The following is a 103293-nucleotide window of genomic DNA, read 5'->3' as shown; positions in this document are numbered from 1 at the left end:
TGGGTTGAATGGGAGAAGAATGTGCTCTGATTGGATTTAATTTGGTTTAGATGATTGTTTTAGAAGTGGTGAGGGATATCACAGAATGCTTACCAAAGGATGTGATATGTAAACTAAAGGGCAAAGGATTAATAGGTGGGAGAGGAAAAGGGAAGGTGTTGGGTAGAGAGCATTCCAGTAAGTGCAAGATCTAGGTGGTACTACTTGCCTTCTCAGGTTGCTGAGAATGAGCAGACTCTTCCCAGAATCTCTAATGAGTGTGGTGGGTGGTGGGGCTAGAGGCAAACAGTGAATGGTCTCTATGCCTTGTTAAGGTGTTTGGACTTGTTACAAGAGTCATGGGAAGCTAATATTCATTTAAATGGAATTGCTTCAAGTTTTTTTTTTAAGATTTTATTTATTTATTCATGAGACACACACACAGAGAGAGAGGCAGAGACACAGGCAGAGGGAGAAGCAGGCTCCATGCAGGGAACCCAATGTGGGACTCGATCCTGGGTCTCCAAGGATCACATCCTGAGCTGAAGGCAGCGCTAAACTGCTGAGCCACCTGGGCTGCCCAGAATTGCTTCAAGTTTTAAGAAATATTTTCCAAATATGCTTTGGTACAGGGTACCATTTTCTCTTGCGAACTCTTACTTTGGGATTGACAGAAATTTTTTTTTGTAAGAACCCTCATGGGTTTTCCAAAAAAACACTTTCAATTTCATTAACCTATTCATCAATATTTAAGTGAATACTTCATATATGGCACTGTTTTAGGTGATGGGGATACATCAATGAATAAAATATTAAATTTCCCCATATGCGGAGCTTCATTTGAAGGGATAAATTGGAAGATCATCCCTAGGGGATAGTTTTGTCAAGAACTGTAAATGGCCTGAGATTTTACTTTACTTGGAAGCTAATAATTTAGCCTATGACAGTTGCACAGGGGCTAGCAGAAGACATGAGACTCATAGGTCAGAGACAAAAGAGTTTATTACTCATGATAACAGCAGTATCCAGAATGTAACCGTTTATGCCAATTCCTAGGTCGCACAAGACAATGTGAAGAGGGCCAATTGATACATATACATACAGTCAGTTGTGTTGTAAGAGAGGAAACCCACGTTTATAAAACATAAATCTTTTATAGAGGGCAGTTAAAAAAAAAAAAGCATGACTCTCCTGTCTTCTAGCAGGAGGTATCATCTCTTTTTTCCAAGACTGTCCTGATCTTTGCTTCAGAGGGAGACAGTATCTATTTTTCAGGCCCTGTTCACAGTATAAACAACCTTAAGGAGCTAGTTCAGATGAAAGCAGTCAGTACAAAAAATGTGTGGAAACACAAGAGACCCCTGCAGAATTATCTCCCAGGAGGTTTATCTTTGTTTTAGTCAACTCAAAGCATGGGCCACAAAATTATCATATGGCCAAAGTAAGACCGAAACTTCATCTGCTTCTTTGATTAGAAATAGTATACTTGGATGTATCCTTAGTGGGTCTACAAAGTGAGCTGGCCTCAGTGCATTAGATTAGAACATGTCTACAGACATGTTTTCAAACAGACTAAGAGCTTTGAGGGTTCTATATACTCCCTTTTATGACTACTTGGAGTTTTTTTTTTTTTTACACCTTTTAGCACATTTCAAGGCTGCCTTTTCTGCTTATGTTGAATTTGTGTGCTTAAGTAAAATGATAAGAACTATGTGTGATAAAATGTACTCAGAAATAAATTTTTCCGGGTGCCTGGGTGGCTCAGTCATTTAGATGTCTGCCTTCAGCTGGGGTCATGATCTCAGGGTTCCACATTGGGCTCCCTGCTCATTGGATAGTCTGCTTCTCCCTCTCCCTCTGCCTGCTGCTTGCCCTGCTTGTGATCTCTCTCTCTCTCTCTGGGTGTCTCAAATAAATTTTTAAAAGTTAAAAAAAGAAATAAATTTTTCCTTAAAAATCAATTTATAAAATGGTCAAGGTGGTAGCTCTTTTTTTTTTTTCTTTTAAAAGTAGGGCGTGGAGCACAAGCATGCACATGTATGTGGGGGGAGGTTGGGAGGAGAGAAGAGAGAGAATCTCAAGCCGACTCTATGCTGAGTGTGGAGCCAGGCCCAAGATGGGCTTGATCTCATGACCCTGAGATCATTACCTGAGTCGAAATCAGAAATGTGTTGTTTAACCAACTGAGCCACCTAGGTAACCCTGGATTTTGTCTACATGGAAAATTAAGTTCAGTTAAAACATTTGGCTATGAATGGTGATGGATTCATAACTAGGCTTATTGTGGTGATCATTTCACGATATATACAAATATGGAATCATTATTCCACAGACCTGAAACTAATGTTGTATGTCAATTATATCTCAAATAAAAACAAAACAAAAACAAAAAAAACTCACTCAAGTATTGTTTCCAGAAATACTTGGAATATGTCTAAAATATCAAATTCACTTTCTAAGGAATCCACACTGAAGATAAAAGATGATGTTGCTAATGTTTATAAATTAATTGATTGTCAGAGCCACTATCAACAAGCATCCTTCCAAGAATTAGAAAACTTGGACATTGAAACGTATGGCTCCATGATGATCTTTGGTTGGGTGTCTACACTGGAGGCATCGGCAAATGTTTTGAAGATGAGCATCACCTTGCTCACATCTGTATCTCTGTGTCTGATGGCTAGGATGGGTGCTGAGGGCTGGGCAAATATTAAAGTTTCCCCTTGGGATCTTGCCAATACTCTTTGATCACTTGGTCCCATGGGCACATACCTGCCTTTCTAATAAGATTTTGTTATTTTTAATATTAGTTTCAGGCATATATAAATTTTTTAAAAAATATTTTATTTATTTATTCATGAGAGACAGAGAGAGAGAGAGAGAGAGAGAGAGAGAGAGAGAGAGGCAGAGGGAGAAGCAGCTCCATGAAGGGAGCCCGATGCAGGACTCGATCCTAGGACTCCAGGATCAAGCCCTGGGCCAAAGGCAGGCTCCAAACTGCTGAGCCACCCAGGGATCCTGGCATATACAAATTATATTTTGACTTTTAGAATATTGCAGTTTGTTTTGATCCAATATGAATTACACATGCATCACAACCAATTCAAAATCCATTTCTACTCCACAGATTTTTAAATTTGGTATCAACGTTGTTTTTATTTTATTTACTTATTTTTTAAAAGATTTTATTTATTCATTCATGAGAGATACAGAGAAAGAGAGAGGCAGAGACACAGGCAAAGGGAGAAGCAGACTCCTCACAGGGAGCCTGATGTGGGACTTGATCCTGGATCCTGGGATCCGGCCCTGAGCCCAAGGCAGATGCTCAACCGCTGAGCCGCCCAGGCGTCCCCAACATTGTTTTTAGTATGATGATATTCTCTGAAAAATTATATTTGTATTGTTATTGAAAAATGAGTTTTTAAAATATTTTGTTTATTTGACAGAGAGAGAGAGAGAGAGAGAGCATAAGCAGGGGGAGCAGGAGATGGAAAAGCAGGCTCCCCATAGAGGAGGGAACCAGAAACAGGGTTCAATCCCAGGACCTGGGATAATGACCTGAGCTGAAGGCAAATGCCTAATCAACTGAGCCACCCAGGCATCCCTGAAAAAGGATTTAAAACACTTATTTTCAAGCTCCCCATATCACCTATCTGCTTTCCAACTAGAAACAAGCTGGAAGAAAAAAGAAAGAGTGGGATAAGTGGTCTAAAGGGTAGATGTTAAGAGGCTACAACGACTGAAAACCTCAATTGGTTTCTCCAGTTTCTGGAAAGGACCTCAATAGGTGCTTATTGTACTCATGATGGAATACAGGATTTTCTGTGGGGCCATGCAGCCCAGAACATTTCTACAACCCTTACTCCTGGCTCACCTGCCACTGGCTTGCTGTATAGCTACCTCACTGACCTCTGACCCTTCCTATAAACTCCAAGTTCTCTCCCCACTCATAATACTGTTCCTCTACCAGGAATGCTGTACCTTTCCCCCTTGGACTGGTTAAATACTATTCATCCTTCAGGTTGTTCTCCAATCCATTAGAGAGGTTTGTCCCACCTTTGTCTAAATTAAATCTCTGCCATTTTGTTTACTTATTAATGAATTTTATAAAATCATAGATAAATGAATGTTTACTGTGAGTCGGGAATATATTAAGTATGACACAAGACTTATCTTTTAATTCTCCTTATATTATTTATCCCACCTTACACAAGATTTGGAGAGGTTATGGAACTCTCCAGGTTACGCAGCTAGGAGTGGTTGAGCCCATATTCCAACTGAAGTAGTCTGACTCCAGCACCCCCTCACTCCTACACTTTGCCAAACTGCCCGCAAAATAACTTTCTATGTGCAAGGCTCTCTAGTATGCAATTTGCATGCATTTGCTTACTTAATCCTCACCACAATCCTGGATGGTAGTACTATTAGTATAAACCCCAAAAGGGTGTGAGTACAGGAAGGTGGGATAATTAGGATCATCAATATATCAATAAGCAAAATATCAAGTAGTATTTCCCTAAAAGGACAATTTTGAAGTCACTGCAACCCAATATTCATTAGAAGGTCAGCTGAGAGGAATAGTCTTTTTTAAATACTGACTGATGTATATCAGTTACTCTAAATATAACCCAGGCTTAAGTCAGGCCAGTAGAAGGCTGAGTTACTGGACTATTGTTCTGACCAAAAAGTGTCTCGTTTTCACTGAACTATGTTTTGCTATAATGCCATTTGTCTAAGAAACAGTCTTTCTTTTGTGGGACCTATTAAAGTGGTTCTTAATGGACAAAGCTTGTCAAGGGGCATGGCCTCCAGGGACATTTAGCAATGTCTGGGGACATTTTTGGTCATCACAGCTAAGGGAGCAGTGCTACTGTCATCAAATTGAGAGAATCCAGGAATTTCTAAATACCCTCTAATGCATGTGACATACCTCCATAGCAAAGAATTATCCAGGCAATACATTAAAGGTGCTAAGGTTGAGAAACTCCAATCTGCTGGAAGAATGTTGTTCATAGACCTTTTTCCAAGGATTCTCTTGTAAACTCTTTTTGCCCTCTGTCAGTTATATTTCTGCTGAGCAACTGTTTTGCCTTAACCTTCAACACAAACACAGTGAATTGAATAAATGATCAACTTTTCCATTTTTCAATGGCGATTAGAAAGCTCAGACTTAAAGGGTGTTGGGTGGCTCAGTCATTTAAATGTCTCTTGATTTGGGCTCAGGTCATGACCTCAGGGGTGTGAGATTGAGCTCTGCGCTGGGCTATGCACTGGGCATGAAGCCAGCTTAAAATTCTCTCTCTCCCTCTACTCCCCCCCCCCACTTTATCTCTCAAAACAAAACACAACAAAACAAAAAAGAAAGCTCAGAGTTAAATTTGTTATCCACCTGTATGTAGCAAATACTCATAATTTTATTTTTATTAGCCTCATTTCTGGCTCTATTTTTATTACTTTACCATTTATTTGCTTTTTTATTTCTCAGCTATTTCTAACTTATAGTATTTTATTATTTGTATGAGTCCTGAAAGCTGTATTAAATCTTATTTTTGAAGAGTCTAGAAGCATAAATGAATAGATGCATAAAATAAAATAAAGTATTTCTAGTCTGTTTTCAAGACTTAAATACATAATGGGAATTGCTACTTATAGTCACTGGAGATGAGCAGGAGTTCTCAGATCCAGGACTTGAAACTAATATGAATCTTTTTTTAGAAAAGATTTTATTTATTTATTAATGACAGAGAGAGAAAAAGAGAGAGAGAGAGAGGCAGAGACACAGGCAGAGCGAGAAGCAGGCTCCATGCAGGGAGCCCGACACGGGACTCGATCCCAGGTCTCCAGGATCATGCCCTGGGTGGAAGTCAGGCGCTAAACTGCTGAACCACCCAGGGATCCCCATGAATCTTGAAGAAATAAGACCAAAAAAACTAAAGAACTGAAAAAGATTTGAAGTTCTAGTGCATAACGTATGGAACATCTTCTATTAAATGATTAGCATAGCGACTGGCATATATCAAGTCTCAATAAATATTTGTTGAATGAGTAAATGAGTTTAATTGGTCTCCATTATGATAAAGGCTGTGAAAGGATTTTATTTTAAAAATTTCTGGGTTCAAGAAAATCTTTGTTGATTAAATATGATTTGTTGCTGATAATTAGAATTTTAACTTGACCAATTTGCAAAGAAACCCAGAATTTCCAGTTATCATTATGTGTTCCAGGAATTATATGTCCATATGTCTATTAAATACACACTATCATATAGAGTAAATTTAGCCAGACAACAGGGGGAAAACATATATGGTATGCATTGAACTCAGGGTGCTTTTTCCTCCACATTCTAAGGAAGTTACAGGCAATCTTCTCCAAATCCCTTTCCGTAAAAGCATTACAACAGTCTTCTGTCTCAAAGTCATTATAATAGCTTTATAACCTCTAGGATAAAACACTATAATTTCCAGTGGAATTCTATCATTCATTAAGAAAACAAAAACTTATCCACTCTAAAATGGAAGTTAACTAATTAGAGAAAGCATTTATGAAGCCAGAAAGGAAATGCAGCCTTCCCATACCCCCTCAACTACCCTCAGAAAAAAAAAAAAAAAAAAAAAAAAAACCTCTACTGTGTTAGTAAATAGGCTTCAAATAGATAATTAGGATAATTAGGAACAATAAGCATTTATATAGATTTCAGTAGTGTTTGAGGATATAATTTGTACAAAGAATGCTTTGCTGTAGATGAGACAATAAGTTGTCAGTTTTATTTTCCATTGCTCTTTTATTTAAAATTGTAGTTTTAACAATGTGCTTCCAGGATTTATACACTGGAGAGTTGAGTGTGATAATGACTTTCTGTGTTAATGCATAAGATGTTTTGTGCCTAGCACTTTCCACTCGGGCACTGTGAATCCAAAACACTCCTAGAGCTTCCAGTAATTTATTATTTGTCACCATTTCTTTCAGAGTATAGTATATATTTTCTCTATAGAACTTGGATTAACACTGAATTTCATATTCATTCTTTTACCTATCATTTGTTCCTCTCAGGTAGGTACTGGGCTAGTTGCTGGAATTACAAAGACAGGCAAGATATATGATTCCCTCTTCAAACCTAATGATATTTAGTTTTAATTCCACTGGAGCATCTGGCTGGCTCAGTCAGAAGAGCATGAGACTTCATTTTGGGGCTGTGAGTTCAAGCCCCATATGGGGTGCAGAGATTACTTAAATAATAGAATTTTTAAAAACCAACACAATTCCACTATTTGCAGTAATACATTAATAGCTAACATCATTTGGGCACTTACTATGTTTCAGGCACTGTTATTATTATTTTACATGGAAAAAAATTTTTTTTAAGATTCTGTTTATTTGACAGAGAGAGAGAGTGTAAGTAGAGGGAGCAGCAGGCAGGGGAGAAGCAGGCCCCCTGAGGAGCAGGGAGCCCGACATGGGGCTCAATCCCATGACCCCTGGGATCATGACCTGAGCCAAAGGCACTCAACTGACTGAGCCACCAGGTGCCCCTTATATGGAAAATTTAATTCTTATAACAACCCAATGATGTAAATACTATAATTATCATCATTTTACAGTTAAGGAAACTGGGGATTATCTAGTAGGAAAGATAATTAAAAGATTATGGAAAAAATCTTTAATAAGTGACATGCCTAGGATAAAAGGTAGCAGAGGAGCACAAAGGAGAGAAAAGCAACTTGGTTTAGAGAATCAGAGAAGGTCTCTTTAGCAGGAAGAATTCTAAAGATGAACTTCCAAGATTTCTATCTTAATCCCCTGTACTCTGAATATAATATAGTATCACATTCATAAATACATTACAATTTAGGTGATAAAGGAATTTTACAGATGTAATTAATGCTACTAATCAGTTGATTTTAAATAAATCAAAAGAGAAATCACCCAGGTGGACACAATCTAATCATGTGAGCCTTTTAAAAGGAGAAGTTTTTTTCTAACTTCCTGGAATTTTGCCAACCAAATGAATGGACTTGGAAGTGGATGCTTCCCTAGAGCTTTATTTTTTATTTTATTTTATTTATTTTTTTAATAATAAATTTATTTTTTATTGGTGTTCAATTTGCCAACATACAGAATAACACCCAGTGCTCATCCTGTCAACTGCCCCCCTTAACTGCCCGCCACCCAGTCACCCCCACCCCTCACCCTCCTCCCCTTCCACCACCCCTAGTTCGTTTCCCAGAGTTAGGAGTCTTCCATGTTCTGTCTCCCTTTCTGATATTTCCTACCCATTTTTTCTCCCTTCCCCTCTATTCCCTTTCACTATTATTTATATTCCCCAAATGAATGAGACCATATAATGTTTGTCCTTCTCCGATTGACTTATTTCACTCAACATAATACCCTCCAGGTCCATCCAAGTCGAAGCAAATGGTGGGTATTTGTCGTTTCTAATGGCTGAGGAATATTCCATTGTATACATAAACCACATCTTTATCCATTCATCCTTCAATGGACACCGAGGCTCCCTCCACAGTTTGGCTATTGTGGACATGGCTGCTAGAAACATCGGGGTGCAGGTGTCCCGGCGTTTGATTGCATCTGAATCTTTGGGGTAAATCCCTAACAGTGCAATTGCTGGGTCGTAGGGCAGGTCTATTTTTAATTCTTTGAGGAACCTCCACACAGTTTTCCAGAGTGGCTGCACCAGTTCACATTCCCACCAAGAGTGCAAGAGGGTTCCCTTTTCTCCGCATCCTCTCCAACATTTGTTGTTTCCTGCCTTATTAATTTTCCCCATTCTCACTGGTGTGAGGTGGTATCTCATTGTGGTTTTGATTTGTATTTCCCTGATGGCAAGTGATGCAGAGCATTTTCTCATGTGCATGTTGGCCATGTCTATGTCTTCCTCTGTGAGATTTCTCTTCATGTCTTTTGCCCATTTCATGATTTGATTGTTTGTTTCTTTGCTGTTGAGTTTAATAAGTTCTTTATAGATCTTGGAAACTAGCCCTTTATCTGATATGTTATTTGCAAATATCTTCTCCCATTCTGTAGGTTGTCTTTTAGTTTTGTTGACTGTATCCTTTGCTGTGCAAAAGCTTCTTAATCTTGATGAAATCCCAATAGTTCATTTTTGCTTTTGTTTCTTTTGGCTTCGTGGCTATATCTTGCAAGAAGTTACTGTGGCTGAGTTCAAAAAGGGTGTTGCCTGTGTTCTCCTCTAGGATTTTGATGGAATCTTGTCTCACATTTAGATCTTTCATCCATTTTGAGTTTATCTTTGTGTATGGTGCAAGAGAGTGGTCTAGTTTCATTCTTCTGCATGTGGATGTCCAATTTTCCCAGCACCATTTATTGAAGAAACTGTCTTTCACCCAGTGGATAGTCTTTCCTCCTTTATCGAATATTAGTTGACCATAAAGTTCAGGGTCCACTTCTGGATTCTCTATTCTGTTCCACTGATCTATGTGTCTGTTTTTGTGCCAGTACCACACTGTCTTGATGATCACAGCTTTGTAGTACAACCTGAAATCTGGCATTGTGATGCCCCCAGCTATGGTTTTCTTTTTTAAAATTCCCCTGGCTATTCGGGGTCTTTTCTGATTCCACACAAATCTTTTTTTTTTTTTTTTGATTCCACACAAATCTTTTTTTTTATAAATTAATTTTTATTGGTGTTCAATTTACCAAATACAGAATAACACCCAGTGCTCATCCCGTTAAGTGTCCCCCTCAGTGCCCGTCACCCATTCCCCCCACCCCCGCCCTCCTCCCCCTCCACCACCCCTAGTTCATTTCCCAGAGTTAGAAGTCTTTATGTTCTGTCTCCCTTTCTGATATTTCTCACACATTTCTTCTCCCTTCCCTTATATTCCCTTTCACTATTATTCATATTCCCCAAATGAATGAGAACATACACTGTTTGTCCTTTTCCAATTGACTTACTTCACTCAGCATAATACCCTCCAGTTGATCCACGTTGAAGCAAATGGTGGGTATTTGTCGTTTCTAATGGCTGAGGAATATTCCATTGTATACATAAACCACATCTTTATCCATTCATCCTTCAATGGACACCGAGGCTCCCTCCACAGTTTGGCTATTGTGGACATGGCTGCTAGAAACATCGGGGTGCAGGTGTCCCGGCGTTTGATTGCATCTGAATCTTTGGGGTAAATCCCTAACAGTGCAATTGCTGGGTCGTAGGGCAGGTCTATTTTTAATTCTTTGAGGAACCTCCACACAGTTTTCCAGAGTGGCTGCACCAGTTCACATTCCCACCAAGAGTGCAAGAGGGTTTCCTTTTCTCCGCATCCTCTCCAACATTTGTGGTTTCCTGCCTTGTTAATTTTCCTCATTCTCACTGGTGTGAGGTGGTATCTCATTGTGGTTTTGATCTGTATTTCCGTGATGGCAAGTGATGCAGAGCATTTTCTCATGTGCATGTTGGCCATGTCTATGTCTTCCTCTGTGAGATTTCTCTTCATGTCTTTTGCCCATTTCATGATTGGATTGTTTGTTTCTTTGCTGTTGAGTTTAATAAGTTCTTTATAGATTTTGGAAACTAGCCCTTTATCTGATATGTTATTTGCAAATATCTTCTCCCATTCTGTAGGTTGTCTTTGAGTTTTGTTGACTGTATCCTTTGCTGTGCAAAAGCTTCTTATCTTGATGAAGCCCCAATAGTTCATTTTTGCTTTTGTTTCTTTTGCCTTCGTGGATGTATCTTGCAAGAAGTTACTGTGGCCAAGTTCAAAAAGGGTGTTCCCTGAGTTCTCCTCTAGGATTTTGATGGAATCTTGTCTCACATTTAGATCTTTCATCCATTTTGAGTTTATCTTTGTGTATGGTGCAAGAGAGTGGTCTAGTTTCATTCTTCTGCATGTGGATGTCCAATTTTCCCAGCACCATTTATTGAAGAGACTGTCTTTCTTCCAGTGGATCGTCTTTCCTCCTTTATCGAATATTAGTTGACCATAAGGTTCAGGGTCCATTTCTGGGTTCTCTATTCTGTTCCATTGATCTATGTGTCTGTTTTTGTGCCAGTACGTCTGAAACCCTGCGCCTTTTGATGGGGTCATTAAGCCCGTTCACGTTCAGAGTTACTATTGAAAGATATGAGTTTAGTGTCATCATGATATCTATTTAGTCCTTGTTTTTGTGGATTGTTCCACTGAACTTCTTCTTAAAGGGGAATTTTAAGAGTCCCCCTTAAAATTTCTTGCAGAGCTGGTTTGGAGGTCACATATTCTTTCAGTTCCTGCCTGTCTTGGAAGCTCTTTATCTCTCCTTCCATTTTGAATGAGAGCCTTGCTGGATAAAGTATTCTTGGTTGCATGTTCTTCTCATTTAGGACCCTGAATATATCCTGCCAGCCCTTTCTGGCCTGCCACGTCTCTGTGGAGAGGTCTGCTGTTACCCTAATATTCCTCCCCATGAAAGTCAGGGACTTCTTGTCTCTTGCTGCTTTAAGGATCTTCTCTTTATCTTTGGAATTTGCAAGCTTCACTATTAGATGTCGAGGTGTTGAACGGTTTTTATTGATTTTAGGGGGGGATCTCTCTATTTCCTGGATCTGAATGCCTGTTTCCCTTCCCAGATTGGGAAAGTTTTCAGCTAGGATTTGTTCAAATACATATTTTGGCCCTCTGTCCCTTTCGGCGCCCTCAGGAACCCCAATTAAACGTAGGTTTTTCTTCCTCAGGCTGTCATTTATTTGCCTTAATCTGTCTTCATGGTCCCTTAATTGTTTGTCTCTTTTTTCCTCAGTTTCCCTCTTTGCCATTAACTTGTCTTCTATGTCACTCACTCGTTCTTCCACCTCGTTAACCCTCGTCGTTAGGACTTCTAGTTTGGATTGCATCTCATTCAATTGATTTTTAATTTCTGCCTGATTGGATCTAAATTCTGCAGTCATGAAGTCTCGTGAGGCCTTAATGCTTTTTTCTAGAGCCACCAGTAGCTGTATAATAGTGCTTCTGAATTGGCTTTCTGACATTGAAGTGTAATCCAGATTTTGTAACTCTGTGGGAGAGAGGGCTGTTTCTGATTCTTTCTTTTGAGGTGAGTTTTTCCTTCTAGTCATTTTGCTCAGTGCAGAGTGGCCAAAAAGAAGTTGTATTGGAACACGGGGGAGTATCTTCTGAATCTGTAGACTTTAAGTCCCTTGACTTCCCCTGGAACTGGTCCGTCCAGCTGGTCTTCTGGGGGAGGGGCCTGCTGTGCTGATTTTCAGGTGTTAGCACTTGGGGGAGCTGCTCTGCCCCTGCCTGCTGCGGGGCTCAGCGGGGGTTGTTTACTCCGTGAGGCCCCAGGAGGAACAGCCGCAGTTGCTATGGCAACTCTGGAAGCCTGGATTCAGCCTCCGCAGGAACTACGGGGCTCCCGGTTCTCCGTCCGCAGGGCCTGGAGGCTGCGGGACGGGCCGCTGATCTGCTCATCTCGGGGCAGGAGCGTCCTCGCTGTCCTGGGCCCTCCCGGCCTCTGCCTGTCCCGGGGGAGGCCGGATCCTGGGCTGTGTCCCGGCGCCCTGTGCTCCGGGGCCTGCGCTGGTGGATTCGCGCTCCCGCCCCGCAGCCCCCTCCGCGGAGCCGCCGCCCGAGCCCCTCCGAGCTGCTCCGGGCCCCGCCGTGCGCGCTGCAGCCCTTAGGGAGCTCGGCGCACTCTCCCGGGGCGCAGGTGTCTGTTAGTGTCCCAGGGAGCCTGAGGGCATCCCCGCCCTCCTGGGTCCTGCTCCGCCTCCCTGCGGGCCCCTTTCCGCCCGCCCGGGAAGGTTGGTGCAGCTCCTGCTCCTCCGGGACGGGACAGGGCTCTCCTGTCCTGGGGACACTCGCCCCGGCCTCAGCCCGGCTCCTCGCGGGGCCCCTCCCCCTCGGAGGCCTTTTGTGTCTTTATTTCTTCTTCCCCGTCTTCCTACCTGGATAGAAGCGCGAACTCTTCTCACTGTAGCGTTCCAGCTGGTCTCTCTTTAAATCTCAGGCCGAATTCATAGATTTTCAGGATAATTTGAAGGTTATCTAGGTAATTTTTTGGGGACAGGTGATTTGGGGACCCTACTCTTCCACCGTCTTGCCCCTCCTCTCCTCGATTCCACACAAATCTTAAAATAAATTTGTTCTAAGTCTCTGAAGAAAGTCCATGGTATTTTTTTTTTTTTAGTCCATGGTATTTTGATACGGATTACATTAAATGTGTAAATTGCCCTGGGTAACATTGACATTTTCACAATATTAAGTCTTCCAATCTATGAGCATGGAATATTTTTCCATTTCTTTGTGTCTTCCTCAATTTCTTTCAGAAGTGTTCTGTAGTTTTTAGGGTATAGATCCTTCACCTCGTTGGTTAGGTTTATTCCTAGGTATCTTATGCTTTTGGGTGCAATTGTAAATGGGATTGACTCCTTGATTTCTCTTTCTTCAGTCTCATTGTTAGTGTATAGAAATGCCACTAACTTATGGGCATTGATTTTGTATCCTGCCACGCTACCAAATTGCTGTATGAGTTCTAGCAATCTTGGGGTGGAGGCTTTTGGGTTTTCTATGTAGAGTATCATGTCATTGGTGAAGAGGGAGAGTTTGACTTCTTCTTTGTCAATTTGAATGCCTTTAATGTCTTTTTGTTGTCTGATTGCTGAGGCTAGGACTTCTAGTACTATGTTGAATAGCAGTGGTGAGAGTGGACATCCCTGTCTTGTTCCTGATCTTAGGGGAAAGGCCCCCAGTGCTTCCCCATTGAGAATTATATTTGCTGTGGGCTTTTTGTAGATGGCTTTTAAGATGTTGAGGAATGTTCCCTCTATCCCTACACTCTGAAGAGTTTTGATCAGGAATAGATGCTGTATTTTGTCAAATGCTTTCTCTGCATCTAATGAGAGGATCATATGGTTCTTGGTTTTTCTCTTGCTGATATCGTGAATCACATTGATTGTTTTATGAGCGTTGAACCAGCCTTGTGTCCCGGGAATAAATCCTACTTGGTCATGGTGAATAATTTTCTTAATGACTGTTGGATCCTATTGGCTAGCATCTTGTTGAGAATTTTTGCAACCATGTTCATCAGGGATATTGGTCTATAATTCTCCTTTTTGGTGGGGTCTTTGTCTAGTTTTGGAATTAAGGTGATGCTGGCCTCATAGAACGAATTTGGAAGTACTCCATCTCTTTCTATCTTTCCAAACAGCTTTAGTAGAATAGGTATGATTTCTTCTTTAAATGTTTGATAGAATTCCCAGGGAAGCCATCTATTTTTTATTTTATATTAAAGATTTTATTTATTCATTCCTGAGAGACACGGAGAGGCAGAGACACAGGCAGAGGGAGAAGCAGGCTCCTCGCAGGGAGCCTGACATGGGACTCGATCCTTGAACTCCGGGATCATGCCCTGAGCTGAAGGTAGATGCTCAACTTCTGAGCCACCCAGGCGTCCCTTCTATAGAGCTTTAAATAAGAGCCCAGCCTCACTTTTATCTTCAGTTCAATCTAACGAGAGACCAGGCAGAAAGTCAGTTGAGCCTGGTTCGACTTGTGACCTATATCAATGGCACTAATAAATGGAAGCTAATTTAAGCTACTAAGTTTGTGGTAACATGTTATGTGCAACAGAAAACTTATGTAGTTGCACTGACTTAGTGATTTTTAAGCTGATATCTGTAACATAAGTAGAAGCTGGCTTGGTTACGGAGGTTAGATAGAACCAATGTTCGCAGCTTAGATGACTAGTCAATCTTAGCTTGTGAATAGTTTCAGGAATTCAAAGAGGCTTGATATGACTGGACTATCGAGTGTGTATGTGGTGGGCTAGAGGAGGGACTGTCTGCGAAGAGGGAAGCCCAGATATAAGATAAAGCTGGAGGAAGCTGGAGGAGGGACCAAAGACCAGGTAAGAAGGATATCGTGTCTTCTAGAAGAGTTTGACTTTAAGGGAACAGCAAGCCTCGGAGAGTTTTATTTAGGATGTGCAAATCAAGGTTAGTTTTTACAATGATTTTTCTAAAGAAGAGCAGGACTGTAGGCTGGAAAGACCATTAGAAGGCTATTGCAAGAATGTAGTCACGAGTGGATGTTGCCTTAAACTAGGAAAATGGCTTTCTCATACAGTTGATCACTAGGTCCTGAAAAATTAATTTATTATAATATTATTGTTTTAATTTATCAGAACCTAGTGATTACCTGTAGGAAGGGGTAGAGATAGGGAAATATTAAGATAACTCACAGGTTTTTGTCCTAGGCAACTATATAAGGTCTTATTAACAGAAATGGAAAAATCAAGAAGGGGAAGATTGATTGAGAGAGAGGATTGATTACAAACCACTATTTTGATATATGTTGATATATATATATATTTGCAGATGCTGTTTTTCATAAGGAGATACCCATAGAAAGTTGATTACATGGATCTGGAGTGCAGCAGTAGTCTGGAATGATGATATGGATCTGTAACGCATCAGCATTATGTTAAGCTAGGCTACTGAATAGTAGCAAATAGACACTCCTACCCACCCCACAATTTCAGTGGCTTTACGTGATAGAAGTGTAGGTTGGAGTTACATGTACTTCTCTTCCACATGGTCATTCAGGGATCCAGATGCTTTCCATTTTGTGTTTCTGACATCTCTAAAACAGTTCTTAAATAGAAGTGTTTTTGTCCCCCAGGAGACACTTAGCAACGTCTGAAGACAATTTTGATGGTCACAATTAGGAGAGATGCTATTGGCATCTAGTGTAGAAACCAAGGATCTGTTAAACATCTTACAACACACAGGATAGCCCCTCACAATAAGAAATTATCTGGCCCAAAATGTCAGTAATGCCAAGTTTGAGAATTTTTATTCTAGGGACTCATCATCATCTCAGGCAGTTGGTAGAAGAGGACATAACATGGAGGCAAGTACGTGACTGTTTTTTGTTTGTAAAATGTGGAAGTATCAAATATCACTTCCACTCCTCTACTGGAATGAACTTAAACACATAGCTACAAACATCAAGAAACACTGAGAAATGTAATCTAGGTCAGGGATTAGCAAACTACAATCCTCAGGATCAAGCTGGCCCAGTACCTATTTTTGTAAAGAAAGATTCCTTGAAAAAGTCACTTGCATTTGTTTACATATTGTATGTTGTTGTTTTCATGCTACAATGGCAGAATTGAGTAATTGCAGCAGAAACCACATGCCCTGCGTTACCTAGAATATTTACTATCTGGCCCTTTACAGAAAAAGTTTACCAAACCCTGCATAGACATATACCCTGGATAAAGGCACATTGGACTTTATTAGATGGATATTGGTCATTGCCACAAATAAAAACATGGTTCAAGGTGATATTGCCCCTGGAGAATGTGTGGGGTGAGAAGATAAAAGATCCCAACATTTATGCATACTGTTAACTTTTAATGACAGCAAGAACATCCTGATTGGACTTGGAACACTAAACATAAATATCACCTTAGGCTCCTTTCCCCAAATACTTCTTAATATGAAAGAAATAATTGAGGAAATACAATGTTAAAGAATAGCTTTGAAACTTATATCAAACTTCGGCAATAACTCACATGTATACGTTTATTACTTTTTTCTTTTCTACCTCTTATAGGGATTACTATTTCAAAATTTCCTGTCTTGTTCTTTTTGAATTTTCTGTGATGTAAATGGGAAATAACTGAAGTATAGTTTTTTTTTAAAGATTTTATTTATTTACTCATGACAGACAGAGAGAAAGAGAGGCAGAAACACAGGCAGAGGGAGAAGCAGGCTCCACACAAGGAGCCCGATGTGGGACTTGATCCCATGACTCCAGGATCATGCCCTGAGTCAAAGTCAGAAGCTCAACTGCTGAGCCACCCAGGCATCCCTCTGAAGTATAGTTTTTAAGTGTAGTAGGTATGAACGTCTGTTTGCTAGTTTGAATATATGAGAAATGTCTCTTTTTTCTGTAATGTGACATAATTTTTATATGCGAGCCTTCATTTTTAATGTGGCAGAAATTTGATCTTAGGGACTATTTTCTGGTCTCCAGGGTGTGTGTGTGTGTGTGCAGGAAAGAAAATACTCCTGACTGAGATGCTTTTAAACCTCAATTCCTCCTTAGGGTCTAAGACTTTAAAACTGCAAATTTATACAAAAGTTCAACTCTTTCATTACCTGCATTCCACTGGGTCACATTCCTGCCTTGAGGCAGTACAGGCAAAATGTTAGCTGCCCAAAAATGTGGAGGAAGGTAGGAATAACCAGAAATACAAGGTGCATCTGTTAGTTTTCAAAATAGCATCCTGCCCCAAACGTTTTTAATTCACCCAGAACCATAATGTCTCTTGCCCTGATCATCTTTCCCTGTCTCTGATCATAACCCCCACCCCTCTACCGTTGACACCCTCCTTCCCAATTTCCTGGACAGTGCTCTGGTTTGTGTTGGGGCAACTTATACACATTTTCACTAGGATACTTACCATATTCTAATGGCTGCAGTCTTCACAGGAGACTGAGAAGCTTGCAAAAAAAAATTCTATTCTACTCTGTACTTTCAGCCTCTAGGATAGAGCCTGGCATATAGAAAGGGTCCAATAAACTGAGAAGAAACTGATACCTAGATTTTAAAAATTGTTTAAGTATTAAAGACAATAGCTAACATTCACACAGCACTATGTCCCTATTTGCTCTTAGCAGATGGGATACATTAACTCTTTGGTTCTGACAATAATTATGAGAGTAGGTTATCTGTCATTATCCTCATTTTGCAGATGGGAAAATGGATGTACCGAGAGGTTCAGCACTTTTTCCAAGGTCACACAGTAGCAAGTGGAAAAAGCCATGATTTGAACTGGATTATTTGGTTTTAGAATCTATGCTCTTAGTCACTAGGCCATGCCACCTCTTGTGTATTGACTTGGCTTTTGTAAGGACATGGTATGATCCTCATATAAAGGATTCTGATACATTTTTAAAGTTGTGCTGCTCTAAAATGCCTCCAGCAAGGCATAAAAAGAAGAACATATGGGGAAATGGAATTATATTATTTTACTTATAATTAACAAGAATAATTCATTGACACATTTATCTTAAAAGCAACAGAAGGTCAAATTTTTATCATTGTCAGAGTAGGGTCAGGATGCTTATATTGTGCTAAAGGGTCATGTTCTGTCCTAGACATTACAGAGAATATACCTTCCAAAAAGGAAAAGGAAAAAGGAATGGCAAAACCAGATAGAATTATCCCTATTCTTAAAGAATCTGAAAAGAAGGGAGCAGGAGAATAGACTAGGAATCTTACCAAGTGCTCTGATCTTTCTAGAGGAGAAAAATATAGAGTAATTTGGTTTCACTTATTTTTTCTAGAACCAGTATGCTTAAGTCAAATGGTAACTCTAACAAAAAGCCATAAAGGTGGCATTTAAATTGGTTATTGAAACAGTCTTAGATGTTTATTTTTAGAAATTTGGCTTAATATTTCACAGTTTTAAATATGAAAACTGTACATTTATTAGTTGTGGGTGAGCATGAAAGATTTGGACAATTTTCTGGGCAAGTAATAGTTAACCTGAAAAACTTTTCCATTGCTTTATTGCTTATTAAAACACTGAGAATAAAACAGATTTTTACGAGCTACCTTTCTTTACTATAAATTACGATACTGATTATAACTTCACTTTTGTTAAACTTCAGATACCTGCCTAGTTTTCTTTATTGTTCTATATTGAATATACCTACTTGAAACTAATGTGATATAGTGGAAATGTTATCTTATTCAAATAAAAAGAGTTATTTTTAAATTACTATGGAAGAAGCAAGCCAGACTGAAGCAATGAGTATTGGGGGGAAAAATAAAAAGTAGTAGGTCCTTTGGCCCATCTTGGACAAAGAACACACACACATTCATTTACTCATTTATTTAAAAAGTGTTGAGAACCTATTATATACAAGGCAAAAGTTGGTATGTTAACAATGTATATTAGATTATGATAATAAATGACTCTAAACATGACCAGTCCATCAATTCATTTATGGCCTAATGGCTGGTTAAGTTAAATAATGGGTGTTGTCCATTAAGGCTCTTAAGACACCCAGAATCCTGGTAAATAATATGCACTGTAGTTATTTATAGTTATACTTTTGTTTCCAAGGCTAATAGATAATAACACCCCATTGAGGTGTTAAGAACCCCAGCTAGTCACAACTATGGGTGGAGAAGGTGGTACTATAATCCAGATCTAATTTTTCATCTGATTATTGGTGAACATTTGACATGGTATATAACTACATTAAATATCTAGCAGATATGCATATCAAAATGCCATATTAAATACATATGTAATTGTTAATAACAAAAGGAATAAAAGAAAGTTAATGTGGAAATTTCATTAAGGAATCAGTAGCCTGTATTATCTGTATAGAGCCTTCTTACTACTTATTAAACTGAAATATTCATCATTTTTATTTCATGTGTGTATTTTACAATATGGGAAATTTCATGTAAAATGGAATCATTTATTTTGTCATGACATTTGGAACTGCAGCAGAATCCCTGCTTTATTCTATCTTATTTCAAAAAAATGTTTAATCCATGAATAATGGTAAAATTAAAAAAAAGTGGAACTATATAAACACATGAAATCACAATTAATTACTTTTACATTTATTTTAAGCTCTTCTACAGTGTAACTATAAAACTCCTTTATCATAGAATTCCTTAGTAGTGTCTTCTCTTATTGAATTTAGTCTAGAAAATTTAGAGTTTCATTGATTATGGTTCTTTTCTGTACAAGATTGAAGATAAAGATCAAATGATTTTAAGAATTATTGTTAGGTAAAAATATTTTGTGTGCTCTCTCCATGAAAAATCTTGAGTAATTGCCTCTCAATTAAAAATAACACTAATATTCCCCATGGGATTATAATATGGCAGAGACTTTCTGAAAGTAACTGAAATGTGTTAGTAAGAGGACAATATTTTCATGCTAAATTCATATCAGGAGTCCATATATTATTAAAATAATTTTTTTCATAGACGATGACCTACATCTTAATTTGCCTAGAAGTTTGAAAATTGTTAACAATAGAAAGGTCAGTACAATGGTACCAGTCAGGTTTCTTAACACATTCAGGTTTAAATGGACCAAAGTTTCATTCAATTAGCCCCTGGCCTTTGTAGCCAGGAACCTTTTGTTTTCAGTGTCTTAACTAAAGGACAATGAAGGTATAAGAACAAGCTCTAAAAAACGAAGGATCTTAAAAGCAAAAGTCTTCTCTGATCATTCTGGTTTTGTCTTCTTTATTGAACACAGACCTGAATGCTTCTGTGCCTCTAAAGGTTTAGAACATAGCCATCCGGCATGTAGAAGAAGCACAAAGATAGAAAAAGAACGGCTTTTATTTTAACCACACAATCTATTGGCCACCAGCGCTTCAAGGGGCCTCCGCTAGTCCCCTGGGCTCCTCTCCTGTTTCTGAGGGGCAAGGACTCCTGGAAACATCACTGTTCCTATTTCCATGCTTTTCCAGGCAACACAACAACACTGCTTTCCTTCAGGAGCCCAAGAGTAGCAAAGCTACCCTTTCCTGTATCCATCCTGCCCCAAACTACTAAGTGCAAGTCTGTTTCCTTGAACTGTAGGTTGGGCATGTGAAGAAAATGAATTGAAGAGTTCATCTCTTATCTCTTCAATATTATGCTATCTCTTCTTAGTTATGGGCAAGGTGAGGTTCTATGGTGGGGAGGAAATGGTCATACATAAAGAGGGCAGAGTTTTCTGGAATTTTTAAATACCACGAAGGCACTGGTACTTAAGTGGGCTAGGGGTGACCAAAATTTTAGAATTCCTGTCACTTCCCAGGACAAAGATTCGTGACTGCCCTTTTCAGTTCCCAAAGCATTTATTGATGGATTAATTGCCAGACTGGTCTAGTTAATGTTACCAGGGAATTAAGTGAAGAAAGACTGGAGTTGTAAGCACTGGTGGTAGATTCCAGTTGGTCATGCTTTCTAATCCCTAACTACATAGCTGGATAAGAAAGTGCATCAGTTAGATGTGAAAAAGCATGTGCTGCCTCTCCAGAGTCCAGAAGTGCTTAAAAACTGTGATGTATATAATCCGGAACAATAAATTACGTGCACAAAAAGAGTTTATCATAACATAAAATTAAAAAGTGACAATTTCATCACACAGTTACACTGCTGTTTTCCTTTTTTTTCTTTTTTTTGGGGTTTTGTCCTTTTTGTTTCATTTTTCATATCCATTTTTGTTTTTTTATGGAGGGTTGGGGGAGGGTAGAGATTTGGTCCACTGAAGATTAATCACCCTCAATGATATATATATTAGAAAAAATATCAGCAGCAAGACTCTCTAGAAATAGATTCTGTTTGATGTAGCTAGTCTGTCTTTTCTGTTTTGCCCTCTTTCACGGCAGCCTCTGAAGTTTTCCGCAGGGGGGCTTTCTCCGAGTTGGCATGTCCTTGGCCAGAATCCGCCGCTCCACCATTTTTGTGGGTAGTGTGTTTTTCCAAGTAGTTCAGCATTTCACTGAGGACTGTTTGGAAAGTGCTTAGGGCTGCACATATTGCTGGAGTCCCAAAGCCATGAGTGATCAAACTGGAAATGAGAAGTGGTAGGGAGAAAGAAATGAACAACTTACAGTATGATACAGAACAACCATTTGATCCAGAACATTCAATTAAACAGGCATTTATTGTATTCCTAAAGAGTGTCAAGCATTATGGAAGAAAGAACACAAGTCAACATATTGCTTTTGATCATAAGAAATTCAGGACGCATTTAGAAGATTTGTCATTGATAGACTTTTTATACACTAGTGATCAGCAAGTCTCATTGTTTAATACGTGATTTTGGCCCTGATTCTCTAACTCATTAAGAAAGCCAAAAAGACAACATTCTGTGTGTGGGAATCATCTCATTTTTAAGAATGGCATATATGCATGTATGAGCATTGAACACATAAGAAGAAATAAAAATTGGGTGTGCTTAATGGCTAGCTGTTCTCTGACTTCATTCTTCTCTCCTTCATGGTAACAAACTTTGATTTGGCTACTCAGTGACCTAGCTGGAGACTAAATTTTTAAGCTTTCCTTGTAGTTAGGTTTGTACATGGGACCAACCTTCCCACAACAGAACATGAGGGGAAGTGTTGTATGTGATTCCATCTGCTTCAAAGGAAGTTGAATGCTCTTTGTTTTCTCCCAACATAGGCAGCTCTGCAGATGAAAATAGCCACCTTGGTGGTGGGGGCAGAACAAAATGGAAGTAACCAACTCACCTTGAATGTCCTAAATGAGAGAAAAATAAAATTCTACCTTATGTAAGCCACTCTATGTTTGGGTTTTAGGAACTAACTAATTAATAATCATAAATAATGAGAAAATATAAGGAATGTTGTTGGCAACTTCAGCATCTGTAAGCCTTCTAATCATGACAAATACGATCTCTAAGCTGAAAAATAATGTAATTATAAATCGACTCTTATGAATGGAACCCACCTAGCTTGTTCATTTGGTCAACTGTTTCTGAAGTGAGACTTTGCCGGGTTGCTCCCATAATTAACATCTTGTAATAACATAGGAAGATACGCTTGGCATGTATTATGCATATGTTATATGCAATGGAGTATACACATATTATACATTCAATTAAGAAAGCTGGTAACTGCTCAGAATTCCTAGTAATGTTGTTATGACATTAGTGGTTTTTAAATAAGACAAATATCATCCTCCGTAATACATTACCTAGCTAGTTACCCCTCTTAAAGTAGTGTAATCTTTAGGAGCAAAAACAATGAGATTTTATAACAATACAAAAGGAGGGTTTTAGGGTCCAAGGCAGCCTGCTAATATGCCGTGCTGGTGATAATAATAGGATTTATAAAACGGAATTGCTTATATTAGTCCATACAAGGACTCAAGATGTGCCAGACCTATATAGCAAGTGTTCAATAAATGGTAGATATTGTTGGCTATGGGACATTCATGGTAAGAGTAAAATTTTCTGCGTGTCTCACATTAAACTCCACGGTTGATAGCATCTTTCTTTTTTTTTTTTATGATAGCATCTTTCATCTGAACATTTTACAAAGCCTGCCCTGTGCCTAGGTCATAATCTACATTTATTAAAAAGGAAAAAATCTTCAGTCTTCAATAATTTGGAAAATAAGAGTGGTCGGTGCTTAGACAACGATGCACACCAAAGATCTGAAATATAAGACAACATAGTTCAAGCATCTGCATATCCTTGCTACAGTATCTTGCATTGTTGAGCAGGAACACTAACCTCAGCTCCATTCCTCAATGAGATAACTAGAAGCGAATCAATCCATTTGCTTTAAGATCTAACAGGGAACCTGGACAACAAATGGAATTGACTGGAATGGTAGAAGAATTAATCATGGCTGCATCCAAAAAACAACTGACTGAAGCCATTCATTAATGTCTAAATGCTTGGCCCTGGTTACAAACTGCCTCTCTGCTTATGCTTTATTCCTGTTTTGAACTCCTTTTTACCACTGGATGAATTTTATTTTCCTCTATAGTGCCATGTCCTCTTGGTGGTGACACCCTCTTTATCTATGACAGAGTATGCAGAATTTAGTTTCACTAGGTTAAATATTAAAGTTAATAAAGCCAATATTTGAGTTCTGAACATATACCAGGCCCTGTTCTCCATGCTTTATTCTGTATCACCCTATATAATCCTGGAAACAACACTAAAAATTAGGTACTGTTATTTCCATTTTTACACATGAAGAAACTAACGCTCGGAGAAGTTAAGTAATTTGCCCAAGAAACCTAATATTCTGTATTGCCTCTGCACTTATGTTCTTAGGATGTGGACATGTTTTTTCTTTTTCTTTCTTTTCTTTTTTTTGGACATGTTTTTCTTTTTTTTTTTTTTTTAGAAGTCACAGTCTGTTGGCAGTTTTAGCTTAGTTTCTCAAATTTTGTTCTGTAGGCATGTAGGCCTGGAAGAGGAGAATTCTTCTTACTCACTTTTCTAAGATTGGGGTATGTATGTATATATTTTTTAAGGTCGGGATTTTAAGAATCAAGTACCACGTGGGTAGGCCTATAGAAATACCTTAATTCTCCATGTGGAGAAAAGTTGTCACCACAATGAAAGATTCTTAAGCTGGGCTCCTTTCTTGGCTCATGTCCTTTCTTACTTCTCTAATATGCACTGATCGTCAGCAGGATGCATTGTCATCTTTGCCCTGCACTGAGATCCAGGTGTTCACACTGGCTCTGACTTGAGGCACTTTGTGATCCAGAAGAAGTTAAGATGACAATGTTCTGACTTTGTAAGATGACAATGTTCTGACTTGGGACACCTGCAAGTTCTTTCCAACCCCAACCTTTAAACAATAGGCACTAATGCTCTTCTTTAAACCCAGGACATGGAGAGAAGGTTATGGAAATTTCAAGACCCTAAGCTCAACACAGAAATCTAAAATTGATGATGGAATCTTCAGATGAAAAAAGTAACTGCTTATGTTGTATACTTGAAACTAACATAACATTATGTGTATATTATACTTCAATAAAAATTAACAAAACTTAAAAAAAGGAAGTAACTGCTTGAAATGTTCTCCTTCAACATGGAAAACCTTACACAGATTGTATTAGTTTCCTTCATTTAATAGTACCTGCATATCAAAAAACATACATGGTACACTATATAGGATGATAATCAAAAGATAGGTTCTGTTCTAGCAGTTTCCAGTGAGATTTATTAATCCAAATAATTAAAGTAATCTAAAATTGTATTAGAATCACACAGAAAAATAGTGTGATATCACAGGATTAAAAGGAATTTCTGGAAACATTATGCTATTCTATTAGCCCCAACCACTCCAGAAAAATAGGTGTATATTTCATTCATAGTGACATACAAAAAGGAGAAAAGGAATAACAATCTATAGAAAAAAAAATAAAACAACCAGAATGATAAGGCCAACTTTGTCCCAGATAGAAAATAAACTGAGGTCATCTGTTAATCAAATCTCTAAAATCTTTGGTAACGGAGATCAATTTTTGCCTTTAGAAAATATTATATTTCAGACACAGACTTAATACTGATGTTATACTTGGCATTTGCATATATTTTCATCAGATTAATAGAACAGGGCATTTCACAAGCAAATATTACCTGGGTTAAATAATAGCCATGGCAGTTTGAAGTAGGTAGTCAAAATTTAGAAGTTCCTCTAAATTCAGACTCATCTAAAAGTTTATCCTCATGAACAAGACAAGTAAAAGACAACTAGCTTTGTGCTCAATGTGTCATCTTCATGCCAGATTTTAAAAATTGTTGCTGAAGTTGGTAGCTGATATAAATCCTGTATCAGATTTCATATCATATTTCATTTCTCAGGCCTCCATCCTCCCCCCCCCTTTGAAATCACGTGTTCTACTTCCTTATTGTTGAAAGGCTTATCTCAGGCTCCTCTCTTCTTTATCCCCAAACCTGTGATGGTCATTCCCACTTGGGCACCTCTGTTTGTCCTCCCTCTACATTTCAGCTGATCTAAAGTCCACTGACCCATCAAAGCTCCTTGGATGATACTGAAAAAAAAAAAAAGTTAGTTTCCTGGTCCCTTGATTAATACATTGAAAAAGATGTGTTCCTGCCAAAGGATAGAAGCTTGCCAAAGTGATGAGAGAACTTAAATAGAATTTTTAGGAGAAAGGAGTAATATTTCTCCTCCTTCCCCAATTATAAAACTGGAGCCTGAAAAGACCATGGGAAGACAAAGACAGATGAGGGTAAGATCTCAGTCACCAAAGGGAGGAAGAAGACTAGGAGTCATATGGGTGGTCTCACGGCCCAAGTGATAATCAAAGTATGCTAGATCTTAAGATAGTGGCAAATTAGATACTAAATGTATCTCTAAAACTTTACGGTTTGAGCTCTTACTGTAAATTGGTAATCTAAAGTTATAGTCTCATTTAAAAAAAATACAAAGAGTTGTTAAAAACAAACCACAAACAAACAGCAACAACAAAAACAGAAATGAGTTGGGAACAGTACTACCATCAACCTACACTCTTCCTTACATTTGTCAACAGCCAGCACTTAGCAATTGGTGACCTACTGAGGCAGGAGCCTCAGGGGAAAATGTGTGTGTGTGTGTGTGTGTGTGTGTGTGTGTGTGTGTGTGTGTGTGTTTAGGGGGATATCTCAGTGTCTGGAATGATTGATTTAACAAAAGGCTAAAGTTTCCCTGGCTTCAATTGGGAGTCTTTGAAGCCCAGGGTAGTAGGATTCAGTGTGAAGTTAGGTTCCAAGAATGGGGAAGAGAAATACTACAGAAAAGGGCCCAAGGTTTGGAGGGGAGATGGTGCTACGTTAGCATATGAAAGATTAAATGGTAATTAAGATGCTTTGCTTTCTTTTCAAAGAGTTTAATGTTTAAAACTAGCAACGATATAATGAATAGAGTTGAGACTTTCTTTAAATATAGGAAACTCCTATTTCAGGATCAAGAAAACAGGCATGTGTTTCTGAGACACTGGAGTTATTAGGTAATCTTTGAAAATTCTGGAAGATGGGAGGAGAGGTATGAAAGAGAACAGAGTAACTTGCCTTAATAATCAAAGCAGAGTGGGGGAAGGAAGGTAGAGACAGATTTTAGGAATTCTAGTTTATTAAATTATATTTAATTCATCTCTTAAGTTTCTTGTAATGGGACATTAAAAAATTATTTATTTTTAGAGAGAGAAAGAGATTAGGGAGGGACAGGGGAGTAGGGAGACAGAGAGAAAATCTCCAGAAGACTGCTAAACTCAGAGCTGTGCTCTGTCACACAATCCTGAGATCACCACTCCAAGCAGAAACCAAGAGTGGCATGCTTAACTGACTGTGCCACCCAGGTGCCCCTGAAATGGGACATTTTAAAAATCAGGTACAAGTGTAAGTTTACATAGTGTAAGATTTATCCTTTTTAGGAATATAGACTGTTGAATTTTGACAAGCCATGAAGTTGTGCAACCACTACAATTATCCAAAACATTTTCTCATGTTCCTTGTCAGCCAACCCCCTTCTCCTCCGGCTCCTGGCAATCAGTGCTCTAATTTTTATCCCTGTAGTTATTGCTTTTTCTCAACTGTCATATAAACTGAATAATAAAGTCAATGCACTGTTATAACTAGGCATAATAATTTTGAAATTTATTCCATGTTGTGGTGTTTATCAATAGATTATTTTTTTATTGCTGGTAAAGTATTCCATTGAATGGATTTATCAACATTTATTCATATAATGGAGGCTTATAATTCTGAAGTGTTAACATTTTAAAAAGGGAAGTGAACATGAAAGGGCTACATGGGTTCAGTAAGGAGCCCAATAAAGTAGCTGCATTTTTAAAAAGGTTTTTTAAAATTTTTAACTAATCTCTATACCCAACGTGGGGCTCCAACTCACAACCCTGAAATCAAGAGTTGCATGTTCTACTGACTGAGCCAGCCAGGCACTCCAGTAATTGTATTTTTTTTTATAAAATGGAAGTGTTATTAGAGGCACCTGGGTGGCTCAGTGGTTGAGCATCTGCCTTTGGCTCAGGTTGTGATCCTGGGGTGCTGGGATCGAGTCCCATATCGGGCTCCCCAAGGGAAGGCTGCTTATGCCTCTGCCTATGTCTCTGCCTCTCTGTGTCTCCCATGAATAAATAAATAAAATCTTAAAAAAAAAGAAGTATTATTAAAGGACTAACAATGCACTTTACTATAGGATTTTAGCAATGCATCTAACAAAATCTCCCCAAATATCATATGATAAATTGAGGGGACAAGTGAGCTAGAGGAGGGCCATCTCAGGTAGACTCACAGCTGGTTGGACAATGATGTGCAACATGTAGACCTAGAGCATTGTCAACCTTGAAGGGTGTTTCCAGTGGAGAGCTACAAGACTCTCCCATTCATCTCACTCTGCTTGCCATGTTAATTGACAATGTGATTGAAGGCATCCTAGACTTAAGTGCTGGTATTAAAATAGAGAGGGAAATTCCTGCATTGAACAATGGAACCAAAATTTCAAAATACCTTAATGTGGTAAAAAGCATTGGTGGTGGGCCAAAATTAATGGTGTGAAATTTAGGAGATTAAGGAAAACATATCCACTTGCTGTATGCTGTCAGAGAAATCTGACCCAAGAGCAGTTAGTTCTTAGGGAAAGGCTCAGCAAATCAGTCAATCTAAGCTTAAACAAAACCAAAAAAACAAAAAACAAAAAACTCACACCTCAAAATTTGATGTTTGGATCACAGCTAGTTAGGCTTATAAGCTATACTTACCTTCAACTTTTTTCTCTCCCTCTCTCTCTCTTTTCTAACTAGATTCCAGCTCATTGGTTTCATTTTCCTATTACTAATTTCACACTGAGGAGCAGGAAGGTTCTGACAACTGACTGTGAGCAACACAATTACCCGCTGGGAAAATCCAGACTGCTATAGTTGATGGCACCTGATGTCAGAGTAAATGCAACTTCTATTTAATAGTCATTGTTTTAATTTTATTCATGGTTTTAAAAACTCCTATTCTGCTAGATTCCCCCAATTAACATTCTCAAGAGCATCTTTCTGCAACATAAACCATCTTTTCAAATTGGCTTAGCTCAGGAAGACAGTAACTATGCTTGGATCCAAAAGGTGAAGTCCTACTGTTGACTTTCTCCCTAAGTGTCAGGGTATGTTCTCATTTCAGCAATTGGAGGGATAGCTCAGTGCAGAACCACCCTTTTTAGGGAGAGAATATGCCTGTGTGTGCATGTGTACTTGTGGACTTACACTATTTTTTTGTCTTTTTATAAGGTGGCATTCTGGGGGCACCTGAGTGGCTCAGCCAATTATGCCTCTGACTTTTGATCTCAGCTGAGATCATGATCTCAGGGTCATGAGTTCAAGCCCCATGTTGGGCTTCTCACTTGGAAGGAGTTTGCTGCATTAATTCAGAGAAGGACATGAAAACATTTAGGTGTGTGGAAAATGAAGGTAAAGATCACTGCCTTGAAATCAAGATGTTTGTGGTCTTTCTGAGTTATCCACTCCTGGATATGATGTTATCCTCTCTAATTCCTCGTGTTCCTCATCTGATGAGGGTGGTGGTAAACATTAATTCACAGGTCTGCAAAGTAATACCCAGACAATGGAACAATTTCAGCTTGAGAAGAAGGAAGCTTCCTTGTGGAGATGTACCTTGTTAAGTGAACCTTATTGGTCTAAAGACCACTCCCACTAGTATTATCAAAGGCTAACTTATGGAGCTTTTCCTGGGGAATTTTTACAAAAGAAGCTTCTCCAGTATTCCATCACATAAAAATACTTCTATTGCACAGAATCAGCTAAATGTATGCTCTTTTAATCTACCTAACTTTATAAGGCTTGTGTAATAAATACTACTAAGATACATGGGAGAAATGCAGAAGCTGGGATCTCTTTAGCAAGTGCCATCTAGACCCTATTTTCATAACATTCTGATCTATCAAAAACAGACCCAAATTAAAACAACCTTTTTATTAACAGTGGAGAACTCTCTATATGTTTAATTAACTTAATTAATTAAAATGAAAACATAAAGTGGCATTCTTATCTCTCCTTGAACAATGGGCTTGACCTGGATAAGTTCTACTAATTATACCCTTTAACTTTTTTTTTAAGGTTTTATTAATTTACTTGAGATTGAGTGATAGAGCAAGTGAGAGAGTGTGTACAGTAGCAGGGGGAGGGAGAGGAAGAGGGAAAATCAGGCTCTCCACTGAGCAGAGATCCCCATGAAGGGCCGGATCCCAGGACTCTGGGATCATGACCTGAGCTGAGGGCATACACTCAACTGATAGAGCCAACTAGGAACCCTAGACTTTAATTTTTTTAAAAAAATATTTAATTTATTTATTCATGAGAGACAGAGAAAGAGAGAGACAGAGACAGAGACAGAGACATAGGCAGGGAGAGAAGCAGGCTCCATGCAGGGAGCCTGATGTGGGACTCGATCCCGGGACTCCAGGATCACACCCTGGGCTGAAGGCAGGTGCTAAACCACTAAGCCACCCAGGGAACCCCAGACTTTAACTTTTTAAGGCAATATATATTGCAACGGTTTAAACTGCATTCTCTAACAGTAGGGTTAAAAATGAAGAAATGGATACAGAAATGACAGAGGTAATAATAGAAAATGGAAAAGAAGAAATTGTTATTTGAGAAAGAGGATAAATTATAGTCCTCTCTCCTTTTCCCGTGTGTTTTTGCTAATAAGATGTTAGGAACAATCCATCTTTAACTCAGTGTTTATATTTATAAACTACTTGCCATGGGTGATGAGAATTGATCAGGAAACTTCCATGTAATAGAAATTTCACAAACTTCTCTTCATACCTTGTGACCTCTCATTAAGTGCATTTTTTGCTTGTAGCTAAGGCCTCATATGTTTATTGTGAAAATCTCCAAAGCTTCAGTGCTTACTTGGAATATAAATTAATAGATAATTCTGAATAAACAACTACCTAAGGAACAAGAGCTATTTTACTTTCCTTAATCTAAGTAAATATGGTTTATACTTCACTAGCTTTGTTGTGTGCTACTGAAATGTTACAAAACTATTTCTGTATTGCTCTAGCTGTCCTTCAGAAATGCTTTATCATTACTTTTAATTGATTTGTTCAAACTAATTTAAAACACTAAAACTATTTTCTAAAACACAGCCTAAAGCAAATTCCTATGGAATCTTCCCCTGAATTCTTCCTATCTTGGCAAGAGTTGGGCCTAGGATCCAGTAATCCTTCCCAAATACTAAGGAAATACTGATCTAAAATGTATTGAAAAGGTGGGGCACCTGGCTGGCTAGCCGGTAGAGCACTGGACTCTTGATCTCAGGGTTGTGAGTTCCTGCCCCACATTGGCAATGGAACCTACTTAAAAAAAAAAAAAAAGTAAAAAATAAATAATGAGGCTGTTTCCTTTTCAATATATTTTATTTATTTATTTTTAATTTTTTACTTTTTAAAAAAATAGTATCTAATTACATCCAGATGTACTCAGGTATGTCTGACAAACATGGATAGATTTTTCTAGCTTTCTTTTGGGATACAAAAAGCTGGACTTAATTAGATACTATTATACTACAAACTAGAAGACAGTAGACAATAGCCCACTGTTATCATTTAGGTAATTAGAGTAAGAGCTAATTTCATTTTGTCAAATTTCAACTTTCTACCTGGAAAATGTTTGACAAGCAAACATCTCTTCCTCTACTTCTTTTGGTGTGTCTAAAGGTTGAAATAGTTTGGGTTATTTCTCATTATTTTGTTATGTTTCATCATTTCAATGGGTGTTTGCTATCATGGATCTTTGATTTCCCGCATTGCATACAGATGCCACTGTCACCAACCTTAGTTCTGTTTTTTGGCCTCCAGGAGGTATGCAGGCAGCAAGATTTAAAGGCAAGACAAGCCTCCTTCTCTTTCCCTCCTGGATTATTCAGCTACTGCAGGCTTAAATCCAAATGTAGCCTCAGGCTTAGGCTGCGCTCCCCACTCTGGTTTTATGTGGCAGCCAGAAAAATGCCTTCTTCCACTCATGAGAACAGTGGTGAGGGCAGGAGGCTGGGAGATGGCCCCTGGAGAACACCAGCAAAGGATTGTGGGGCTTCTCTGTAAAGCCTTACTTCTTATCAGAGCTATGAGGGTAAGGTGTTTCATCTCTCTGGAGCAGCACAAACCCTGAATATAGGCCATGGACAGAGACCTCACCCCGAGGAAAGTAGCTGGGGCTTATCTTCCTAAAACTTGATGGTATCTATCCTTTGTAGCCTAACTGGCTGTGGATATGGAGGAAAAGAAAAATGGTCTGATCATGCTTAGTTTCCACATAGATTATATTGTCCCATTTCCCAAGTACTTTTAAAATGTAGTTTAATTAAGGTGCATAATTAAGGTATACAGTTCTCTGGTGGTGAGAAATTACTGAAATCTACTCATTAGCAAGGCCTTGACAGCACTCACAAATGTTCTGTGCTTCCTTCAGCTGGTGGTTCTCAATCCCAGATACATATAGAAGTCACCTGGGGAGTTTATTAAAAAAAAAAACCCACGTGTGGGTCCCACTCCAGAGATTCTGATTTAATTAGTTTGGGATGCTCCAAAACATCAGTATTTTTTAAACAGTACCTATTGAATTTAAATGCAGCCAGGGAGTTGGGTATGTTCCCTTAGGGCCAAGAAGTAACACCTAACTACCATGTCTGCTATCCTTCCCGGGGGAAAAAGAGAATTAAGAACTTCAGCATTTCCCCCAGAACTTCTGTAGAACTTTAGTTTCATGGGATATTAAGAGTAACTGGGAAAAAAAAAAGTTCTTATGATCACATTTTGGAAACAGGGGGCTGAGCATTTCTTCCATTCAAAAAGAGGTCTGGGAGCTTTTGATATGCTGATGTGTAACTGGCATACTTCAAACAGATTATAATAGGTAGGGTTTCCTAAACCATCAAACACTTGACCATGAGACACTTTCAAGGAACATCTCATGGGACTTAGAGTTCTACAAAACCCAAAAGCTCACTTTGGAGAATTGTATTTATGACTGCCCTGAATCTGTCTACCAGATTGAGATATGTGTTGCCATTTACCACCCTAAAGTCACATTCCTCCTGTTCTTCTCAGTCACTTACTAAAGTTCCAAAGGGAACTGAGTCCTTGTGATCCATTTTACTTCAGCTCATTAGCAAAGGAGGTTAAGGATATAATCATTGCACATGCATTAAGAAACACCAAAGTCCATCACATTCAAGTCAAGTTTTTGAAGGTAAAGACATTTTTGACATTTGCACCCTATTTTTGCATATAGGAGTAGGGCTTTTAGGAATAAATTAACCATCTCCTTACAATTCCCCTATCATATATTTTCTATGTAGAATAAGGGAATGGAAATGCTAAGCCTAGGGCTCTTGAGCTTTTTTAGATGAATTTTATTCAATTATTGACTTTTTTTTTAAGGAACTAATTTCTGAAACAAAGAGAAAAAATGAGATCATATGGAAACATGGCATAAATAATGATTTAACATAGAGCAGTAAATGGAGAATGGGGTAAAATATCATTGGTCTAGAAGAAGACTTGGAGATCATCCAGCTTAACTGTATCAATTTATAGAAGAACATGCAGAGTTTAGACTGGTAAAATGTCTCCTCTAAATCCACACTATAAGCTGGTAACAAGAGGAGAACCGAGTTCAAGTCCCTGGAACCCATCCTGAGTGCTTCCCACAATCCTGTGCCACCTCCCAGACCATCCCCTAATCCATAACTTGACAAAGATAGAAATTATTTAAATAAAAATTACCAAATTTCGGGCAGCCCCAGTGGCCCAGTGGTTTAGCACCGCCTTCAGCCCAGGGCATGATCCTGGAGACCCAGGATTGAGTCCCACGTCAGGCTCCCTGAATGGAGCCTGCTTCTCCCTCTGCCTGTGTCTCTGCCTTTCCCTCTCTCTGTGTCTCTTATGAATAAATAAATAAAATCTTTAAAAAAATTACCAAATTTCTTTACCAACTACGTATGCCCCACATATTCACACATGTTGTTTTTATGGTGCCAGCTATGCAACCTGTTAGAAACAGTTGCCTCTGGTTTCTGTTGTTTGAGTTACTAGTCTCCTATGTGCTGCACCTAAAAATCCATTAAAATATCACCAAGTGACCTTCAAGGAATGCTTTTATATATGTACCTCCTGCAGCATTTGGTTTTGTGCCATGCAACTTGTGAAGTACTATAAATATTGGCAACTGATTTAATTCTCCAATATCTTGCTTAATGTTAAATGAACACAACTAAATTTAATGTAAATTCATAAAGGAAATTCATCATGGTTCCACTTATCTGTTAAGGGAGTGAAAACTGTTGCCTGTTTTACGTTTAGTCTAATTTTTACTAGTGAAAATTTTACTTCAAGGGAGACTATTTTTACTCTTATGTAAATAGAAACTCTGTATTTAACTAGTGAATAAAACCTGACCATTTACAGGTATGTTTTTCTATGCACTTGACCTGGGAATGGCACTCAGTTTTTGAAGTTTAAATTTTAAAGTTTAATATCAACCCTAATAAAGGAGCTGAAGTGGGAAATATTGGATTTTTTTTTCTTCACAATTCAGGCCCATAATTTTGAATATTCTTAAACAAAATGGTCCTAGAAGTCCTCTTGAATTGGCATAACATCCTGAAGGAAGCTTATAATCTTATTTCTTAAATGCTAAGCCTTGTTGTATAATTTATTTCATGATGTTTTCTTTTGAGATTAGAAATTTAATTGGCATTTCTTCCTTTCTCTTCTGACACTCAAGAATGCTTTCACAGGATTAATAAAATTATCCACTGATGATTACCTTCCTTACCACTTTCCCATTCCCCCAAAATGAGAAAAATAAAAACAAAAAACAAAACTTACATACACGTTAGGCTCCTTGGAGAAAAACCAAACATGTCACATTCAAGTAGAGACACACATGCGCTCCTGAGTGTGTTGCTGAGCATACGGCACTCCAAAGGTAGTAGTTGAGTTGACTGGAATTCATGTCATATGTGGAACACTAAAGAAAAGGGGGATGACTCGCCCAGCAAGAGAAAACTCAGACACCAGAACTGTCTTTAGAAATTGGGAGGGAAACAGAATTAAACTGACTGTGGAAGGCCCCAAAGAGTGGGACATTAGGGAGATAGATGTTGCCTCAGTGGAAGGAAGGCATTTCAAATAGCGTTGTTGGAGATAGAAGAGATGTCTAGGCAATAAAAGAGCAGTCTATTATTGAAGAATTTTAAGCCTGGAATGGGTGACAACCTGACAAGGATGTTGGAAAGAAGATCCAAATGTTGAAGGAAAATAGGAAATGTAAGGGGCCTTCCAACATTGAGAATCAATGAAGAAGATGTAATCACCAGCAAATGTACAGATATCTGAGAAGTGCCTATACATTTCTTATTTCCAGGAATTATGGGGGGAGTAAGAGGGTCTATTTCTAAAAAGGTTGATGTCAATTCACTTTTTGACTGAAACAGAAGAATTAAGTATATCAATCATTTCACTTCCCTAGCCCATGGTTCAATTAAAACATCATGGCCCTGGGAAAAACCCAGTGGAGAATACATCCCAGACCTCACAGCGATATTAACATAATCCATTCATTAATATATTTATTGGGTACATACTATGTGCTAGGTACTATGGATAGATAGATAAACGCCTTTCCTAATTATCCTAGGTAATTACCTGTATTGTGCTTAATCCTTTATTACAAACTCTCATATTTTCTTAAGTTTTTTTTAAAGATTTTATTTATTTATTCATGATAGACAGAAAGAGAGGGGGGGGGCAGGGGGGCAAAGGGAGGAGCAGGCTCCGTGCCAGGAGCCCGACGCAGGACTCGATCCCAGGACTCCAGGATCGCGCCCTGGGCCAAAGGCAGGCGCCAAACCACTGAGCCACCCAGGGATCCCCTTTCTTAAGTTTTTGTAAATAATTTTCCTCCACATTGCAAGTTCCTAAAGTATGGGACAATCTTTTATTCCCAATCTTTGCACCACTGACATTACCACGTTAAAATGCAAGAAACAAGAACATTTTAGGATCCTAAGGTGGATGCTGAGAAAGAAAACTTCCTCATTTTTCTGATAGGGTGTTTTTCCTGCCCCTGAGCACTAAAGATAGTCTAACTCCCTTCTCTTATTTATGTTGTCAGACATACTTTTGCTTTATTTCAGATTCAAGGTGATTATGGGAATGTAAGAGAACAAGAAGGGAAAAGTTGCTAAGATTTCCTGAGATTGCAAAGAGGGGAATTCCTAATATTGCAGAAAATTAGGCACCTGGGTTTCTGTCTGAGCTGAGGCTATCCTGTCTGCGAGGCCCCATGCCACCTTGGTCTAATTGCCACCATTGTTCCTGGGAATTGTATCTGCGGGTCTTCTGCAGATTTCAATCAATTCTGTATCCCTTCCAGTAGGTGTTGTAGTGTCTGCTGTGTCCTCTACACTTTTGATGGTACTCAGTAAATTATAAATAATGAATAAACCTGACTCCTGTCATTTTGATGGATACAAGCAGCTTTCCAGGTTATGGTTTGTGAGAAGGGTCACTGCTATAGTTTTCCAGAGCACACCGCTATGTCAACTACCACAGAAAACTGAAAGTAATTATCTGTGCTTTATGAGGTCATATCATTCCCTAGCTTTACCTGGGCATATTCAATGGGCTGAAAGTAACCCATAGTCCTCAAGGTACCAAATCACACACCCAGTAAGGTGTAATTCAAGTAGTCTGCATTGGGAGGGATATTGTGACCAAGTAAAATAATAGCAAAAGTTGATGTTACTAATTAGAGCATCCTCTATGTCTATTCAATCGCATTCTCCTTACTTCTCTCCCAGCCAGAACTCAGCAAAAACAGTAGAAAATCAGACTCTACCAATGTACTGTTTTCAAAGTCAAATGTGTTATGCTTCCTTTCTAACTCATTTTTCTCTTGAGCTTATGCTTCTATCAAAATTAAAGGTACTGCTGTCAGTAGGAAATTATGAAAGAGGCACATTCCATGCTGACATGTTTTTACCCAGATTATTAGCTGAATAATAAATGTAGAATCCTTTTAACACATTAGTATACAAGACAGAACTTTATATAATTCTCAGTGTCACCTTAAAAATGAATTAGAATTGTTTTTCTTCCAAAGTTAAAAAAAAAAAAGCTAATAGTCTAGAAACATACTATGGCTGTGGTTCTTAAGGCTGTCTAACTATCAGGATCAACTTAAGAGTTCTGCAAATAACACAGATGCCCAAGTCCAATGCTAGACTTGACCTATTAAATTAAATCTTTTACAGTGTACTCCTGTCCTTGAGATTTTTAAAAAAGCTCCAAGAGAGATTGTGCTGTGAAACCAGATTTAAGGGCAACACTTAAAAAGTATAAAGTCTTTTTCAAGGTCAGGCAGGAAGCTGACCTTTACTGTTCTATTAAGCTATTCTATTGAGGCTTCTTTTAATAAATACACAGTAAAAGAAAAAAAAAGACATACATTTAAACTCGGTCTACATCAGGAGACTTCAATTTGGGTTTTAATTGGAAATGTCAACCATGTATCTTTTGTTTAAAAGGATATAGTTTAAGACATGCAGAAAAATGACGTTGGACACTACCTTATCTTATGTACAAAAAATCAATTCAAAATGCATCAAGGACCTAAACATAAAACCTACAACTATAAACTCTTAGAAGAAAACAGGAGGAAAGCTTCATGGCTTTGGATTTGGCAAGGATTTCGTGCATATGACACCAAAATCATAGGAACAAAAGTTAAAAAAAAAAAAAAAGCAAGTTGAACAACACCAAAATTTCTGAACAAAAAAAAGTTAAAAAAAGCAAGTTGAACAAAATAAAAATAAAACTCAACCACAAAAAAGCAAATAACCAGATTAAAAATGGGTAAAGGACTTGAACAGACTTTCTCCGAAAATTACATAGAAGCAGTCAACAGGTTTATGCAAATATGCTTCACATCATTCATCACTAGGGAAATACAAATCAAAACCACAATGAGATATCACCTCATACCCATTAGAATAGCTGTTATCAAAGACAAAAACAGAAGCAGTAAAAAGTGTTAGCATAGATGTGAGGGAATTAAAACCCTGTGTACTGTTGGTGGGAATGTAAATGGTGCAGCCACTATGAAAAACAATTAACATATTTATTGGTTATATACCATGTGCCAAGTACTGTAAGATAGAAAGATGAAAGCATTTCCTAGTTACCCCAGGAAATTACCTCTACTCTGCTTAATCCTCTATTATAAAAATCTCTTTCATATGTTGTAAGTCTATGACAATTTCTCAAAAAATTAAAAAGAATCACTCTATAATATAGTAATTCTACTTCTGGGTATATATCCAAGAGAATTGAAAGCAAGATCTCAAAGAGATATTTGCATACCCATTTTCATAGCAGTACTATTCACAACAGCCAAGAGGTAGAGGTAACCCAAATATCCATTAATGAATGAATAGATAAGCAAATGTGGCATATATATATACAATGAAATATTATTCAGTTTTTAAAAGGAAGGAAATTATGACATATGCTACAACACAGATGAACTTTGAGAATATTATACTAAGTGAAACAAGCTAGTCACAAAAAAGACATGCTGTATGATTCCACTTCTATGAGTCATCTAGAGTAGTCAAAATCATAAAGACAGAAAGTAGAATAGTAGCTGCCATGGGTTAGGGGGAGGGGGAGAAGGGGAAAAAGGAGAGTTGTTTAAAGATTATAGAGTTTCAGATTTGCAAAATGAAAATGTCTGGGAGATTTACTTAATGCTGCTAAACTGTACATTTAAAATGGTTAAGAAAAAAATGGTTAAGATGGTAAATTTTACATTTAAGTGCTTTTTATCACAATAATAGGAGATCACATAGGAAGTTTGCTATAAAGTGAATTTAAGTTAAGTGATTTTTTTAAAACATTTTTATTTATTTATTCATGAGAGACACACACACACACACAGAGACACAGAGGCAGAGGGAGAAACAGGCTCCATGCAGGGAGCCCGATGTGGGACTCGATCCTGGGTCTCCAGGATCACGCCCTGGACTGAAGGCGGCGCTAAACCACTGAGCCACCTGGGCTGCCCTAAGTTAAGTGATTTCTAATATCCTACTATCTTCTATTATGAAATTAGAACAACTCATCAAAACAAGTAATCTGGAATATAGTTAAAGCAAAGTAAAAAAATCTGGAAAATATTCAAAAGGCATAACAAATAGGAAATCATAACTTTCTGATGTCAAAGTACTTAATACATAACATTTATAACAATAATATATTACATTTATGCACATATATATTACTATATAAATAATAATACCAAAATCCTATAGGTGATACTTTTAAACATAGATATACCATGTAGTGTTAAATTGTTTTAAGGTATAGTTGTGTATTTCAAATTGTTGTGATTGAGGACCTGCAGCCATACATAATCTTGAGAGTTTTACACCTAAAATATGATCACTTTTTTTCATTGAGGATGGGAGTAATTTTCAATATATTTCACTCTTCTCTGGGCAATACCAAACTAGCTTATTACCTACCATATTCTGCATGGTGGGGAGGTAAATAAGAGCAAATAAAGCCCAGGAAGGAAACATTCAGCTCAAGTTTAGAAGTGAAAGTTTTCTCTAAGGAGTTCTGTGGCATTAATTTGGCAACTAACTAAAGAATCAACAAATTAACAGATTGTGCCTATGCTGAGCAAACAGTTTGCCTATTTATTTCATACTGTCACTAATATTCAGTTTACACATTGATGCTGTATTTTGTTTTGATCCTGAGAAAAGGGACAGCTCACTGATGAAGGCTGTGGCACCTGTAATTGGAAATAACCTGGTAGCTATGATATAAAACCTGAATTCTCTATGTTTTACGTAAATTCTTCCTTAGAGTATATTTGCAACTTAACAAACTTCCTTAAATCAAGATTTGAGTTTATATACAAATTATTAAGTCCTGAATTAGACATCTATAAAAATTATATTTTTAGTGCGTATACAAAAATACAAAAAATATTTGTACAGATATGACAGTGGAGCAAAGCATACCTTCTAAACCTGAATTGGTGGTGGAGTTAACAATCATTCACTGAAGGCTTACTTTATATTCATTATCTCATTTTATTTTTCATTTATTTACTTAACGTAATCTCTCTTTTTTTAAAAGATTTTATTTATTTATTCATGAGAAGAACAGAGAGAGAGGCAGAGACACAGGCAGAGGGAGAAGCAGGCTCTATGCAGGAAGCTTGATGTGGGACTCGATCCCAGGTCTCTAGGATCACGCCCTGGGCCAAAGGCAGGTGCTAAACCACTGAGCCACCCCAGCTGCCCTTATTTAATGTAATCTCTATGCCCAATGTGGGGCTTGAACTCAAGACCCCAAGATCAAGAGTCACATGCTCTTGGGACGCCTGGGTGGCTCAGTGGTTGAGTGTCTGCCTTCGGCTAGGGGCATGATCCTGGAGTCCTGGGATTGAGTCCTGCATCAGGCTTCCTGCAGGGAGCCTGCTTCTCCCTCTGCCTGTGTCTCTGCCTCTCTCTCTTTCTATCTCTCATGAATAAATTTTTAAAAAAAGGGGGGATCATATGCTCTACTGACTGAGCCAGCCTGGCACACTTACACTCATTATCTCATTTTAGCTCACTACCACCATATAATGGAAGAGTTCTTATTCCTTTTAAAGCTAGGGAAATCAAAGGTTGGAAAGAATGCATGTTACCCCAAGACACCTCAGCTCACATGTATGAGGGTCTGGATTTGAAGATGGTTTTACTGGCTCCAAAGCCTTTTCCTCTTAACTTCTGGGCATTGTAATTTCTACCAGTTTTATTCCATTCACTTTCACTAACCCAATTGAGTGGGAGGAGAAAAGTCCTGTGAGATATATTTTTGGTACATCTGGTACATTTTTAGAAGTTAAACCCCAAGTTTAGTCTTCTAAGATGGATCTATTACATCTTGAAGAGCCTTGTGGCATATGCAAAATAAAATACTCTATTTAAAAGTCTCTGATGTTGCAGATAAAATTCCAACTCATTTAAATATTCATTATTTTATATAATGGAGTATCCTCCTCAACAGCATTGTAATCAGTGAGAGGTACTAAAAACATTAAAAAGTGTAATGTGCAATAGTCTTTGTTTAGCATTGTTTATGTTTGTTTGCTTTGTTTAAATTTAAGTAGGCTCTATAGCGAGTGTGGACCACAATGCAGGGCTTGAACTCAAAACCCTGATGAGATCAAGACCTGAGCCACTCAGGGACCCCTGCTTAACATTGCTCTTTAAACTAAATGATGATAATTAAAAGAAGATAAAATATTTTTTACACTGATGAGAAATATCATATAAGGCATTAGAATTTTAGAGCTTTAAAACTGGAAAATACTTGAGTAATTATCTTGTTCCTTTCAATGTTACATCTAGGGCATAAATTAACTAGAAAAAAATTCTATTACTTTTCAAAGCATCTCAGAAAATAAAATTTTAAGTATGCTTTCACTAACACATTCTAGGAGCTTTAAAATATACTTGTGTGGTCTAATTTAAGAACCATTTTCAGTTTCCAGTTGGACAGAAATTATTAACATACCCCTGTAAAATCAGTGTGTAATATCCCATTAATTTGTGTCATGTCATCTGTTCATTCAACAATGTGCCTCACCAAGATAAAGAAGTATTTAAATGATTTCAGAATCCTGATTCAAAAGTGCCATTACTTGAAACAATAGTGTTCACTTTCAAAGTCACAATTTCCCGAAAATTGCACAAAGATACCAAATTTTCTGATCTAAAATGCTTCCTGCATTATTTTTATAATTTGATCTTAGGTGTTTGCAATTTCAAAAGATTTAGTCAGTCACTATATGAATATAGAAGTGATATCGCTAAACGTAACTGCGATAGGAATACAAAAATATCTGGGTTGATAAAGATGGTTTAAGAATTTAAAAGAGTCTAAAAAAAAAAAAAAGAATTTAAAAGAGTCTGAGGGAATTGGAAAACCAGTCTTACCTGAAATGTGTTAAGTGTCTCTGGATGTCAAGGTCTAGAATTGGAGTGGGTCTGGAAGATCCCAGTGGTGATCTATCTTGGCTCAACAGGTCTTGGAATTCTTTACAAATTTGTCTAAAATGAAAGATTCATCATTGAAGTTGAACTCTTAACACAGGCCTTGAATTTCATCCCATGATATTTACCAAAGGTTTGTTTTGTCATTTAAAAGAGGACTAGATGGGTAGATAAATAAAATAAAAGAGGACTAGATAAACTTTCATAAGGCAACCTCCAAAGTTCCATCTACAAAATACAGATGAAGTTCACAATGACATCTTTGCTCCCAAGCACTATAGGATGGCTGTAATACTTTTGAAGTGATTAACATCCCATGAGCACTGACAAAACCAATGATCATTTTTAAGGTGAATATTCATAAATTAACCTCAGCATAAGAAAAGATCTATATGAAAGGATCACACTTAATCATTGCTTTTTAAAAAATTAAAATATGATTTTTGGAGGGGATATCACATTTATAAATAGTTTAAATCAAGTTACAGACTTCTTTCAGAGCCATGACTCAAGTAAACTTTGGAAAATCCTGCTTACCAGTATTTCATTATAATTCAGACTCTTGTGAACTGAATTTTAATATTTAAAGTACATAATCAGCGCTGCCTTGAGCCCAGGGCATGATCCTGGAGTCCCGGAATTGAGTCCCAATCAGGCTCCCTGCATGGGGCCTGCTTCTCCCTCTGCCTGTGTCTCCGCCTCTCTCTCTCTTTCTCTCTCTGTGTTTCTCATGATAAATAAATAAAATCTTTTTTAAAAAGTACACAATCATTTATCACAGTTCAGCCCCTTAGCCTCACAAAAAGTGATTGTTAATGTCCCATATAATATGGTTACTTGCAGAAGGTACTCTGAAGAGTATTTTTCTGCTGGTTTTCTTATATTAAATAATTGTGATTTCTGGTCAGTTTTAATTACCACATTACTGTATATTTTGAAAAGCAGTAAAGCCTTTGTGATATAATTCTAAAGAAGCAAAACCTATGAAGAAAATAATTTTTGTTTGAAAACAACAATGAAACACTAGATTAATACAGTAAAGAATGAAGTAAAGGACAGGTAAGGAATTGCTCAAAAGAATACATCATCTACCATGAGGTTGCTCCATATTCAAGGGATAATGTGATAGTGATTAGGTTTTTTTTGGCCTGGATTTACAATAGGTAGTAGTCATAAAAATCTAATCATTAGCCCCGCCTGTAATTATCAATGTAGCCAAAGACAAGTACAAAAGAGTCAAATTATTCCAAGTGAATGTCACTTCATGAACCCAGCCACTAAGTACTCTCCAAAACATTTGTGTGGGGATCCCTGGGTGGCGCAGTGGTTTGGCGCCTGCCTTTGGCCCGGGGCGCGATCCTGGAGACCCGGAATCGAATCCCACGTCGGGCTCCCGGTGCATGGAGCCTGCTTCTCCCTCTGCCTTTGTCTCTGCCTCTCTCTCTCTCTCTCTCTCTCTCTCTCTCTCTCTCTGTGACTATCATAAATAAAAATTAAAAAAAAAACATTTGTGTGATTAAGAAATAATTACTAAAAAGTGACAAAATATCTTGAAGCACAAATAATTTATCACTGAGTTAAAATCAGTGGAGTTTTACTATTAGGTGCCTAAAATTTCTTCTGAAGATCATTTGTGATTTTTTTTTTTGAGCAATAATCCTCAGGTTTATCGCCAGTGTTACTTTCATATTGTGTGATTTCATAGAATTTGTCTTTTTCATTGTGAACACAGTTGGGAGTAAAAGTGGGTCATTAGGAGAGAAAAAACTAACAAACCCCCCCCCCCAAAAAAAAAACCTCCACAAGAGATAGCCCTGACCTGCTCTAAATCAAACAGGATTCTCTATATATTCTAGCTAATGTTTTAGTTGAGTCTCTGAGATATAGCATCTACTTGCAAGCTTTTTAACAATTACATGTGTATATTTTCATTGAGAAAATTTTATCTTAATTTGTCACTTTTTCTGTTCTGAGTTAGGCTTAGTTGACTGACTTTCAGGTGTATTGACTATGTTTCAATAGATGAATAGAAATTTGAACTAATTATTTGATGCCAGTTGGTGGCATCTAATGATGTCATTTGGTAGGACATCATTATCTGTTATTCTTTATGTTTAATAGAGTTAGATACACTGTTATCTTTACTTTTTTGGGAAATTTCTAAATAAATTTTAAATCCAGACTCATGCTAATCATTTTTCAGACTGGTGACATAAATGACTATGTGGTAGACCATCAATATAATCTATTATTACATAAAAAATGTCGGAGCTATTTAAACATTACAGCAGGTTATAATAAACTTAAAGCTGATGAAGAAATGAGGAAAAGGCAAAGCGTGGAAATATTTAACTCATGCTAAGCAATTTAGCTGCACCACACAGGAAGCTGTACCAGGAAAAGTTCCAGAATTCTTAACCTCTGCTATTTGATTCTGCTGCTCTTAACTCACTGACTTAGGACAGCTTCTCGACTTAAAAACAGATGACAATTTTGTAGACTCCCCTTAGGCGATTATGATCATCATCTCATTATGACAGTTACGGAGTTATTATTTTTATGACTAGTTTCATCCTTATTTAAAATTTTATTTATAAAGCCACAATAAGAAATACTCATTCCTCAAAACAAAATGCCACATTATGAATTATGTAACACAAGATGATCTTCAGTGAATCATAAATTCTAACTTTATCACTTACGTCATTGTCCTTAAGGACATAATTTTTAAGCTGATGTCTGAATTTCAGGTTTTGTGTTTCTCCTTTTGACAATTATTGCTTTGATAACAATTAAAACTTGTTAACAATTCTGCTTTACCCTAATACAGATCAAATATTAAGCATATTTAGTTCTAAATTCAATGAAGAAGTTTAAATGTGTTTTCCATGAATCAAATGTTTTGTCTAGTACATTTTCAGAATTCAAAAATGGTCTAATTCAGTTTCTGTTCCTCCCATGTAATTGTTTAATTACACCAAGATATTTGGTTAATCAACAAAACACAAGAAAGCAGGAGGAATTAGGAGGCTAGACCCTTAGTCAATGGGCCTTTCGTTTAATTATACAGTTGGCAACATAACTAAATACAACTGAATCTGTTATTCATAGAGGTAAAAAAGAAACATGTAAATCAAGCAAAACAATGGAAGTCAGTTATTGGATCTCTCATCCAAAGGTTATGAATTTCATATGTATTTTTGATGCAATTGTCACAGTCTTGTGAACAAAGGTGAACTAACTAGAAATGTAATGAGTATCCATGTAAGCTAATTTCAACGTTAAGCATTTTAATTAAAAATATCTGATGCTTTGCTATTAGAAAATTAGAAACTGTTCAGAACACATGTTAGATCCGTTCATATGTTGCGGAAAAGGCATGCTATTCCTACACATCCCAGTTCTATTGATGACTACTTGTCTTGTATATACTTACTATGACTACATAGTCTTTCATTCTTGTCTCACATTGTTTAATAAGAAGATGGGATGGATATAAGCAACCAAAAAGATAAAAAAAATTATATAGGCTGTCTTCTAATTTCTAGATGCTTTGACCTCTTTACCCTTCTACAAAATAAGGTAATTGGAATCAGTGAACTCAATTCTTGATTATTTAATGGTTTGCAAATGTCCAGCTATGGGCAGAGGGATCAAAGAAAAGTTCATGTTCTTGTAATATTTTATGAAACCGAAGTCCCAAATATCATCTAAAAATAGACATTATTTGGATCCTAGGTAGAAGGAAACTACTACTCCTGAGTTGAATCCACTACTCTAAAATAGACATCTCAGCATAACTTTGACGAATATGGAAGTACTTCTCTTAATCCCCTCAAGTTCCGCTAACATTGGACTTCTATGAAAACAAAATTTCCACATCAGTTTGAATGCACAGACATTTAAACAGAGTTATGGGAACTCTCAAGAAAATGGGTATTTGTGTTCCGAAGGTTCGAATGTTAGTGGTGGCATTGCTGTGGGGTAGAGGTAAGCAGCTATGGAACCCTTCTCAGGAAAGGAAGACAAGAAGAAGGATTTCTCTGGATTAGGGAGTGAAAGTTTTAGAATATGCACAATGAAACTACGACCAACTAATTTTGAGATAGAAAATATAAAGGTGTTTTCTCTTGGATAATTTGTATCTGGGGATAACAGTGTCATTCAGGTGTCATGTGGGTACACATATTGGCAAAATCTATATACTCCAGCCAGCTAGAAGGAAACTATGTTTTGGGAACAGCTGGAGGATACTACTTAACTTCTAGCATTGTATCTTTCTCTGGATCTGTATAATATCTCTTTTTATTTCTTCCAAGATTATATTAAGGATTCAGACTGGCTATCTGTACTTTCGGTTCTTCCTGGAGAAACTGAAATATTACTAATGAAAACCTCTTTGGGTCTTCCCTTGGAAGAGGGCATGAGTTGAAGCAAAACAGAAGTTAAGATTCCCCCAGGAGATAAGCCACACAAAACATCCAGTTTCAGCTCTTTCTACTAGCACGTTTGCAGGAACTTGCACAGAATAAGACCTATCCCAAAATCTTAAGTCCACATTTTATACCTGCCTTCTAATTTTTTTCTCTAGCTCTTAGTCTTCATTTTTCTTTGTCTTCTGTTCCTTCTCCCTTTATTTCCTTGTTTTACTCTTTGTCTCTTTTTGCCACCACCTTTTGTTTTCCTTCTCTTTTGGGCAAGATGAATCATCTAAGTTACTCTCAGAAGAGAAATACACAAATATGTCCTAAACCCAAAGAGTGCCAGCCACAAGTAGCACAGATCCCAAATAAAGGATTTAATACCTTGGGCAAGCCTCTTGGGTGGTAGGTATTCCATTTAAACTCTTAAACTTGTAAAATCAAACAAACAAACAAACAAAAAAAACCTATGTGACTTTAAAAGTTGGTAGAAGAAATCCTGCATTTTTTATGCATTGAGCCCATTTAAATTTTAGCCAACATGTGAAGTCATTTTCTATCAGTTTCTAAGAAACAATGACTTTAACACTATCTACTTTATTCTGTCTAGAAGTTTTCTCCAAATAAGAAACTAATTTAGAAATGATAAGTTAACCCACCTGGGACTATGAGTTCTAAAATCTGAACGTACAGTTCGGAAATTAGGTAAGATTATTAATAGTCCATTATGTAGCATAGCTTTTTTTTAATAAAGAGAAGAGAGTATGAATTAGTTACAGCCTGAAAGATTTTTCTCTAAAACTTTGACCATGACTTACAGCCATATTTACTGTTTTGTTGGGTTTTCACACAATAAATAGTAATTCTTCCATTCCCTATCAAAGAACTTCCAAGTTTGAGGAAACATGAACTCAACTTACCCAAGCTTCCCCATTACTATGTTATCTCTGTCATTATTTTAATTCACATTTTTGTTGGACTTTGGACTGTTTACACTTTTCAGAAGCTTTCTCACATATGATACCTTTTCTTTTCAACAGTATCACCACTGCAGGTGGGGCAGGATAGGGATCATTTGTTTAATTATACATCAGAGAAAATGGAGGCACTGATGGCAATCCTTGGGCACAGAGGTCTCCATGTTATGCCTCACACATCTGGGTCCTCTTTGTCATATTCTCCAAATATTCATAGTGTATTCATTTGAGATCTTCACCCTCATGTATTAAGGTGTACTGAGTGGTTTAGACCAAATCACATAGCAGCTAATGACACATTTGCCTGGAATCTACATTTCCTAAACATACTTTTCTCTTAAGAATTCCTGCATATTCTGGAGAGTTTTCCAAAAACCATTATCGATGTCAAAGATGGACCCATCACTAAACAAAGGCAGTTTGTAAATCTTGCTATGGGTGCAAGGCTGGGGGTGGTGGGATGTCCATGTGTAATACATCTAACTGCTGAAGTGTGAGAACCCCTGCTTTACAGAACTGGTACCTTCTAGACTGTTTCCCTCACTCAAAAAAAAAAAAAAAAAGAGGAAAAACTGAGAGAAGGCATATAGAGACTTCCCATTCTGCTTACTTGGTCGCTAGGATCATCTTTTTTCTTGCTGTCTGTTCTTTCTGTTCCATATGTTGTCTGGCAAGATGTTCTCCTACAGCTTTGGCTGGAAACTCTGTTTCACAAGTGTAGCCAAAATCCCGAGCCAAGTGTAAAGCTTCCCCTGTTGGCAGACAATAAAAGTCAGTTTTTCACAAATGTCTAAACTCAGTAAGAGTAACACTTTATGTTTTCCTCAAGCCTCATTCCTCCTTGTGGTCAGATGGATTATTTTTCCTATTTATTCTAAATAATACCAGGGAAAGGACTTTTGGGGTGGGGTATGGCGTAGGAAGAGGAGAAACAGAAACAGGGAAGCTACTTAGCAAGCGGAGGTTTGTGAAAGGCTGACAGGGAAAACAGGAAGGATCTAGGAGTTTTGACTTCCCTAGTCTGACCGTTATACCAGTTTGGCTTCTCAGATCCTACACGTTAATGTCTTAGGGAGAAAGCTCCACGAGCTTGCCATTCTGTTGTTGTTCAATCTTAGCGCATGTGAAATATTCAGATATCTTTCCCATGAGATCTATCAAAATACTGACAAAGGGTCCAAGTAACTTTTCAAAGAACCTGGAACACTTTGGAAAGGGGAGATAAATGAATTTTATCAATTTTGTACCATTATATTGCCAAGGACACTATATTGTGTGATTATAGTACCAGCATTGTCTGGCTTTCTGGCAGGCTTCAGTACCTTTCAGCACACTGCACAATGCTTCTTATGTACATTATTAAAAACAGAATGCTTTTTAAGGATAATAATATCATAAATAACTTTTGGTCTTTCACAAAAATCTTAAACCTGAGTAAATTTGTAAGAAAAAAGGTAAAAATGGCCTATCGGCAAAGTAAGGTTTGGCAATGTATTTCAAACTCGAAAACAACAGTGATTTTAAAGCTCAACCCAAATTTCACCTGAGTATCAAAACTTAAAAAAAAAAAAAAAGCAAGCTTTCACTGCACATATACTGAGCACCTCCTTTGCTCAAGGTGCTGTGCTATGTAGGAGTGATGAAGGATATAAAAGGGCCCTCTGTGTTTCCAGGACAATGATGATCATACCCATAATAATAGGAAAAACACCTCAGTAGCATTTTATAATTTATATTGCCTCCTATATGAACACTACCATCAGTTCATGTTTACTGACATTATGTTGATATTGTATATAACAAAAGCTATTGTACTATAAGTATCAAATGAGTGTTACAGATAAAATGTTTTCCAAAAGTTCAAAGGGGAAGAAGGTGGTCATCATGGGGAATTAGATAATGTTTTGTGAATTACCAATCATGATTTCCACCTCCCCCACCCCCGTTTCAAAGCAGTGGCAGGTTTTTAGTTAAGACTTTCATATTCACGTGGTAGGAAACAGATTGTTTGTCATCCCTTCTAAATAGGAAGTTGACATAACTACATGGAGAGGGTCTCTATATTAGTTTGGGTAGTGATAGTTATTGAAGGGCCACAGTTTTAGATAAAGCTGCAATGTAGAAGAAATATTTTTAAAGTGCTTATTACCAGCAGTTTATCCCCCTAACTTATTAGGAAAGAAAATCCATGCATATTTGGCAGAAAAATGGCACAGAGATTTTAAGACATTGTAATGCCATCTATATGATCACTTTTGCTAGAAAAATGACAGAAGGGAGATAATTCAAGACATTTCAAACTTGAGATATAAAGTCAGAAACAGTGGCCACAGCATGTGATAGAGGATAAGCTCATGGATCTTAGGACTTACAAGTATCTTGCCACTAACACAATAATCCATTCACAGTGTCATCTTTGTACAGCATGTGGAGTTGTGTATATTGATATATCTGCATATTGCAATATTGTCACAGAAAGGGATATTTGGATAACATTTTCATAGACTATTATATATATTTATCCTCCACTGCTTATGCAGGAGTGGGACAAGTGAAGCAGCGCAAACAGGAGGGTGGCAGCATGTCTCTTAAATTTTATGCTAAAACCTGATTCTGGCCCATTATATGCAAAGCTCTCACCGGGCGGTAGTTTTTAAAACAGTTTGAATGGAACAGCTGCTATTTACATTTACACTGACAGCCAGATCCTTCCTTCCCTTAGTTCTGTTTACTGCTTTCTCTGGCTTGCAATGTAACATTGTTACTGGATGTATAGCAATGCTACATCAAAAGAAGTGGCAAGTGAAGACACTCTGATATGTAGTTTAAATATGTGTATTATGACACAAAAGCTTTGTGTGTGGGGGCCCAAGAATGAATGAATGAATGAATCCGTGAATTACAACACACGTGATATTCAGTAAGGATGACAAATCTGTAGTTAAATCCTGTACAGCAGGTATCTTAGAGTCAACAAGTTTAAGAAAAATAGAAGTTTTAGGATCAAGAAAGCACATGAAAGGGTGCCTGGGTGGTTCAGTCAGTTAAGTATCAGACTCTTCCCTCCCGTCCTCTTTCCGCCATCTCTCCGAGCCGCCACAATGGTGCGCATGAACGTCCTGGCAGATGCTCTCAAGAGCATCAACAACGCTGAAAAGAGAAGCAAGCGCCAGGTTCTTATCAGGCCATGCTCCAAAGTCATCGTCCGATTTCTCACCGTGATGATGAAGCATGGTTACATTGGCGAATTTGAAATCATCGATGATCACAGAGCTGGGAAAATTGTTGTGAACCTCACAGGCAGGTTAAACAAGTGCGGAGTGATCAGTCCCAGATTTGATGTACAACTGAAAGATCTAGAAAAATGGCAGAATAACCTGCTCCCATCCCGCCAGTTTGGTTTCATTGTACTGACAACCTCAGCTGGCATCATGGACCACGAAGAAGCAAGACGAAAACACACAGGAGGGAAAATCCTGGGATTCTTTTTCTAGGGATGTAATTCATACGTGCAAATAAAATGCCTCAATGGAAAAAAAAAAGTATCAGACTCTTGGTCTCATGGGTTGTGAGATCGAGCCCCACGATGGGCTCCACACTCAGTGGGGAGTCTGCTTGAAGATTCTTTCCCTCTGCCCCTCCCTCATGCACATGTGTGTTCACACGTGCGCATCCTGTAACTCAAATAAGTAAATCTTTTTTAAAAAAAGTTTTAAAAAACACGTGAACAAGATTCTAGGGGATCTGACTGATTCATGAAGATAACGATCAATGAATTTCTTGGTGTCTGTGGTGGGACAAGATGCCCATGTGAACTACAAGCGAGTGCGGTGACCTGGTGGGAGAATGATCTGGGAAGGGCGGAGAACATTTGTCCTTCTATCTCCATATGGCAAATATTGCTGTGTCAACTTATATCTTTGTGAGATGAGGTAGGATGTCCTAGTTCTTTGTTTGCAAGACAGGCGTAAGCCATTTTTAAACTTTAATATGCTGTGCAACTTGATAAACCAGTCCCCTCCACTCTTTTTTACACAACTGAAGCAATACACTAACTTTAGCATGTATGACCATTTTATATCATGTCATTTCAAGAATATTTTAGAAGTAGGATGGATGTTTGGGGCTAAGGGTTATTGCTTGCACAGGAGTATTTTAATTGCAAGGCTTTAGAATCTATAAGTGAAGCAGGGCTTACCCTGCTTCCAAAAAAAGTAGAAACCCCTAAGAAGCATTCATTTTTTCAATAATGACATCAGCAGTGGGTGACTCATACTGAATAACTGTCTCAAGCCAACAGAAATAAAATTACGGAATATGAGAAGAGCATAAAAAAGGACTTGCTCCCAGATGTCAGGGCACTCATTTTTCACACTCAAAAGCAAATAGTGAACAACTATGGGAAAATATTAGGAAAAGTTTAAATGTCCATCACTGATGCAGCCTAGAAGTGGAAAGTTAATGGGAAAATGTTTTCTGGATCGTTAGTTTTTACTGAATTTCTGGATTCCCACACTATTTAACAAGAAGAAGATCTAAATATATTTTTAAATAGAAATAAATACAGCTAATTTTCAACCATTTGTAAGTCATTAAGGATTTTTTCTTCCTTTATTGTATTTAGGGAAAATGTATGCTAATTTGCACTAAAGGATACTTCTATATTGTTAACACCAGGTGATTCTTACCAACTGCCACTGTAACAATATTGCCCTAAAAACAATTTAGCTTAGTATCGCAATACCCAATGTTATTCAATAAAAGCAACAATTCATATGTGTTAACTTCTAGTCACATATCTATGATTTCAATTTTATTCAGATGTGTTAACTTACAGTCACATATCTATGATTTCAATTTTATTTATATGTATGTGAAATAAGCATATTCAAATCTGTCTGTGGGATTATTCCAAGAAGCACCTATTAGAAAGCAAACTTGAGGGGTGCCTGACTGGCTCAGTCCATAAAGCATGTGACTCTTGCTGTAATACTGGATGTAGAGATTACTTAAAAATCAAAATCTTAAAAAAAAAAGAAAACTTGGGAATGTTTTTAAATCTGGATATTCCATTAAATAAACTGTCATATAATATCAACTTATAGTAAACTGTAGAGCTAAGGGACAAAATTAATATATTATAGGCTTCCCAAACTATTCTGAAAGGAATGTACTCTATAGCACTACATATAATACAATCTCATGACATAAATAAGTGCCGTATAATGTGGTAGTTTCCTAGTTTAAAGATGATTTTGTTTAAACACCAACACTTTGTTTTCCAAAGCAATAGTTTTGTTTCCCATTCCACACCCTACACTTAGCATATCAACTGATTCATAAGAGGTACTCAGTAAACATCTGTCAAAGGAACAAGCTTTCAAATATCTTATTGGTTAGTTATAACAATAGTCTTGTGAAAACTTCTAAAGAAAACAGTGAAAAATAGAACAAAGAGAATTGTTAGAAAGAATGAACTATATTAGAAAATCCATAAAAATAGAGTGTATCATTACATCAAGGGAGCCATTTTTTAAAATAGACAATACATGTACTTTTCAACACTTGCTGCTCCCATAACCTGAGGTTTTTTGTTTTTGTTTTTATTTTTTTTTTTGTTTTTGTTTTTAATGTACAGGTGTGACCCCATATCAATTAACTCTAAGTATGTGCATATTTTGAAAGCTTCTAGGGACGCCTGGGTGGCTCCCTTGGCTCAGGGCATGATCCCGGAGTCCCAGGATTAAGTCCCACATTGGGCTCCCTGCAAGGAGCCTGCTTCTCCCTCTGCCTGTGTCTCTGCCTCTCTCGCTCTGTGTGGCCATCATGAATAAATAAATAAAATCTAAAAAAAAACCCCAAAAAACAAAAACAAAAACAAAAAACCAAACTACTGTCCTAAGCTGAAGGGAAAGCATTGAGTAGGGATTAGCCATATACCTTCACGAAATACAAGAATTCTGTGGCTTATACAAAAGGATGAAAGTCACTATAAAGTCCGTTTTAAAGGATACAGACCTCTGTCTATCTGCACCCTTGCATAGAGTTGTGCCTTATCTGGCTCATATGGTATAAATTCTATAAAGAAAAGGAGAAATGCCTGGCTTGCTTAGTTGGTAGAACATGCTACTCTTGATCTCAGCATCATGAATTCAAACCCCATATTGGGAATGGAGCCTATGGAAAAATAAATAAATAAATAAATAAATAAATAAATAAATATTAAAAAATAAAAACAAAAAAATAGAAATGGGTGGTAGAAGTAGAAACAAGAGCCCTGCTAAGGAAATGAAGTCGTCAATCTACTGAAAAAGTGTATTTGGAGAGTGATGTAGTGTAAAATGAAGCTTGCTTTTCATACTAGTGGGGAAAAGATGAGTTTTCAATAAAAGGTGTTGGGACAACTGGGTGGCCATCTGGAAAAAAACAAATGAAATTGGATCTATATCATGCATTTAACGACAAAACAAGGTCCAGATGGATCAACGATTTAAACATAAAAAATAGAACCACAAAGTAATTAGAACATGGGAGAATTCTTTTATAGCTTTGGAATAAAAAAAGACTTTTAAAATATTACAGTTAAAACTAAAAACCATGATATAAGATGTATGAGACATATAGTTATACCAATATCAAAAAGCCTATAGGACTTAGACCTAAACAAATTAGAAAACCAACAAAAAGCTCCTAATAGCAAACAGACAAATCAAAGCTAGTGGTGGGGAGGCTTTGCAACTCAGATTAGAGACATTCAGCCAGATTTATCGTATATAATGAACATTCACCAATCAATAAGAAAAACATTTAAAAATGCCTCATAGGGACAAAGTAAATGAACAGACAGCTAAGTTCATTAAATTCTGCTAGGAACAGTCAACTCAACTCCTTCATAACTGAGGTGCAATTTTTTTAACCCATCAAATTAGCAAAGATCAAAAAGTTGATAGCACTCTCTTTGGGCTCAAGTACAGGGTGCTCCCCTTGCTGGTGGGGTCATAAACATATAACCACTATGGAGAACAATCTTCCAATAATCTGCTAGAATTACAAACTCAAATATCTTTTGATCTTGCAACATTCCTAGCAATTTATTGAATAAATGTACTTGCATATCTGCAGAATTATTTATGTAAATGTAAGGTTACTCATTGTATAATTCACAATTTGCAATGGCTGAAGATTGTAAACATCTATATAATAATCAATAGGGAACTGGCTAAATAAATTATGAGACATTCAAACAAGGGAATACCATGAGTGTTTAAAAGAATGGACAACTGGTAAGCCCTGAGAAAAAACACTATTATAAGGTGTGCAAAAAGAACCTAACAGCAGAATAGTTTGTATAGAATACTATAATTTCTTTTAAAAATTAAGAAATCCCATGCATACATACACACATCCTCGAAAGGAGATAGAGAACCCATTTGTTTAATAGAACATTGATTTTCCTCCAGGAAGGGAGCTGAACAACTAGGGAATAGAGTAAAGAGCAGATATTTTACTATATGCTCTTTTGTAACTTTTATGTTTTCTACTATTTAAATAAATTATCTATTTAAAATCATATTAATTCAAAAGTAAAATTAATCTCTGATTCCGTTCTTAAGAGAGATTAAATTCTAAACTCAAATATTTGTTGTAAATTAAAACACAGGCAATTCCAAAATTGCCTTTGCTATTCAGCAGGATATAGACAATAACAGGAAGAACTACAGTCTATAATTTTATTAAAATACCTATGAATTTTGATAAATGTCAATAATGGAAATAAAGTAGAAACTGAGTGTTTGAAAAGCACATTAGTCAAGGCAAGAAAACTTGATATACCTATACTCACTCACTACACCTTTTCTCTTGGAAAGAGTTCATTGCCAAGTCAGTTTTTCTAGACCGTGAGTATATTTAATCCTACATAAGATGTATGAGACAGATGTAGCAGCAATGAGTGAGGAGCATCAAAGATCTGTCCTTTCTTTACATACCATACAGCATCATTGCTGAGAAGACTGTGTCCAGCTAGAGATTACATTTTCTAGTATACCCCATACCTTTGGGATTGGATGTGGCCACATGACTAGTTCTTGGACTGTGAACAGTAGTAATATGGGTCACTTCCTGGCCAAGTGGGTAAGAAGCTGTGTACTTTTGTCATCATGTATCTCCTTATTGTGAGCTCAATGAATGGGACTCCTAGTACCTAGAGAAGGAAATAACTATAGATGGAAGGACTCTGGGTCCTTGAATGAAACTGTGAGAAAATACCCCTGGTGAGGAACTCCTACATCAGACTATGATGAGAAATAAGCTTCTACCATGTTAAGCCACTGAACATTTGGGAATTAGCTGTTATAATAGCTAACATCATCCTAACCATTACAGATATTACAATCTTTACTTATAAACTAAGAAAATGAAGTTGAGTCAGGTTAAGTAACCAGCTCAAAATCTGACAAAATTTCAAAGGTCACTTTATTTGGAGCAGGAGAGAGATACTTGCTGAAGGGATAACACATTTTGCAAGTGGGACAACTAGCTCATTTTAAGTTAGAAGTTCAGGGCAAGGCCTAGAAGCTTACATTTTTTGAAACTAAAGAATGAAACAACAGCAACAAAGGATTTAAACTCAAAAAGAGGGATCCCTGGGTGGCGCAGCGGTTTAGCGCCTGCCTTTGGCCCAGGGCGGGATCCTGGAGACCCGGGATTGAATCCCACGTCGGGCTCCTGGTGGATGGAGCCTGCTTCTCCCTCTGCCTATGTCTCTGCCTCTCTCTCTCTCTCTCTCTCTCTCTATCATAAATAAATAAAAATTAAAAAAAATGTAAAAAAAACTCAAAAAGAGTGAATGGAGATTATATACAATATTGGTAAATGGTCCCCTTTCTTTTGTTGGTGTATATTCACACTCTCCTCTGTTCTATACTGTTTTGAAATACACACACACACACACACACACACACACACACACACACACAAGATTTGACCCCATCACAACAGAATGCAAGTCAAGGTATTTATGTTAATGGACATAAGCAGTGCTTTCAGAATGCCTGGTGTTGCCCAATAATGTTACATGAGCTTTTGCAAATTCAGCAGAACTGTCCCAGGAAAGCACCCACTCCAGTGAACAAAACTTCCCTCCAGCAACACTCTACAACTTTAACCATCTTGGAAAACCTCACATGAGGGGGGAGCAATGGGTAGGAATAATTACATCATTGAATCCTCATGTTTATTTTAATAACCACTGACTCTGTAAAGATTGTTCTGCAATAAAATACAGAGAGGGCAGCTAATAGAAGCTGCTGATTCATAAATAATAAACAAATAGTAAAGGTATTAGAATGAGAACAATAATATTGGCCAAATCCTTTGAATGTTTTTCAAAGATAGAAGTATTTCCACTATAGAAGATTATACCAAGATCTCCTCAGAAAGGTATGTGTTTTGGGTTAAACAACTCTAACCCACAATATTTTCCAGAGAGTAACATCTCTCTGATGTTAGAAAACCAGAATGAAACAGAAGAGAAGTCACAGCAATATGATTAAAACGGAGGAAACAAAAAGAACATCAAATTTATAATAAAGGGGGAAACAAGAAGTTATATCAGCTACTAATTATATATCTAAAACCCCTTAGATGAAGGCATATGGATAAAAAGGGAATATTATCTACTTTACATTCTGGGGACTGTGGATTCAAATTCAAATTCAAATTCATATCTCAGTCTAGTTCAAATATGTCTGTTATATGGGCCCAAAAAATCCCCACTCTAAATATCTGCTTTATCAAAGTTTTCATTTTCAAACAACTTTGTGAAGTCAGTTTCAAGTTCTTCATTCCAGCAGTTACTAGGTACAATGATATTTGTATCAGAAATGCTGTGAATTATTTAAATATAAATTTGCATTAAATAGCCCTCTCCTTTAAATTCTTAAAATAATCCCTAAAATGATTACTTTAATATATTGATTTAAGAACAATTTTAAGATGGCACTATTAAAAAAAAAGATGGCACTATTAGTTGAGTAACTCCATTTAAAAAGAAATACAGGGGAAAGTTATTATAAAACAATTAAAAACAATGATGGAAAGCCCAAGGCAAGCATGGAAATTTGGATTATTATGATGAAATTACTGTTATGCCAATGACTGGGGAAGTTTTTGAAAAACAAATGTTCATTTGCTTTTACAAAGTTTATATCATCTCTGCATGGAATGCCTACCAGTGTATCCATGCACTACTTTTTTTTTTTGGAAATTTCTACCAAAACAGAACCAATGGCAATGCTGTATTCAAATCTTTCCCAGAAGGGGGCTGACAAGTACTATGACATCATAGAAGGCTGACATTCATGAAATTTATTTCTAAGTCTAGTGTATGAGGAATAAAGCCAGTTAGATATTAGCTCATTTGTGCTTAAACCCTTTACCAAAATGGGGGTGGGGTGAGGTGTGTGACTGAATACTAACAGTATATTGGACCATCAGGATGTTTGAGAAATAACTCTATAAGAGTCTCAATCAACAGTCTTAAAAGACATTTAAGATATATCAAAATAAAAAGTTTCTACACAGGTTAAGAGACAATCAACAAAACTATAAGGGAACCTACAGAATGGGAGAAGATATTTGCAAATGACTCATCTGATAAACTGTTAGTATCCAAATATATGAAGAATTTATACAACTCAACAGCCAAAACCCAAATAATCCGATTTAAAAATGGGCAGAGGACCTGAATAGACATTTTTCCAAAGAAGACATCCAGGTTACAACAGCCAAAACCCAAAAAATCCGATTTAAAAATGGGCAGAGGACCTGAATAGACATTTTTCCAAAGAAGACATCCAGGTTACTAACAGACACATGTTCATCATCACTTACCATCAGGGAAATGCAAATCAAAGCCACAGAGAAATATCACCTTACACCTATCAGAATGGCTAAAAAGAAACAACAGGTGCTGGAGAGAATGAAGGGAGGAGAGAACACTGGTGTATTGCTGGTGGGAATGCAAACTGGTGGAACCACTGTGGAAAACAGCATAGAGGTTCCTCAAAAAGTTAAAAATAGAACTGCCCTACTGGGGGAATCATACTACTGAGTATTTACCCTAATTCAAAGGGATACATGCATCCCTATGTTTATAGCAGTCTTATTTACAATAGCCAAGCTATAGGGACAGTCCAAGTGTTCATTGGTTGATCGGTTGTTCATGTACACATACACACACAATGGAATATTCAGCCAAAGAAAGAATGAAATCTTGCCATTTACAATGACGTCGGCGAAGCTAGAGAGTATAACACTAGGGAAAATAAGTCAGTAAGAGAAAGTGAGTAAGAGAATTACTGTATCATTTCACTCATATGTGGAATTTAGGAAACAAAACAAATGAGCAATAGGAATAAAAAGGGAGAGAGACAAACTGAGAAACAGACTCTTTAACTATGAGAACAAACTGAGAGAACAAACAGAAAGGAGGGGTTTAGAGGGAGGGATGAAATAGATGATGGAGATGAAAGAAGGCATTTGTGATGAGCACCAGGTGATGTATGGAATTGTTGAATCACTATATTTTACACCTAAAACTAATATTATACTATATGTTAACTAACTGGGATTAAAATAAAAGCTTTTTAAAAAGAGAGTCATTTAAGAAAAGCTGTATTACTAGATACTGGTACTCAAATATACATATGGGTTATTGAAGAAAATCTAGGAGGGACGTCTGGGTGGCTCAGCAGCTGAGCATCTGCCTTCAGCTCAGGGCCTGATCCTAAGGTCCTGGAATCGAGTCCTGCATCAGGCTCCCCGCAGGGAGCCTGCTTCTCCCACTGCCTATGTCTCTGCCTCTATCTGTGTCTCTCATGAATAAATAAATAAATCCTTAAAAATAAATAAATAAACTTTAAATAAAAAAAGAAAATCTAGGAGATAAATGGGAAATATCAATAAGAATGGTCAAAAAATACTATTCCTTCCCATAAGAACACATATTTATAAGAAAACTGATGGACGATTTTTGATGACTAGGAATATAGTTTTAGAATTTCTGAAAAAAATTAATCTGAAATGTTGCTGGCTCTTACAATACATGTTTGACAGGAGACAAGTTTCACCCAAAGACATGGTCAGTTTAAAGTCTTACAAGCACCAACTGGTAAATATGGGGAAGTTTTAATTTACCACTTAAAATTATACAAGCAATTTTTTTTACATTGGGATAATGGCATGTTGTTCATTGTTGCAAACTTTACAAACACTAGACATTTCTGAACAGCCAGCCAGCTTTTCAGTTAACTTTTTCACTAGTCCCCCACACCCACACGACTTAGGAGTTGTCATCTCTGTGACCTAAACATTTGTCAAAATGGGCACCAGAAACAATAACACAAATGGTGATCCTACCATGAAGATTATCTAGTGTTTTCTAGCTAGTGAGTACAGTCACCAAAAGGCAATGTTTAAGACATTTCGAGGGAACTTTTTAAAAACACTTTGCTGAATTCTCATTTAAGGAAGTATGTGAGTAATTTTGCATGGCCCTGCCCCACCAAGCAAACAATCAGAGAAAGTTATTCTCTGTGGGTGCTATTCAGAGAGTCAGCAGACAAAAACCGAGCCTGAGTGGGCACCCAGGACAGCTGCCCTTTCACTAAAGAATCTGAAAGAACTGAATCAGACCCATATTAGTGCAAAAAAGGACCAAAATCCCAAAAGTACTGAAGAGAAGCATTAACTATGTCCAACTTCCAGGGGTTTTGATAAGTCAAAATTAAGTCACCATTATTCTGTATACATCTAGCATCATCTACAGGATTCCAAAGACTATGTGCCTACTGCACAAAATGGCATCTTGCTGGATGGAAAAGAGTCATCAGGTGTCATAACCAACCCAACCAAAATGTGGGAATAAAAATATACAGGAGAGTCCTCAACAACACAACTGCTCTTCAGGTCAGCCCAGCGATAAAATGAATCCTATTTTAATTTAGATGGCATATCCTTGTTCTTCAAGTATTAGATTCTTTCCATGTGCTAAGACAACTTACAGTTTTTTAAACTGTGGATCATGACTCAGTATGAGTTTTGAAATAAATTTAGTAGTTTATAATCAGCATTTAAAAAGAACACAAAAATACGGAATCATATAAAAATCAGAGAATATAACACATAGTAAAACTTTTAAGTGTGTGTGGGGGAGTGGAGAGACAGAGAGATAGTGTGCATATGCATTTGAGGGTTATAATACATGGAGAGTTAAGGGATGCAAAAGGTGCTTTTGCCTCTAAATATATTTTCCTCGGCAGCCCCGGTGGCTCAGCGGTTTAGCGCCACCTTCAGCCCAAGGCGTGATCCTGGAGACCCAGGATGGAGTCCTACGTCAGGCTCCCTGCATGGAGCCTGCTTCTCCCTCTGCCTATGTCTCTGCCTCTTTGTGTGTGTGTGTCTCTTACGAATAAATAAATAAAATATCTTAAAATAAATAAATAAATATGTTTTCCTCAATTCCATCACAGTGAGTGTCTAGAATTAAACAATAAAAAATGTATTTCTCTACATCATGAGGATTTAGGGGATTTCAAAAGCATTCAATTAAAGTGTCTGGAAAGAATAAAATCTTAGGTTTCATCAGCCAAGGCTGATGTGACTCCTCCATGAACACACGTCAAATGAATAGAACACAGTTAGCTAGATACTTCTACGGTAGGAAAGGTATGTTGAAGAGTAGATGGCAAGACCACAAAGATCATCCTAGGAGTTCACATATTTAACTTGTACTTCTTCTGCTGGCATAGATTCATGATTCCTACACAGGATACTTCAGTGCTTGGTTACCATAAAAATCAGTAAGAAGACTTGTGAATATACCCTTTTATGTATGGCTCTTCAGATATATTGGCCAGTATATTCACAGACACTACAGAAAATGGTCTTTGTTACGGCCTTTAATTTTCACACTTATTACAAATTTTATGAGAATTCAGCCAGTCCATCCTAGGAAGTGGAAAGGATTTCAAGAAACATTTAGATCAATGATCCTTAAACCTCATAATACATTACAATCATTGGGGATGTTGAAAAAAGAATAGATGCCTGGGCCATACCCCCAGAGATTGAGTTTCAATTGGTTAGGGAAGGGGCCCAAATATTTTTTATAAACCTCCTGAGTTGATTTTCCTGCAGAGTTGGGTTTAAGAGCCAATCAAGTCCTACCACTCATATGATTCTTCAATGCACTTCATTATATTCTGAGTGTTTTGTTCTATTGTTAAATAGCTATAATTATCTTCTTACTTAAATTGAACAGGAATCTGTGTACTTTTAGAATCAACCCATGTGTCATTTTTTTCTACCTCATCCTTTCTCCAGTACTCCCAACCCGTATGAGCGGATGACAGGTCAACTTCTACCATCCGTCAGTTCTCAGTATCAGCACACACAAGCAAACACATCACAAAATATAGGACAATAGTAATGGTAATACCAGTTAAATGTTGGTGGTCAATAATGTTGTTGTCATTACTGCAATTAGGGAACAAAGCAAATGTCTAGAACATGCTAGTTTACAAAGTTATACAGTAAATGGTATGAATTGATAATCTGGATAAAGGCAAGATTTTTTTTAAGATTTTATTTTTCATGAGAGAGAGGGAGAGAGAGAGAGAGAGAGAGGCAGAGACATTGGCAGAGGGAGAAGCAGGCTCCCTGCAGGGAGCCTGACGTGGGACTCCATATCCCAGGTCTCCAGGATAAGGCCCTGGGCTGAAGGTGGCGCCAAACCGCTGAGCCACCCAGGCTGCCCAAGGCAAGATTTTTTTTTTGCGTGTGTTTCCCTTACTTTTCACTTCCTATAGTGCCTTATAGACAATAGAGTAACCAAGGCAAGAAAAGTTTCACAAGTGTGTTTAGGTGAGTTTTGATAAAAAGGCCCCTTTGTTCAGATTTAAAATAATAGCATTCTGGGTTATGGAAGAACTCTCCTTTGACATTCAAAAGCTCCCCCAAAAAGTTAAAAATAAGCCTCCAATAATACCTCTTCTTAAAAGAAGTTTGAATAAGATTATGTAGTTTAGTCCTTACAGAAGAAACAAAAAGGAAAAGGTAAGTTGGGAAAACAATACCTTCTGGGAATATATTACTACCTCTGTCTCTATATCACTGGTTAACCTTAACCCCTCTGTAACTCAGCTTATCCACCCATAAAGCCATGGAACTTCACTGTACTTTAAGAGATGCCTACTAGGATTAACACAATATGCTCTCAGGCTTGGTATCCTGCCTAGACTCCTGTGAACACTATATAAAGGGTGATTACTTATCCTATAGAGCATGTTGCACTGCATAATAATTAGGTAAACCAGATTTACCTGAACTCCAAGATAAATAGTAATAAAAACGACAGTAGCAAAGCCAGTTTTTTTTGTTGTTGTTGCTGTTATTTAGAAAATACTGGTCGAAGTACTTAAATCTTGCATTGTCTTCTTTATTATTGCCAGGATTAGTATATTAAATGACATTTTTATTATCTAAGCCTTATGTTGTCTAATTTAGTTATCTTTGTCATGATTAACTGGGAAATTCACCTGTAACTGTTAACTGTCTTGCTTAATACTATAGACAAAAATGAAACAGCATAATCCTGACAAATCTGAGTTTGTTAACTTTCTACCATTACCTTGCAGAGCTGAAAAATCATACCTTCAACTAAGGAAGTAAGGAGGGTAACATTGGCTGCTTTCCGTCTTCCTGCTGGCAAATTCAGGCCAAGCCTATCCAGTTTCTCTCTCAGGCAGCGGCCCCCATTCTTGGATTTTGCTCTGCCCAAAAACAAAATAAAAACTGGGTTTTGAAAGTTCACATTCTAAGGGAATTGATGAGAGGATGTGACCAGGTGGGGAATTCAACATGAGACCGAAGGCCTAAAGGCAGAGGGCTGAGGAGTATTGTATCAGCACAGTTAGAAGACACAATGTGCCAGAAAACAATTCTTACCTTCTCAAAATGCCTCCCAGGAGTGAAGCATTGAGGCATTCAGGTGGTGAGAGGCGCCTCTTCACCTCAGCAATGGTCACCTTGTATTTGGAAGTTGAACTGAGAAGGGACAAACGGCCAGGGACAGAGCAAAATAAGTCTGTGGGGTTGACCACACATGTGCCACCTTGAAGGGGGGGAAATATATTACATATTAGTGACAGTGAGAGGAGATAATTGCACGAAAGACAGTTAACATCAAGGCACTACTTGGGATTTAGGAATACATGGCAACAACTATTCTCATGTATATGTCACCTGGATCATCTCAGAAAGCTCCTCTGAAGATGTCCTTTCAAATAACAATAAAGATTTTATCCTTCAAATATCATATAAAACATGTTTGTGGGGTTACAATTTTTAGCAAAAATTAGCATCCTATCTAGTGTTGGCTGGCTCATCAGTGCTAATTTTGACATATACACACACAAAACACACTTCAAAGAACCCCAAACTCCACCAGTTAACCCCACAGAGGGTATGTATTATTTTTTCATTTCTCTATGAGTATGCACATATGTGCAATATAATATATACAATGGATGGATATATTTTACCCATGACTTACTATGTAGACAAGAGTTTTGAAATCTCTTTTCCAAATTGTTTGAAAATGTCCATCTCTTTTTGCTTATCCACTTACCAACTGTAGGTACTGGAATAACTCAGTTTCCAGGTACCACCAAAAATAATCAGCCCATTGTCATAAATTTTCAACCCATGTGGGTGTGGATGATAGGTCACATCTCTCTACCACATGCTAAGACCTCAGGATCGGCATACACAGTCAAATACAGCACAGGACTTAGAACGTAGTAATGGTTACATTAAATGTTAGTGGCTAATAATATTATTGCTTTGGTTGTTGTTATTATCATTATTACTATTAGGGAACAAAGCAAAGATAACTGCTAATAGCTAAATCACCAAAGCAATTTTGCCATCCTAGGGCCCCTAGAGCAGAATCCTTTTGTCTCCAAGCTCCAGAAAGCCCCTTGAATTTTGCTCTCCTCTGGGATAACAGAGTACATTCCCTAACTTCAGGCACCTAAAGTAGACTTGAGGACCCAAGATGATAATCATTGAAGAGAGTTTCCTGCTGCCCGGTTCTCCCATACTGCAAAAGTCCTGAGCCAAAGTCCATACTGCTAACATGGTGGCTACACAGCCCTGACATTTAAGGCTGCCTCTTCATGCATTGAACAATCTGAAGGCCAAGCTTATGAGGTTCATTGGCAAGTTCAAATTCAAGGCTTGCTTTCCTGAGCACACATTTGGTTTCTTCAACTATGGGAGATCTTAAGACTCATCTCCAAAAAAGGTCAAATTCTATGGGAGAAAAGAGAAAAAATAGGTGGAAGAAGAAAAACAAGCAGGAGAGTGTTGCCCAAAATCTTTTTACTCAAAGGGACCACCCTCAACTGGCAGCACTGACATCTCCTGGGAGCTTGCTAGAAATGCAGAATCTCAGGTCCAACTTCAGACATTCTGGGTCAGAATCTGCATTATAGCAAGATCCCCAGGAGGTTCATGAGCACATTAAAGTTTGAGAAACCCTGGTCTAGGACTTGCTACTTGCCTCTCACATAGCTCCTTCCCTCCTTTACTAGGCCGCTCAGGTACAATGTATTGCTGAGGTTTCTGGCATTCAGATTTAGGTGTGTTCTCTGGGCACTGTGGCTAAGGAACCTGGGAGGATATTTAAAAACGTGAAGGGGTCCTGGATCTGAGTGGAGAGACAGGTTAACTTTACCTCACTCTTAAAGTGTTTCTACCCCTGTACTACCTGGAATTCTTGGAGGCTGTCCTAGAGTCATCCAAGTTTCCCCTAAAAGTATTGGGACAAATGTCTTTCTCCTTGACATTGGTAAGGCTGGTGATCATCATTTGGGAGAATGATCTCCCAAAACAGAAGAGGGGATATTGCAAATATTGGAGTAGCCAGCCTTCTCCAAACTGGAAGACAAGTCCTGTACACTTGGCTAAATTCCCAATCTTAGTGTCTGGAAACTGGCCCTCAGTCTGAAATCTGAGAGGTCACAATCTGTCAAACTGTCAAACTGAAATCCTTTTCCTGGCATTAAACTTGTGGTTAACATAGCAGAAAACCATGCAAATGCCTTCCTCAGGAGTTCCTGACACAAATTCACCTGGGCTTCCCCAATTTTCATTGTCATAGAGAATTTTAAAGCTCATCGTCATCATCATCATCATCATCATCATCATGATAGTTTTCCCAGATTTGGGGGCCTGGAACTACCATTATCCTTTCATTGATTCTCTCCCTTTGTACCTACAGATACAAGATGCATTTTACAAATAAACTCTTGTATGGCTTTTCAAAACTTGAGATGAACAAGAATATATCAATGAAGCTGGCTTTTAGCATCATACTGTCAGGCTCAGGACCCTGATAACTTTAGGACTTAGGTCATTGTGGGGTCATGTGAAGCAAAAACATTAATAAATCATGTCTATATTAAAATTCAAAGAGCCCTCTTCTGAAAATGGGCCTCCACTCACAGTCATGGAATCATAAGCAAATTTACATTCTTACATAAGCCCTCTTCACTTGTACGATAGCCAAGACACAACTGAGGACACAAGGAATCTTATCCAATGGTTCTCAAGTAAATTATGAGAGAAAAATATTTGTGCATGTGTTACTTTCCCAGCAAGCCAAGGGAAAAGAAGGACACAGTTTTAGACCTTTTCTAATATATAGTGGGTTAGAAACCTAATTTAGGGAGCCACAGAAGAATACAAAAGATTTTTTTGGGGGAAAAAAAGGAGTTAAACCTGGCTTTCTCCAATTGGAAAATTGCCCCCTTTTGGCAAAGTGAATCCCATGTGCTGAAAGCCAGCTGCTCCCAGGGAAGTCACTGGATCTGCTACCTAGCCAAGTGCTATCTCCCCGGGCTCCGGGTCTTTCCTGCATCCAGGTTGGGCTTTTGGCTTATGCTCAAATAAGCATTTATTAGGTAAGTTACACAGGCTGCATATTAAGAGTATGCTTTATGCACACACAAACTGCCTGAAGGATTTATTTTGTATTCAGAATTAGCCATCAACTCTAGAGGCTTTTATTTTTTATGTCACAGCATCTTTAAAGGGAATTTCTGTTGCTTTGATAGTTGGCATTGCTGCAGCCTTGGGGAACTCTCTCATCCTGGCTAAAGATTTGGCAACTTGTAGAATTTACAGCAGCATGGAGAACCTGGTATCTTTCTTCGCAGTGGTTTATTTTTGGGGGAGGAAGAAAAGAGTAATGGGTCAACATAACCAGATTTTTGCATTTAGAATGAAGGTCCAGAGATTCTTTAAGGGGATCCGGACCACAGATAGCAATGATGAGATTTCAAAGGAAAGTTAGGAGAGTTGACCATGCCAAGCCATTTACAGTACTCATCTCCAGTGTTACCAGGTGAAGTCCTTCATGGTGCCTTTGTTGCATGTTGGCTCTTATTGAAATTATGTAGCGTTCATTCTATATCCAGCACTCCAGTTAGAGATGTCTCTGGCCCCACAATCCGGGTATTCATAGTGCCCAGAAGTAAAACTTCTATGGAGGGTACTATTTTCAAAACTGAAATTTGGAGATAGGGCTTCCCATTTCTAGTGACGCTCTAACTCAAATCTGTAGCTGTAGAAACAGGCATAAGAAATCAGGTACTATCTACTTAAGGTCACCAGTCTAGAACATGACTATCATAAAAGGGATAACTTTGCCATAGCTACAGGGAAATGTCAGCCAAAGAAACTGCAGGGGACAAAACTAGGCATGAAAAACACACAATGCAGATCCTTCAGCTGCCTGAACTTGTTTGATCTCATGAGGCCAAAGAAAAACCAGGCGGGGCTTTGTCCTTTCTGGTGTGGCCGGAGACACCTGGCCCTGGGTTGTCAGACACAGTATGGTCTGCGAGTAAGAGGCTGGCCAACTCAACGGCCCATGCGACCTTTGAGGAATAACTCTGAGCCTCGGTCTGTCCTTCTGCAAAATGGGGATGCTCGCTCCTGCTCCATTCACTTCCCCAGCTCGTGAGGAGCAGCAAAGGAAAATGCACGCAACCGTGCTCAGCAACCTGAGTGAAGCCCACTCAACTCCGCCACTGTGTTGAGCACCTACCACGTCTCAGGGGTGCGAGCTGCGGGGCGCAACAGGATCCCCACCCATCTTTTGCGCCGCTGCGGGATATAAGGACAAGCGCCGACGCCTGAGCGCGCTTTTCCTCGTCTCATCCAGGCAATTAGGGCAGAGGAAACAGCCACGGCCGGCCGTCTCCAAGGAACCGTGGTTCTCCTGGCGCCCCCAAAGCTGCCTCTAAGCCACGTGCCCCCTCTGGGTGCCTTCCTCTCTAAGAGAGCGGGTGATGGCTGGAGGCCCCGCGCGCTGGGCAGGTGCGATCGATACCTGGCGGCTGGCTGGCGGGCGCCCGGCCCTGACGCGCAGCCTCTCCCTCTCCAAAGCCGCAGCGCCGCCCCACTCCCCGCCGCTTCGGTGTTGACATAATTAGACCGAATCTTGAGAGCAAAATAAATGTTCTGTTCGCCTTACAGCCAAACAGATGTTTACAATTCAAATGAAAGAAATACAAACGGCAGGGATTTTTTTTCTCCCCTTCTTCATCTCCAGTGATCGCTCGTTTTTTTCTGACACATTAAAAATGTGTAAGCGATTATAGGAGTTTCCTGTCCCTGTTTGTTCTGCGGGTGCCTTTCTGTGAGGTGTGCGTGTGAGCTGGGTGGGGTAGGATCATTCGCTGCTGCTTCCTCTCCAGCCCTTCGCCCTTCTCAATCCCAAACCTCCCGTGTAATCCCCTCGTTTCTCTTCCCCACCCCCCGCAGCAGATACTAATTGTAATCAAGCAGCAAAGGGATAGTGGTTTAATTGCAATCAAATAGGCCTCAAATGATGCATCAGCCGCTAACTGAGCTGTTTGAGGGAAGGATATACCCTTACAGGTATAACTGGATTACCAGGTTTGAACACGCTCCTCCCAGCGCAGATTCCAGGCAGAACAAAAGAAGGGAGGTCTGCACTAAGAGACTTACTGGTTTAATGTGGCAGTGGGTGTGTAATTGTGTGTGTGTGTGAATCAATCCCCATTTCTCAATGCAGGGAGTGCTTTGATTCTTGTTATTTTCAAAGCAACAAAGAAATGAGAGAGAAGGCAGTAGGCTAAGGAAAAGGTGCTCCCCTACCCCCGCAAAAGAAAAAAAAAGGTTTTTAAGAAATCATGCCTATAGAACCTTTGGTATATGAATTTTAGTCTTCATATAAAGAAGATTGGATTCCAAATCTGCAGCATCTGTATTTGGGGACTAACGAGGCAGGAGAGGTGTGTTTCTGCTGTATTTTCAAAATGGATGAGCTTTAGAGATGAGTTTTGGCGATTCTAGTAAAGAGAGATTCTGGGGGCCCTGACAAAAGAAGAGGAACAAGGCTTCCCACCCTACTCCAATGTAACTCCTTCTGGAAGCCGCTGAGAGAGCCCGAGTCTCTTTCTAACTCGAGTTCCAAAGCTCAGGGCCCTCGCAAAACTGAAAGCGCAGAATCAGCTCATCCATCCTCCTGCCCAAGCAGCCTGTGGGCAGCCAGCTGTGGGGGCTGTAGAAGGGAAAAGCGGTCAGGTGCATCCACCCAGTTATTGGCAGACTGGGTGATTGATGCTAAACTCCATTTCACAGAAGCATTTTTAAAAAATTAAATCAGATCTGACAATGTTTGTACCTCAGCGTAAATGCCTCCTCCTTGGCGTGCCAGTCACCTCTAAGCAATCTGACAAACTCCAGCTCTCTTAAAACGTGCAGAGTTCAGATCATATTAATTCCCCAAAAATGTTTTGATTCAAAGTAGTTTGTATTTTGTGTAGCCACGGGCAATCCGGAAAGCGCTCCTGCCTGCCCGTGGCCGGGTCCGCTCCCTCTCCGCGTGGCCCAGAGGCTATGGCGGTATTTAAGCGTCTGAAATTAGCCTGGGGCTGCAAGGCAGAGTGATCACAAAGCGAAACAAGGGCGCTTCCCCTCTTCACTTTTTTCATTTTTTCTTTCTTCCTTTTTTTTTTTTTTTTTTGAGTTTGCCATCCCGATTTCTCAAAAAAGACCAGGACCAAAATGTCACTTCTCACCCAACTATGGGAAAGCTGAGTCCTCTCGTCTCACCTCCATCCTCGTCTGAAGGCCACAGCGCCCTACCCAACTGAACCCCTACCCCCGCCATTCCAATCTAGACCCATTCATTATTAGCATCATCATCATCGTCGTCGTCGTCATCAACATTGTTCTACTATTAAATTCTCAGAGCAAGAAATGAAAGGGACCAGAGCCTGACAAAGGGGAGGAGGCCATGAGGGAGCCTCAAGATTCATGGGGAAAAGAAGAGTGGGTTTTCCTTTCTTTTTTTAATGATTAAAAACACAGACGACTCCTGTAAATAGAAGCCTCATTTCTTCAAGAGATGCCTTTTGAAACCCAGTATCTGAATATTCAACGAAGGCAAAGCTCCACTCTGTACGTACAACATTAATATGATCTCTGCAGAATTTGCTACTCAGAAATATTAACATATCAAAGCCGAAGCCGGAGGCGAGAGAAGCTATCGATACTCGAGCGCAGGGTAAAGTAAAGATTATTGGTTCTGATGGTTGGAGTGGCGGGGCTGCGGGCAAAATCGCGCACACCATTAAGCGAGAGTGCGCGCGCGGGAGCTGTACCTCCGAGGCGGTGGCAAATATTTTATCTAGGTGGTAATTACCTTGCCGCTGCCCCTCTTAGGCGCTTTCTTTGGCTACCAGGCCTTCATTAGAGGCAAAAACAATATGACTGCCACTTATCGAAGTGAGTCAGAGAAGTGGTATTTTGTTCTTTGCAAAGTAAATAGAAATGGCCAAATTTAAAGAACTGAGCACCTCCCTCAACCCCCCCACCCTCAACACCACACACACACACACACACACACACACACACTGCAAACCAGGATAGCCTCTCCCTGGTGAACTCATGTGGGCACTTTGTGGTCTTTCTTCTTGAAGAGTACTCAGGAGACTTTGGAAGTGAAATCTGTTTTGTTCCTCCCCACAGTAAATTCTGGAAATCATTGGAAATGTAAGTTTATCAGAGAACTTAGCAGGGGGAGGAAAGATAGCAAAAAGTTGTGCTTTTCAAGAAATCATGTTTCCTGTGGAGAGTCACCTGTAAACATGGATTAGAAGAGAAACAGAACATTCCTATCTAAACAAAACATTACACAATATGGCAATAAGGCAGACTGCCTGACTTAGTGTCCTTCTGAATTGTGATGAACAAAGGTGACTTGAGCTATTTGTAGTAAGAATACAGTGCACCACCAAGACAACAGAGAGAAGGGGCTTCTTTAGCTCTTCTTCGAAAATGGAGAGTCCTGAGTTGAGGGGCTGGGCAGACTCCTGCAGGATGTACAAAACCTTTTAAGCAAGACTTCCTTGCTATCCATTTGTAAATTGTCATGAACATTGATTGTTTCAGAGTAACAGACGCACACAGACACACACTTGGTCTCCGGGGTTCAACCAAATTAATTGGCCTTTCTCTAAGACATGTGGAAATGGAATAAACTCAGCAGCTAAATTCTGAATTCCTTTGCAGGGTGGGGGGTGGGGGGAGGAGGTCTGGGGTTTAGTCAAACAATACAGATAAAAGCCCCAAGTTACCGCCCCTTTTTCTTTGGAGCTATGTTGGACTCCTAAAAGATCAATATTTGGTTTAAAATAACAGGATCCACACTGATTTTTCAGGTGAAACGAAGTGACACCGAATCCTACAAGAACAATAAAGCATTACCTAAGGAAGACCATTTCTGTGGCCCTCATAGGACAGGACCACAGTTCCCATTTTGTAGTTCCCCAAGAGCCTAGGCCTTTCTTGGTGGTGGTGGGGAATGCTGAGGGGGCGTCCCCTAAATCTCCAAAAACTCAACTGATTACCTAGCCACCTCCCTTCCAGCTCCCGCCCTCGGTCTCAAATAATTCCCACCCTCAGCCAGCTACTGTAAGATCTGATGCAATTTCCAAGCGTTGAGAAGGTGATCGAGGAGCCAGCGCCGAACTGAGCGCGTCTACCGCAGTAGCGCCAGCCGGGCTCTGGGAGGAGCCGGCTCTGGGCGCTAATTAGTGGCGCTGTCCTTCAGCACCACCGACATCTCCGTGCGCCCTGAGCGCTCAGCCTCACCTTTAGCGTGACCGCCTCAACAGACCCAGATCAGCATGTCTCACCAGACACCTCTCTCACTATGCATTTTAACCCCTCCCTTGAACCGTATGTGTATTTTATTTCAATTCTCACCAGTCTTGGGACTATTTCATATCGCTTCAACATGGCTGAATGTTAGTTAGCCTGGCTGACAAGCCTGATGTTACTCGTTAAAAAAAAAAAAAAATCCTTATGGAGCAACACTAGTGTTTTTTTTTTTTTTTAATAGTTTCCAATCTCCATTGAGTGAAACAACAGAGTTGAAGGGCTATTCCAAGTACCCACTATGACAATTGTCCAGTTCCAAAAGAAAGGCAATCTGTGTTTTCTTTTCTCCTCGATTTAAATGGAATTTCATATCGGACACCCGGTTGTAAAGCCTGCAGTTTAAACATGAAAGAATCCACTTCTTTCTTCGGGAAAGCAGTGGAATCTTTCAACAAGCTTTGAAAGGGATGGGCAGGGACTGGAGGACATTTATTTGGTGCCATCAGAAGTGATTCGGTCTTTAGTAGTTCAGTAACTAAAGACAACTGCGGCCCTGGAGCTGGAATTAGCCCTGGTGAATAGGCCACATCTTATTAATTCGTATGAAGTTGGAATAACAGCTGGTCCCCTTGCCTTGTGTGCTCCTCGGGTTACTCAGCTTTGCTAGGAAAATAAGCTTCAGAGGCTCTGGGTACAGTTAAGTGGGGAAGCCAGCAAAATCTGCACTGCCTTGAGGCCCTTAAAATGTCATAGTTCAAAACCTTTTGTCAAAATGGAACATCTGAGATGCAGCCCCCCTCAGTGTCTGAGCCAAAATCAACAGCTCTCAACTCTTGCCTCCCCCCCCCTTCCAATTCCATGGGTAACTCTGGATTCAGATGTTTTCCTCAACAGATGGGAACAAGAAAGCTTTATCCGGTACAGTTAACACCACCTCCTCCTCCCACCTCCCTTAAAGAAAGAAATGTTCTGGACACTTAGAAAAATAAGGGCAGCTACAATATTGGTGTTTCATTAGCCTTCCCTGAAGCCTCAACGAATCTAGCCTTTCATAGAATCCTTCAAAGCCTCAAGCTAACACCATCACCTCAATCACCCAGGCTGTGGCTGGCACATTTAGGGCTAAAAGGGACCAGAAATTCTGCTTGAGGATGTGGTGATAGAGAAAAGAGGTGTGAGAAGGATTTTTTCCCTTTCTTTTCTTTTTTTCTCCTCCCCCAACCCCTCAACTTTGATTTTGTCACTGTTCCATGAAGAACAACAAATTGCTTCTATCACAGCTCTTTGGGGCACAGGCTGGGTTCAAGCCTCAATGGAGGATGGGAGTATGCCTATGTGGGACAAAAGTAATTGACCATGAGCAGTTGTTTTCTTAATCATCAGACAAGGGATCTGATGCTTAACAGCACCACTAGATCTTCAAAACAAAGTAGCAGATGAGAGAAGAATGTTTCATTTTAACACATCACTTACCTCTTCTTATCACTCCACCTTGACCGTTGAGAACAAGCCCACACTGGGCTTCCACGGAACCCTTAATAAAAGAAACACAATTAAAAGCACTCAAAGAAATACTAATAGGTATGACCACATGAGTTCTCTCAATCTGTCCCATTCCCGAACTACTATCCCCATAGTAGCCATTTGAAAGTGACCATTGAGCTGGAGCAAGTTTGGCAGCACTCATGATTTTAAGGGGAAAAAAGTACCAGAAAAACCACAATCTAAAAGTTGTATAAATCTTAAGGTATGCATTTTGCAGTACCATACAATATTATACTTCAAAGCACCTGAGTGCCTTTCATCTTGGCATAAGGGAATGAGAAGCCCTTTGAGTCCCCATCAAGGCACATACCACATATATAGACAGTTTCCACGGCACTTTCTGCGTGGAGCAAATTATACTAAGAGTGTCAAGTCTGGCACTGTGGGTTTCTTGGGAGCTCAGAGGAGCCATTTCAAGTGCAGGCTTCAAGATATCTGATGTTGGTTCTGCTTTACCACAGAAGTAGGAGTATCCTACCCAAAATATGTCTTAGAGGGGAAACACCTTCAGGCTCACCCACAGGAGATCCTTAGGCTCCTAATGGATTGAGGGATCATGTGAGCTGGGAAGAAGGAAAGGGTTTGCTGATTTTTGATTAAGAAAAATAAAAAATTTCTCTCTCTTTTTTCCCCTGAGTTGAAATGTGTTAAAGGCTCATTTTCCTTTACAAACAAACGAGGTATTGGACATGAAAGAGGCCTTGAAGGGTGTTAACCTACCCAACAGCCCGTGAAGAGTTAAGTAAATGCGGAGAGAGTCGGTGCATAATAAAAACCCACTTTACAAAACAACCTTTACAGCCCTGGCTCCCTTTCGCTTCCCCATTTTCACCATATTGAGGCAGGCCTGTAAGACCCCCTTTTCAACCTACTCACGAGCTCTTTCTTATTTTAAATGTTCTGCCTTAAAGTGATTATCAAATCAATATGAAAAAAAAAACTTGGAGACTGAGCATAAATTAAAGCGGTGATGGGAAAAGGTGTGACAGTTTCCTTTGTTGGCCATAGCAAATCTTTTTAGGGGACTCAAAGATGGAACTGAAGCCACAAGACTGTTTGCATCTGTTAGGCAGACTTAGACCGCCATGCAAACCATTGGACTTTCACTTAAAATTCTGTGCAGGGAAAAGTATATTTACATTTGTTGCATTTGAAATGAGGCATATGCTGATGAATGTTTTAAAAAGGAAGAAATAAAAGGAGAGAGACGGGTTTCTCCCACACATCCCCTCCCTATTTCTCTTGTTAAAAGTAGCTATTACTTTTTTTCTCTTTCTTTTTGATTCTGCCAACTAAATCCAGCAGGAGTGGAAGAAAATAACTTGCCAGATTTACAACTTGCTTCATATATATACATATATATGTATATATATATATGCATATACACACAATGATATATACATATATAGATATGTCTTAGACATAGATACATAAATATATCACATATCATACTCCTCAATTTCTTCTAGGATCTTGAAGTGTTCCTCTCAGTATGAATATTCCCTCAGTATGAACAATAAGCTGAAGAAAGACTAAAAATATAAAACAGACTGAAAAAAAAAAAGTCTCAAAATATCCGAACTGTAGAGGGTAAAGGGCCCCAAGCCTCTCCAAGAGAATGAACCACTTTCCCTCCCATTCTCTGGCGCACTGTTAAGATGTTTATTTTCTTAGAAGAAACGAATCTTGGTCTCTACACTTAACAAACTTTCCCCCCTCATAAGTAAAACATGTTGTTTGGTCGGATGACATTGCATAAATGACCAGTTGAATGGCACTAAGTCGAAAATTGGATAAACTACGGTGTTCTTTTGCACGGGATTCGCTCTTTGTCTGGTGCTTGCAAATGTTCTAATCCCCTCTTTTGAAAAATGCCCGGCTTTGTGCCTAGCACAGAAAAAAAATTTGTACAGATACAAAAAAATCAGCAGCAGACGCGGCTATTAAAAGGAGTAAATAGGTTTTAGTTGAGCTAAGCATTGAATGGCAGATTTTTTCCCCCTTGAGACATAAGGGGATCCTTGTGAAAAATGTAAAAATGTTCTGAGCGTATAAAATTATTTTGTGAATATAAATGTAGAAAGTCAAGGTTTATGGAGCCAAATCTCTTTTCTTGTGTGCCGATCTTGTGCCCACGGCTCTTTGTTGGGACAGTAAGGGCTTTCACTTTAATTTTAAAATAATCTCTTGCTCAGAGGTAAATGAGGGGAAAAGATTTTCTGTGCGCAACAAGGGATCTCTTACGTCTCCAACTCGTGCTTTTGGAGTATCTCCCCTTCGTTGTGGAGACTGTGGAGAGGTGGCCAGCTTTGTGCGGACTGAAAAAGTAGGGACTCAGCTATTGCTGTCCTTTCAGCCAAAAGAAGCTACAAATTTACGTCTTTTGAGATCTTTTTTGAATATTTGTGATTTTATTTGTTTGAAGAGTGGTTGTGACAATATGCTTGCAAAATTATAAATTCTATTGTTGGCAAAGAATGGGCAAAAATACATTAAGAAAGAAAGCAGGAGAGAGATCATCTGATTGATGGCCTCCATAATATCTTCCTTCCTTCCTTCCTTCCTTCCTTCCTTCCTTCCTTCCTTCCTTCCTTCCTTCCTTCCTTCTTTCCTTTTCTCCTTTCTTCCTCCCTTATTTCTCTTCTCTTTCCCCTCTTTTTTTATTTCATTTCCTTCTTTTTAAGAAATTGTATCTGACGTAAAAGTTAATAACCTGGTGAGGAAAATAAAGTCGTCAATTACCCAACTGGGTGGTGGGATTGAATGCTCCTTAAACAGAATTAGGCTCAAATCCATAACCTGGTGGAGTGGGTTGTGCAGATTCTTTGGGGTAAATTTTTGAGACTTTCCATTGGCGATTCTTTACTTCCCACAGCAATCTAGTACGTTCGGGGAAACTTTTTCTAGAGTCCAACAAAGTCGCAGAACAAACCAGTCCCCCAATTCTTAGTAGTTTCCCACGAGCTCAGTCTGGGACAAACACCTGGGACACGCGGGTAGACCCAGCACAAGGCAGAGATTGAGGGTGCGCAGATCTAATCGGGTCTTACTCAGAGCCCAGTTGGCTCAACTGAGCCTCGGTGATCTTCTCCACCCCATCCCCTCAGGGATAGAAATGAGGATTCACGACCGACTTCTGTATAGACCGACTGAGAGTGGGGGCCCTGAGTTAGCCAGACTCTCAGGCGTCCAGGTGAAATGCCTTGATCCAATGAGAGTGACAGAACGGCACACCCCTCCTCTAATTGTTTTTATAACTTTCCATAATAAGTGGTGTGTGTGTGTGTGTGTGTGTGTGTGTGTGTGTCAGAGAGAGAGAGAGAGACAGAAGAGAGGAGAGGAGAGGAGTGGAGAGGAGAAGAGGGGAGAGGCGGCCTACAGTCAGCCTGCACCGAGGGGGGGGGGAGGGCAAAGAGGGGAGGGCGCAGACAAATTCGCCGCATGCTTATTTACCTGCAAGTCGTCTGCTCCCGCGGCGGCCAGCCCCAGGCTGGGCCCTGGCAGGAGTCTTTGATCTGGGTGCATTCCATACTGAGAGCCATGGCTCATGAGGGACAGGTCGTGGCGGCGGTAGGCATCGAGGCAGCCCAGCTCCCGCCTCTGCTCGTCCAGGCAGGACGACTTGAGCGCCCGCGCATTGTGCAGGTTAATAAAGTCGGTGGGCTCCCCGTGGTGGATCTGCTGGTAGTACTGTTGAGAGTGGTGGAGCGAGTTCAGAGAGTAGGCGTCGGGGGTGACGGCCGGGTGGCTGTGCTGAAACTCGTAATGGAAGGACTGGTGGTGGAGCGGGGTGTACTGGTGGTTAGTGGAGAAGTAGGGGGACGCAAACTCGGTGCCGGTGGTGGAGTAAGTTAAAGGAGAGGAGGAGGAATAGGCGACAGTGGAATTGGCTACGGACTCCAGACAGCCAAGCTGCATCAAACGGTAGCTGTTTGATCCGTCGTGACGTATCTGGAAGGAAGAGGGGGAAAAGGGAGAGCAGAAAAACTTGAGGTTTGTCATTTTGCAACCGAGGCGCCGCTCTCCCGGAGCCAGGAGCTTTTTCTGGCTCTGCAAGGAGAGCGAGCACGCAGGGCTGGGGCCGAGCCGCAGCCCCGGCTCCGCGCCTTTGCCAGAGAGCCTTTGCGAGCAGGCGGACTGGGGGTGGGCGGCCTCGTCCTCACAGTCGAGAGGGCGGAAAAAAATCCCCCACCCTATATAGGTGCGGGTGACACAGCACACCACACACACACACACACACACGCGCACGCACACACACACACACACACACACACAGCCCCTGCCTAACTTGCACGGGGAGCTGGGCGCTGGGAGCCAGGTTTGCCACTGACTCCGGGACGGCGGGGCGCAGACCCAGAGTCCCCACGCTCAGAGCGCGGGCCGGCGCCTCGCCTCTGCAACCGGATCCCAACCTGGGGATTCCGCGCCTGTCCTTGCTGAGGTGTTCCGCTAGAGCTGCTCAAAACCATTATCCATATATTTTACAAAATCCAGTCTGTGCAAAGCGTTCAACTTGCTCATTCCCTTAACCATTTGGGGCAAGGAACCCGACCCCCCTCTTTCTGCTTCACTTTTCCTAAGAATAAGCCCATTCCAAAAGGGGTGCGTTGTTCCCCACCCCCCTTGTCCACCTACCGCCCCCCCCATCAATCTCTTTACTTTTGCCTTTCTGAGTATCTTTTTTTCCAATCTCTATCTCTTTCTCCTCACCCCCTCCTCCCTTTCTTTATTATTAGGATTATGTTTTCCCCCTCATTATGGCAAATGTTTCTTAACGTGGCAGAGAGTCGCCCTTCCTGGCGACAGATGTCATAACGAACTTTCTCCCCTTTCCTTCCTTAACTTCCCCCGAAAGCCAGATTATAATTAAACGTAACGGTCCAATATAGATTAGAGACAGGGGAAGCTGCCACCGCCGCAGCCACCGCCGCCGCGGCCGCCACACACACGCGCGCTCAAAAAAAAAAAAAAAAGTAATAATACCTCGGCATCGTGGACTAGTCCCGGAAAGGTAGTTGACATGTTGGGTTCTCCGAAAGCTTACGATGCAATTTCCCCCTCCAAAAAAAGAATCGGGAAAAAAATCCAAACTTCTTGTATTTTCCAATTTTTTTTTTAAGGAAAAAAAATGTTCTATAGATAGAGATCTAAATTGTAATGGCTTTGCCCGGATCAGATAGCTCCTTGCCTCGTACCCACTTAAAAACCTGTAGGAACAAAATTTTCCCTCTGCACAAAAGCAGCTCCCTGGAACAGATTTTGTACTTGCTGAGTATTTCTTTGGCTGATGTCGTAGGTCCCTTGGTAATATAGAAGTTTTGAAAATTAAGCATCAGCACTGAGAACTGGGAGGACAATAGGCAGAAGAGATTTATCCCAGGAGACAAGGAATAAATATTGTATCTTCGCCTAATAAGGAACTGGAGGTTCTTTCAACATTTTTATCCATTTTTTCCAACCTTTATCATGCTTTTCTATACCGACTGAGGTGGGGACTCATCTCTACAGAGAGCATTTGCACACATTTTATTGTGAAGATAAAGATCCAGCCCCGATGTGTGTATATTAGAGATAGAAATATATATTAATTAAAGCTTCCTTTTACACGAGTAAGTGTTCATTCCTATTGGTTCCACTCCCTAGATGCTGAAAGCTGCTTTTTTTCCAACAAGCACCCAAATCAATTTCACCCAGATTGGGGTGTCTGTCTTTCCCCAAGTGGAAACAATACTGCTCTTCCCATATTTACATCGAATTTGGGTTCTTTTCCCTTTTTTTAAGGCAACACCCTGCGGTAGCTTACACTTTCAGCAGCTTTTAAAATAAATAGCCACGGTGGACAGCCCAAGTTTTCATCATAAAGAAATGGTGTAACTGGCAGTATATTTAAGAAAAATACAAGAGAATAAAGACGTGTGACAAGATTCTACATTTAGGTAAAACGTTGTCTTGCACTCCCCAACCCAGCCCATTTTCCCCTTCTTTTGTGTTTTCCTTCTTTCCTGTCTGAAACAGTGCTGGATGGGGGTTGTGGGGGTGGGGGGGGGTTGTAGACCATTTAACAGTGACACCAGGTATTTGAATACCATTACTCCAAAACAACCCTTAATGTTTGAAAGTTATATTTTACAAAGGGCAGGAAGGAAGCAGTGCACAACCCTGTCTCTTTGGTGGATTTCTCTACTTTCAAACAGTATTTGAGCTTTACTTCATTCAAAATTCAGCTTTCTTCACCAAGTGTTCTAGCACCTGGAGGGGGTAGTGGTGGCCACCTACCCGCAATACTGAGGCTTTGCAAAGTCCGCTCTCCAACCTTGTCTCATAAGAACTGGCTGGCCCCACAGACTCATCTCAGAGATAGAAGGGGCAATTTAGTCTTAATTGCCATTTCATTTGGTTAGCTTTTAAGTGTTTAAGCTGAGAAGGTGTCTTAATAATAAGCCGCAGGCAAACAGGCATGTGGCTTTTTTTTTTTTTTTAGGTCGGGGTTTGGGAGGGTTTATTAGGATCTGCTCATGCAGGCTAACTGGGGCTGTCACTCAGCGCTCTTTGCTTTATATAAATGGACAAAGGCACACGACAAGAATTGAAATGCACTGTCTGAAATGGAGATCCGTGATGCTTCAGCCCTGCACAAGGGTCAGCAGCCAACACTTGCTCCCTTTTTCAAGGTGCGCAAGTGCCCCCCGCCTTGAAATTCTGTATTTTGGTCTAATGAAGTCAGGATGAGAGCCCAATGAAGTTTTAAAAAGAAAGAATGCCCAACTTGATCTTAAGTAGGAGGGGGTAAGATGAGTACCCTTGGCACTAAGAGGCTGAATCCCAAAATGCTTGCAGAGGAATCTTTTGTTTGTCAGGACTGAGTGAGGCCTCTATATTCCAACTACAGAGGAAATAAATAACTATTTGTGGAAGCTGAGGCCTGCCCCCACGACCTTACCCCAGGAACCCCTGTCTCTCTGAAGGTATAACACCCCTCTCACCCTTCCACCCCCACCCTGGGAACACGTAGAGCCCTCGGGTTATCTTGGGAATTGCTGTGCATGCTTTTCCAGGTGGATAATGTTGGTTTCCCTGCCTGTCCAAACTCAAATGGAAAAGGAAGCCCCCTTCTCAGACAAGCTGCAAACCCCTCCCCCAACTCCTCTACTGTCAGATATGTCTTCACTGAAGGCGAAGGGACCTTCTCCCCCCCTCCCCCTTAGGTCCAGGCAGCATACGCAAAACCCTCTCCCCTGGGAACAGCCAGGAGGCTCAGGGTGGGGTGGCCGCCTGCTGTGCCTGCTGTGCCAGTGGGCTTGGTCCCTAGGTTTGTCCCCGTCTGGAAGAAGATCCACACGCAGCCCCTGCACTTCTGATACTCCTGGTAATGAGCTCTGGCCTGGAGCTGAGTACATCCACAGAATGACCTCTAGTTGTCTCCTCCCTCTGAATACTTCTGGACCCCACAGAAGAACGGGGCGGTCTTTTAATTCTCCATTCCACTCCCTATCCCCATTTCATTTTCCCAAGTGACTTCTAGATACCAAGACAAAAGGTGTCCAGGGTTCATTTACTGTGTCTCGAACCCGGTGGAATTAGGGGAAACTATAGATCTTGCAGAATGAGAAAAAACAAACTTGTGTTTGTATTTAAAGGAAACGAAGCCAAAAGGGTAAAGTGCGTATCTTGGCTTAAGAGTCTCTACTTTGCCAGAGCCCACATCTGCCTTGGAAAGCTCTCCTCCCACTCCAGTGTCCCAGCTTCCCACACCAGCATCTGAACTGTAGGGAAACTCCATTTGGCCAACTGCTCCTTCTCGCCTCATCCCAACAAAAAGGAAAAAAAAAAAAAGCTGTCTGTCCCTGAAAGAAAAGTTGGGGAAATCATCCGCGCCATATGCACATACTGGTCAGCTCTCTCTTCCATCTGCTCTGGGGTTGCACGGCGCGCCCCTTTTCTAAAGAAACTCATCGAGGCAGGTGTGTGCTGTGCTTGGTGTCTGTGTGTGTGTGTGTGTGTGATGTGCGCGCGTGGGATTTGTTTCTGTCAGACAGTCCCCCCTACCCCCCACCATCTCCCCTTCCCATCCAATTAATAGTCTTGAGCAATTAATAAGTGCCATCCTGCTTGACCCAAAGGCTGGGCTTTTCAGCAAAGCTAATTCCTCTTTCTCTGCTTTGCCCCTTTCTGGGAGACCGATTGGCCACACATTCTCCAGCGGGCGCGTAATTGAATTAACTGGCCACGGCGAGTTGGAGACACGGTGACAATCGCCTGGGGCTCCATCCCTCGGGAAACCGGTAGTGAGCATCCCAGCCTGAGCCCAAGGCCAGGCCGACTCCCGCCCACGCGAAATAGCTCAAAAAGCACAGGAGAACCCCCGCCAGCCTCGCACCCTAGAAGCTGAAGAAGGGTCTCCCTTAGCACCCAGCGCTTCTGTTCTGCCTTCTGATTCCATGCTTCGCACTCCAGGAGGGATTGTTCTACTGCAGTCGCTTTAGGAATCCGCAATCATTTTATCTATCATTACTGTTTTGGTTAGGATCCAGAGCTAGAAAAGAGACTTTCTGAACTGTTTCCTGCAGTTCAGATGCTGGTGTGGGAAGCTCAGGTCCCTTCAGTTTTCATCCAACCAGAAACAACTCTACTGGAAGGATCTGCCACCCACTGTGTGTTTGCAGTTGGTGGACAATTACCAGCAAACAAGTACCTACCCTAACCTTATTAAACACGTGTTTCTCCTTTTCCTCCTCCTCTTCCTTCTCCTCCTCCTCCCACTCTTCTTTCTTTTTCCTTCTTGGGATTTCCTTTGCTCCTCCAAACAGATTTTGTGTTTTTCTGTTGCCTAAATAGATTTTCCCCACAAAACTGCCTGCATAATGCTAAGTGAAATGGAGTAAAGATTGTAATTATTTGGACATTTTTAACCAAAATTATTTCCTTGGATATATTCACACCTATGAATCAACCAGAGTATCTTCCTTTCCATCTCCTTTTCCTTTCTTCCATCCTCCTTAGAAGAAGGTAGAGATGAGATTGAATTCATTAAACGTATGCCTTATCAGAGCATGTGTGTACATTATCTAATAGTGAAATTTAATGTGTTCTGCTCCAGTTGTGCATGCAGTTCCATAACCCAGACATGAGTTTGCACTATATGAGATAATTTTCATGATTACAAAGACCCGGTTTTGGAAGGGTACTAGTATGGGGAAAGAGTGGAGCACTGAAGATCCAATATAGTAGGCAGACATTCTTTCCACAAAGCAAAATAAGAGGTGTCAATCTGAGTATCAGTACCCCTCCTAACCCTTCCAATCCTTTCCTTCCACTTTTTATTTTGGATGCACATAAAGAGCAGAAGGGCCTCTAGAGACCCCAAAGAAAGCCAATGACTTCTGTGTCCTTTCTTATTTTCTTTTCAAGTAAGTTCTACACCCAACATGGGGCTTGAACTCAGAACCAAGAGTGGTATGTTCTACCAACTGAGCCAGCCCGGCATCCCTGCTCTGTCCCATCTTAGGGGTATCTGGTTCTATCCTCTCAGGTACCCTTCCACCTATACCTGAGTCCCTAGCCCTCTGAGTGCCTCCACTGTGGCTGGATAAGCTTCTGAGTTCAGCCTGGGATCTCCAGCAGCCAACAACGAAGAAAGCTCTCAGGGCCCTCTAGGGAAGGGGGTCCAAGTGTTCCAGTCGCTCAGGATTCTAATGACAATGGAAATGACTTATCCAAAGACCTTCTCTGGTGTGGTTCCTCTAACCTTTCCTAGTCATTGATGCTGTGGGTGGGAGGGGGAGTGGGGACAATCCTCAAGTCATTGAAAGGCAAATCTATTGGGTCCACCACACAGTATTCTGATCCCTGGTTCATTCATTTTTCCTCATTAATAATGAATGCAAGATGGAGAGAGAAGAGTGTTCCAAATACCAGGAAAATTCTGGTCAGGAGCCAAGAAGCTAAAACTTGGCCCAGTTACAAGTGCCAGGATATCTGAAGAGAAAAGCCGTGGGCAGCTCGGACGTTCATGCCTAGGCACTCCAGGTCAGACCCCCATCCCAGCCAAGAGCAAATCGCTGGCCTTTCCTACTTCTATTAGCCTGAGCTCATACTGATGCTGGCTGGATGTCTTCCGAAAGGTTTCTCCCATTCTTTTTTCCAGTTAGGTTGTGCGAACTCTTCTACTCTCTCTTGGTATTCTCTCCCCTGACCCCGATCCCAATGTCGACAACAGAAGGGCCACTTTGCGTAAAATGTTTCCTAATTCCAAACGAGAAAAGGCAAATCTTTTTTTTTTTTTTAAAGTGCTGTGGGATATTTAGGAGAGATTTAACATTTCTTAACAGACTCTCCAGTCATTTCAGTTTAAGGGTTGTCACTGATTTTTCTAAATTCCTTTTCTTACTTACATACTTTTTTTTTTTTTAAACCTCCTCCCGCCCGACCCCATCCCGCGCTGCGCTCTGCTGGTCGAGGCCTCCCGCGGATCAGGATCCCGCTTCGGCGCTGCAGCCCGCAGGCCACAGGGGGCCGTAAACCGCTCAGAGAAGATGCATTTGCGAGCAATTAAAGAAGCCTGGCGACTGTATCGGCCGAAGTTAAACAGAGGAACTCTCGTCTGGAGTCTTCCCTTGGATAACAGCGGAACTTGGAGCTGAGGCCGTCCTGCGGGGGGGCAGAGACCTCGCCCTGCGGCTGCCCCCGCTGCGCAGCGGGACCCCGGCGGGCGCGGCCGGGCGCGAGGGGACCAGCCTCGCCAGCCCCGCGGCGTCCCGGGGCGCTCACCCCCCGCAGCCGCGCGAGCCGGGAAAGGCCTCCTCGCTGCCTGCGCCCCTGGAGGCGAGGGGCCGCCTTTCCAGCCAAAGGCCTCGCTGGCTCGCCCCCGGGGAAACTCGCTCCTTCCTTTCCGCAGAGAAATGCGTGAGTTCGGGAAGGGCCGCGCGCTCTGTCCTCCCGCGTCCGCAACCCGCTCCCCTCATCAGTGTTTCACCTTGTGGGGCGCAAGGGGTGTTTGAGGCATTCGGGTCGCAGGAGAGAGCCTTCCTTGGCTAAGCACCTGGACAAGTATTGACTCATTTGGCCCCCAGAACGCTCCCCTCCCTACAACTCCAGGAGGGAGGACTTGCGTAGTCATGACTTTGTTTTTTATAGAGCGAAGAATAACAACGAATTAACAGCAAGAGCTGGCATTTAGTGAGCACTTACTATGGCTCCTTTTTTTTTTTAAAGATTTTATTTATTTATTCATGAGATACACACACACACACACACACACACACACACACACACACACAGAGGCAGAGACACAGGCCGAGGGAGAAGCAGGCTCCATGCAGGGAGCCCGAGGTGGGACTCAGAATGACGCCCCGGGCCAAAGGCAGGCGCTAAACCGCTGAGCCACCCAGGGATCCCCTATCGTCAGGCTCCTTACAAGCATCGTGTTGTTTTATCCTGACAACAACCCCCTGAGGTAGGTCTCTGCGATACTAATGTTAGGTGGAGGTAACGAGGTGTAAGTGCCCCTCCCCGGGGTGGGGGTGACAGAAGCACTTGGCGGTTGCTGCAGACTCTCCCGCCCCCCAGCAGGTAGGCAAGCCTCGAGAAAGTGAGGCTTAAGATGGTAGGAGTGATCGCCAAGGTGTCCTACTGTTACATCTGGCTCGTGCTGTTGCATCGAAACTTTCCCAGAGTTTTAATTGCCTCCTTTGTATTCATTCCCTCTTCTCCATTCCATTCTAGACGCCTGACAGAAACCATCCACCTGGAGGCCGGGGCCAGGTTTCTTTTGCAGCAGGAGATGCGCCAACTTGATGCCTTCCGGACTCCCGAGGCCCCAAATCCAGCCTCTTTGATCTCACTCCTCTCTTCTCTAGTGGTGACTGTGTGCCAGGCTTCCAGAGCCTGACCCCTGCCCTGACCCCTCGGTCACGGTCCCTGGGGGTCAGTGGCTCCTGGCCTGCGGCGGGTGCTGAATGCACCTGGAGCCAGGAGCCAGGCCCCGAGGTCGACCTGAGGATCCCACCAGTTCTTCAGCACCTGCTCCCCCAGAAGGGTGGTGACTGCCTCTCTGGATCCAGCACTAGATTCCAGGACCCACTTGCAACCCCTGTAACCACAGGGCCTGGGGCTTCAATCCCGATCCTACCTCAGCCAGTGACTTAATTTTCTCCCCTATGAAATGGGAAAGACTGTGAACACTTAGCTTATCAGGACACCATGAGGCTCAAATGAATATATATATATGAATATATATGAATGTGTATATATTCATTTGAGCCTCACGATGTATATATTCAATTGAACCTCAGTGTCCTGATAAGCTAAGGAATAGATAATAATAATAATAATAATAATAATAATTATTATTATTATCAACCTGGAACGAGGGAAGCTCTTAAGAAATGTTGGGTATTATTGTTTGGAAGGAGAGGGGTTGCTAAGGAGGTAACTGAAGAAAGACATTATTAGCAGGGCACACTTGCTTCCCTAGAGTTGATTTTTGCAGCCCTTGGACAGATGGCACCAAAGAAAATCCAGCTGGGGGAGACGTAGGAGGTCATCCGGTCCTACTGTTTGCTGAAGTCACACAGCTAAGCATGTGACAAGGCCAGGGCTGGAGGTAGGACTCAGAAGCTTTCATCCACTCCATCCAAAATCTCTCACCCAGGATCCAGAAAATGGATAGCTCAGTCCTTCTTCCTCACACCCCAATTCCTTTTCCTTTATGGCTAATTATTTTGAGTTTTTGCTCCAGGATTAATTAACTTTCTGGTCTTTTAAAATTTTGAGTTTCATTTCTTCCTCTCTTCTCTCTTTCTTCCCTTCCTTCTCTCCCTCTCCCTCCCTTTCTCCTTCCCTTCCACTCTTCTTCATCTCTTCCTCCTTTTCTGCCCCCATTTTTGTCCCAGGGCCCCTTATGCCCTGCTGGAATTCTGTCCTGGTTTAGGAATCCTCCCTTCCAATGTCCACAGGCTTCTATCTCTCTTTTACTTCCATATTTTGGGCATCTTCTCAGTGACATGGGGCCTGAGACAGTGTGTGTGCTTCTTCACTTGTAATACTTCAAGTTCTGGTCACCCTAGTACATATCTCACTGCCTACCTTCTAACTGACCTGTGTTGATGTGTCTGGTTGCTGACCCTAAGCCCCTGCCTCTTCTCCCTGCTAGCAGCCTTGAGGAGCTTTGAGGCAATCAAGGCCTCCAGTCACTTTTTTTTTTTTAACTGAAAGAGCTTTGTCTTCCTCTTCTGTCAATTACCCCAGCAAGCCTCTCAGAGGTCCCCTTTATTTTTCCATTGACCTTTTCTTCCTTATGTACTGGAACAATGCCTTATTATTTTATTTATCTTAATCTCTGGTGCAATCGCCCTTTATTCTTCAACTTGGCTGTGCTACTGTTTGCCTTTACACTTTCTTGACTTCATTATGTAATCTTGCCGAATCTCCACGCTCTGTGCATGCTGTTTAGACCTCACGTCTGTCTTTTACTTACCCTTGAATAGTTTTGTTTTGAAACTCCTGGTCCATCCATATTTACCTTATTCCTTTGTTTCCTACTATCTGTCTGCTGCCTGGAATGTTCAGGGACATTGTCCAGAAATGTGTACCAGTCTGCTTTATTACATATCTTACCTAACAGGACATTCCATTAGAATTTTTTTTTCCTACTTTGGCCCTGCCATTTTTGGTTGCATGAGGTAATGCCCCTTCTCCCCAAGTCACTTCTGGTTATGGGCATCATATGGACAAAAGACAATTGCCAGGATGAATTTATCTCTTTTGATTTCCCTTTGAGCAAGTAGAGGAAGGCAAAGGATGCATAGATTCTGCTGCTGATTGGCTCTGTGACATCAGGCAAGTCACTTAACTACTCTGCCCTCTTTCATGGTCAGTTTATAATAAGTGAGGATGAATATAAATGAATCAACTTTGTAATTGATAATGCACTTTAAAATGATTGGTTTGGCCAATCCTTCCATGGGTTTGTATCAATCCTACTAGTGATGAACAGGATTGCTTCTCTTCCATGACCCATCCTTTCCAACACTCCATTCTAGCTTGTCTGTCTTCATTGTAAACATTTCTACTGATTTTCATGTCAGAGTACTATCTTTTTGAAGTCTAGATTCAGAAGGGACAACTTTGCTCAGGACTCTTCTCCATTCTGGTGTTATGAAAAGCCTTGAGGAACCTATAGGCATCCTCCTGAATCCCCTCTGTCTCTCAGTGTTCTCTGCAAAGGATGGAAGTAGCCATTCCAGAAATACCCGATCACCACTGCTGCCCTTTGGTCATCCTCTTACTATTAACTTTTTTTTTCCTGCTCTCAATCACTCACTTCCTTTCTTTCTCTCTGTCCTTAGATAAAATATCTTTACTGAAGAAGTTACTGCAGAAAAGAAGACAACTCATCTAATGATTCTTGGAGTCTCATCCCCTTGGGAGTATCCTCTCAATCTGTCTGAGAACAGAATATGTCATAGAATGTCCATTTTAAGTTCAGTGAAGTGGGGATGGTGTGGGTTAATGAAAATCTTCAGATGTAAGAATAACACTGCTCAAGCCCTGCTTTTGGAAAATTAGAGACTAAATCTAGCATTGAGACTTCTCTCTAGTATAAGACACTGGAACAGGTATAGACTGTGATGTATTAAATATGCACCACATATTAGAAATATCTGTAATGAATGTAGACATTCTGATAAATAATACAGTATAAGGTTCTTTGTATGATTGAACACTATCTACTTCTCATATATTTATGTGCCAGCAGTTAAAGAGAACAGGTTTCTTTCCCTAGTTAAATACGATGAAACAGCATTAGTCTTTTAGGAGTGTGTTCCAATCTGAATGCTAAGATTTAGATGGTGACAAAACTAAGCACATGCAGATGCTCTGCACTGGCACATCCAGTTTTGAGTTAGAGGAGGAAGCTCTTGCATTAATTATCTGGACTCTGGCAGTAGAGTAGTAGTAGTAATGCAGAATGTTAGAGAGACATCATTTTAATGTACTTTTCATTTACAAGGTCAAGTGTGTCTCAGGTACAGTTGACAGCAAAATTCAAAATTCTCAAGATGTAAAAATTGTATACCTTGACAATGTACTTATTTACCATCATTATGTAGATCATGGTGGCCAAAGTAATTCAAAAGGATTATTATAAAAGGTCTGGGATTTCATTTTTTTAAAATTTTTATTTATTTATGATAGTCAGAGAGAGAGAGAAAGAGAGGCAGAGACACAGGCAGAGGGAGAAGCAGGCTCCATGCACCGGGAGCCCAACATGGGATTCGATCCGGGGTCTCTAGGATCGCGCCCGGGCCAAAGGCAGGCGCCAAACTGCTGCGCCACCCAGGGATCCCAAGGTCTGGGATTTCAAACTGAAGATCACTTCAAAATTTGTGATTTTCCATAGAACAAGGAACCTACTCATATTTCCACAGAAAAGTAAGACTATTGGCCTCTTAGGAAATAAGTATAGGAAGTTCATCCTGTCCCTTCCCAAGATGGTATATCTAGCATGAAACAGGCTCTTTTATAACTCTTGCTAGATTGGAAGAATGCTGCTTCACTGGCTTAGAATGATAGAATTAGGGTTCCTATGACACTATAAAATCTATTCTCAAGAAGTGATTCATTGACTGGATATTAGGAAATGTTAAAGGATAGGGAGATGTTTCACCCACTTTATTTAACTGCTTATGGAACCCCACCCTAATGTGAAAAGTTGGGTCATCTTAAAACCTAATTACAGACCTCTTTACCATGAAGTCAGTGCATTCCATAATAAGAAGGACATAATGAAAAGAGGGACCCCACAAAATCCAGAGTTCCTTTTAATGATGAAACTTGAAAAAAATTTTTTATTCTACTGAGAAATGTCCCCAGCCAATGTGAGTCTCTAGTGAATAGACACAATCAATTTCAAATTGTCTATAATTGTACTGTCTTATGCCTAGCTACATGTGGCTACGGAGTACTATTATGGATGGAATTGTTCCCTCCAAAAGTCATATATTGAAGCCCTAACCCCAAATGTGACTATATATTTGGAGATGGGGCCTTTAAGGAGGTAATTAAGGTTGCGTGAGGTCATAAGAGCAGGGCCCTAATCTAATATGATTGTCCTTCTAAGAAGGACATGTCCTTGTCCTTCTTAGAAGAGACATGTCTAAGGACATGTCATGTCCTTCTAAGAAGAGGAGCAGGAACCAGAAATGTGTACCCATAGAGGAAAGACCATGTGAGGACACAGCAAGAAGGTGGCCATCTGCAAGACAAGGAGAAAGGCTTTGAAGAAACCAAACATGCTGACCCCTGGATCTTGGACTCCAGCCTCCAGAACTGTAAGAGAATAAATTTCTGTTGTTTAAGCCTCCCAGTCTGTGATATTTTGTTATGGCAGCCCTAGCAGACTAATACAAGCACTTTGAGAAAAAACTAAACTAAACTACCTCCTCCCAATCCCATAACCCCTCAAATGGCTCTGACATCCAGGAGTTGAACTAACGTTATCAGCTAGGCCATGGTGTTGCTACAGACTGGCCTCACTCCCAGTGAGGTCTTGGTGTTCTGTTAAATACAAACCATCTCACAGAACATCAACATCACACAGGGCCACTCTGTGACCATGACAGATTTACATGAAAATAAGACTACTCTGTAATCAACACAGACATGAATGTTGTTCACACATGAAAATACCCAATATCTTCCTTTCCTGGCTGATGTGAGTGACTGAGCCTTCTTTACTAATTAGAGCTTTTGCTTTAGTCTTCCCTCAGTGTAAAACAAACAAAAAAAAATTTCCCTTTTTCTAAGAATACTCAGTCCAGTGTGAGCCTCTACTTCCTTGGGCCATTCCTAAAATCACCCAGCCTAACTTCAAATCCTGTGATAGATTATTATTTTTAACTCCCTTTATCAAGATGTTCCACGACTCCCTATAGTTTCTTCAACTACAAGTGTGTGTTTGGTCATTTTTGGCTAGAGGGCATTGGCAATTTGGAACAAAGTTAGTCCAAATTGAGATGTGCTGTAAGTATAAAATACACACCTGATTTTCATATATTTATGAAATGTAGCTACTAGAAGATTTAAAATGACTTATGTAACCTGCATTTTGTTTATGTTGAACAGCACTGGTTTATAGTGTCCCAAGAAAAGTCAATCATTGACAATTCTGACCTTGGGAAACTTACTATTTTTTTTTCCTTTAAAGGAGCTTATTAGTCAGCTTAGGACATGCTGCACTGTGATAACGAATAGTTTCCAAATATCTGTGGCTTAACATAGCAAAAGTTTATTTCCCTCAAACATACATACAATTCACTGGGGATTTGGACACCTCACCAGGGCAGCTATTCTCCATAGGGAGGCTCAGGGATCTAGTGAGATCTGTATCTCTGCATTACCATAAGATTATGTTGGGAAGGAGTCTGGGGGTTCTGGCACAAGTAAATAAAGTTTTTGTCTCAGAAACACACTGACCAGATCTAGTCACCTGGCTGTGGTAAACTACAGGGCAAGGAGAGAATATCATCTTCCCTTATTCTCAGAAGAAGGGGAGAACTACAAATGAGCAGCAATAGTTACATCTCCCATATGGGAAGAAATGTAAATAGAAATGCATCTTTTAGGTCTTAGCTTAACAAAAATGTGTGATACATTTGATATACACCTAACGTATTTTATTTTGGAGACTTATTTTGGAGGATATAAGCACTGATGTTGAACATAGCATCAAAAAGATCCTTAAATTCTCCAGCTCATATTTCTGTGAAAACATTTTAATGTTACAAGGTACTTAAATGAATGTAATGTGTGGTTACCAATAGCTCACAATTGTTTACATCTTTTTCTTACCCCAGTGAACTTTAAAACAAAGTTCAGATTCTGTTTGAAAGTAATATGCAATTGGCATAAATAGAAGAAACTTTTCAAGATCATTGATATTTTTAAGTTGGTTGATCAGGCTCTATGTCCATCTATATCTATGCATCTATTTCCATCTTTCCTTTATACATACATGTACATACTCGTATATACATGCACATTCATATGTATATACTCATATACATACATATGCATACATACACACAGGCATGTATTACTTTATTTAACAAGGTTTCATAACATTAAAAACAAATGTGATCCTGGAGATTTCATTAGTTAGAATCCTCCCATCTGCAGGAGGGATTCCTAAAGTGTAGGCGAACTTGCCTTTATCTTCAAAGGTTTCCTCCTAGCATCAGAAAAGTTGTTTGTAGTAAGCCCAGGGGAGGGAGGAGGGTCTGACAAGCTTTCTCCTCCTCTTTTGTGGCTGAACTGAGAAGCCTTCTAGTATAACTAATTTTACCAATATAGATCAGTAGGTTAATTTCTGGAGGAGGCCAGCCTATGGCTGTGTGGGGTAGAAGGAAGAGGGGGGAGTCAGCACTTGATTTCACTCTCTAGCCCTCTTTTTCTCTCCTCTCTCTCCAGGGTCTGCCACTGCCCACATAGACTGCTAGCCCCCAGCGCACAGCCTAAGAGAAAGGAGCTGTCCGTTCAGTACCAGGACCACGTGCAACCTGCCCGCCAAAACACAAAGAACTGAAATATTAATTAAAAAAAGCCAATCTGCTCAATCCTCCGCCCGCAGGCAGGCTCTAACGGAAAACCGCATATGCTTTCCCTTTCTCCTCAATAAATCTTCATGTGGGCATTAAAATACCTAAAAGGATTAGTCATTAAATGCTTGTACATTTGGCTTAATTCGCAAGAAACTGTATGTCACAGGGTTACATCAGAACTGCAGTTTAATCTAATTTGCAGTATTTGTGTAAATGCTTTATTTCTTCTGCTGATTGTTACAGAGGATAATATTAATATCCCAAGTGTCCAGAGGGAGAAGGTTAACACACCAGCACGGAAATGAGCTGGATGCTGACTGATGTATAAAAATATCAAAGCTTCTTTTAAGGTAAAACACAAAAAAGAATAAATGGGAGTGTGGCTTTTCCTCCTCAAGCTGCATTTATTATTATTATTTATTATTTGATCCTCAGGTAATAAGGAAAATGTGTTTTTTGAAAAAGATTTTTGCACTTCAGTTGGGTAAGCTGTCCTACATATTGCATTCAAAAGCTGTCTATATGGAAACAGTGAAACAACTTTCAAAGGATTTAATTGCAGAATCATTCTTATTTTCTTCTGAGACATTTCTGTTGTAGCAACAACATCCAGTCCAGTTATATGAGCCATCCTTGTCCCCACCCCCTGCCAAACATTTCTTCTTTCACTGAACTACTGGAGCATGCATTGTTGTCTGTATTATGCATCTACATCTGGCCCTGATAATTTACCTTTTGGTGCTCCTACTTATTTTTGTTACATGGTTCTTCTAATTTTACTGGACAGTAAGTCCCCAGGCAAAAGGGATCAAAACTCTAATAGCATCTAGAAAAATAATTTTATTCATTAAATACATGTTCATTGATTAACTACTCTGTGTGAGCACTCTGCTGGTTTTTACTCATATTATATTTTCTGAAATTATTTTCCGATTACATATTTGGGACACATCCCAAATTAATGAAAGAAGCCCTTAATTTGGGTTAATTCTTGCTTTCTTTTGCCAGAATGCTCATGGAATACAAACTATTGTGTTTAAGTGCATTTAAAAAATAGTAGAATTCATTTTTAAGAATACAACAAGATATTTGACTGTGAAATCAACATTTGATTGTGCAAATTTTATCTACTGATGAAAGGTAGCCTCAGATTGGAAGGGTCCACTTCATTTTTATTTTTTTATTTATGATAGTCACAGAGAGAGAGAGAGAGAGGCAGAGACACAGGCAGAGTGAGAAGCAGGCTCCATGCACCAGGAGCCCGATGTGGGATTCGATCCCGGGTCTCCAGGATTCGGCCCTGGGCCAAAGGCAGGCGCCAAACCGCTGCGCCACCCAGGGATCCCTGGAAGGGTCCACTTCACTTTGGGTTTTTCCTCTGTCTGTGACATACTATATGACACAGACAATTGGTTAGCAGTAAAGACTCTACTGATACATTGTGCAGGTGATGAGAAAAGAAGATAAATGGTCAATTTGAGGCATTCCTTCCTTGAAATAGAAGAAGGTTTTTAGGGATGTTCAAAATAACAGCATTTATAATTGGGCCAGTGTGCATTGTTATACATGATAGTTGAATGAATTTCTCTCTATTGTGGCAAAAAGTGCACTTTGTGGTAAAAAGCAGACTTACAGAGAGTGAGGTGTTTTTTCTATTCCTGGTTCAGTCACTGATTTTCACACTCATAGCAAATCTTTTGGTCTTTGATCCTCATCTCTTATGTTAAGGAGGTAAATCAGGCATCTAAGACTTCCTCATGTTTTGACCTTCAATGAGTTTAACTGAACCTCTTCAACTTCTAAAATTTTCATTGCATGTCCTATTGTGACTTTTTTTTAAGTTAAAATGTATATTCTTTGGGGTGCCTGACTGGCTCGGTTGGAGGAGGATATAACTCTTGATCTCCAGGTTATGAGTGCAAGCCCCACATTGGGTGCAGAGATTACTTAAAAATAAAATCTTAAAAAAAAGATGTCTTCTTTGAGTCCCTCTTTTTAGTTTGTTTCAAATACAGGTAAATAATATGGAAATTTTGGTCAACAATCAGAGCTGAAATCATCAGACTATTTCAGCTTTTACTTATTTTCTCTGGCAATGTATGGTTTATCTGTTATTTTCATTCCCATCTCCTTTATTTGCATTATTATTGAATAATTAATTCTTTGTCAAAATGTAAAAGATTATTATTGCTTTTTAAAAAAGATTTTATTTATTCTTGAGAGACACAGAGAGGGAGAGGCAGAGACATAGGCAGAGGGAGAAGCAGGCTCCATGCAGAGAGCCCGATGTGGGACTTGATCTCGCGACTCCAAGATCACACCCTGAGCTGAAGGCAGGCGCTTAACTGCTGAGCCACCCAGGCATCCCTATTATATTGCTTTCTTAATAGCTAATCAGGGTCAGGATGATTTATTTATCATCAAAGTTTTGTTTTGTTTGAAGAGACTTATTATACAAAATTAAACTGATTCTGGTATTCAAACCTAGTATTTTGCCCTCTGTTAGATATAAATTACACATGTTACTTCTCAAAAATTTAATTAAATCCAAAAAACTATGTAAACACTTATTTATACTCAATACCTCATTAGATAGGAAGGAAGGCATTAAAAAGTGTATAAAGCATAATTTTCAGAATTTGGGGAATTTACAATCCAGTTGAGGAAATCATATTCATATATTAAAAAAGTTAAGAATGCAAAATCAATTATATGAATGTCAAAATATAACACATCATGATCTGGGGCAGATGGGTTTAGGTTAGTTTTCTGGGACTTGGTGGAGAGGGACATTCTAAAACAATATGGTCATAGCTTAAGCATTGATATACAGCATTAAAAATCAAAGTTACAGAATCATAATAATGTATTCACATTTTCAACCTCTAACTCTTGTTTGACAGATACTTTCTTTCCCACTTTTATATTAGAACATGGGTATCATTTCTATTTTATTCTTTAAGCCTTTCTCTTTCAGGAAAATCTATGTTTACTTTGCTCTAATGAGGGAAATGATACTTGCATTCAAAATATAAACCCCAACTTCCCATGGGACTGCTTGGATGATAACTGGATAAGAAAATTACTTTAGGGTAGAAGTGTGGATCATATCATAACAAACCAAGGCTAGAGTCAAGTTTGGTGAATTTTGCTTACATCAGATAATTTTCAGACCAGCTCTATTTAATCTTCCTTAAATAAAGATAATATTCTTGTCATTGAACAATAAATTGAGTTTTTCTAAAGCAATGATCTAGCAAATAGAGTACCACAGACTCAGAAATTAGATGTGATCTGGAGTGAATTAAGGTTAATAAATCCTAATCAAAATAATGATAATTCAAATATGTGAACCATAAAATTGATTGTACGAGCTTTTAAGTTAAGGATCCTGGGCAGCCTGGGTGGCTCAGCGGTTTAGCGCCGCCTTCAGCCCAGGGCGTGATCTTGGAGACCTGGAATTGCGTCCCATGTCCGGCTCCCTGCATGGAGCCTGCTTCTCCCTCTGCCTGTGTCTCTCTCACTCTTTACTCTCTGTGTCTTTCATGAATAAATAAATAAAATCTTAAAAAAAATTGGTTAAGGATACTGCTTTTCAGCAAGTACATCATTTCTAATGTACTGGTAATTCTAGGGAGGGGAGTTTTGAGGAAACATCTACAGGACTATTTAATATCATCTGTTGTCTACAAAAATACATAGCATTTACATCTAATTTGTATTTTTAACAATCATTTTGAGAAAGTTCTTGCTATGACAAACACTTTTTTTTCTAATATATTCTGTCTGTTACATTTGATACATATTTACTTACAAATTCTGGAAAGAGAATTTAGGGTAATGGGTGCTATAATAATTTAAAAAATATATACTATGTGCCATATAATGGCTTTGTTTAAATACTGTTTGAGCTGTAGTCTTAAATTTCAAAGTATGTGGTAAATTCAGCATAAGCCCAGAATACATAATATAACCACTTAGGACCTGAGTCCAAAAATATAATAATACATCATATAGAGGTTTTAAAACTTATCTGCAAAATTAATTACAGTCTCCATCAAGAAGTGTGTGCGTGTTTGTGTGTGTGTTGCTTATCCTTGAATCTAAGTTGATTTTAGTTATTCTTTTTAGCTAACGGAATGCTGTGGAAGAGATATGGCATGAATTACAAAACTAAAAAGGCTTCCATCCTGTCTGTGGGCTGAGATTCTTGCTTTGGAGCCCCCCCCCTTTTTTTAAATAGAAAATGGAGTTGGTGTGGAGATGCAGAGGGAAAGGAAGAGACAATCTAAAGCAGGTTCCACGCCCAGTGCAGAACAAAGTCAGGCCTGATCTCACAACCCTGAGATCATGACCTGAGCCAAAATCAAGAGTCAGACACTTAACCAACTGAGCCACCCAGGCACACTGCTTTGGATAAAAGCTTTGGAGCTTTTTATTTTCTTGTTCAGCCTAAGAATTCCTATAGTATTATAGAAAAGTGTTAAAGTGGGGAAGAAGAAATACGTGATGCTAGAGTTTTGTAATATCCTCCAGACAAAATTTTATAGTTCAAGATGGTCATTTTTTATTTCATCTTATTTTTGCACGTTTCTGTGTTTCTCTTTCCTTTGCTGTCCTCCACTAGATATATTAAAGTCCTATGCCATCTTCAGCCTAGGTGAAGGTGAACATAACAATATGACTATCTTTATGAGGTTTAATACTACTTGTAAGCTATTTGTTCTAACAACTGACTGCCATGGTATCCCACTCCGACCTGCCTTTCTTGTGAAATAAACAGACCTATCTTTGCCTTATTCAGCCTCCGCAGAAATGCAGTTCTTTTTTTTAAATGTTTTTAATTTATTTATTCATGAGAGACACACACAGAGAGGCAGAGAAGCAGGCTCCCTGCAGGGAGCCCGACGTGGGACTTGATCCCAGGACCTGGCATTGCGCCCTGAGCCGAAGGCAGAGGTTCAACCACCGCGCCACCCAGGCGTCCCAGAAATGCAGGTCTTAATAGTGATTGGTTTGGCACATATTATGTTCTAGATACTGTGCTATTTTATATATATTGTCTTTTTATTTATTATCAAAATTCTATGCAGTATTCATTATTGTTTTCCAAAATTCATACATGAGGAAATGGCTTAAAGAGATTAAGTCACTCACCCAACACAACCTGTATGATAAAGATATGAGTCAGGATTTAAGCCTAACTATTTTACTCCAGAGTCTGAGATTGTTTCATTTTCTTAGAATCTTGTCAAGCAAAACACACACACAGATACACACAGGGCCACTGGTATAGCTATTATGAAAAATAGCATGGAGGTTCCTCAGAAGAGTAAAAATAGAACTACCATATGATCCAACAATACCATTTCTGGGTATACATCCAGAGTAAATAAAATCCTACCTGAAGGAGATACATATAATTTCCTGTTTACTGCAGCATTATTCAAAATAGCAAGATATGGAAACAACCTAACAGATGAATTGATGAAGAAATTGTGGTGTGTGTGTGTATGTGTAAAAGTGTATATATACATACATATATATGGATTTTTATTAGGTTTATTAGGTTTTATATAGTTTTTATTAGTGTATAGATATGGATTTTTATTACCTCCATTATTGTTCAAATTAAAACTATTGTATTAATCTTATATGTATATAATGGAGTATTATTCAGCCTTAAAAAAGAAGGAAATCCTGCTGCCATTTGTGACAACATGATAAACCTGCAGGACATGATGCTAAGTAAAATAAGCCAGACATGGAAAGAGAGATACTGTATGATCTCACTTATATATGGAATCTGGAAAAAAAAAAAACAAAACAGGAGAATGAGGAGGAGGAGAAGGGAAAGGAGAAGAAGTCATAGTTTCAGAAAGTAGAATGATGGCTACTAGAGGCTGGGGGAGGAGGTCATGAGGAATTATGATATAATAGGTCTAGAGTTTTAGTTTTGAAAGATGAATATTTTGGAGATAGATGATGATGATTATACAATATGAATGCAGTTAATACCACTGAAATGTAAGCTTGAAAGTGTTACGATACTAAATCTTGTTATGTGTATCTTACTACAATAAAAAATGGAAAAAGAAGAAAACATTTTTAAAGGAAATTGTACATTTTCCATATTCTTGCTTAGCCACTTGTATGGTAGTCATCAATCAGCTTCTATCAAGCAGAGGAAAACACTATCCCACGTTTAAAAGAACAACGAGATGACAAAAACCTTGCTCTAAATGACCATACTGAACAAATTCCTTCACACTGCAAGCCACTTTGTATGTGGACTATTATGTGCAAGAGAAATAAACTACTCCTACAAAAGCTATTGTATTTTTATTTTTATTTGGTACAACAGTTTGGCCTATAAAATAATCAATTCGGACTTTTAACGTCAGTTTTATTTCTGAGAATGTAAATGATTGAGAAAAATTAAATGATTTTTCTAAGATTACACAGATCCATCTGCTTAACTTCAAATTCCATGCTCTTTTACTCCAGCACCCCAGCTCCAGACACAATGGGAAGAGTCCTAGGAGTGACAATGAAATAGATTTTGGGAACTCACTGTAAAGCAGACATATAGTCTAAATATGGAAGCAGTCTGGGAGCGTTCCTTGTATGCTTAGTTCAGACCCATCAACATATTCTGAGAACTTTGTGTGTGATAGTCATATTGCTGATCATTGGGATTAAAAGGTGATTAAGATCTAGCCTCTATCTTCGGACTGCCAAGTCAGTCAGGGTTATGGTGGGAAAAAAATTTCAGCTAAGATGATTCAAATAATGAGACTTTCATGAAGGACTATTTCTAGAGATGTCACTAGGGTTAAAGGAATGAAGGATGTTGAGTTACCCTAGGAAAAACAATCAGTAGACATAATAATAGGAGACTACTGTTAAGATCAAAGGGGAAAATCAAGGAAATAGTGTTATCAGAGACTGGTGAGAGATGAGGCAGATAGAAGGGGGCTCTGAGAAGGAGCTGAGCAACAGTTTCTGCTGAAGACATTGTGCCATTGTTGCCACCCATTGAGCAATCCAAAGGGAAAAAATAATGGCTACAGAGTTCAGATTACAAGGTGAGCCTACTGTGGGGTACAGAGAAGGGCATAGAAGGGTAGAGAATAATCTTTTTGTTCCCAAAGGAAGCTAATTGAGAAAAACAAGCATAGGATTTTTATAGTCTATTTTTAGAGGTAGGAGTGGGGCAGCGATCCTATGTGTTGATAGACAGAATATAATTTTAGGAATGTATTTTAAGTCTTTACCTAAAATCTACCTCATTACTTAATAGAACAGATAGGCAGGCTTCCAGTGGCCTCCTGAGCTCAGTAAATAATGGTGGAAGAAGTATGTCAGGGGAGAGCTATCCACTACTTACTTAGTTTAATGCTAGATGACCAACTATTACTATTTTATTAAGGTAATTAAGACCAGAAGATTGTATGCCATAGTTCCCTCAAAGATTGCCGGGTACCACAGCTAACATATTTCATACCTTGATATCTTTCCAGCAAACCCCAAGTTTTCCATTATTCACAGGATTGTGTGACTACTCAAATTCCTTGTCATAAGTGACCCAAAGAGATTTTAGCAAATTATGCAGAAAGGAGTTATTGAAAAGATTTTGAGTGGCTCACTGAGTTACCAGAAGATTGAATAAATTAAGTTGGAGAACAGGCAAGGTAAAGGAGCCAAGAAGTGTGAACCTCAGACATAAATAATGTCTAGAACCATTCTGTTGAAGGCAAGATTACCCCTGCTTTTTGTGCACTGGAGGCTATCCTGAGCCGTTATTACCACCTCCAACATGCATTCTCCACCACTTCCAAGGTTTGTTCTGCTAGAAGCTCTGGGAATCAGATCTAGAAGAGTTATGTCTGATTGACCAGTCCTAGTTCATGGATCTTGCTTAGCTGTAACAGGCCAAAAAAAGCAAGTATCCAGATTTCTAGTTCTTTGCTCTCCAGCAAGGGACAGGTTTCCCCCCCTAACAGGACTACAAAATAGGGAATTCCTAAAATACAGAACTAGGATTAAAATACTGGGAATCACACATGTTAATTTCACATGGTTATCCATTTTGCATGTGTATTTTATATATAATAAAATCTAGTATATACATATATAATGATAAAATGACTGGATGATATAAAAAAAGCTCTATCTTAGGGGTAAAAGATACTGACAATTACTGACATCCTCCTAACTCTAAATGTAATATTGATCTTCAATGATGAATAACTTATTTAAAGATCAAAAAGGTAACATTGGTGTAGGGTAAATGAAATCATTTAACCTGTGTAATTGTCTACATTCTAAGCAACGAGAGAAATACAAATCACACATCCCAAGCCTTTCTTAGAAGGTCCACACATGGTTAATAACACTTAATAAATCTCATCTTAAATCTCCAAATTAGATTCAACAACTATATGGATTTAGTTTTAGACCGAACATATTATATATATAATTCATACTGTTTAATGGCACATTTAAGCAGCTATGCCTCTTTAAAGGACCTAATTATCAAAGCAAAAGCAAAATTTGTTTTCCAACATAAAATAATTTACAAAGATGGAGCTTTTCCCACATTATCTTACAGATTTGGGCCTGAAACTAGGACTTGGACTCCATTTCAATGATCTTTTTCCTTTTGATTTGTCTGAGGAGTCATTGCTAGTACTACTTTTCTCTATCTGAAAAAGGCAAAACTTGAGTTACATCCCCCAAATCCTTGCGATCTTGGCTACAATTGTAAGGATAACAAGAAAATCTGGTGTATTTTGAATATAGTAGACAATGCTGGGATTTTAAAATTTCATCTTGAGCTGACACTGAAATACACAGAGAGCCCCTTAGATGTGGACTTAATATGTCAGAAAAATTTTATGTTTAATTTTCATGTAGAGTAACTAGGATTTCTGCTTTTGAATAATGATTCAGGAGTGATTTGCTGATTGGAGAGACAATATGCTTCAAACATATGTTATTCAAGATTGGAACAATTTTCAGAGTCCAGTCTTAAATTATTTCTGAGAATGTCCTGTGGAAGGAAAATGAATTAGAAAAGATCTGATAAGAGAAATTCATTTGCATCCCACGTACAACAGAGAACCTGTTGAATGACATTTAAAAGAGGATTAAAGCTGATTTCTTACAAGCTCTAGGATAATCAGATTTCTAAACTAAAGCAGAATTAGGACTTCCAATTCATTTATAAAGTGTCATTGACCAGAGGCCTGGCGTGATGCAGTTGCTTCTGGACGTATGATCCCTCTATCCTTTTATCTCTTTCAAGACTTTGCTTCTTTCCAATATTTTTTAATGAGGGAGGCTGTGTGTTGTTGTTTTGTGTTGCTGCTATTATTGATATACAAACTTTGGACAGTATGTTATAGTCAAGACAGATTAGGCCATGCCGTGGTTCCTCAGGCTCAGTTACATTTACTTGAATAGTGTAGATATTTCCTACAATGAGTATTAATTTAAAGACATAAGCACACTGTTGAACAGAGCAGATTCCTTAAGTGAGTAACTGTATGACAATTTTTGTGATGTCAATGGGATGGACACTTTTGAATCATGCCACTCTCTGTTTGGAAACTCTAGATACTGGGGTTTATTGGATCTCCTTGGGAATAGCCAAATGTTCCCATTATACTTTCCTTATGTATTTATCAAATGTGACTGTTCACTGTACAGTAAAAAGTAGATTTTGAGCATGATTTCATGTATCTATGAGATACAATGAAAGTCTTTCCCCACACTACTCTTTTCTAAAAAAAATTGAGATGTGACATTGTGTTAGTTCAAGTTGTGGGATGTGTTGGTACACATTGCAACATGATTGCCATGTAGTATTATCTAATACCTCTATAATGTCACATGAGTATCATTCCTTCTTTGTGGTAATAAAAGTAATAAAAGTTAAGATCAGAGCTACCTGGGTGGCTCAGTGGTCTAGTGTTTGCCTTTGGCTCAGGTTGTGATCCTGGGATCCTTAGGATCGAGATCCACACCAGGCTTCATGCCGGGAGCCTGCTTCTCCCTCTGCCTCTGCCTCTGCCTCTCTCTGTGTCTCTCATGAATAAATAAAATCTTTTTTAAAAAAGTTAAGATCAAGTCTCTTAGCAACTTTGAAATGTATTTTTTTTAAAGATTTTATTTATTTATTCATGAGAGACACACACAGAGAGAGAGGCAGAGACACAGGCAGAGGGAGAAGCAGGCTCCATGCAGGGAGCCCGATGTGGGACTCGATCCCGGGACTCCAGGATCACACCCTGGGCCGAAGGCAGGCTCCAAACTGCTGAGCCACCTGGGAATCCCTGAAATGTATTTTTTTTAAAAAATATTTATTTATTCATGAGAGAATCAGAGAGAGGTAGAGACACAGGCAGGGGGAGAAGCAGGCTCCCTGCAGGGAACCAGATGTGGGACATGATGAAGGACCTGCTCCTGGAACTCTGGCACCATGCCCTGGGCCAAAGACAGATGCTCAATGGTTGAGCCACCCAGGCAGGTGGCAACTTTGAATTTTATAATACAGTATTGTTGGCTATAATCACTGTGCTGTGCATTAGATTTCCGGAAGTTATGTATCTACTAGTTAAAAGTCTGTACCGTTAAACTATATCTCCCCAATTTTGCCTCACCATTGGTAACCACCATTCTAGTCTGTTTTTTCAAGTTATTTAGGTTCCACATATAAGTTATATATAGTATGTGCCTTAGACTTCTCTTACTTAGCATAATGCCCTCAAAGTCCACCCATGTTGTTGCAAGTAGCTGAATTTACTCCCCATAATACTCTTTCTTTTAAAATTCTTCTCACTTTTGATATCAGTTGATGTGATAGTTTGGATTATTCTTCAACACATATTCACTCTCTTCTCTTACTGAGGGTAGAGTATACTGCTCCATTCAATGTCATCGTTGGCCATGTGACTTGCTTTGGCCCATGGAGTGTTACAAAAGTCTAAAATATGCTTTCATAATTTTGCTTTGCTCCTGGACTTCTGCCATTTGCAGGTAAATATGTCCTGGTGGCTGCTATCCCTCAACCTGACCCCAGAATCAGACTCATGGAACCAGCTTGACCCATCCCTTGTCCTAGGACCAAGTCTGGCTGAGTCAACAAAGCTTCAACTCCTGTGAACAAGAAAAACAAATACTTGTTGATGTAATCCATCAAGAATATGAGGTTATCTGTTATGCAGCATTATTGTGGCAATAGCTGACTATACAGAAGGTAAAGTCATTGATCAAGGCAAGGAAAAAGAATTCTCAGTGTGTAATTGAATTGTTAAAGAAAACACTGGATCTCAGGCCTTGGTCTTATCATCTTCAGGGATGTGTACTCTTTAGAAGGACTTCAGCTCATCTTCTGAACTTTTCAGCAGCACTTAGGTCACATTTCACCAGTGATACTTTACTTTTCCTAAAATAAGCTTTCTGTTAAGTTACAGTGAGTTCTCTCTGTGGTAAGGATGCTTAGATTATGACAAGATTTTATTGGCTTAATAATGCAAATGATGAAGGATTACCCATGTATACTATAGCAGGTTTTGAAATGCTCCTGATAAATGCCATGTAACAGGAAGATTATAAGCATATCCTTGCCAAAGTGTATGTTTGGTGGTGGTGGTGAGTTGTAGAGTAAAAGAAAACAGTGTGCTTAGCCATGATCTTCTTTTAGCTGTGACAAACACAGGAGAGGGCACATAAATATCATGAAGTAGTCAGGTGATTCATGTTTCCTTAGGCCAATCAAAAGCAATTATATATATATATAACCTAAAGCAGAGCAAAATCTAATATATAGATTGGATTGATGGGCTGAGACTTGGTTGA

The 103293-nt window shown here is 39.4% G+C and overlaps 2 protein-coding genes across 2 annotated transcripts; one reads left to right on the top strand and one right to left on the bottom strand.

Annotated features, from left to right (window-relative positions):
• Nucleotides 1-21323: 21323 nt before the first annotated feature.
• TFAP2D (transcription factor AP-2 delta) lies at nucleotides 21324-77851 on the bottom strand. The gene is made up of 8 exons (XM_055330436.1): nucleotides 77813-77851; nucleotides 76283-76780; nucleotides 72758-72818; nucleotides 63029-63194; nucleotides 62735-62853; nucleotides 47631-47772; nucleotides 41566-41679; nucleotides 21324-21543 (listed from the first exon to the last, which is right to left on the bottom strand). The coding sequence occupies exons 1-8, from the start codon at nucleotides 77849-77851 to the stop codon at nucleotides 21324-21326; spliced, it is 1359 nt and encodes a 452-aa protein (XP_055186411.1).
• LOC129512876 (40S ribosomal protein S15a-like) lies at nucleotides 50083-50562 on the top strand. The gene has a single exon (XM_055330438.1). The coding sequence runs from the start codon at nucleotides 50122-50124 to the stop codon at nucleotides 50512-50514; it is 393 nt and encodes a 130-aa protein (XP_055186413.1). The 5' UTR covers nucleotides 50083-50121; the 3' UTR covers nucleotides 50515-50562.
• Nucleotides 77852-103293: the final 25442 nt, after the last annotated feature.

This window comes from Nyctereutes procyonoides, unplaced genomic scaffold (genome assembly GCF_905146905.1).
Source record: "Nyctereutes procyonoides isolate TBG_1078 unplaced genomic scaffold, NYPRO_anot_genome, whole genome shotgun sequence".
NCBI lineage: Eukaryota > Metazoa > Chordata > Mammalia > Carnivora > Canidae > Nyctereutes > Nyctereutes procyonoides.
This window is presented reverse-complemented; position numbering and strand designations above follow the sequence as displayed.

What these genes read in the sequence shown, in the direction of transcription:
- LOC129512876 (XM_055330438.1), top strand. Translation starts at nt 50,122, where the DNA reads ATGGTGCGCATGAACGTCCTGGCAGATGCTCTCAAGAGCATCAACAAC.
- TFAP2D (XM_055330436.1), bottom strand. Translation starts at nt 77,851, where the DNA reads ATGTCAACTACCTTTCCGGGACTAGTCCACGATGCCGAG. An exon ending in GACTAGTCCACGATGCCGAG is followed by an intron (nt 76,781 to 77,812) that starts GTATTATTACTT and finishes TCTTCCTTCCAG; the next exon opens with ATACGTCACGACGGATCAAA. An exon ending in AAGATGATCCTAGCGACCAA is followed by an intron (nt 41,680 to 47,630) that starts GTAAGCAGAATG and finishes CTTTCATTTTAG; the next exon opens with ACAAATTTGTAAAGAATTCC.